The 141,450-nt window shown below is 41.1% G+C and overlaps 12 protein-coding genes, 1 long non-coding RNA gene, 14 other non-coding genes and 2 pseudogenes across 28 annotated transcripts; 15 read left to right on the plus strand and 14 right to left on the minus strand.

Annotated features, from left to right (window-relative positions):
- Window positions 1–701: 701 nt before the first annotated feature.
- Window positions 702–1,245, minus strand: LOC116762190 (histone H2B type 2-E-like). The gene is made up of 2 exons (XM_032648933.1): window positions 1,240–1,245; window positions 702–1,139 (listed from the first exon to the last, which is right to left on the minus strand). The coding sequence occupies exons 1-2, from the start codon at window positions 1,243–1,245 to the stop codon at window positions 702–704; spliced, it is 444 nt and encodes a 147-aa protein (XP_032504824.1).
- Window positions 1,246–1,392: 147 nt separating this feature from the next.
- On the plus strand, window positions 1,393–2,055 carry LOC116762411 (histone H2A type 1). Its single transcript, XM_032649329.1, has one exon. The coding sequence runs from the start codon at window positions 1,393–1,395 to the stop codon at window positions 1,783–1,785; it is 393 nt and encodes a 130-aa protein (XP_032505220.1). The 3' UTR covers window positions 1,786–2,055.
- Window positions 2,056–2,846: 791 nt separating this feature from the next.
- Window positions 2,847–3,263, plus strand: LOC116762403 (histone H3.1). Its single transcript, XM_032649319.1, has one exon. It carries the CDS (start codon window positions 2,848–2,850, stop codon window positions 3,256–3,258), a length of 411 nt encoding a protein of 136 aa, XP_032505210.1. The 5' UTR covers window position 2,847; the 3' UTR covers window positions 3,259–3,263.
- Window positions 3,264–8,598: 5,335 nt separating this feature from the next.
- Window positions 8,599–36,248, plus strand: LOC116762381. The gene is made up of 4 exons (XM_032649296.1): window positions 8,599–8,884; window positions 9,922–10,300; window positions 11,240–11,246; window positions 35,928–36,248. Exons 1-4 carry the CDS (start codon window positions 8,599–8,601, stop codon window positions 36,246–36,248), a joined length of 993 nt encoding a protein of 330 aa, XP_032505187.1.
- H1-5 (H1.5 linker histone, cluster member) lies at window positions 12,701–13,486 on the plus strand. Its single transcript, XM_032649298.1, has one exon. It carries the CDS (start codon window positions 12,755–12,757, stop codon window positions 13,433–13,435), a length of 681 nt encoding a protein of 226 aa, XP_032505189.1. The 5' UTR covers window positions 12,701–12,754; the 3' UTR covers window positions 13,436–13,486.
- Window positions 13,893–14,590, minus strand: LOC116762407 (histone H2A type 1-like). The gene has a single exon (XM_032649325.1). It carries the CDS (start codon window positions 14,588–14,590, stop codon window positions 14,198–14,200), a length of 393 nt encoding a protein of 130 aa, XP_032505216.1. The 3' UTR covers window positions 13,893–14,197.
- Window positions 14,903–15,369, plus strand: LOC116762428 (histone H2B type 1-L). Its single transcript, XM_032649347.1, has one exon. The coding sequence runs from the start codon at window positions 14,909–14,911 to the stop codon at window positions 15,287–15,289; it is 381 nt and encodes a 126-aa protein (XP_032505238.1). The 5' UTR covers window positions 14,903–14,908; the 3' UTR covers window positions 15,290–15,369.
- On the minus strand, window positions 19,893–30,880 carry LOC116762419 (histone H2B type 1-N). 2 transcript variants are annotated; one of them, XR_004352252.1, is made up of 3 exons: window positions 30,379–30,845; window positions 23,463–23,657; window positions 19,893–19,928 (listed from the first exon to the last, which is right to left on the minus strand). XR_004352252.1 is itself a non-coding variant. In XM_032649338.1 (2 exons), exon 1 carries the CDS (start codon window positions 30,780–30,782, stop codon window positions 30,402–30,404), a length of 381 nt encoding a protein of 126 aa, XP_032505229.1. In that variant the 5' UTR covers window positions 30,783–30,880; the 3' UTR covers window positions 19,971–23,657; window positions 30,379–30,401. The 2 variants fall into 2 exon arrangements, 1 of the variants encoding a protein (XP_032505229.1); XM_032649338.1 differs by lacking the exon at window positions 19,893–19,928 and having other exon boundaries at window positions 19,971–23,657; window positions 30,379–30,880.
- On the plus strand, window positions 31,087–31,560 carry LOC116762406 (histone H2A type 1-D). Its single transcript, XM_032649324.1, has one exon. It carries the CDS (start codon window positions 31,106–31,108, stop codon window positions 31,496–31,498), a length of 393 nt encoding a protein of 130 aa, XP_032505215.1. The 5' UTR covers window positions 31,087–31,105; the 3' UTR covers window positions 31,499–31,560.
- A 4,762-nt stretch (window positions 36,249–41,010) lies between the features above and the next one.
- On the minus strand, window positions 41,011–48,685 carry LOC116762442. The gene is given in 3 exon segments (XM_032649361.1): window positions 41,011–41,334; window positions 46,269–46,603; window positions 48,420–48,685. Coding segments are annotated over 3 exon segments (924 nt in total). The 5' UTR covers window position 48,685.
- Window positions 42,027–43,572, minus strand: LOC116762422 (histone H2B type 1-L-like). The gene has a single exon (XM_032649342.1). It carries the CDS (start codon window positions 43,530–43,532, stop codon window positions 43,152–43,154), a length of 381 nt encoding a protein of 126 aa, XP_032505233.1. The 5' UTR covers window positions 43,533–43,572; the 3' UTR covers window positions 42,027–43,151.
- Window positions 43,846–47,149, plus strand: LOC116762414 (histone H2A type 1-H). Its single transcript, XM_032649335.1, has 2 exons — window positions 43,846–44,306; window positions 47,013–47,149. The coding sequence occupies exon 1, from the start codon at window positions 43,846–43,848 to the stop codon at window positions 44,230–44,232; it is 387 nt and encodes a 128-aa protein (XP_032505226.1). The 3' UTR covers window positions 44,233–44,306; window positions 47,013–47,149.
- Window positions 48,686–48,876: 191 nt separating the features above from the next.
- LOC116762191 lies at window positions 48,877–49,428 on the plus strand (annotated as a pseudogene).
- A 386-nt stretch (window positions 49,429–49,814) lies between these two features.
- LOC116762434 lies at window positions 49,815–50,813 on the minus strand (annotated as a pseudogene).
- Window positions 50,814–55,136: 4,323 nt separating this feature from the next.
- Window positions 55,137–55,208, plus strand: TRNAQ-UUG. The gene has a single exon. It is a non-coding gene; the product is annotated as a tRNA-Gln (tRNA).
- Window positions 55,209–59,102: 3,894 nt separating this feature from the next.
- Window positions 59,103–65,853, minus strand: LOC116762443. Its single transcript, XR_004352257.1, has 3 exons — window positions 65,347–65,853; window positions 63,833–63,933; window positions 59,103–61,309 (listed from the first exon to the last, which is right to left on the minus strand). It is a non-coding gene; the product is annotated as an uncharacterized LOC116762443 (long non-coding RNA).
- A 3,889-nt stretch (window positions 65,854–69,742) lies between these two features.
- On the minus strand, window positions 69,743–69,816 carry TRNAI-AAU. The gene has a single exon. It is a non-coding gene; the product is annotated as a tRNA-Ile (tRNA).
- Window positions 69,817–72,876: 3,060 nt separating this feature from the next.
- On the minus strand, window positions 72,877–72,950 carry TRNAI-AAU. Its single transcript has one exon. It is a non-coding gene; the product is annotated as a tRNA-Ile (tRNA).
- A 2,251-nt stretch (window positions 72,951–75,201) lies between these two features.
- Window positions 75,202–75,275, plus strand: TRNAT-AGU. The gene has a single exon. It is a non-coding gene; the product is annotated as a tRNA-Thr (tRNA).
- An 8,885-nt stretch (window positions 75,276–84,160) lies between these two features.
- On the plus strand, window positions 84,161–84,243 carry TRNAS-CGA. The gene has a single exon. It is a non-coding gene; the product is annotated as a tRNA-Ser (tRNA).
- A 1,128-nt stretch (window positions 84,244–85,371) lies between these two features.
- On the plus strand, window positions 85,372–85,444 carry TRNAG-ACC. The gene has a single exon. It is a non-coding gene; the product is annotated as a tRNA-Gly (tRNA).
- Window positions 85,445–88,451: 3,007 nt separating this feature from the next.
- TRNAF-GAA lies at window positions 88,452–88,524 on the minus strand. Its single transcript has one exon. It is a non-coding gene; the product is annotated as a tRNA-Phe (tRNA).
- Window positions 88,525–104,014: 15,490 nt separating this feature from the next.
- Window positions 104,015–104,108, minus strand: TRNAI-UAU. The gene is made up of 2 exons: window positions 104,071–104,108; window positions 104,015–104,050 (listed from the first exon to the last, which is right to left on the minus strand). It is a non-coding gene; the product is annotated as a tRNA-Ile (tRNA).
- A 6,317-nt stretch (window positions 104,109–110,425) lies between these two features.
- On the minus strand, window positions 110,426–110,498 carry TRNAT-CGU. Its single transcript has one exon. It is a non-coding gene; the product is annotated as a tRNA-Thr (tRNA).
- A 4,901-nt stretch (window positions 110,499–115,399) lies between these two features.
- On the plus strand, window positions 115,400–115,506 carry TRNAL-CAA. The gene is made up of 2 exons: window positions 115,400–115,437; window positions 115,461–115,506. It is a non-coding gene; the product is annotated as a tRNA-Leu (tRNA).
- A 2,436-nt stretch (window positions 115,507–117,942) lies between these two features.
- TRNAL-CAA lies at window positions 117,943–118,050 on the minus strand. The gene is made up of 2 exons: window positions 118,013–118,050; window positions 117,943–117,988 (listed from the first exon to the last, which is right to left on the minus strand). It is a non-coding gene; the product is annotated as a tRNA-Leu (tRNA).
- Window positions 118,051–125,830: 7,780 nt separating this feature from the next.
- On the plus strand, window positions 125,831–125,902 carry TRNAM-CAU. Its single transcript has one exon. It is a non-coding gene; the product is annotated as a tRNA-Met (tRNA).
- A 1,844-nt stretch (window positions 125,903–127,746) lies between these two features.
- TRNAK-UUU lies at window positions 127,747–127,819 on the plus strand. The gene has a single exon. It is a non-coding gene; the product is annotated as a tRNA-Lys (tRNA).
- Window positions 127,820–140,719: 12,900 nt separating this feature from the next.
- On the minus strand, window positions 140,720–140,807 carry TRNAR-UCU. The gene is given in 2 exon segments: window positions 140,720–140,755; window positions 140,771–140,807. It is a non-coding gene; the product is annotated as a tRNA-Arg (tRNA).
- Window positions 140,808–141,450: the final 643 nt, after the last annotated feature.

Here is a 141,450-nt window from a genome sequence, read left to right on the forward strand (position 1 = left end):
AAATTGCTGGGTTCCTTGTTCAACCTTTTCTCCTTAAGGAACGTCCCTGACCTTTAATATTCCCGTTGCAGTTTGACATAAATCACTTCAACTCACCCTAAGATCTCCGTAGGATAGACAGGTCTAATGTTACCGTACCCATTCTGTAGTGGATGAGAGATAGACACCGAGAGGTTAATTTCGCCCAGGATCCGACTGTAGAACACAGTACCGTTAACTGTCAGCTTTATGGCTCTTGGCTCCAGAGCCCGGTGCATTTCTGCAGATAAAGCAAGTCATCCTTTTACTTTCGAGAAAATCTCTTCAAAACGCACAACCTTGATGGCAGAGTATCTTGCCAATTGCAGCCCACGGCGGGCTTTTCAAATAGTGCTTCTGCCCAATCAGAGACGGGGAGCGTTCCTTGCGTTGAAAAAGTGTAAACAAAAGCGAAATTTTGGCTATTGCAGCTGAAGGCAAAACTGAAAATCTTTTTCAAAGGACGCCAAAGAATCCACACTAAATTTGCATGACACTGCATAAATGCATATACTAGAATGTTTACGGAGGGCTTTTTAAGTTTTTACCCCGTTTTCCGCTCCCAAACCAACCCCCTTCTCTCCCGGGAGAAACTAGACTACAGGCAAGTGCACCAGCTATTCCTCTGAAAGTGTAAGTGGCTCTGAAAAGAGACTTTGGGTCATGTGTGGCAGCGGGCTGGCTCACTTGGAGCTGGTGTACTTGGTGACAGCCTTAGTGCCCTCGGACACGGCGTGCTTGGCCAGCTCGCCGGGCAGCAGCAAGCGCACGGCCGTCTGGATCTCCCTGGAGGTGATGGTCGAACGCTTGTTGTAATGCGCCAGGCGCGACGACTCGCCCACGATGCGCTCGAAAATGTCGTTGACAAACGAGTTCATGATGCCCATGGCCTTGGACGAGATGCCGGTGTCCGGGTGGACCTGCTTCAGCACTTTGTACACGTAGATAGAGTAGCTCTCCTTGCGGCTGCGCTTGCGCTTCTTGCCATCTTTCTTCTGGGCCTTGGTCACCGCTTTCTTGGACCCCTTCTTCGGAGCCGGGGCGGATTTAGCCGACTCAGGAATGATGAAAAAAATTACAAGATTCCCGAGAAGCAGAGAGAATAGTGAATCGGTCGAGTCCTTTTTATTTACAAATCCATATGCAAATAAGGTTTAGTAAAGTTCTTCGTCAGATTGGCGAATATTAGTGATGACGTTTTTCAATTTGTCCAATCAGAACACGCATTATTAGGAACTGCATTTGTCTTGTTTAAAATGGGACAGCAACTCTGGCCAATGGAATAGCTTCTTTTTCGCGCGCAGCTGCGGTTATAAGTTGAGGGTTTTTCTTTCTCTCTAGTCTTTTTTGGCGTAGGTGCATAAGGTTTGCACTATGTCTGGACGTGGGAAGCAAGGCGGCAAAGCTCGCGCCAAGGCCAAGACTCGCTCCTCGCGGGCCGGGCTCCAGTTTCCCGTAGGCCGAGTGCACCGCCTGCTCCGCAAAGGCAACTACGCTGAGCGGGTCGGGGCCGGCGCGCCGGTGTATCTGGCCGCGGTACTGGAGTACCTGACGGCCGAGATCCTGGAGCTGGCGGGCAACGCGGCCCGCGACAATAAGAAGACGCGCATCATCCCGCGCCACCTGCAGCTGGCCATCCGTAACGACGAGGAGCTCAACAAGCTGCTGGGCAAAGTCACCATCGCTCAGGGCGGCGTCCTGCCCAACATCCAGGCCGTGCTGCTGCCCAAGAAGACTGAGAGCCACCACAAGGCCAAGGGCAAGTAAGGTCTGAATTAATACTCCAATCTCTAAAAACAAAGGCTCTTTTCAGAGCCACCCACAACTTATGTGGAAGAACTGAACACTGTCCTGAAACCTATTATGTAGTCCTATTGATTTGACCGAGCATGCGTTAACTCATCTGGTAAAAACTAGTTTGCAGTTTACTCTTGTAAAACCATGAAAGCGGCCGCATTTATTGTCCCCTCCCCAGGAACACATTTCCGGTGATTATTTGTTCCAGCAAATGTTAAATATTAAACCAATTTTGTCTTGTTTCTGGGTCTTTATCGTTAAAACCCGATGGTCCATTAGTTAACTAAAACTGCCCCTACTCGAAAGCTCCTTTCAGAGCTACCCCGATTTACAGGAAAACACCTAATCACTGATCAATGTAAATGTATCATTACTCCAGGCCTGCTAAGTACACAGTTTACATATTAAAGTCCAATCAGCCATTTGATTGCATCAAAATCAATTAATGAAGTCATAGTCATTTACTAGTATTTAGTCAAGCACACATCAAGCTCCCCGTTCCCCACACCACGCTGGGCAAAGTTCTGTGTTCAGGAGGCCGGTGTGCCAGTCTATTCTGAAACTTTATTTTAGGTCTTGGTACACTCATTAAAAATAGATCCTGATGCAATTATGAAATGTAACTACTATTTAGAGAGACTAACAAATACATTATTTTGCTGTAATTTCCCCCTACATTATCTGAAAAGGAAAAAAGTCTCCAATGAAAAAATGCATTTCTTTTAGGACAGTTTAGGCGCTGACTTCCACAAATTCTGAACCAGACTCCTTTTTTACTGGAGTCTTAACGTTTTGGTCGAAAACCATAAACTCAGGATGGAGTACGACCATAATTCTTTCCTGCGAAAATAGAAATCACAAATAGTATGGACAACAAAACCTTTTCAGAGGCGGTAAAAACCAAATGAGGATTGAATTAAAAGCCAATCAGGTTACTCCCGCAAAGTTCTGGCCAATCAGGATCGGATGATCTGTATAAAGTCTGGTCCTGGAAGCGCTCAGTTGCTTCTCTCGCGGCTTTAGCACAGAAGCATGGCTAGGACCAAGCAGACAGCTCGGAAGTCTACCGGCGGCAAGGCGCCACGTAAGCAGCTAGCTACCAAGGCGGCCCGCAAGAGCGCGCCGGCCACGGGCGGCGTGAAGAAGCCGCACCGCTACCGGCCCGGCACGGTGGCCCTGCGCGAGATCCGCCGCTACCAGAAGTCCACGGAGCTGCTGATCCGCAAGCTACCGTTCCAGCGGTTGGTTCGCGAGATCGCGCAGGACTTCAAGACCGACCTGCGTTTCCAGAGCTCGGCCGTGATGGCGCTGCAGGAGGCGTGCGAGGCCTACCTGGTGGGGCTCTTCGAGGACACCAACTTGTGTGCCATCCACGCCAAACGTGTCACTATTATGCCCAAGGACATCCAGCTTGCGCGCCGCATCCGCGGGGAGAGGGCATAAACTGTCCTTTCTAATACACCTTGGGTGCATTTGCTTCTTTCCAAAGGCTCTTTTAAGAGCCACTTCAGTTCTCATTGAGAGTAGCTGTATATACTAGGATGGGTTTTTAGAAAATGGGGGAGGAGGGTTTCTTTCAGGAATTACATATTTGTTATGCAAAATGGGTATACAGGATACCTTGCCAAGGCTACATACACATGCCGTGTTCATTTTGTTAGCTATCTAAAAGGACTTGCTGAACAGCAGCTTATAAGGGCGACAGTGTCTCCAGCAATAAGGTCACCTGGACCCTGAGTAATCAAAGATTTCACTAGAAGGAATCAGTCAACAAAAGAACTCTCAACCAAGTAAACTGGTATTCAGAGCATAAATACTAGCCAGTCCCTCCCCCACTTCGGATATAGTCGGGGTGCGGAGTTCTGGCTGACTGTTCTGTGATGTATAGGCAGTGCATGGAAGGACAAGCACTTTGCATGCCCTAATCAATTATTAATTTGAACTGTTCAGGGTCCCAGGAGGGGCAGAGTACATCTCGATTAAGCCAGACAATGTTGGTGGTTTGCCCGGGATCTAACAATAGTGGGCAGACTTCTAATGTACTAATTCAGTTTCTTTTATACAACTCCAAAAGGAAAGAATGAATCTGGCTGAAGCTACAGGGTGTTCAAACTAAGCATTTTTGTTCTCATGAGAACTGCATTTCTAGCTGTTTAGTAGTACCACCTGGTAACCCTACGGGATAAAGCTCTGAACTGTTTACTCTTGTTCACACCCATTCCAAGATTTGATACTGTAAAATTAACAAATTAACTGTTTTTTGACAGCTTTCAGGAGCCTCCTAATGCAGATGTGCACGAGGAGCAATCCACAGGTACCGTGCATGCCATCAACATCTGGTGACTTCCCTGAGGCAGAAGCCACAGTGAGCCCATTTGGGACAGTAATACCCCCCACACCACGTGTGGACTTCCCCGTGTCTCCTTATCCCTTACATGAGGTCACACTTACAAGTATGAAATACTAGCTCCAGGAGCGTAGTCTCCCAACTCTGTGTGAACCTGTTTTAAAAGTCGAATTTTGCCCCTTTTTTCTCACCATATACATATAAGGCCAAAGATTTTTTCGTGTTCACTGTTGTTTCTCCAGAATAGAAAAAGCCTGACACGGGCAGGTGCTCATTAAACTCTAGTTGAATGAATCTATTGCTGATAAGCAACCTTGTAGACACAAGATAGCCTCAGTCACTGAGTGCTTCCCACCTTCTGCATTACACATTTCATCACAGATTCTTTTTGAATTCTATGGGGAGTAGATATAATACTGATGACAACAATTATATAAAGCTTTATAGTTTCCAAAGTATTTTCACATGTCTTTTCATATGTGAACTTGGTAATAGCTCCCCGGGTTTAGATGAGGCACATATTAATCCTTCACTAGCTCTAGAAAAGTCTGTCTTTTCTAAAGGTAGCCAAGTATTGGGAGGACAAAGCCAGGAAATCTGTTTGGGATTCTTTCAACAAACCCTGAAAGGGGACAAGATCTGGGTAAGCCTCCAATGACTGTAGGAAAATAAAGGAGGAGAAATCGTTTAAAAAAAAAAAAAAAAAAAAAGAAAGAACTGGGCAGAAAAGCCTGATTTCTTTTAAGTGGAAAGTCAGAAGTTCTCCTCAGCAAGGACATCTGCTGGGATTTGGGAGTCTTTTGAGATCTGAACCTAAGATCTCAGAAGTGTACTATGGGTCAATGAGGACATGTTCTATTTGAAGCCTAAATTTGATTGTAGAAAAGGTGGTTTTAGGAAATATCCAAAAATTCTTTGATAATCTTTCCTTCAAAAAATGGAAACTAGGGAATTCCCTGGCGGTCCAGTGATTAGGAGTCCACACTTTCACTGATGAGGGTGTGGGTTCGATCCCTGGTTGGGGAAATAAGATGCCGCAAGCCGCGCAGCGCGGCCAAGAAAAAACAAAAAGGAACCTAATTCTTCTCCCCTTGAATGTGAGCTGGATTTAGAGACTGGTGTGGCATAAAGCCAAAGTGACAATGAGTACTTTGGACACTAAGTCATAAAAGGTGCTGTGTTTCCTGCTTGCTCTGTCTCAGGTCACTTGCTGGGGATGGGGTGGGGGAGCCCCAGCCGCCATGTTGAGAAGATATTCAGGCAGCCCTGTGGAGAGGCCGGCACGATAAGAAGCTGATGCATTCTCCAACAGTCAGTGGGCAACTACCAACAGCCGTGTGAGTGAGCCATCTCAGGCCCAGTCAAACCTCATGTAACTGCAGCCTCTGCTGACAGCTTGATTTTTCACTTCTTGGGAGACCCTGAACCTGAACCACCAAACTAAACTACTCTCTAATTCCTGACCTTCAGAAACTGTGTGAGATAATACATTTGTTGTTTTAAGCTACTAACTTTTCTGGTAATTCACTACACAATAATAAATAACAGATGCAAGAGAAAAAACAAGAAGAGTTAGGAGTTATCTGACAGACTTCACTGGTCTAATACAAGGGAATAAATAAAATATAGTGGGCACATAAAAAGAAATTCTCTCTTTCTTCTGAGATCAAGAAACAAATAAATGGCAAAAATAAGAGCTGAACCCAAGAATCAGTCCATACCTGGGCACACCTGCGCCAGGATCTCCAACAGCATTTTCTAGCTTTATTTTAAAAAACAACCACCAACAACAACAAACAAATGAGCAAATCCAGAATAACCACCAAAACCAAAGGCAAAAAATCTGAGTACTATTTTAAAGCATGACTTGCAGAGTACCAGTGTCTTAGTCTGCTCAGGCTGCTGTAACAGAATACCATAAGACTAGGTGTCTTATAAACAACAGAAATGTATTTCTCACAGTTCCGGAGACTGGGAAGTCCAAGATCAAGGTGCTGTCAGATTCAGTGTCTGGTAAGAGCCTACTTCCTAATTCATAGATGGCTATTTTCTCAGTGTGGAAGAGACAATGGTGTCTCTTTTATAGAGGCACTAATCGCATTCATGAGGGCCCTCCACTTATGACCTAAGCACCTCCCAATAACCCTACCTCCAAATACCCAATACCCTCACATTAGAGATTAGTTTTCAATATATGAATTCTGGGGGAACAGAAACATTCAGTCTATTGAAACCAGTCTGTTTTTAAAGATTAGAAGCTTAGGAACTGTGTTCTTAGCCTCTGTCCCTGTTGTAAACCCAAGAGGGCGAGGCAGTAGAGGACCCCTACCCCAAAGGACCCACACCTTCATTTTGATTCTTGTTTTCTCAGTATCCAACCCTGCAGATGCTAGTAAGTTGAAGTGAATGAAAGGGAATCAGAGTTTCTGGCAGCTACTGTTTGATATATTTCAGGCATGATAACTAGCTAAATTAGGAGACACTTAGAAGGGACTATAAAGACCACGGTATTATAAGATTTTGGAAACAAGGTAGGACATTATACAAAACAAGGAGGGAGTGTTAGGCATGAAAAGCTGTGTATATTAGAGAATACATTTAGGTTTTGAGAGAGTTTCAGGAGAAAGTAAGGGGGTTCTTAAAGGTTTTTTTGCAAATAAAGGTTCTGACTTGGTGAAAGACTAATCTATGTGAAGAAATAAGACTGTATGGAATGGAAGGAAATATTTGAGAGGTTAAGTTCATGGAGTTGAAAAGACTCCAAATGGCTAGTGGTGTTTTGGATTAGTGTGTATGTGTGTTTTGGGACAGGAGAAATGAGAATTAGGAAAGGTACTAGTTACTAGTCAGTAAACTAATTTTGAACGAAGAACAATTAAAGAACAATAAAAGAGAAAAAAATTAAAAACAAAAAAGAAAAGCAAGAGATATAAACACAATCTACCAGCTAATTCCAAAGGTTTAACCAAAACAGAGAAAACAAAATCAAGTGTCAAGAAAATAAACGTGTGGCACATCAAATTGAAAATACAGTAATAATGAAAAGGATTGAGCCCAACACTTGGAACTAAGAACATTAAGAACTGTCAACCAGACAAGTGTGAATCAGTAGCAACCCTCAGAACATTGGAAAGGCAAGTATACCTACCTCATTTATTCATCTGATTGAAGGGGAAAGGAATTCTATGGACTGTAAAGCATTGCCAACATTTCTCTCAGAAAAGAATAGCTCTCCTAATGTGAGAAACAAACAAACAACTCCTAAATATTTATCCCAATTATTCAGCAAGAATTTATCAGGCAATATCATTATTATTTGCTGAGAAAGACAAAAAGGAAGCATTTGAACAGTACTTAATTTAAATAACATTCTCAAACTCAATTTTTTAATTGACTTATATTTGATTTACAATTTTATGTAAGTTTCAGGTGTACAAGGTGATTCAAATATACCTATATATCTATGTACATACAGATATCTATCTTTTTCAGATTCTTTTCCATTATAGGTTATTAAAAGACTCAAACTTTTTAAGCTGAGAAATCTGCAGTTTGTTTCCTCCATGAAGGTGGGAGAAGAGACTTAACAAATTATTTTAGCAAAGAGAATCACACCTTTGGGACACATAGATGTGAATATAAATATTTCCAGGGCAAAAAAGCATTGGCAAGGCAACTGTATTTGTAAATTAAAGGCATGGAGTTTTTGGGTGTACTTGATTTCTCAGTTCAACAAAGGAGAGAAGCGAGGGGGGGAGGGGGCAGGGCAGTAATCCCTGAGAGGCATTTTTACTTGTTCATGGACTCACCAAAGGAAACTACAGGTAAAAGATTACCTTCCTCAAACAGCTTCCTGAAGTGTTTCTAAGTGAGATGAAGAAAATTTGAAAAAGCCAGTACTACCCCCCAAAATGTGGCAGCCAGTGAGGGAAGGGAAAGTAAGGTGATAGGATGAGTAAAGAAAAGGGGAGAGCACCGACGCTGAGAACGACAAAAAACCCCACCTGGAAGCTATCTATAATCAGGCGGCCAGCCACGAGGTTTCACAAAAGCTCCCAAATGCCTACAATCATCGCTCTTGAGATGCGCCATTCATTCCAGCAGCCACAAGTCGCTAAGAGATGGCAGAAAACAAAACAAAACAAAACAAAACGGACAGCAAGCCCTGACCAAACCAAAAGCAAGGTCTTTCAGGGGCGGGCGAGCGCAACACAAAGTAGAAATTAGGCTGAGGGATTTTCATTAGGCGCCGGTTCTGACCAAGTAGTTTAAGCACCGCCCTTTCCAGTTTGCTGAAAACGTGGGCGGGGCTTCGGGTCTGGAACCTCCCTGAAGAGACGCAGCTGGCTTGAGCGGTTCCCAACCAGGTCCGATATACCACTATATAAAACACCGCCTTTTCGAATTGGAGCATCGTGTTCGATTGAATTGCTGAGATGTCTGGTCGCGGCAAGGGTGGGAAGGGTCTGGGGAAAGGAGGTGCTAAGCGTCACCGCAAGGTTCTGCGTGATAACATCCAGGGGATTACCAAGCCGGCTATCCGACGCCTAGCTCGGCGTGGCGGGGTGAAGCGCATCTCCGGCCTCATCTATGAGGAGACCCGTGGGGTGCTAAAGGTGTTTCTGGAGAACGTGATCCGGGATGCTGTTACGTACACTGAGCACGCCAAGCGTAAGACTGTCACTGCTATGGACGTGGTCTACGCGCTCAAGCGCCAGGGACGCACTCTGTACGGCTTTGGCGGTTAGAGTTCCAGGGCATCATGACGTCGCTTAAAGGCCCTTTTGAGGGCCACCCACGAAATCTGTTGAAGAGCTGTAGGCATTAAGGTGCATTTTAAGTATTTTGGAGTAGTTGGGTTGGGGGTGCTAAAAATTTGAAGTTGAGCTTAAGTTGCGCGTTGTCGCAGTCCCCAAGCTCTCGTCAGCCTTTCTACGTACAATGGCAAATTCTCTGATAACTCAGCTTCGTTGCCAGTTTTTACAGAGGTTTAGTGTAAGCTCGAGCTCATTTAACCTATGTCGACTGCGCTCGAACTCCCACGTCAAGGGCAAAGTAATGATACAGTATGGCGAGTAATGCCTAAAATACTATCATACCTTTTTTACAGAAAAAGTTGGCCGACCCTCGTTTTAATAAGCTGAGAAGTTCTTAAGCACGCTGAAGTTTGAGACCACTGGCATAGAACATGGCTGGATTTCGACTTTCAATGCCTCCGTTTATCATAAGCTGGTTGGTTCCCTTTTATGTTATTCAGTAAACTATTTGTCAAGAACCCAATCATGACATCTTGTACTGTATTTAAAATAGTGCAAGGCACTTTGAGATTCTCTAGATAACACCTTAAGAATTTTTATGCATCCTGCAGTCTTTTTTTTTTTTTTTTTCTTGGCGGTACGCGGGCCTCTCACCGCCGCGGAGCACAGGCTCAGGAAGCAGCAGGCCCAGCGGCAACGGCCCGCGGGACCCTCCCGGACCGGGGCACGAACCCGCGCCCCCCGCATCGGCAGGCGGACCCCCAACCACCGCGCCACCAGGGAAGCCCATCCTGGGGTCTTAAAGCCAACAAGATATCTCCTCTGTACATTATCCTAATGACCGAAGTAGAAGCGGGAAAACGCTTCCTTTTCTTTGAGGAATAAGCCTAGAAGCAATTCTGTGGGCGGGGAAGGGCGGGGAAGGGCGGGGAAGGGCGGGGCAGGCGAGGGAGGCAGCAGTCTATTGTCCAATCAAGACGCGAGGGTCCCTATATATATTGGGACGACTGGGTCCTGTTATTAATGTTAAAAGTAATTATCGCTGCTTGTCCATGGCTCGCACGAAGCAGACCGCTCGCAAGTCCACAGGCGGCAAGGCGCCGCGCAAGCAGCTGGCCACCAAGGCGGCCCGCAAGAGCGCGCCGGCCACGGGCGGCGTGAAGAAGCCGCACCGCTACCGGCCCGGCACGGTGGCCCTGCGCGAGATTCGCCGCTACCAGAAGTCCACGGAGCTGCTGATCCGCAAGCTGCCGTTCCAGCGCCTGGTGCGCGAGATCGCGCAGGACTTCAAGACCGACCTGCGCTTCCAGAGCTCGGCCGTGATGGCGCTGCAGGAGGCGTGCGAGGCCTACCTGGTGGGGCTTTTCGAGGACACCAACTTGTGTGCCATCCACGCCAAGCGCGTCACCATCATGCCCAAGGACATCCAGCTCGCCCGTCGCATCCGCGGGGAAAGAGCTTAAATCTTACTCCGCCTCCTATTAATATACCTCATCGGAAAAGGCTCTTTTCAGAGCCCCTCAACTGTCACCAAAAAGGAACTGTTCATTCTAGAGGATACATGTTATCCCCAAAAGAAAAATGACAGGAGGGTTTTGATGAAATAGCTGTTGTGGGCTCAATTGTTACTGTGTCACTTCAGTGTTTCATATTTGGAGATTAAGCTGCAGACGGAGGTTACTGTATTCTGTGATCCTAGTCAGCCTATTGAGCTGTTTCTGGGGAAGCATACTTAAAGTGATATAACTATTAAGCCTTTGGCTACACGAAGGGACTGAAGAAAAACTGGCCCATACCTTGTGAAAGTTTATTGGTTTCTGTGGATAATTGTGTAAATGGCAAATGAAGGGTTTTTTTTGTTTGTTTTTGCCAAGTACCCTAGCTCCTTGACTTCAGAAAATGTGCCTCTTGCCTTCCTGTTGTAGAAAGAAATACTGGTCGAGGTTCAAGCCTCACAGCTGCCAATTACTACTAGCTGTATAATCTTTGCCAAATTACTCACCTCTCTGGGACTCACCTAGAACAGCTGTAAAATGTAGCAGACGAATTGGTTTGTAGGGCATGCTTAGATTCATTCCTGGCAGTTAAATGCTCAATAAATGTTAGCTCTCCTTATTATGCTTCTCTCCTGTAAAGCATGACTTCCCCCAACCTCTTCCTAAATTTTCTGAAAGTTTTGTGATTGAAAAAGTGGGAAATACTTGGAACATTTTCTTGTTAAGATCTTTTTAGATCTCGATTTGCATAGTTCTGAAAGGCAGGCCTGTAGCAACACACCATGAACTGTGTCTGTGAGAAGGAATACAAAACAGCAAAAGAGCCAAATAGTAAATATTTTAGGTTTTGCAGGCAACATATAGTCTGTCACAGTTTTTTAAAAATACAATTTAAAAATAGAAAAACTCAGCTCGACGGCCATACAAAAATAGGCCACTGTCTAGATTTGGCCATAGTAGGCTATAGTTTCAACTCCAGGAGCTTCTGAAGAGATGAAGTGTATTGGCCTACAGTTTTTCACAGGGGAGAACTGTTGATTGCATGAGAGATCCTAATCATCAACCCATCCAGGCACAAAATCCTGTCCATGCCTCCCCCTCCCACCTCCCAATAAATAGCAAACTTCATCCTCCATTCCACTTCCTGGTCATTGCCTCAGTTCCCTTGGATGTTAATGTTTTCCTGAATTCTCTTAAACTTCTATAACCTCCAGTCCCTTAAGAGCCAGTCCATACTTATAGTCAGTGGCCAATTATTTCACTGGAAGATACAGGTCTATCTTCACTTAAACACACAAAAATATCCACACTGATGTCCTACAAAAGAGGGTGTTTTGACCGTGTAATTTGTTAAATGTTGATGGAGGTAAGGAGTTTGAGAGCATTGGGAAAAGCACCGTGAAAGAGGGACAAAGTCCCATGCCATCTAAACAGTTTGCGCTTTCGAGGGCTACTGGAAGCCCTTGAATAATTTTTAGCAGGTTTCAGGGTTTTTTCTAAAATACATTATCAGGGTTAAGCATTTTCCTTTGTTCTTATTTTATTGGATTCGCTTAGGAATTAAAGAGAGAAAGCATCTCAATCAAAAACAAACCAAATTTGTTTGAATATAGGTCATTGGATCTTGTAGCCAAAGCAATTTCTATTCCTCCTGGAAGAAGTCACTGGCAACAGAATTTTTCCTAGCGGCAAAATCCCATTCTCTAAAGACAGTGGCACGTGGAAACTCCTTGGGAGGCAGAACCGGTTTTTAAAGTAAGATCTATATGGTTAATTTGGGGCTGTAGGCAACCAGCTGTCCTGCGCCTGTGTTACTTGCCGCAGTTTGAAACAAAGTTTATGGCAAAACCACGGAAACTAGTGTCTTTCCTCTTGCAAAAATCAAAGGCCGAACTTAGGGACAAAACCTTTTAAAAAACGTTCACTTGGTACTCAGTAAAAATTTATTGCAACAATGCAACTAACTAGCTCGATGCCTTACGCCCGATGGACACATATGAAAAGCTGAAGGGATTTTTAAAAATATCTTTCATTAATTGCGCGTGATTCATAAAAACACAAACAAGTATGTGAACATGGAGGCTGTTTTCCTCCTTTGGAGCTTCAAAGAGTCAAATTCTGTACCACTGTTTTTAGCATTTAATCAAATTTTGGGACTAACAAACACAATTTGGGAGTCCAACCACGAGAGCCGGCTGCCTGAGGGCGGTGGATCGGACGCTCCACCAATCACAGGGCAGCACCGGCTTATATAAGCCCCGGGCCCGAGCAAGGTAGCATTGCAAAACTTGCTCTTTGGGTTTTGAATCTCTCTTCTTCTAGCAGTTTCTTCCGTCGCCATGTCGGAAACCGCTCCTGCTGAGACGGCTGCCCCGGCGCCGGTGGAGAAATCTCCTGCCAAGAAGAAGTCTACTAAGAAGTCCGCGAGCGGTGGCGCGGCTAAGCGCAAGGCGACCGGGCCCCCAGTTTCTGAGCTGATCACTAAGGCTGTGGCCGCCTCCAAAGAGCGCAATGGCCTTTCTTTGGCAGCGCTCAAGAAGACCCTAGCAGCTGGCGGCTACGACGTGGAGAAGAACAACAGTCGAATCAAGCTGGGTCTCAAGAGCCTGGTGAGCAAGGGTACCCTTGTGCAGACCAAGGGCACGGGTGCTTCCGGCTCCTTTAAGCTCAATAGGAAGGCGCCCACCGGGGAAGCCAAGCCGAAGGCCAAGAAGGCGGGGGCTGCTAAAGCGAAAAAACCCGCAGGGGCCACCCCTAAGAAGCCCAAGAAGGCTGCGGGAGCAAAGAAAGCAGTGAAGAAGACTCCCAAGAAGGCGAAGAAGCCCGCAGCCGCTGGCGTCAAAAAGGTGGCCAAGAGTCCCAAGAAAACCAAAGCCGCGGCAAAGCCGAAGAAGGCTGCCAAAAGCCCCGCTAAGCCTAAGGCAGTGAAGCCAAAAGCGGCGAAACCCAAAGCTGCCAAGCCTAAGGCAGCAAAACCCAAAGCTGCAAAGGCGAAGAAGACGGCTCCCAAAAAGAAGTAGGAAGTTGGCGCTTAAGACGCAAACCCCAAAGGCTCTTTTCAGAGCCACCCAGAGGTCTCGGAAAACAGCTGTGCACTGAGTAACATATTATTCTCAGCCGCCCGCCAAGAAACAATTGCTTGCCTTCTACTTCCAGTAAATGTTTTCACCTTTCCTCCTGCTTGGAACTCAAAGCGGAAAACATACTCTTAAAAACACAACAAAGAAAATTTGACCTGCATCCAGGAACCTGCAAAATCGTCCACGGTTTTTTTAAGACATTTTGGTTCCTGGGTGTTTAGCTACAAAGAACTTTTTAAAGTTCAAAAGCCTGCGTCACGTTCAGATAGGTCAACTGTTTCTGTTCGGTTTATGCGCCACCTAATTAACTGCACACATCTATTTTTAATTTGATATTGCAGGAATCAAGGCACAGAGCATAACTTTAGCACTGGCAGAGGTCGAGTTATACTGCAAATAAGCCGAGAAAGTGTTTTTTGATTGTCCTCAGGGGCCCTTAAAGATACTTTGATTTTGCATCTTGACACTGCACTCACTTCCTTACCAAAGCTCTTGATATCTTCCTCCTGACATTCCGAGGACATGACTAGGAGTCCGAAAAGTGGCTCAAACTGCTTGCCAAATTAATTGCATGAAGTAATTTCTTTTCCCCAGGCAATAATGACAATGGAATTAAATGAAACTACTGTCCCAGCTCCTCCGCAGAAAAAGTAGGTGGCTCTGAAAAGAGCCTTTGGTTTCGAAGGCGTTGCTCTTGAGGCCTTACTTGCCCTTGGCCTTGTGGTGGCTCTCGGTCTTCTTGGGCAGCAGCACCGCCTGGATGTTGGGCAGGACGCCGCCCTGAGCGATGGTGACTTTGCCCAGCAGCTTGTTGAGCTCCTCGTCGTTGCGGATGGCCAGCTGCAGGTGGCGCGGGATGATGCGCGTCTTCTTGTTGTCGCGGGCCGCGTTGCCCGCCAGCTCCAGGATCTCGGCCGTCAGGTACTCCAACACCGCCGCCAAGTACACCGGTGCGCCGGCCCCAACACGCTCAGCGTAGTTGCCCTTACGGAGCAAGCGGTGCACTCGGCCCACGGGAAACTGGAGCCCGGCGCGAGAAGAGCGAGTCTTAGCCTTGGCGCGAACTTTGCCGCCTTGCTTGCCACGTCCAGACATAATGCAGTATTTTAAAGCCTACACCAGAAGCAACTAAGGTGAAAGAAGAAAATCGCACATTTTATAGCTGCAGCTGGGCGCGAAAAAGAAGCTATTCCATTGGGTAAAGTAGTAATTCCGTTTTAAAAGAGACGTGTCGGTCCTTTCAATGCGCGTTCTGATTGGACAAAGTTGATAATGACGTCATTAGCAGTGTTCGCCAATCAGACATAGAACTTTACTAAGTGTCATTTGAATATGCAGTTGTAAGTGAAACGGACTCGCCTCGCCCATTGCTCACTCTTTGTTTCTCGAGGATTTTGTTAACGCCACTTCATCATGCCTGAGCTTGCCAAGTCCGCTCCTGCCCCGAAGAAAGGCTCCAAGAAGGCGGTGACCAAGGCTCAGAAGAAAGACGGCAAGAAGCGCAAGCGCAGCCGCAAGGAGAGCTACTCCGTATACGTGTACAAAGTGCTGAAGCAGGTCCACCCGGACACCGGCATCTCGTCCAAGGCCATGGGCATCATGAACTCGTTCGTTAACGACATCTTCGAGCGCATCGCGGGCGAGGCGTCGCGCCTGGCGCATTACAATAAGCGCTCGACCATCACCTCCAGGGAGATCCAGACGGCCGTGCGCTTGCTGCTGCCCGGCGAGCTGGCCAAGCACGCCGTGTCTGAGGGCACCAAGGCTGTCACCAAGTACACCAGCTCCAAGTGAGCCACTGGCTGCAGAGCAGTTGATCAGGTTCTGTCATATCCAAAGGCTCTTTTCAGAGCCATCCACGCTTTCCAAAGAGAACTGGCACTTAGTTTAAACAGCTTTAGAGGTAGACAAAAGCAATATTAATCTGAAGCCTTTAGTAAATGCTGCTTAATTTGTGCCACAAATTAAATTTTGGGTTTGTGGCATTTCAAACAAGATGATCTTGATAACAAGCTGTACATGTTACAGCCATCACCCAAAACGAATTTTATTGTGCTTATTTCACTTACCGTCCAGCTCAGCTTTACTCTGAGGATCAATCTTTAAGTTAGTGGCTAGCAAATTTCAAATGCTCTTTAACTGAACGTTTACTTATCTTACATCATTTTTCAGCAGTCGTACACTTGCCATTCCATGCCCTGACCCTCACCATGCTTTATAAATATCACCCAAAAAAATGAATTAAAGGAAAACAAGCAGGTAGTGTCCCCTTTAGATTTTTCATGTAATTTGATCCTGCTGCATTCTTAAGTTTTAATGTTTCACCCCTTTTGGGAATGACATTTCTGTTCACTATTATTTTTACATGGTCAAATTTTTTAATTGGGAAAAAGAATTTAGAGTATCAGTTTCTTTTCTGAGTCAGCTCCACATTTCATCTCACTTTGTTTCCTCTACCTTTTTTCCCCTTGTAATAAGGGGGAAACTCTAAATGAAAAGGCAATCTTTGAGACCTGAAGGATGGCATCTTTCTCCAAGGGGGAAGCGCAATCTCCTGGTGTTTAGGCCCGTATTTCAGAGCTAATTAGGCATTCTCAAGAATCAGTGTGGAAATATAAGTCCCAAGCATGCTACAGACTATCAGATATTAAGATGGTAAAACCCAACATCTTTACTGTTTTTCTAGATATTATTCAATCTTTTCCCATTAAAGGACAGGAGGCCTTGGGCTTCTGGGAATAGAAAGCACAAAATTGGGGCTGAACTTATGAGCTCAGGAACAAAGGAGAGTTAAGCCAAAACTGTAGACAAAAGCCAGTGACTGCCTTCCCTGTAGCCTCAAAAAGGTCACTAGAAACATGCAGAATATTTATGGAGTTTAATATTAGTTCATTTCTTTACTACATCAATTAACATTGAATATGAAATTAGAATTGTTATTGATGTAGTGAAGACATGGCCTAGAAAGATACAGTTATTTCCTGAAATGTACCATATAGCTGTTCTCCATTCTGTTTCTGTTAAGCCCCAGTTCCTCTACCATCTAAATCCTGTCTGTCCTGCAAAGCCAATCTCAAATCTAATCGCCTCTCTGATTATTCCAACTTGCATTGTTTTACCTTCTTGAAGTTTCTGCAGAGTTTTTTTCCTTTTTATTTCAACCTCTCCCACACACATACACCCTGTCTATATGCAAACCAGGACCTCCCAGTCTTTCCTATATCTTTATGCCTTTATCTCCATTAGACCTAGGAAATGTGATTTATTTCTAGAGTATTCTTTAGGTATTTAGCATTTTATTTTACAATTTTTTTGGGGGGGGTGCGTACCATGGCCTGTGGGATCTAGATATCCGACCACTGCATTGGAAGCACAGAGTCTTAACCACTGGACCACCAGAGAATTCCCTTATAATTCATTTTTAATCAACATTACCTGTGTCCACTGTTATGATTGACCCATGGGACCTACACTTGAAATTAGGAGGACAATTCCTAAAACATTTGCCACTTACTTTATGAGGCCAAGATTTTGGCTTCTCTGAAACACAGTTTCCCTATCAGTAAACTGGACATAACAGCAATTCCTAGTCACATGACTATTGTGAGGATCAGTGAGACTGCTTTGTGAATGTCTAAGAATTATTATGCACATATTTTGTATATATTAAAAAGAAATCTTATACATCTATTTGGCATTTGAAAGGCTTAAGGTCATCTTCATTTATCAAACTGAATCTCAAAGTTCAGCCCGTACAGTGTTTTCTAGTTCATTTTTTCTTTCAATAAATATTTGTTGAGCACATATTATGTCCCACAAACTCTTCTAGGTGCCAGAAATATATCAATGAACTAAACAGAAAGGAAGTCATGCACAGATAGAGTTTATTTTCTAATGTGGGAACAGACACGCACATAACAAAAACAACAATAGAAAAAGAGTGTCAGAAGATAATGAACATTAAATATTTGGGAGGAAAACAAAGCAGAAAAGGAAGATAAAGAATGGGTTTTTTATCTTCCATTTTAAATAACATAATCACAGAATGCTCATCAAGAAGGTGAAATTTTAACAAAGATGAAGAGACGAGGGAGTGTGCCACTGGGGGAAGATTCTTCTAGGCAGAAGGAAGCAGGAACAAGAGACCCCGAATGTATATGTGGGGTAAGGGGGAAATACCTGGTGTTAGACAAGGGACAGCAGGTGGCCAATGTGACTGGGACTGAAGTGGCAAAAATAGCTGGAGGTGGGAAACGGTGCTGGGAATGGGGCCTTCCAGAATGTGTAGGACCTTATATGACAGTAAAATGGCTTTGGATTTCATTCTTATATGTTTCAAATTCTTAGTATCCGCAGAAAGCTGTAGGTTTTGGGTGATCAGCTGTGACTCTTTTTTTTTTTTTTTTTTTTGCGGTACGCGGGCCTCTCACTATTGTGGCCTCTCCCGTTGCGGAGCACAGGCTCCGGACGCGCAGGCTCAGCGGCCATGGCTCACGGGCCCAGCCGCTCCGCGGCATGTGGGATCTTCCCGGACCGGGGCACGATCCCGTGTCCCCTGCATCGCCAGGCGGACTCTCAACCACTGCGCCACCAGGGAAGCCCAGCTGTGACTCATTTTGACCCCTGATCCTGGACTTCAAAAGGACAATGGGCATGGTGCTCTGTGTGGAAGTGTCATTTTACTTCTTTGCTGAAACCTCTCAGAGAGGTCAGAGAGAAGGACTACCAGGCCAAGTCAGGGCATCAGGGACCCCAGAGAAGTACCAGACCCTTCCTTACAGATATAGGAACTCCAGGCCTTTTACTCCCAACAGTTACTTTTTGTTCCAGAATAGTCCTCTTCTCCAAAGCCTCCTGAACTGAGCAAATTCCTGTAGAAGAATCACTGATTTTGAATCTGTTTCCAGTTGGGGGTCACCAGGGACCACACAAACAAGAGCCACTGACAAATAATGTTCTTTCAAACATCAAACCAATACCCACCATTTACTACATGTGTCCACTCCTGAATCTTAACCTTTCTCCAACTTCTTTAGTTTTTTCTGGCCTTATTTCCACCCTTGTCTCAAGCCAAGAGAGTGAAATCTCGCATATTTCTTCTCATGGTACATTATCCATGTAACTAGGTAAAAATCAAAGGGCCACTCTCACTTTTACGTTCCTAGTTTCTCACTCCTCTTGTGTCCAGTTGGTTCCCAATTTTAATCATGCATCAAACTCGCTGGGAGAACTTTGAAAAAATATATTACTGCAGAGCTTTGCCCCTAGAGATTCTGATTCAATTTATCAGAGGAGGGGCCTGGACATCTGGGGTATTTGAAATTCCCCAGCTAATGCTGATGGCTATGAGGATTGAGAGGCACACTCTTCTGTGCCAACTGTGGGAAGTAGCCTCTAAGATGGCACCCAGTGACCCCTACCTTCTAATATTGGTGCCCTTCCCACATTGCTCCAGCATTACGGTCAACAGGATATGACAGAAGTAATGGTATGTCACTTTCAAGATTCGATAAGAGACTTCCATCTTGATAACTCCCACTCTCTTGGATCACTTGTTCCAGAGGAAGGAAGCCAGCCTTTGTCATGAGTAACCTTATAGAGGCATCCACATGGTGAGGTACTGAGGCCTCCAGCCAACAGCATTATAAACAAGCTTTTTCTTGGACTTTAGAAGCTCCAGTCCCAGTCAAGTCTTTAGAATCTAAAGTTTAGATGACCTGACTGCAGCTTTGTGAGAGATCTTGAATCGGACTACCACCTAAGCTGCTCCCAGATTCCTGACCCTAAGAAACTCTATGAGGTAATAAATGTTTGCTGTTTTAAGCTGTTCAATTTTGGAACAATGTGTTACCCAACATATTTAGTTGATAATATACCAACTGAAACCTTAGCAATCCTTTCTTTCAAGGTCAAATCTTGTTATACCCCTTCCAAGAAACTTTCCCAGATTGCCACATTCCAGAATAATATTACTCCCTCCAAATTCCTACAGCAGTTAATATTAAATACAGTTTGATGTAATAATAATAAATATTAATTATATTACATTTTATATATACAATTATATATAAGTAGTGTTATATTAATGCTATAATATATAATTTATATATTTATATAACATATATAGATCTATAATTTATATAGAAGTATAAAATATAACAATAGTGCCATTTTGCCATTTACTGGTTTATGACATTGCTTATTTTATTCAGTATTGTTCAAACTTCAGTTAGTTATTTGAGTTCCACTTTTATGATTTTTTCTGTATCAGGGTGCAATCTATACTATTGTTTACTTAATATTTAAAAAAATATATATTCTTTAGGGGAATTCCCTGGCAGTCCAGTGGTTAGGACTCTGCACTTTCACTGCTGTGGGCCCAGGTTCGATCCCAGGTCGGGGAACTAAGATCCTGCAAGCAGGGCTGCTCAGCCTAAAAAGAAAAAAAAAAAAAAATGAAATCAATGTATTTTAAAAGACAACCATAGTGGAAAATTCCTGCCTCTGACCATGAACAGAATACAACCAGAAAACAATATGTAAATATGTAAATATATGTATATATTATTCAATTTCAGTTATATGCTATTTGCTGTCTACTACTTTGAGTCTGAAACTTGTTCTTTGTTACGAAGTTGAAAGACTGGGGAAGGGGGCAAGGATTAACAAGTGTTTGCAAGGCCTTAAAGATCTGCTAGCACCAAATTAATGCTTTCCCAGTTACTTAATCAGAAAGATTTAGAGAGAGAAGAAAAGAGAATGATATTTTCACTTTCTGTTTCAACATTTTAAACACCAAAGTCCACATACTATTTATGATAATTTTCCATGCCCCCAGTAATACTTAGTACAGATCTGAGAAAATATTGTTTAATTAATGTACTATTTAATTGAGCCACTATTATATGTCTAACTCAGGAAATATAAAGTTATATGACCCAGGGAAGCTCACTTTGTGGTGGAACATTTATTAAATTATACTTATTTTTATTTCTCATATTATTTAATCATTATTTGGTTGAAAGAAAAAAAAATCTATGTAATGTCTTTTTCATAGTAACTTTTATTTGTGCACCTCACCTGGGTCCCAAGAACACACTTGGAAGCAGGGTACATCATCTCATAAAATCCTTCTAAGAAAACTGGGGCCTTATTATTATCTCCATTTTACAGGTAATCAGAAGAATCACAGTGTTAGGCTGCACCCTGTAGGCCTGCAAGTCCTGTAATTGCCCAGCCTTGAGACCAAAAAAAATGCCTGGAGACAGCAACAGAGACATCAATGGTTTATTGAGCAGGGGATCTTACACGTCTGAAGCAAAGTTCTAGAGTGACTCCCCACTCCGTACCAACAGCAGACAGGACATGGCAGCAGTCTTCATGGTGGGGGTTGGGTGGGGCATGTACCAATTATAGGGGGAACTGATGTCAGGTGAGCTTATCAGTTACCGGGGAAACCAGCAGAGGAGGACATCCCTCACTGTCCCTTTGGTTAACAGCCATCAAGGGGGCAGATATTTCCCTTTAATAACCCAGCATGCTGGAGCCGTTCTGTTCTAAGAATCAGAAAAATTTCTGGTTGGAGCAGGGGCAAACACTTAAGCAGATACTGATAAGCTCTATGATTAAGAGGAAAGGTCAGTCCTGTGAGTAGGGTGAGGTGAAGCAGGGACTGTTCGATCAGGGGATGTACAGAGAGCAAGAGAACAGCCATCTTGTGTGGCCTGATCATACACACAGGCTCACTGAGGTAGTATCCAAGACAACCAGCTGACAAGCATTGGGCAGAACTTCAGTCACAAAAGGTTTTCCAGGGCCTATGTTCCTTCCACCTGTTTAGGCTGCTTTAGAGTAGGTTCTTTATTAATTCAGATTATCAGAATGACCTTCCTTTGGTGCTCTATTTGGTTTTGCTATTTTCAGCATTTTATTCCCGTTCATGTATTTCTCTTGCTTATCTCCAGTACATCTGGAAGTTCTTCATTTCATTTGCTCTAATATTTTGTCATTTGAGGGATTATTGAATGTCAGAGTTTACGTCATGGCTCTTCACTCAAGGATCTGCCCTTAAGCAGTAAACTGTGTGGCACTTACATCTTGCTTTTGGCATATAGGGGAAAAAAATCACAGTAGTTATTGGCTGTCATTTATTAAGTGTGTACTATCTTTGGATACTGTGCATTATCTAATTTATTTTGCCAATCTAATGAGGTAAGTGCTAGTGGTATCTTTGGTCTACAGCTAAAGAGACAGAGGATTGGGATTGTAATATTATCGTAACATATTGGCTGCTTTATTAGTTTGCTAAAGCTGTCATAATAAGGTACCTCAGTCTGAGTGGCTGAAAAAACAGAAATTTGTTTTCTCACTGTTCTGGAGTCTAGAAGTCTGAGATCAAGGTGCCAGCAGGGCTGTTTACTTCTGAGGGCTGTGAGAGAAAGATGGGTTCTAGGCCTCTCTCCTTAGCTTGTAGACGGCCATCTTTCCCCCTCTATCTTCACATGTGTTCCCTCTGTACTTGCCTATGTCCAAATTTCCTCTTCTTAAAAGGACACTAGTCATATTGGAGTAGGACCTAACCACTTTCCAAGGACCTCATTTTAATTTAATTACCTCTTTAAAGACTCTATCCCTAAATATGGTTACATTCTGAGGGTTTAGCGAGGTGGGGGGAGGCAGATAAAATTCTCCCCATAATAGCTGCCTTACTTTAAATAGAACAGCCAATAGAAATCAGGGGTGTATGACTACCTTCCCCGGACTAGGCCTAGTTTTGGTTCTTTGGAATGAGGAGGACAAAAGAAACTAAGAATAAGGATAGGTTAATGTTTAAATGTCTACTTTAAAAATAACTACATTGTATCTATTGCAAATAATTAAGCAGCATTCAGGTCTCATCCACAGTGATACTTTAGCCTTTTACTTGGGCAAACCTGGATTGGTGACCCTCTGGGAGAATGAGTATAAAGGGTCTTCCCAGGGGGGGCTGCTGCTTCAGGGAGAGGCCTCTTCTTGTCTATTTCATTACTGCTTTCAAGGCAGAAATAATGGTCAGTTAAGAGATATAACAAGTCCATGTCTCACGTGGCGCGATTTCAGGGGGCAGGTTTCTCTCTGCTCCTTGGTGGTACATATTTCCAACAATTGAAATACAGGGTGTCTGCAAGCATTGTGTGAGTATAAGTTGCAATTTTCAAACACTGTCTTCTGGAAAAGTTACAGACAGAGCTTAGTTCGTCTTAATTTCAGTACTATAATCAACAGGCAGACTTTGCTATACGTGCTTGTTTCCCACAGGAAAGGCAAAAGTTATTAATTGTACGATGATGATAGGGTAGAGCTATAGGACCCTCCAAAGAGAATCCGACCAGTATTCTCCCAGAAAAAAAAAAAAAAATTGACTTTTTTTTTTTTTCCTGTTCTTGGGAACAAGAGGGAGAAACTTTTTTTTTTTTTCCAGATAAAGAATGGCATCTTTTTCACTATTAAAACAAATACGAATGAGTCATCTCCATTTGTTTTGAAAGAATTTAGTTTGATGATAACAAAAGACCACAAAATCTATCATTTGTATACTGATGGCCACTACCATGAGGCTTATAAACTGTCATTGATCCTCTAGCTATTTAGACAAAATACTCCCCTTCTCTGTGCATCAGTTTGTTCATCTAGAAAATAGGTATGGAATGAGAGTGGCCTTAAAGTTCTATTGCAGGCTATCATCTTCCTACATAGGATGGACTGAGGTCCGGGACACTGGAGCAGCAGGGCACGGTGCAGATTAATGGTATGTATTCTTCTATATTTCTTAACTCCATCAAATTACAGCTGAAAAATTATTGAAAGTCATGGTTTGTGGTTTGTAGAGGTCTATGTTCCATGGTGTGGCCACTGTGAAAATTTAACACTAGGCTTGAAGTAAGCAACAACTACAGTCTGACGTAGCCTAAGGAGATAAGCATCCCACCTTAAGAAGTCAGGATGTTGTTCAGGGATTTCCCTCCACCAAGATTTTGGTTCCAACAAAAATATATCAGAGGATTGTCAGGATGGCAGAAGCGGAGAATCCATAGTAGATGTCATTCTGAGTGCTCTGATGAGGTTAATTGTTCTGATGACTTCAGAAGGATCCCTTCTCAAGCACGAAGTGATGGATGTAGCTCTGGAAAACAAGGCATAAGCGAAAGTTCAAGGAAAAAAAGATGTGACTGAAGAGATGGTAGCTTTGATAAAAATATCCTTGACAGTGAGGTGAAGGTGTTTGAATGTTAAGCTCTTTGGTGTGGACACTGCAAAAAATGGAGCCAGAATGAAATGTCTAAACTTCAAGAGATTTGACTCAAATATAACCTATACTTTTTAAGGTATATCCTATTACCATTTACTGATAAGGTATTGCAGTTAATCTCTGTGTGTTTAAATTTTGAGCTTCACAGACACTTCATAAAAGTTATTGATTTCTTCAAATTTATAAACCTGATTTCTTGAACCAACAATACAGTGTTTAGTCTCTTCCTCTAGTCCTGTGACTAGTATTTATTTACATTCAATTCACCATCTCACTTCTTTGATCATGAACAACTAACCCACTATGGCAACTGATGTGCTAACTTGAGCATCGTTAGCAAGAAATTGAGTTATCACTGGACCAGAGGGTATGCCTGCAGTGACCCATATCAATTTTACACAACTGCATTTTAAAGATTTTAAGGATTGGAAGTCCTAGAGTAATTTATGGGTTGACATTTAAAAAAACATTTTAACAAATACTATACCTTGATCCTATGTCCAGTAATAGTAGAGTAGGCAACTCAGATAAACCCTGATGCCTAGAACAACTAGAAAACATCTGACTGAAGGGTCAGGCAGCTAGCAAGAAAATGAATTACAGAGCCAAGAATCAGAAAAAGAAGAAAGCCCAGGGTATTAGGCAGCTAGAAAATAAGAAAGGAAGAAAATCTCCATATACTATTGTGGAATGATCTTCAGGATATATATTTTAAAGGAAACAAAAACAAAAACAAAAAAAACCCAAGGTAGAGAAAATTATGTGTAAGATGTTACTGTTTATCTAGTAGAGGGGTACTGGGACTTCCCTGGTGTTCTAGTGGTAAAGAATCTGCCTTCTAATGCAGAGGAAGCTGGTTCCGTCCTGGTCAAGGAACTAAAGATCCCACATGCCAAGGGGCAACTAAGCTGGTGCGCCACAACTGCTGAGCTCGCACCCTTCAACTAGAGAGACCACGTGCCGCAAACTACAGAGCCCACGCACTCTGGAACCCGCACCACAACTACAGAGCCCACGCACCCTGGAGGCTGTGCGCCACAACTAGAGAGAGAAAACCCGCACACCACAACTAGAGAGAAGCCTGCACGCCACAATGAAAGATCCCGCATGCCTCAACGACGATCCCGCATGCCACAACTAAAACCCGAGGCGGCCAAATAAATAAATAAATATTAAAAAATATAATAGAGGGGAACTAAGAATACACAAATGTATGCTTATAATTAACAAACAAATAATTGGAAGTTAAATCACAACATTAAAAATTGTTATGAGAGAGGCTATAGGCTAAAGGAGAAAGACCTCTTTGAACATACCTTGATTTGACCTTGGAACTATGTAAAAATACTTTATGTAAGGATAAGGTTAAATTTTAAAAAGCCAAATCCCTAAACATAACAGCAAAATGAAGCAAATGGATCTGTGTATTCAGATGGTAGCATAAGCACACAGGAAATTATTTCCAAATAATTTGAAAAACAGTAAATCAAACAGTTCTAGTGTGACATAATTTATTAAGGCAGCAGTTCTCAGAGTTTTCGACCCATGCACGTTTTAAAAGTATTGAGGATCCAAAGAATTTGTGTTTCTGTAGGTTACTACTATTTGATATTTACCTTATTAGAAGTTAAAACTGAAAGAATATTTGTTTTATTAATTCATTTAAAAATTACAATAAAGCCTTTTCAACATACATATTTTATGAAGATAGCTACATTTTTCAAAATTAAAAAATTAGTAAGAAGATTAGCACTGTTCTATATTTTGCAAGTATCTTTTAAATAAATATCAGGATAATTATGAAAATAATTTTAGCTTCACACACCCATTAAAAGGATCTCAGGGGACTTCCCTCGTGGCGCAGTGGTTGAGAGTCCGCCTGCCGATGCAGGGGACACGGGCTCGTGCCCCGGTCCGGGAAGATATCACATGCCGCGGAGCGGCTGGGCCCGTGAGCCATGGCCACTGAGCCTGCGCGTCTGGAGCCTGTGCTCCGCAACGGGAGAGGCCACAACAGTGAGAGGCCCGCGTAAGGCAAGAAAAAAAAAAAAAAAGGATCTCAAGGACCCCCAGGGGTCCCCAGACCACATTTTGAGAATCACTGCCTTTAGGACAAAGAGAAAGCTAACATTTTATTTATTTATTTAGTAACCACATTGTTGGTGGTAGTGTTGGGGATGGCTGTGGCAGAAGCTGGTACAAAGGACAATTTGAGAATGCCTTGGGAATTAGTGTTTGGATTGATTTCCAACAATGGCAATCATTAAAATGCAATTTGCTCTCCTGAAATTTTATTGAACAAAGCATCAGCGAGTTTCTCAGGGAGCTCTTTTTTGAGACTTGATCCTATAGCATTGCAGGAGGTGGAGTTTCCCCTAATATAAGTACAACAGAACCTTAAGACTGTAAAGCCAGGCGCTTTCTGGAGAAGAAGATGCTCATCTCAGTGACACAGGGCACAAAGACTTTGGAAAAGATGAATAGTGAGACACACCAGGTAAACTTCTTATTCAGCTCATCACAGTATTTGTCCCAATTGCTTATTATGGATTCATGGCTTTTACATGCTGAATCGATTCCAGTAAACTACAACTGTTCTGTTTGTTTAGTTTTAATTCTCAAGTTAGCACTACTTACACCATGGGGATTCTTTCGGGCTTTCTTGCCACTCTCATCTTAACTCTATTGTTACTCCAAACATGGGAGATCATCCTTGCTTTCAGTGAGCATGGTGTTCTAGACCCATCAGAATTTCCCTTGTCTCAAAACTTGTAAGCAGTTCCTCTTCAAGGAATTTAGTTTCTTGAATAGAGGTGGAAATCTCCATACCAGGGTTTTGCGTGATGCACCTGGCTGCATCAGATGACTTTGAGAACACTATGATGATAGATTAAAAACCCTGTTTTTAAACGCTAAGTGCCTGTTACTCTTTTCACAGAAAGTCCTTTATCTTATCCCCAAATAAATTTTTTTTTTCAATCAAACTCACTTTTCTTCTTGAGCTGATAGCTTCACTCTTCTCTGCCATATAAAATTTCACCTCACCAAGGTTAATTTACTAGATTTGGGGCTGCTTATCTAAACAATGTGTTTAAAAAACAGTATTATTAAAAATTTTATAAAACATACAATGGACTTTTATCCAGATATATATTTCTAAGATACACATAATACATTAGTAATTTTAATATTTCACTTTGAGCTTTTGGAAGAATTAATATAGTCCACAGCTCATAAACATGACGATGCTCTTACTATGTTTTCTTTTTGCAATGCATTGTCCCAAATGATTCTCCCAGTCATTATCATCTGTACACCAGTTATTTTAAAAGAAAATGAACTTTTAATTTTTCCAACACTCTCCACTTTCTGATTATTCTATTAATTCCATTAAATATAATAAAAATATAATAGAAATTAAAACTTAATATATATGTGTGCATGTATAAAGTGTATCCTGGCTAATGGAATGGTATAGCTAAAAATCTCAAAGGTTTGGCTCTCTACTCTCCATCTCACTGCTCTGTACCAAGAGCCTAAAATAATCAGACACTAGACAGTCAATGCTTTTATATTTTTTGTCACCCTCTTGGAGTAAGAGTGTTGGAAAATTAAAATATAACATATTTTAGTAATGTGTGTATAAATAAAACATATTTTATGTGTATATTATATATATATGCATAAATATATATACATACATGCACACACTCATATTATGGTATAATTATTTTAATTGCAGGCAGCATTGAATTTCAATTTCTTAAGATTTTTGGTCAAATACAGCTATTTGGCCAAATACAAATACATTAAAACATACAGAGTTATCTTAATATTTCACTAGTTTATTTTCAAGATATCAGTTTAAAATGTTGGGGAAGAATTAAATTAAAACGAAGCTACAATCAAATTAATACAATCAAATTAATATCAATAATTATTTTTTAAGGGCTTCCCTGGTGGCGCAGTGATTATCCGCCTGCCAATGCAGGGCACAGGGGGTCCAGCCCTGGTCCGGGAAGATCCCACACGCCGCGGAGCAACTAATCTCATGCACCACTACTACTGAGCCTGCTCTCTAGAGCCTGCGAGCCACAACTACTGAGCCCGCGTACCACAACTACTGAAGCCCGCGTGCCTAGAGCCCATGCTCCGCAGCAGAAGAGGCCACCGCTGTGATAGGACGGTGCACCGCAGCAAGGAGTGGCCCCCTCTGGCCGCAACTAGAGAAAGACCACGCGCAGCAACAAAGACCCAAAACAGCCAAAAATAAATAAATACAATGAGCATCTGAGGTAGTATTTGTTGGTCTCATTCCACACATGAGGAAAATAAGGCAAAAAATAAAATTAACTTAGCAATGTTATGCACATAAAATTTCTTTAAAAAATTATTTTTTAAAAGTCCAGTGTTACATTTATACAATGTCACGTACCGAATTTGAGTGGGATATTTTTATACAGTTCATATTCTCAAAACACTGTTCCACAAGAACCAACTAGTAAAAGACACTGATATATCTGAGCTATATTTTAGGTGCAACTCCAGAGTCACATCACATATACATATTCCTAGTATTAAATGAGGTGTAACTTTATAGTTTTCTTTTTTTTTTCTTGGACATGTGCAAGGACTTTAGAAATTAAAGCAGACACGATATAAAAAGTCATTTTTTGGGCCCGTGAGCCATGGCCACTGAGCCTGCGCGTCCGGAGCCTGTGCTCCGCAACGAGAGGCCACAACAGTGAGAGGCCCATGTACCGTAAAAAAAAAAAAAAAAAAAAAAAAAAGTCATTTTTTAAAGTATTCAAACATATTTAAAAAAAATCCCTTAATTTATTAATGGATATTTTTCTTCATTCTAAGCACATGAGGAAATCCTCTGGGAAACATTTTGTCTCTATCTTTTATTATAACATACATTAAAATTATTCTTTTTAATATGCCTAATATAAAAGGTCAGAAATTTGAAATTATAAATACCTAGAAAAAATAATATAATACACTTTGCAAATATGTAGGTCATACTTATTAATTCTGAATGTAAGCCCTTAAGCAAAGATTCAAAGTAGTTTCCCCGTCGTAACACTTTAGTCCTTAAGAGACTTTTCATGGCTAGTCACTCATTTGTCTTGGCATACTGCAAATTAAATATATTAGGTCACCTATGTATTTTCATATGCAATATGAACAAATGGTAATTTTTACATCAAGTGGTCACTTTGTAGAATAACATACTTTTTTGGGGAAGCATTTCCATGCTGATTCCCTGTAAAGACTAAAATAGTTTTAAATATGCCATTCATTCCTAAGGGTCTAAAATGAAGAGATGGATTTTGGTTTCCCGAACTGAGGGTAGGGAAACAGCCCTTCTCTATTTTTAAAAAATTTATTCCGATTAATAGAGAAACAGTAAATGCAAGTGACATGCAGAAAGAAAGAAAACATGGAGAGGATCCTCATAGTATAGGTAGGAGTAGGACCTAATCTCTCCCATACAGAGAAATTTCACTCAGAGAAATTAGGGAGTGGAGAAAGTGGCAGAGTTCTTCCAACAAAGCCGCGTGGCCCAGAAATCTCCCAATTAGGATAGACTCACGAGGGACACCGTTGGTAAACTTCAAACTGCGCGCGCAGCGTCTGGATTGGCTATCGATAAACGTGGCACCTGGTTGATGTGTGCGATAATTTGAATTGGATTCTCACTTCCATTTGTTTTTCTTCTGCCTTTCTAACTTAATATTTGGCAAACCCAAACCCAGGGAAAGGGGAGGAGAGCCAGCACCTCTCCCCAAAGAAAACATAAGTTAATCAAACGATTGGTACCTTTCTTACTGTGTGCCAAGCAATTCATTAGTCAGGTATGTACACGTTAAAATTAAGGATGGAAGACTTTCCTGGTGGTGCAGTGGTTGAGAGTCCGCCTGCCGACGCAGGGGTCACGGGTTCGTGCCCCGGTCCGGGAAGATCCCACATGCCGCCATGGCCACTGGGCCTGCGCGTCCGGAGCCTGTGCTCCGCAACGGGAGAGGCCGCAACAGTGAGAGGCCCGCGTACCACAAAAAAAAAAAAAAAAAAGTTTAGAGCGCTCAAGCCATTGTTAGCAAAAACTTCTGCCGGGTTCAAACTTAAAGGCGAGCGGATTTTCCTTTGGGACAAAGTGCATTTTGCCTTCTTCACTACATGTGTCTGATAATGAACCTCCCCCTTCTCGACATAAAAACATATAAAAATATCTCGAGTATTGCTGCAGCACCACCTACATTGTAGTGGAAGTAATTTCTAACAAGATGAAAATGAGGAAACGCGAACAGAAGGAAGACTAAATGAAGACAGAAAAGATGACCATCTGCAAACCAAAGAGAGAAGCCTCAGAATAAACCACCCCTGCTGACAGCAAATCTTGGCCCTCTAGCTTCCAGAACTGCCAGAAAATAAATCTGTTTAAAGACCAAAAAAAAAAATAAAAGGAATCGCAGAACTTGTTATACTTTGCACCAAATAACAAACACCTGCTGCATAAAGTGAGTGCCACTTCTCTTCAGAAGATTGAGTGGCTCTGAAAAGAGCCTTTGGGGTGTGGGCCTAGCCTTACCGCTCGCTCCGCTGCGGCCTGGCTCATTTGGAGCTGGTGTACTTGGTGACGGCCTTGGTGCCCTCGGACACGGCGTGCTTGGCCAGCTCGCCGGGCAGCAGCAAGCGCACGGCCGTCTGGATCTCCCTGGAGGTGATGGTCGAGCGCTTATTGTAATGCGCCAGGCGCGACGCCTCGCCCGCGATGCGCTCGAAGATGTCGTTAACGAACGAGTTCATGATGCCCATGGCCTTGGACGAGATGCCGGTGTCCGGGTGGACCTGCTTTAGCACCTTGTACACGTACACGGAGTAGCTCTCCTTGCGGCTGCGCTTGCGCTTCTTGCCGTCCTTCTTCTGAGCCTTGGTCACCGCCTTCTTGGAGCCCTTCTTCGGGGCCGGAGCAGACTTGGAGGGTTCAGGCATGGTGCGGAGTTAACTGCCAAGCAGTTCAAAAATAACAGGAAGAACAAGAAACAGGCTGAGCCCTCTTCCTTCACAGCTTCTTAAACAAAGGAGGCAGTGAGTAAAGTCGAGCGTCTGATTGGTGGTGAATCCTGGAAACAGCACGTAACAGTTTTGTCCAATCAAAATAGGTGTATTTCAAAATCCGATTTCATTGGGTTAAATAAAACTAGTTTTAGCCAATGGTACACCTTCATTTTCGCGCCCAGTGAAAATTATAAGTAGAGTAGCTCTCGCTGTATCTATTCAGACCTAACTCATATTGGTGGGTTTCTACTTTCAGTATGTCTGGACGTGGCAAGCAAGGAGGCAAAGCTCGCGCCAAGGCCAAGACTCGCTCCTCGCGGGCCGGGCTCCAGTTCCCCGTGGGCCGAGTGCACCGCTTGCTCCGCAAGGGCAACTACTCCGAGCGGGTCGGGGCCGGCGCGCCGGTGTACCTTGCGGCCGTGCTGGAGTACCTGACGGCCGAGATCCTGGAGCTGGCGGGCAACGCGGCCCGCGACAACAAGAAGACGCGCATCATCCCGCGCCACCTGCAGCTGGCCATCCGCAACGACGAGGAGCTCAACAAGCTGCTGGGCAAAGTCACCATCGCGCAGGGCGGCGTCCTGCCCAACATCCAGGCGGTGCTGCTGCCCAAGAAGACCGAGAGCCACCACAAGGCTAAAGGCAAATAGAAGTCTGGATTAGTTTAATGCAGCTCAAGTTCCTCAATCAAACCAAAGGCTCTTTTCAGAGCCACCCACCTTATCAACAAAAGGAGCTGTGCTTTCAAAGTCACATTGTTTTGGAAAGCAGGATGCTGTTGAAAATTAATCCTAGAACAAAGTTTGGCTAAGTCATTTGCATCTAGGTTATTTTCCCCAGAGTACCTTAAATGCCTTCCAAAAAGCAAAACATTTGCTTACATAATTTAGGTTAAACTTATGAGCAAAATTAACATCCCTGTGATTCCTCTACAGGGGCAAGTGTCCATCTGAGATAAAAAAAACTTAGCACCATCCGACTTTGGCTTACCTTCCCTTCTAATTCAATTCAGTCTTACTGTGCACCACACATCCTCCTAAATGGGAATGGGGTAGTAATCCAGACAGGTAAACTACTTGTTTAAAAGTAACTTCAGGCAGAGAACACATTTCATAATGGACTGTTTACATCAATGATGGTGAAGTAAAGGCGGTTTGGAACTGCATTAGGAAGAGGGTGTGTCTTAAATAGGAAAGGTCGACATTGTAAATCACTTATCAGGTTCTTATAGTCCTAGTGCTGTCAGTGATTTTTGCTTTCCCTTTACCCCACCATCATCTCTCTCACCTTCTCTCAGATCACCAAGTCACCCTAGCTAGAGAGGGCCTTCAGTTCCTCTCCACATCAGCTCATGAATACATTTTGAATACATTTTAATGAAAATGAATTTCTTATGAATACATTTTCTTATGAATACATACAATTTCTTATGAATACATTTTAATGAAAAGGAATTTCTATGGCATTCCTAGTCCATTAGAATAGGTTTTCTGAGTCTCCTGAAATATTTGTTTTATACACACACACACACAGGCCCTCTGCAGTGGAAGGGCCTAGTTCTAACCACTGGACTGCCAGGGAATTCCCAGTATATCCTATATTTAAATCTGAACCTCAATCACATGTAAATAATATTCATTGGAATAAAAGTGACCTCAGCAGTCACAAACAGGACGTAAATGTTACCTTTTTTCCCTTTTCTTTTTGGCTTCATTATTTGATGTTGGAAGACCCGAATCCTGATTTCAGTGAATCTAATTATTCAATTTTTCCCTCTTAAAAACTCATCTGCGGGACTTCCCAGGTGGTCCAGTTGTGAAGAATCCGGCTTCCAATTCAGGGGACGCGGGTTCGATCCCTGGTCAGGGAACTAAGATCCTACATGCCACATGCTGCTGGACAACTAAGCCCGCGCTCTGCAACTAGAGAGAGAAAACCGGCACGCCACAACTAGAGAGAAGCCCGCGCGCCGCAACAAAAGATCCCGAGCACCGCAACTAAGACCCGACGCAGCCAAAAAATAAAAAAATTAAGAAAAGAAAGTCATCTGCATTACTTGAGTCTGTATATTTTAAACAACTATATCTCAGAAGTAGAACTGTCAAGTAGAGTAAGTGATACAGCTCCAAGGAAGGCCTATGAGTTCTTTCAATTTTTAATAATAAAATATGCTGTTGTTATCATCGTTTTTGATATTGATCATGCAGTTACTAACACTTGCTTCATTGCATCATTCTATTCCCCATGGCAAGAACCACCACATTGTTAAAATAATGCCTTTACAATTATTGATGTGATTTTGATTGATAAAATCAATGAACCTATAATCAAATAGTTGATAAATGAATACAAATTTTTGTTTTAAATAAAATAAAATATTCAAGTGTGATATGTCATTGCTTATAATTCCACGTGTTAACTGAGTTTTTTAAATTAATGGACTATTAACCCAACTTCATTGGATAAAGCACTTACTGTTCTTTACTATCTACATAATCAGAAAAAAGTAAAACTTGTATTTAAAAATGGAGATAACAAAACTTTCCAAAAATCTTGCCAAAATAATTTAGATATTTCTAATTTCAATTAGATCCTGAAGAACTTTTTAGGACTCCATAGTTTATATTGTAAAGTTGTTTTCATAAGAGGTACAGTTCAATTTTAGTAGCACAAGATTTATGAAAGTATTATTTAAACTTTATTCCTGGAGTTGGTCTTCCCATTAATTTCCATTTCTGCAGACTCTGGACTACCATGAAAGAACCTAACAGTATCTTCCCATAATAGATTTGTTATATATTGTCGGGGAGCAAGGATTTTCCTCTACCCTTCTAAGGTTCTTTTAGCTGGTCTAATCATCAAATTGACATGAGATAGATTAACAGGAGAAAGTCAAGTTTAATTTCATACATACGGAAACCCCACATACATGAGAAGTTCAAAAACAGAAAGGTAAATATGCCTTCCTGAGCTAAGGAATGGCTTAGTGGCTTCCAAGCACAAGAGGATAATTCACATGGACAATAAGAGGAAAATCAAATATTGGGTAATTAGTTTGCCCTGCCATGCAGCTGGCTCACTCAGATAAAATTTTTCTCCAGTAATAATTCTCATAGTGGGAAAGACCCCCAATTCAAATCCTTCTAAGTAGTTAAGGGAGGGGCAGAAATTTATCTTGAGATTGCAGGATCTCAATTGCCTTTACCTCAAAACAATCAATGTGCAAATGTGGCACATTTTGGGGAGCTCATTCTGCACACTTTTGGTATCTTATCCATTAGTGTACAAATTCCTTTAGAGTGGAGACTGGGTTTTATTCATATTTGCATATCCCCAGATCCTATTTCAATGATAAGCCCATAAAATATAGTCCGAAAAATTCTGTTAATTTTATAATAATAAAAATCCTTATAAACTAAATAAGTGATATAAATAAAGGCAAAAAAGAAGTTGAAAGTTAAACAAGGATGAGATCACATGGAGGAAAATGTAGGGATTTTCAAATGAATAACTTCAAAGTAGCTAAACTGGAGGAAGGAGCCTAAATATCAGAGGGGTCCAACGAGCAAAGACCAGTTGTAAAGAGTTACACTGCCTTTTCACTTCATGATATTAATTTATCTGTAAAAAAAATTGATCTGCATGACCTTATTAATTTGGTGTACCTCCTACTTCCTTCTCCAGTCTAGCAACAGTCTCACATTTAAATAAATGCTACTGATGTTAATGGATATTAATTACCTGGTGGAATAATGAAGACACTGAATGATTTTTGGGGACCAGTAACTTGGAAGAAGGCAGGGACTCTGGACAAGGGGCAGACACTAAGTATAGAGAATTAGGGAGCCTTCAACAATACGAATCTCTGAGGCTCCCAAACAATGCCTTTCCCCTAAGGTTGTTTTTTGTGGTTTTTATAAATTTCTCCTCTTCCAGACCTTTATCTATGCTTACTATTTCAATTGTTTATATGAAAACATTAGTTTCACTGGTTCTGTGGCTGACACCCTGCTGTAATTAAAAAAAAAAAAAACAGACTAACAAGAGAAAAACAAAGTGTAATACTGTGTACGTCTCATGTATACATGGAATAAACAGAGGGGAACTAAGTAAAACTCCCAGAAGTGGCCCGAACCGCCACTTTAAATATCATCTTCAGCTAAAGACAAAAGACATGGGTGTGGGGGGGGGGGGCTGTTGTAGGAGGTGACCCAGAAGAGCACAGTAAACAAGGGGAGGCCGATTAAATCCTGCACCTTCTCCATTGGTAAGTTTCTTGTGAGTTATCTTTCTCTTCCTGGCACATTGAGTGAGTACCCTTACAAATGGAGATTTCTCAAATAAATGTAAATTTCCCTTAAAAAGGGGTAAATTTTATTCTGTTTTTAGAGCTTCTGTATCTGCTTTTTCTCAGAAACAATCCGCTCAAAATAATCCTTATGCTATTTGGGAGTGGTGTATTCTGCTATCCTTCATTAGAAATGTCAGTATAGTATATACCCAAGTAGAGTGAAGAAGTAAATTTTTCTTAAATGGAAAAAAATGATTTATTAAAAAAAAAAAAACTGGCTGCTAGGGAGTTGGTTAAAACTGTATTAAAGAGCATTCATAAGAATAACAAGCAGACATAAAAAATGTATTTTCTCTTTAAATAAGGGAAATTGGTTAAAATGTAATCAAAGAGGTTCCAAAATGCCATTTGAGGCATTGCATACATTTTCTTTGAAGGAATATGTGTTTTTATCTGTTCACCAAAATATTGATACGAAATTAGCTACCAGCAATGATCTATGTGTGGTGAGATAACGAGTTTTACCCTTTTCCACAATATTTATGTTTTGCGTTCGCATTCAAAAGCAATTGTTAAAGCCTTAAACACGGTAACAAAATAGTTGCCACCGTGTGAAACATAGTACAAAGGAACAAAAAAGGCTTTTTTTTTTTTGGTCAAATTCCCCTCCCCCCTCCCGGGGCGGGACTTCCCGCTACCTTTCTTCAGGTTCTCAGTTCGGTCCGCCAACGGACGTATAAAGGCCTGCATCTGGGAGGCCTGGAAATTAACCTTTGTTAATTCTCCAGGTTTTCGGCATGTCTGGTCGTGGCAAAGGCGGTAAGGGCCTTGGAAAAGGGGGCGCTAAGCGTCATCGCAAAGTTCTGCGCGATAACATCCAGGGCATTACGAAGCCCGCTATTCGCCGTCTAGCCCGGCGTGGAGGTGTGAAGCGTATTTCTGGTCTTATCTACGAGGAGACGCGCGGGGTGCTGAAGGTGTTTCTGGAAAATGTAATCCGGGACGCTGTCACCTACACAGAGCACGCCAAGCGCAAGACTGTTACCGCCATGGACGTGGTCTACGCGCTCAAGCGCCAGGGACGCACTCTCTACGGCTTCGGCGGCTGAGTGTTCGCGCTCTTTGGTCAACAAAAGGCCCTTTTCAGGGCCCCCATCTTTTCATCTGAGGAGCCGTGATGCTGGTTTGTTTTGAGCTTGCTTTTTTACGCTTCACGTTCTCTACACCCTTAGGCTCTTAGCTTTGCTCCTTACTCTTAACTGTTTAGGAGCACAAGTTACACCCTTTACTGTGAAAGTTTCTTTGCTGGAGCACAGAAAGCTTAGATGGTCATAAGCTGGAAGCAAACGGGCCATCCAAATACATATGACTTGAGAGTTTTGCCAGAGTGGCATTTCTCTTTGCAGATGGAGTGCAAGCGATTGTTTAGAAAGGGATGGAAAAGAAGTGCACCTGGCTCCTCACTAATTAGTAGCATATTTAGTATACATAAACGATTCGATCACAATAACCTATTCTAGCTCCATGTGTCCTGCTCAAGAAACAAGCCCGTGGCTGTTAAATAGCCTTTAACACTCCAGTATGGAAGGCTGATAAAGGGCAGGCTCACTGTAAAATCTCAGAATAGTTGGTGAGGGTGGGATGTGATTAAAAGGCATTTCAACTAAATTATAAAAGAAACAAGGTCGCATTACAGAAATGTTCTCTGCGGTGAAAAAATACCGGCAGCCCTCTAAGCTAGGAGAACTAATTAAAATAAGATCCTTGGTAGAGTTTTTCCTAACAGATTAGGAAATCCAGACCTAACCTCAAAGGAGGCCTTAGTATCTTCCCACAGGTCTTAGAAGCTATAGGAAAAAACCCAAAGCCAAAGGTGAAAGCTTGACTAATGCAGAGACACAGACTAAAGGACAATTGCCCACATGTACAAAAAATGAGAAAACAATGACCAGATTTACATATTTTATAGCTGAAGTTAAAAATTCCCTTGCCTCACCAGTAAATCTTCATAATGTCAAGTGCTAAATACTCATCTAGCCAGTAAGATACCTTCCCACAGGACAGTGGGGAGTCAAATGTGGAAGTAGGAAAAATATTAAGGAAACTGAAGCCAGTAACCTAGGGGAGAGAAGACGGTCCTCAAGCCAGGGTGGTAGCATAGTGGTACAGAGAATTGATGTTTCCATAAATATTTTGAAGGCAAAATCAAGAGGATTTCTAGAAGAATTGAATGGACAAGAATGAAGTAATTATCAACTAAATGGGGGAGTGTTTTAATGAAAGATTAGGAGGGGGGAATACTAAGGATTCTATTTTGGACATGTTAACTTTAAGATGTCAAATATCCATGTGAAGAAAAAATATAGGGAACTGTGGGGAATTCTCTGGCTGTCCAGTGGTTCAGACTCGGTGCTTTCACTGCTGAGGCCTGGGTTCAATCCCTAGTGGGGGAACTAAGGTACTGCAATCCACTCGCCCCCAACCCCCACGCAAAAAAAAAAAAAAGAAAAGAAAAAGAGAAAGAAATTGGGTGTATGTCTGTCTGGAGTTTAGGAGAGAAGCCTGGGTTGGCAATATAAAATTGGAAATCATTAATGTACAGATGGCATTGAAAGTCTGAACTTGGTGAGATCTTCAAGCGAGTGAGTACAGAAAAAGAAGTAGTAAAAACTTAGCCCTGTATCCCCCAACATTAAGGGTCTGGGGAGAAGAGATGAGCTAACAATAGATACAGAGCCTCCGGTAAGAGAACCAAGTGAAGAAAGTATATCAAAGAGAAATTGTATGCTCAATTATGTCAGTGTTTCCAATAGGTCAAAAAAAATGAAGACTAATAATTGGCCATTGGATGTAGAAAAATGATTGTATATTAGTTTATTTTCTGTCTTTCCCTAGTAAAAAGAGACTTTTTTTCCTTGCTGTATCACTAGTGCCAAGTACAATGCTTGAAGCACAGCAGTCATTCAGTAATATTAATGAATAAATGAATTAATTAACTAACATTCCTGATGCTATCAACTGAGCTTCCCTGTATACTCACTAGGTTAGAGTTCTGAACAAGCAATGAAACTGTGTTAAGTAATACATGCTGATTCTCAGGGTATTTAGTCACGATACTTTTTTCTATTTGTTAAGGTTTTAGTGTAGACTATGTTGTGTTTTGTGTTTTTTGTTTTGTCTGCATTGGGTCTTTGTCGCTGCGCATGGGGTTTCTTCAGTTGTGGCAAGCAGGGGAGCGGAGGCTACTCTCTGTTGCAGTAAGTGGGCCTCCCATTGCGGTGCCTCCTGTTGTGGAGTATGGGTTCCAGGAGCATAAGCCTCAGTAGTTGCAGCATGCCGGTTCAGCAGTTGCAGCACGTGGGCCCTAGAGCGTGCGGGCTTCAGTAGTTGTGGTGCACGGGCTCAGCAGTTGTGGCTCTCGGGCTCCAGAGTGCAGTGTCAGCAGCTGTGGCACACGGGCTTAGCCGCTCTGCCGTATGTGGGATCCTCCCCGACCAGGGATGGAACGCGTGTTCCCTGCATTGGCAGGCAGATCACCAACTACTGCGCCACCAGGGAACTCCTATGGTTTCTTTTTTAAGGGTAGTTTTCCCAGTACAGCTGGAAAGGAAAGCCAAGAAGGTGTCCTTGGTTTCTGATGTCTCGATTCTATAACCGCTGAACCTAGCAGATGTTTATAGCAAGAGCATTTTATGCAACAAACTTTAATCCATCAACCACAGATAAAATAAACCCATGAATTTTGAACTAAATCCTCTCTTGGGAGAAAGGTAAGGACTTGAACTCCTGGACAGGCCCTCTCATTGCAACAAAGGATGATTGATCCTTTGTCCCTTAATTTGGGTCTGAGCTTTGGGTCTGAGAGTTCCACAGCCTTTGAGAGCATTCTCTTAAAGTTGAAATTGATGAAAAGATGGTATTAAAACACCGAGATTTCCCCTTAGATTTGAAAAGGCCTATGGGACCAGTAGAAGTGGGAAATGCTAATGAGTTGTATTTGAGGTGACCCAATCCTACAGATTCTGATTAACTGGTCTAGGGAAAGACCAGTTATTATTTAAACAAACAACTTTTTCATAGTAATTCTTATGTGCCTTCACATAAGAGACAGATCTTTTGTCCACATGATGTCTGGGTTTCTCTTTGGAAGTTAAATTCTATGGCTATTCAGAAAAAATGAGATGAGGTTGATAGAAAGTGAGAAAGACAAAGACAAAAATCACAGCAAACCTATCCAGTTATGCTGTGATCATCCTCAGAAGGCTAAGGAAGGCTCCTCCTGCCTTTTATTTACCACCCAGAATGTGAGTACAAACGAACAGGTGTAACACTGTAGGAATAATGAAGATAATATCTCCAAGTGCAAAAACTGGTTCAAAAAACATATTGACTTTAGGGTATTTCCCATGGCCCCATAACAGACTAGAGAATCTCATCTGGAATGTGGTTGTGATGCAATTAGGGATGAGGCATAGATGAGTAACAACTGCTTCACTTTGCACTTACTATTTGTCAGGCACTGGTACTTAAGCACTTTTCATTTATCAACTCATTAATCCTCAGAACAATCCTTTGAGCGAGGTATCAATATCATTATCACACAATTGTATAAATGGAGAAACTAAGGCCCAGAAAAGATGTGTAACTTAACCCGTTCTCACCACAGGAGAATGGCGGTACAGGTTTAATCCCAAGCCGTCTGCTTCTAAGGATTATGCTTAAACGTTTCACCATCTTGCATCCCTTTGGTAGTAAAGTCACAAAACAGGACATTTACATCTCCTAAAATATTTATTTTTATCTTTTACATCCTAAACAGAGAGATTATTTTTTATGTCCACAATATATGTGGGTCTGCTTAGCGGTGCCAAGTCGGACGATTTTTCATAAGTAGAAAACAAGTACATTTTTCATTAACATGCTTACATTAATGACAAAAAAATTAAGAAAAATGTCTAAAGAAAACATATGTGCTCTCCATACGTGGACCAGGAATTTTGTACTTTTGCTTTATCTGAATCCATTACTATAACTGTCCCTCCCCAGTTCTTGTCACCAGTGACATTCACCACTTCACCAAATACATAAATTAAGACTTAATGAGCGCTAATTATGAGCCTCGCCTTTTAAAATCAACCAAAAAACCCTTTACTCACTTGACTCTATGAGTGGACTAATTTAAGTTTAAAATGTTCTCCCTATCCTTTGTGGTAAATAAGTAATCCAGACCAGTAATAGGCTACTGACTATCTCCCCAGGCACATAGAACATGCCCGCGAGCTTGATTTGACAAGATAGTTATTACCTTTAGAGAGGCAGAGATGTCACTAACTAACCTTAAAGATGAATTCTTTTCCTATAAAACACTTTCCCACTTTGGGACCTGAATACACTTTTTCCAAGTAACACTGCCAGACTCCAGATTGTGTGTGACTTCTTGCCAGTGGTACAGTGTATTAACTGATACAAAGTTACCCCACTTTTAATAGGTGGTTCAACTATAAAAACTACTTTGTAAAAGAAAAAGTTACGTAGTAGCGAACGTAGGCATCTGCAAGGACTTTCCCCACTACCTCCTTTAGCAAATTACACAACTAAAGATTCCATACCAACTCAGCGTGAATATATCCTTAGGTAAAGAATTGACTGGATAGCGAACCTAACGACCCCTGCTGTACCTAGGCGGGATTGGGAACACACGTGTTCCAGAATAAGCACAAAACAACTTCGCTGGCTAAAGTACAATAATTACTCTTTTTAACACCTCCAAGCAATGAAAAACTTAAAGAGAATCACAGCTCCTTACAAGAGAAAAGTAGGAAGCCCTGAAAAGGGCCTTTTGTTAACAGAACAGACGCAAAACTGAACACTCTAGCCGCCAAAGCCATAAAGGGTGCGTCCCTGGCGCTTGAGCGCGTAGACCACGTCCATGGCGGTGACGGTCTTGCGCTTGGCGTGCTCGGTGTAAGTCACAGCGTCCCGAATCACGTTCTCCAAGAACACCTTCAGCACCCCGCGAGTCTCCTCGTAGATGAGGCCAGAGATGCGCTTGACACCACCACGCCTAGCCAAACGCCGAATAGCGGGCTTAGTGATGCCCTGAATGTTATCACGCAGCACCTTACGGTGGCGCTTGGCGCCCCCCTTTCCGAGACCCTTCCCGCCTTTCCCACGACCCGACATAACGAGTACTTACTGAAGCTCAACAAATCTTTTCTTCCACGGCTCGCGGATGCAAGCTTTTATACGTCCAGTAGCGGACCGAACTGAGAACCTGAAGGCGGGAAGTCCCTCCCTAAGCGGGGGAGGGGAATTTGACAAAAAAAAAAGAAAAAGAAAAAGAGGCCTTCTCTGTTCCTTTGTACTGTTTCGCGCTGTGGTAACTTATTTTGTTACCATGTTTTAAGGCTTTAACAATTGCTTTTGAATGCGCACGCAAAACATTAGTGTTGTGGAAAAGGGCAAAACTCGTTATCTCACCATACAGAGATCACTGCTGGTAGCTAATTTGGTATTTTGTTGAATAGATAAAAGCACATATTCTTTCAAAGAAAATGTATGCAATGCTGCATATGCCCTTTTAAAACCTCTTTACACTGGTGTATTTAACTCAATTTCCCTTGAGTTTTTAATAACAAGTTATTAATGTCTGCTTATTATTCCTTCCCATTAATTCTCCATAGCACAGTTTTAAACAATTCCCTAGCAATTCCTTAATCAGCCAGATTTTTAAAATAATTCTTTTCTTCACCAATGAAATGCCTTTAACATCATACTTGGAGCTATTACTAAAATTCTATTCTGTTCTATATACTATGGTTTCCCAAATCTACTTGTTACATTCAGAATTAATTTGGGGATAGATGATTTTTTTTTTTTTTGGTCTGGTTGATCAAGTGGTCAGCAAGCAAGATTTATGGGTTTATTTGCCAGTGATAAAGTACCCTCTTTAATTTCTGTAATGTACTGGGGACACTAGTTCTTCCTATTGTGTTTCCATTAAAATGTTTTAAACATTGTAACTTGTTTCAAGAAAAAAGAAAACGCCTTTGGGTTTTTCAGAGGCACCAGGCTTTCCTACCAACATAGGAAAGGTATAATTTCAAAGAGAACTGAAGAGGTGAAGGAAAAATTTTTAAATTTCCAACTCTTTTCTCTTACAAGAGAAAGGACTCAGGTTTATTTTTCAAACTGCTCTTGTTTACTCCATGACTAAAAGCCATCTAATTCCTCTAGCAATGCTTATCATTTTACAGTTACGTATGGGAGGTGGTGGAGCAAGGTGGGGTACATTGAAAGGAGAGGGAACTAGGTGAGAAACTAGAAAATGAAACAATCTACATTATGCTGTCTCGTAACTCTTAAGTCATCAAGTCCTGTCAGCACTCGATCTTAAAATTACCCCAGCTTCCAACTATTAAGGTTGAGATTTTAATAATGCATAAGGTTGTGGGCCCGTTGCAGCTTAGGGAGGAAGCACTCAGACACACTGGCTGCGAATTCGGCCTCCTTGTCAACTAATACCTTCGACTTCTGAATCCTCCAGGAGTAAGTAATTCCTTACTTCAATTTCATAGGCAGTAAGTAGCTAAGTAGCTTATTGGATAGGACCCAGAAACTAGGTAGCTTATCGGGATAGGATCCAGAGATAAGATTAAAGAAAACCCCAGGAGTTATTGCGATGCTCTGGCTACTTGCAGTGCAATGAGTTATCTTCAAATACTTCTGCAAACTGATGGATACATGCATTATTAGTTCTTCACTAAGTACACGAAATCTACTTATAATAGTGAAAGGTAACTGTAACGAACATGCAAAAATGCACGAGAATCAAGGCTTCCCAAAAAACGTACAAACTTTTAATCTAAAGCTGTACTTACACGTTCAAGAGAACATGAAACATTTCAAAACAGACCTAACAACGGACAAGCTCTTTTTCGGAAACTGTAGGTGGCTCTGAAAAGAGCCATTGGGTGTGAGAAAGTCTGATCAATCGCTCTGCAATCAGTAACTCACTTAGAGCTGGTGTACTTGGTGACAGCCTTGGTGCCCTCGGACACGGCGTGCTTGGCCAGCTCGCCGGGCAGCAGCAAGCGCACGGCCGTCTGGATCTCCCTGGAGGTGATGGTCGAGCGCTTGTTGTAATGCGCCAAGCGCGACGCCTCGCCCGCGATGCGCTCGAAAATGTCGTTAACGAACGAATTCATGATGCCCATGGCTTTAGACGAAATACCGGTGTCCGGGTGGACCTGCTTCAGCACCTTGTACACGTACACCGAGTAGCTTTCCTTGCGGCTGCGCTTGCGCTTCTTACCATCTTTTTTCTGGGCCTTGGTCACCGCCTTCTTGGAACCCTTCTTCGGGGCAGGAGTGGACTTGGCAAACTCAGGCATGGCGAAGAACTGCGATACAAGGGATAAACGAAAGATCAGGACGCCAACAGGTACCTCTTTAACACCAAGGCTTTATACAAATGAGCTGCAGTAAAGGTTTCTAGTGATTGGTGATTCTTCTCCAGTGACGTCATAGCTCAGTTTTGCCCAATTAAGGTAAGCATCCTGCATAGTCGCGTTTCCATTGGTCTAAGTGAAAGTAAAATATTAGCTAATCGTATAGCTTCCTTTTCGCGCCCAACAGGGGCTATAAAAGGTGCGTTTTAAAGTTTTTGCGTCAGTTATCTTTGGGAGCGTCAATTAGTGGTGAGTTATGTCCGGGCGAGGCAAACAAGGCGGCAAGGCTCGCGCCAAAGCTAAGACTCGCTCTTCGCGGGCCGGGCTCCAGTTTCCCGTGGGCCGAGTGCACCGCCTGCTCCGTAAGGGCAACTACGCCGAGCGGGTCGGGGCCGGCGCGCCGGTGTACCTTGCGGCCGTGCTGGAGTACCTGACGGCCGAGATCCTGGAGCTGGCGGGCAACGCAGCCCGTGACAACAAGAAGACGCGCATCATCCCGCGCCACTTGCAGCTGGCCATCCGCAACGACGAGGAGCTCAACAAGCTGCTGGGCAAAGTCACCATCGCGCAGGGCGGCGTCCTGCCCAACATCCAGGCCGTGCTGCTGCCCAAGAAGACCGAGAGCCACCACAAGGCCAAATAGGGGCCAAGCTTCGAAGCAACAAAAGGCTCTTTTCAGAGCCACTTCTATCGTCATAAAAAAGGTGACACGACTTGGTACGTTTTTAATTTGTTCTGTGAAGTACAGTACTGATACTCTCTAGTTAGGCTTCAGTCCCAGGATATCCACATTTTTCCTGTTCCATATTTCACAGTTGCTATTTAGAAGTCAACAAAATTGACATTTGTGTTAGACTAATTTCAAAGTCAGTGAAGCTACAAGGTTATTGACTCATCTATTTAGATCCACGTGTGGGAGTTAGGCAAGTGACATAAGTGAGATTTTATGAAGCCAAAGCATCTGTTGGAGGGGCCCTGAGGTCGTTTTTTGTGAATGATACACGAACTCATTTGGGGTGTCAGAAAGATAGTAAATCCTGCATCTTAAAATTTGCTTTTAAAGAGTTTTAAAACACGATACGCAGGCTTATTTTACGATATTAGGCTTATTTTCAACAAATACCACACACTTGGATACCAGGCATTAAGGATACAATGTTAATGAGACGCTGCCGGTCCTAAAGAAAATCTAATGGGAAGAAACAAAAGTAAGTAAAGAACAATGTAGCAAGGTAAGTAACCTCAGAATATAAGGGGAGCATAGAGGAATAAGATCTGTGAGAGGTAACACTTGGTCTGAGGATTAAAGGAAGTCGGGAAATAGAGGAAAGTGTACAGATTCCAGCAGAAAATGAGCGTCACCAAATTCATGGGTTGTGTATGCAGGCAAATGACAAAAAGTTCGATACTGGCAAATAAGGCAGAGTGGTCACAAGAGGAAGAGCCAGAGGGATTTCTAGGCCAGTCCTTTGGTTTCAATGCTTTATATATACTAATGACTTCCAAATCTTATGTCCATCCCAGACTTATCTCAAGTTCAGACATACATATACATCTACTTTCTGATATTCTTGTAGATCTCCGGGGAATTCAAAATGTATATCCCAGACTGAACATAATCACTACTTTCCCAGTGAATCTTATCTTAGTACTTGGCATCACCATCTACCCATTAGCATGATCCAAAATGGTCTGGTGTCTTGAGTATTCATTTTTGTGAGCCATTACTATAGCAAAAATCCAAGTTCCTTGTATGGAATGATGAAATTATGTTGAAATTCCAGAAAAGCTTTGGTAGAAGGATAACACTACCGGAGTTCAGCACATAGTTTAGAGACATGGAATATTTGTATCCACATAATTAGAAATGTACACATAACTAGGACTGCTCATTTCCCCTGAATAAATCTTCAAATAATAAGGACTGAAAGATTACTTGGGGAAGCAATATACTGACTGCATATATTCAGGGGAGGGTGCCCTACCCAGCCAGCAGAAAGGGCCATCTCTGTTGTGGGCCCCTCTTGACTTAATATCTCAGTTCCCCAAGCCAGAAGGCCCTGTTTACACACTCAAGAATACCAATCTGATTAGAAATTGGCCTTAGATGTGCCCGGGGCGGGGGTGGGGAACGACTGCTTTCCATCAAATCTTTTTTCCCATAGGAAGGCTGATTCCTGGGAGGGGACACTCAATTATTTTTTGCTTAAGGTGTTAATCCAAGTAGAAAGCATTAGATCATTTTAACTTGGTAAAATATTAGCATCACCCTAAATCCCATGCGGAAATCATAGGTCCTACATTTCACAAGCCCCCTCAGAAAAAGAACGGGCATGATTACATCTGATAGTCTAATCGTAGCAGTAGTGTTTTCTAACTAAAAGAGAAATTAGGAATGTAAGATCTAACCACTTGTTTTACTAAATTGGGAGATGGAAATAACACATACACCTGGTACTTAGAAAATCACAATGTATAAAGTTCACCTGTCTCCCACAAGCAAAGCTAGTAGCAGTAATTAGCAGGGAAACAGTCCTTTTTCAGTGTGCATGTAGGCGGCTCTGAAAAGAGCCTTTTGGGGTGGATGGGAGACCTTCAGGCTCACGCCCTCTCTCCGCGGATGCGGCGGGCAAGCTGGATGTCCTTGGGCATGATGGTGACGCGCTTGGCGTGGATGGCACACAGGTTGGTGTCCTCGAAGAGCCCCACCAGGTAGGCCTCGCACGCCTCCTGCAGCGCCATCACGGCCGAACTCTGGAAGCGCAGATCAGTCTTGAAGTCCTGCGCGATCTCGCGCACCAGGCGCTGGAACGGCAGCTTGCGGATCAGCAGCTCCGTGGACTTCTGGTAGCGGCGGATCTCGCGCAGGGCCACCGTGCCGGGCCGGTAGCGGTGCGGCTTCTTCACGCCGCCCGTGGCCGGCGCGCTCTTGCGGGCCGCCTTGGTGGCCAGCTGCTTGCGCGGCGCCTTGCCGCCTGTGGACTTGCGAGCGGTCTGCTTAGTGCGAGCCATGACTAGATGGTTCAGCTAGCATAAAGGCGCCCCCTAGCCACCTATTTATAGCGAGAGTCACAAGCTGATTGGACAAAAGGAGACCAGGACTATCCAACCGGTAACCGGACTGGTTAGGACTCGAAAATTTTATTTGTTGTTCCCCCAATCCTCCGACAGTGTCAGTTATCTGTGACCTCAATTTTTTCCATTTTTCCTGTAAAGTTGTTTGTTCTGTAACAGCAATTTCCAGTAGAAATAAATACAAGCTACATAAGAAACAGAAACTTTTCTAGCAACATTAGAACAAAATAAAAACAAGAAATTATTTTTAGTAGTATTCTGTTTAACCCCATATATCTAAAATATTCATTTCAACATGTAATCAATATAATTGTTAGATATTTCACATTAATTTTTTTTATTTTGCAGTTTGAAATCCAGTGTGTATATTACATGTCTACTGCTTTGTTCAAACGAGCCACATATCCAGTGATCAGTGGCCACAATTGGTTAATAGCAGCGCTGTACCATCACCCCTCAGCTTTCCTTCAAACACGAATTTTAAGAACTTAAAAAATTTTTTCAGTAAGTACAATCTGATTTGCATGTGCGGAATTAAAGGGTTAATAACTTCATAGGGAAACCCATCCTTACATGAACTTCTTTTCATTGTTAGTTAATATAAAACAATTCCATTGCAGCACAATTTATTTTTCTATTTTACGAATGTAATTCCTTTGTTTTTAAAGAATCTAATTCCCCACCAGTAACCTATGTTTACCGCAAGCTACACACCCCTTGGGTTTGCAGCTACATCCAATAGTTCCTTAGCAACTGGCAGAACCTTAGGAGAGCCTCCTTGCCTGGCATCTGATACATCTGATCCTCCCCCTCCCCCCAAGGCCTAGAAATTACCAAGGCAAGCTTTTTTTTTTTTTTTTTTAAGGAAAAAACTATCTAATCCCATCAGTACAGGGTCTTTTAACAATAAAAAGACTAAGAAAACGGCATTTTAAACTAGAACTTAGCATTTTTATCCTGAAACGAATGATCATCGACTTATATAGACATGTTTGTATGGATGGGTGCAAGGGAGCTTGGAAAATACCTGAGAACCCAATAGTAAACAATAATTGTCAGGCACCTCAGCTAACTTTTCCAATAAGAAACCTGAGTATTTAAATATTCCTTAATCAGCAATGTAAAAGGTAATGTACACTGATGTGAAATTAGGTCTTTCTCAGATATCTTACGGCTCCAAAAATGGCCTTTGACCTAAGATACAGGTTTGGTTTGATCCCTGAACATTCAGGATGTCTAGAACCCAGAAGACAAAAATGTCTTAAAACTGCCACAAAAAGGCACATTGACCTTCCACCAGAAGTTTGTGCTTTCCAGAGGTTCATGATGGGTAGAGGTGAAGGTGACAATACTTAAGAATGACTCACTCCACATAACCTCTCAAATCTGCCAATGGTGATGAATCAAAGTTTATAGGTTATTTCACACACTTTAACATGGAGTGGAAATCACTTCCTAACACAAGTTTTGAGGTGGGTATAATTCACCTATAATGGTCCTAAGTATTATCTAGAGTATAAGCTTTATAAACCTAGTGCTCAGTTCTTCCCAGAAAACTGTAGGTGGCTCTGAAAAGAGCCTTTGGTTTGATTGAGGAACTTGAGCTGCATTAAACTAATCCAGACTTCTATTTGCCTTTAGCCTTGTGGTGGCTCTCGGTCTTTTTGGGCAGCAGCACGGCCTGGATGTTGGGCAGGACGCCGCCCTGCGCGATGGTGACTTTGCCCAGCAGCTTGTTGAGCTCCTCGTCGTTGCGGATGGCCAGCTGCAGGTGGCGCGGGATGATGCGCGTCTTCTTGTTGTCACGGGCTGCGTTGCCCGCCAGCTCCAGGATCTCGGCCGTCAGGTACTCCAGCACGGCCGCAAGGTACACCGGCGCGCCGGCCCCGACCCGCTCGGCGTAGTTGCCCTTACGGAGCAGGCGGTGCACTCGGCCCACGGGAAACTGGAGCCCGGCCCGCGAGGAGCGAGTCTTAGCTTTGGCGCGAGCCTTGCCGCCTTGTTTGCCTCGCCCGGACATAACTCAGCACTAACCGACGCTCCCAAAGATAACTGACGCAAAAACTTTAAAACGCACCTTTTATAGCCCCTGCTGGGCGCGAAAAGGAAGCTATACGATTGGCTAACATTTTACTTTCATATAGGCCAATGGAAACGCCACTATGCAGGATGCCTACCTTGACTGGGCAAAAAAAAAAAAAAAAATTGAGCTATGACGTCACTGGAGAAAAATCACCAATCACCAGCCACCTCTATCCCACCTCATTTGCATAAACCCTTGTTGTTAAAGAAGCGCCTTTTACTTTCCTGGTCCTTTGTTTCATTTCGATAGCAGTACTTCAGCATGCCTTAGCCTGCGGAAGTCCACTCCTGCCCCGAAGAAGGGCTCCAAGAAGGCGGTGACTAAGGCACAGAAGGATGGCAAGAAGCGCAAACGCAGCCGCAAGGACAGCTACTCCGTGTACGTGTACAAGGTGCTGAAGCAGCTCCATCCGGACAATGGCATCTCGTCCAAGGACATGGGCATCATGAATTCGTTCGTTAACGACATCTTCGAGCGCATCGCGGGCGAGGCGTCGCGCCTGGCGCATTGCGCTCGACCATTACATCCAGGGAGATCCAGACGGCCGTTCGCCTGCTGCCTGGAGAGCTGGCCAAGCACGCAGTGTCTGAGGGCACCAAGGCTGTCACCAAGTATACCAGCTCCAAGTAAATGTGTTTATAGGCGTTACCAAACCCAAAGGCTCTTTTCAGAGCTACTTAACACTTCTCAAGAAAGAGCTGGGGCGCCTTGTCTGTCATTTCCGTGCGGGGGGTGGGGGAAGGTAGCGGGGAGAGAGAAGGAGGAGGTGTCTTTGCTGGATTTGGGTAAAATTTGAAGAGGTGACGTTTAACCCAAATTTGGTGTTAATCTGAAAAATGTTCAGACAAGGAAGTGCATTTTGGCGAGCACTTCTGGTGTCAACACTATGTTCTTTGATTCATCTAGCCCGTCTCCCCAGGTTTTGACTGGACAGACAATACCTGAAAACCTCGAGAACAACAATGACAACGCCAGGGAAATCCAGGAGGTCACTGGACTGGTTCCCTTTAGATACTAGTTTAATCTCACAGTTAGGAAGCCCCAGGTTAAAATGTTTGCAGTTTAGCACATTCTATAAGTGCGCCTGGGAGCCTGTAAGCATTGTGAATGGAAGCCATTTTTACGTGTACAGGAACTCCAGACCCATTCACTGCATAGCCCTTTTTCTCGTATCACTTTGCAGCAGACCACGATGACGTACACTAGTGCAGGAACTAAGGAACAAGACTTCAGCTACAATACGTGATCTGAACAGATAACCCCTTAAAAGAAAAGATAGGTACCCCTGAAAAGAGCTTTTACAATTGAAAACAGCAATACAAGATACAATGCAATCAGCCGCCAAAGCCATAGTGGGTGTGTCCCTGGAGCTTGAGAGAACAAAGTGTACAGCGGTGACCGTCTTGCGCTTGGCACGCTGGGTGTAGGTTATGGCGTCATGGTCACATTTCATAGTAAGACCTTCAGCACCCCGCGGGTCTCTGTAGACGAGACCGGAGATGCACTTGACCACCGCGGCAGGCCAGGCGCCGGATGGCGGGCCTGGTGATACCCTGGATGTTGGCACACAGGACCTTACCGTGGCTCTTAGCAGCACCATTAACCCTAGCCCCTCCCCGCCTTGCCGTGGCCTTGCCATGTTGAAAGTACAGATAAATCGAAACTCTAAAGACAACCGTGGAAAAAAGGTGTACTCAAGGCGGGGGGCGGGGGGGGGGGCAGCCGTTTATTTGAATTCTTCGGACCAAATTAAAAACTAGAGAAACTCGAGAGGGAAAGACTCACATTTCTCGTTCCGCCCCCTTCCTTGTTCTAAACAAAGGCGGAACTCCCGAAGTAGCTGAGTTCATCTTGGATAAGGTGAGGCCTAAGGTGCGGTGCCCTTGGAGGGAAGAAAAGGTGCTGTGGACTCAGAGATGTATTTTAGGCACGAAAAAGAGATTAACCAGAGAATGCGGAATGTGCTGGATGGCCTAGGGGCAGGGATGGATGGAGGCTGTTTTTAATTGTGCCCGTTTTAAGCACTTTGAATTTTGAATCATATGTACACATTGCCCATAAATAAACAAAACACAGGTAAGATAATAAATGTTTCAGTAGAGATGTGCATGGAAAGCCCAAGGAGCACAGAATAAATAATATTACCAATAAAGGAGGGTGGTGTACAAAACAGCATTCTGGGTACTTGAAGTAAGAAAGTGGATATCACATTCAAGGCATTGGAAATGGTTAGTGGGACTAAAGTCTACAGGACTGGGCTTCTCAAAACGATGACAGGATTTCAGTATAAAACCATTAGGTATAAACCATGAAATAAGATTCTGAAGTATTCACGATTCAAGATGCCAATTTAGTGTTGTGTGGTTATTTAAATGAAGCAGACTCTCACGTTACTTGTTAAATTAATCTAGCAGTCATAGGAGTTTCTTTGTTCCCCTGAGCATGAAGGAGAAAAAGAAAGTACCATTGGTCCGTTTTGGAACTAGTAGTCCTCTTTTTAACCACCTAAAAAGAGATGTCAAATACAACATTGTTACCTTTGCAGCCAGCCAGGGGATCAGAATTGCAAACTGCATAGATCTATATCTAAGGAATATGCAACAATGTCTAATGTTTGGACTTCCTAGGAGATCTCTTACAAATCAAATGAGACTCCCACATTTTTATTAACTGAGAACAGACAACTCGGTGGTAGTTTTGAATACCGGCAGAGAATTCCATATTGGACAGGAGAAAGAGAATCTGACAACTCTTTAGATCAAATTCTTTTGACTACTTTTATGAAGGAGGATTGGAACTGTAATTTCAGGGTAGAGGAACATCTTACTTTTTTGAGAATCATTAATTATAGACTTTCATTTTTAAGGTTAGGTTCTTAAATTTAAGTAGTTAATATTATAAGAAAAAGCAGGCCTGAGTTCATATTTTACATGAAAAACAGAAAAAAGACTGCAGAGGATTTTATCCTTTGTTCAAAAGGGCTTTATCTTCCACCATCCAGGAAGTCCTCTCTACTGTACAGATTGGCTTATTGTCAATAATGAGGGTATTCTTTTTGTTTTTTTCATATGTTTAGTAGGTACATTCCTCACCTTCGTTCATGCAGGTTTTTTAATAAATTTGTTTTCTATAACCTCATATTCTTCTATGAGAACCTACTATTTAGTCTGTCTCAGCAGGTTTATAAGACAGAAGTTGTAACAGAGATGCGAGAATCCATAGAGCGTAAGGAGGGCCTGCTTCCCTTTCCAGTGTTTCTATGAGCTTTAGTTGTTATAAACTGGAAGTAACAATGGAATCCTTCAAGCTGGGACTTTATTAGGATTCTTACCTCTGAGGAATATATTCACGATAACAAAACTCACAAGAGATGCTCATCAAACTAGAATTCACTATATTAGTTGTAATGAGAAGTATGCCTGGCCTTACTGACCAATTTATTGGTGACAAATTGCTTTAGTAAGTCAAGAAAGTAAATGAAGTAACCTGATTCCTAAGGAACATTTTCATAAATCTTTAACAGTACTATAACTTCTCTCTCTTTATCCTTGGTATAATTGTATCTTAAACAGTCACACTTGCAATCTAGCATGAATTAATTGTCTCCCTGGAGGATTTTGAGGTAGAGGTCACCAACAATCCTCACACCTCACCTTTCCTTTGCTCGGATTCTAGCATTCCATCTCAACTCCCGTGCACATATCTGTCATTAAATTGTTGGAATTTCACTTTTATATCATTTTACATTTGCATGATTTCTTAATATCTGAGAAACATTAGAGATTTGGAAGTGCTTTCAAAGAACCTCATCCATCTATTCCTGCTCCTGTTACGACCAGGTTCTATTTCTGTACCCTTTCTTCAACTTCTGGGAAAGAACCCCACGTAAGGTTTATAAAACTGAATTCCCAGATGAGAGCCCCCAAAGATGCACTTACATATGGGAGAGGTTAGCACCCTTCAGGCTCTCAAATGTGTTGATTTAGAACCTCAATATCTGTGTGTACAAAAAAAGACTACAGACTTAGAATTTTAAAACAAAACTTTGTCATTTGTAAAACTGTGCTGCAGGAAGAAAGGGAAAGGGGTGAGAAGGAGACCAGCAAGCTTAACTAAGCAGAGGTCCAACCAACCTCTCATTTAGTGGCCCCCAGGTTTTCCTCTCCCTCTCCATGCAATGAAGGTAGGAGTTAGAACTCTTAGATACCAAGACCATGGTTCCTCGGCAAAACAAAACAAAATACCAGAAAATGGATGACCTGAGGTCACCGAGGGGTGACTTCACTACCACAAAGAGGCAAATGCCATTCTGGTCACTGTGCAGATCACAGACAAGTCAGTGAAACTCGTACCAGTTTCCTTATCCGCAAAACAGGGGTAGAAAGCCAGCCCGGTTTCATCAAAAAGTTGTTTGGATCGAATAAAACAATATATGTATCAGGGAAATAATTAAGCATCATACAATAAGGGAAGAAGAATTATATAGAAAGTATTGCCAATTCCAGTTATAAATCAGGCATATCATTGTAGAGCCAATGATTTTATGTGACCCAATCAGCCAGCAAAAGGGAAATTAATTTATTTCATCATCAAGTATTTGTTAAGCACCTATGATTATGTGAAAAGCACTATGCTAGTATGGAGGATACACAGTGAAAAAAAGCCTGTGAAAGTTTCTTGGGGAAAAAAAGCCTGTGAAAGTTCCTGCTCATGTGACACTTTGAGGGAAGGGGTAAGCTAGGCAATAAAAAAATAAATTAATAAAATTTTTAATATATCAGCTCCTTAGTAAGTGATTTGGATAAAAATAAAGCAGGAAAGGGGATAGGAAGTTGGGGATCTCAATTTTAAGTAGGGTATGCAGACAAGGCGTTGTGGAGGAGTCACTGGCATAAAGTGCTGAGTCACTACCTGGGGAAATCTGTTCCAGGCAAAAGGAACAAGTAACCAAGTCAGGTACTTAGTGTGTTCTGGGAACTGCAAGAGGCCGTTGTGGCTGGGGAAAGGGAGCTATGGGGTGAGCAGTTTTGAGCTTCTTGTGTCTTTTTCTCTTAGTCCAACTTAATTTCTGCACAGAGCCTTGGCAGCCTGCATGTTTTCTAAATAGCTGCTGAAAAAAATGCCCTGCAAAGCAAGACGAGATGGTGCCACCTCTGCAAGGCTCTAGATCCAGGAAAGCAAACAGTATTATTGCAAAACCATCCGGAAAGAGGTGAATTCCAACAAACGAGTCTTGTTCTCAGCCATACCCCAGCACCAAGTGCAGAGCCTGGAATGTACACTCAATGAATGACACCCCAACCAATGTTTTTTTTACAGCTTAATATAATAACCGTACATAGCACTTAGATGGTGTCTTTAGGGGAGTCTTCTTATCTCTAATCATCCCACTCTCACAAAGCCCCACGCAAGCCCAACAATTTTGTAAACAATCATCATTTTTGAAAACATATGACAAACTTAAATAGCCCCATAAGAAGACACTGACGTTCACTAAAGCATTACTTATAGTGGCAAAAAAATGGGGACAGTCCTACTGGGTAAAACTAAGGGAGTAGATCAGGAAAATTCCTGTTTCTAGAGTTGTTCAGGTTACTGTTACTGCATAATAAGCAGCCCAAGCTTGGTGGAACAAAACATTTTATTATATTCATGGATTCTGTGATCAGGAATTAGGGCAGAGCACAGCAGGAATGGCTGTCTGCTCCAAGATGTCTGGGGCCCCAGGTGGAGGGTCACTGACTTGTGATTCTTGGGACAGCCGCTGAGGGCTGGAATCGTCTGGAAGCATCTTCACCCACATGTCTGGCAACTGACACTGGCTGTGGGCTGGGACTGTCTGCCAGAGCACTTTTATGTGGTCTGGCTTCATAACTGTGTGGTGGCCCAGAATGTTCAGACTTCTCATATATTCCAAAAGTGAGTCTCCCAGGACACTTAACCAGAAGCTGTGACTTCCCATCTCAGGATAAAAGTCAAAATCCTAACCAGGTCCCACACAGCATTGCCAGTTGTATATAAGATGATTAAGTGGGAGGTACAAAGGTGGAAGCAGGGATTTCACCCTTAGAAAAGGTCCCTGAAAACCCAGATGAAAATGTCGTTTTATAAAAGTTGTGCAGTCCTAACGATAATTCTTGGGTATAGGACTGTCCTGAGCACAGCTGGACTTCCAGCATCTCTGGCCCTGTTCTGTCAATGCCAGTTGTGCCCTGAGCCATTGAGACAACCAAAACACCCACACGTTTTCAAAATGCCCCTCCAGGGGGCGGTACAGTTTTGTTGGTGGGGTGGGGGAAACACGTTGTTTAAAATTTACTAGTTGGGATCCAGTGCCTAAAAGATGGATATTTGTCACAAGAGCTACCTTTCCAAAGTTATTCCTTGTCGGCCCCATGGTGTAATGGTTAGCACTCTGGACTTTGAATCCAGCGATCCGAGTTCAAATCTCGGTGGGACCTTGCTGAATGTTCTCATTTTCATTTTTATTTCTGCAATCTCGTCCCTTAAAACCAGCATTTCCCCCTGTAATCCAGCCCACCACACGTCAGTCATCATGAGCAATAGTATCTTGGTCAAGCTTCGGAAATCGGAGCCCACCGGCTGCTGGAGCGAAGCTATATGCAGAAACCAGCGCCGCGGGGAGCAGCCGCCAACCCTGTTACCTGTGCCCAGGTCCGGGAGCAGAGGGGCTGTCTCTCGACTGTCTCCCCTCGCTTTATTCCTAGAAAAGAATCTATGTACGCATGCAAACGGACTTTCTGTTTTTAAAAGAATGGCCACATTACCCAAAAACTGGAAAAGGAAGTCTAAACTGAGACGTGATAAATATCTGATTAGAAGCTGCTTTCCCTCGCAAGGGCTTTGCTCTTCACTGAGCTTTCTCAGAGGGTGGCATCCGAGCCCACACAGGCAGAGCACGATGGATTAGCAGTCCCGGGCCTTAACCACTTTCAGGCCACCTCGTCCCATCTTAGCTGGAAATTCCTTAGATTCTTTCTTAGACTTATGTTAGTAATACTTCTGCACTTCGATTACGTTGACCCCGTGTGCTACAGTTCTTCAAACTGCAGGTAGCAACCCATGAGTGAGCAGCCCTTGTTGTCACCTTCGAGAATCCTAAGACAGGACAAGTTCTTTTCACTTTGCTCGGGCAGCTTTCCACATTTTAATGACTGCTGCCCTAACCTGCCCACATCTCCAACCTCATTTGTCACCGTTCCTGTCACACACTTACCTCCAAATTAGCTTCTAGTCACAAGCCACGATAAAATTATTTCTATTCTTCCTTTTTTTTTTCCTCTCCACATTTTCTACCAGCAAAACTTTTTTGCCCTCCCATTTCCCCTCATGTTATGAGGTCTGATTCTCTACTCATTCCTCAAATACTAACTTAGCCCTTTCAGCCCTTCTTACTGAGGACTTCATTGACTCCCTTCCTCTAGGCTTTCGTGCCCCATCTGTTTCCTCAGCACCGGAATGTCCCCTTCTCCTACCACCTCAGGTTTTTAATTGCTTGTTTGATAAGCCCTCCCTCTTGCTCTAGACAGCAAGGTCTCCTAGGGGAGAGACCAGTACTGTGGCCTTGTTCACCTTTCAGTTCTCAGTCAGAGTCCCTGTTTACTGTTAGGAGTTCAAAAATACTTGCTGAGTGCAGGGAGTTCCCTGGTTCCTAGTGGTTAGGATTCCGGGCTTTCCCTGTTTGGGGAACTGAGATCCCACAAGATGCATGGCCAACAAAACAACAAACAAGTTGCTGAGTGCATAAAGTTTTCACCTAATCTGGTTTGATCATCCCAGAACCCAGGACAGTTCATGTCCACGCTTGGTTCCAAATCTGTCTGCTCCACTTCTTCCCAGATTTCTTTTCACTCTTTTCCTTCAATGATCCCAAGTCTACAGTGACTCTAAGAACAAGTCTTTGCCCAAGACTGGAGCAGAAGCCTCCCTGAAGGTGAATGTCAACCATGACTCTATCTTAATGAGACCACAGCGGTAGCTAAAGTTAGGTGGGGGGATGTGTAATTGGAGCACTGAATTTTGCACTTTTGAATGAGAGTTTGAAAAGAAAGTCTCCTTTGACTACATTCTTGCCCTGTCTTCCTGAAGTCTGTATGTGCCTAGTTTCGGTTACCGATTGGTTGTAGGGAAGCCAGTGCCTGCCATGGGCTTAGCCTCTGGAAAGCACTAATTACACATTTGTCCTTCAGCTGAAGATTTTTGAGCGCTGCACAGAAAGCTAGGATTTAGGCTGAAGGTTTTCTTTTTCCCTTTCTGAGGGTGCAGGAAAGAGACAGACCTTAACCTCTGAACGCTGCACTTATTTGTCCCCTACTCAGAAGGGTTTCATTTGCTGCTCTCATCACAGTTTGCCTGGGGGCAAGAGTCTGGGAAAGCTGTAGGATGTGGCCCTGGAGAAGTACAGATGCTTTTCTCTGCTAGACGGGGAGCCACTGCTGCACAAGTCACAGGCACCTTCCTGCACGTGGTGCACTTTTGTTAACATATCGGGAACCGCGCAGGGTCAAGGCCATTGGGACTATTCTTCCCTGTGGCGTTGGAAAATGTAATTGAACTGGTGTATTCGTCGCTGACCGGTTATGCCGAGGGAAGAGGAATCTACCTGGCTTTCCCCGCACAGGTGTAAAAGCATCTCCTTTGTAACGACATTTTTCTTGAATCTGCCAGGTTTCGACAGTTTAGAATCTCCAGTGGAGGATGTTTACCCTCTCTCCTGAGGGTTTCCTACCCACTCTATGCAAAAAATGAACGGTCCTTGGCCATTCTCCACCTGTTCTAAGCTTGAGGAAAACTCCCAACCCAGCTTTCCAGAAAAGAACCAATTTAAGATTTTTCCAGTAAAAGCCACCCTGGAAAAATCCTTCTGCAAGGGAATCCTGCAAGAAGCCTGGTGTTTACAGGGATACTTATAGGGTTGTGGAGTTTTTTGTTGGTTTGTTTGGGGGTATTTGGTGGGGTTTTGTTTGGGGCGGGGAGGGAGGGCTTGCGCTTTATAGTCTGTGTCCACAAGAGGGCGAGCCGTCCTCGAAGCCCGCCTCCAGCGTTATCTTCGCTTAAAATCTGAAATCCTGGAAAAATACTTGGAGCAAAACTGGACTCCCCTATACCACTAAAGAATTTGCTAGGCACTCACTCCTAAACTTGCGCAGGATATCGTCGCGCTCTGAGCCAGCGAAAAGCCAGCGCAAGGCGTTTGTGAAGATACTGGATTAGGATGCGACTCAGAACATTCACCAAGACCCATCACAGAAACTGATTTGTCTTGTGGGTTTTCACGAAGTGTGGGCGCCTATGTGTGTGCGGGAAATAGATGTGACAGGCGGGGCGGGAATTTTCTTTGTGTCCTTTTGGGAGTCTCCTCTGCTCATATTTCCCGTTGGTGAAAGGGGAGCAGGAGGGCCGTGGGGCTGGACTCGGTCCTAGGAAAACTCCCGAGCGCTTCTCCTTCCTGCTTCCCCCCCACCGCCCCCCAACGCTGAGTTGTGTTCCCGGGACTGCAGGGATCCTTCCTCCAGCCGCGTCTTCCAAGCATGCTTATTTCAGTTTTTTCTTAAACACCAATGTCTCCTCTGCTACTTTGGTAAATCTTTCCATAACGCGTCCGTAAAAGAGAAAGATTATCACCCTAGAAAAAGGCGAATTTTCGTGAAAGCAACAGGATCCAATAAAGTAGGATGAAAGACACCAGGTCTCTGCCTCAGTTTTTTCACCTGTAAAACAGCGATAATGCCTCCCATCTCACAGGGCGATTGTGAGCCTTGGGTGAAGTAATAGTACCGAACACTTGTCACAAAACCGAGCACTCTGTGGGATGGATGCAGGCATGTGACAGGTAAGCGTCCATGACTTAATCCTAGAGGAAGAAAAGCAAAATGTGCTTATACCTTTCAGATAACCAGATAAAGGGACTTAGGGAGGAAGAACTATATCATCAAAGAATTTAGCAAACACTAAGCGAGGACAGAGCCCCATGGTGTAATGGTTAGCACTCTGGACTCTGAATCCAGCTGATCCGAGTTCAAATCTCGGTGTGGACCTGAGGTTTACCTGGTTATCCATCTCCTCTCTGCAAATTTCTGATAATTCTGCTACTTCTACGGAAGCTTTCCCATTCCAGCTCCTAGAAATTTTCATCCGCAGACACATGAGCTAACTTGGGGGAAAAAGTCCTGTCCCTTTCATTAGGTTCAAATACAATTTTACTCTTCATATACTAAATACTTCTCAAAAATACTCTGAGATACTTTTTATTGATCACGTTACTATTAAACTTGAAAACAACTCAAACTGGGGGGGGGGGGAGATTCTTAAAATACGAAGACACTCATTGGAAATAACTAAATATCATATCTCATTTTTAATATATTTTTCTGTTTCGGAGTAGTATAATAATCAGTCACAGCCTTTAAGCATAAAAAATGCAATATATGGGGATAAAATTCCATGACAGCTATAGAACAGAAATGCCTTTGAAAGAGAAAAATAACTCATGAACATTTTTTGACTGTTAAATAAAAGTATACCAAGTACATTTTTAAAGGATGCTAGGGTATATCAAATTGCTCTTAGGTTCCAATGGAAAAAAATCAATGATGGATTGGACTCTTTTAATGTTCAAATCTTACCATATACTGGCAATTACATTCTTTAGAATGATTTAAATTTATTAAGAAACATTTTAGAAGACCACTGGAAAGCAGTGTGTAAGAGCATCAAAATATTTGGCAATTCATAGACTAAGGAATTAAGATAGCATGAAGACACTGTCCTTGGTTAAAACAATGAAGTGATAGACCAAAGCAGCCCCCTCACTATCATCTCATTCTCAGACTCATTCATTTCCAATTTTCAGGTGGATTTTTTCTTCTATGAATTTCTCATTTGTGTACATCTGACTTAAGATAGCTTATTATGATTTTGTAGGCTTTCATCGAAGCATATTTTTATTAAGCCTTTGTTGCTCAAACTTTTCTTATGCAATAGTTTCCAAGTAAATATTTTTCTTCTGAGTTCTCTAATTATTTGCAACTACATGTTTTATTATTTTGTATTTAACTCACTAATCTATCTGGAACTTGATTTATTACTGGCTGAGAGGTAAATGTCCATCTTTGTTTTCTCCAATAGGCAAAGTTAGTTATAGCATCACAATTTATTTTAAAATCAATTTTGCCTACCTACTGAATTGAAATATCAACTGTGTCATTTATTAATTTCTACATATCCTTGTATCCATTTTTAAATTTATCTATTTCCCTCTATGTATATACTTATGACAGTGCTAAGATTTTCTGATTAGATTTTCTTTTAATACATTTTACTGCCCATAGAGCATTCTTCCCCTAGGCTATTTGACATTTTCAGCTGCAGGGGAATAAGAAGATAAAGAAGGGGAGGTTGGAGATTTAAATAATGTTTCAGTTTGTCATTTCAAGCTCCTGGTAAAGAATTGAGAACAAATTGAGATGAGCTGACATATGAACCAGTTAGCCTGGGGTAGAGCACAGCAGAGTAGATCAAAAACAGCCATGTTACAATAGAATGTATTTTTGTGGGGTAGGGGAATGAAAATACGAGTTCAAATACAAAAGAGAAGATGTAAAATTTCAAATGTTAGAGAAAGCTTATTTTTTTAAATAGATGATAGTCCATTTAAAAAATAATCACTATGGTATTTAGATTCATTTAGAAGAGTGATGGAACACATTTTGAAATGGCACAATTTACAATGTACTGGATATCAGATTCTTTACAACTGTTTGAACTTATGTGAAATTTTTAGATGTTGATCTAAAATTGTGCAGGGGGGTACATAATTTTTCAGAGGAGCATGCTTTCAAATTTTGAAGACTACTACTTTAGAGCAGGAGTTCTTAACATGTGTAACATAGTGGCTACAAACACAGACTTAGGAGTCAGTCTTGCTGGTTGTGTGACATTGGGCAAGTGACTTAAATTCAGCTCAGTCTACTTATCTGTAAAATGGGGACAACAACAATACCCTATCTACAGAGATAAAGTTGTCAAACTTCAGCATACATCAGAATCGCCTGGAGGGTTTGTTAAAACAGACTGCTGGGCCCCACTCCCAGAGATTCTGCTTCAGGAGGTCTGGGGTCAGGCCCCCAAATCTGCATTTCTAACAAGTTTCCAGGTGATGCTAAATCTACTGGCTCAGGGACCACACTTTGAGAACCTTTGGTCTATCTCATAAAGTCATTCATTGTGAGGATTAAAAACGTTAGTACATAAACATTCTTAGAACTCCACTGGCCCACAACAGGTGCTAATACATATTAGCCTATCAGTTAGGATTGGATTCACTGCAAAAGAAAATTCTACTCCAGTGGGTTAAACAGAAAGGAGTTAGTATATGTCATTTAGCAAGAGGTCCTGAGGTCAATCGTCCAGGGCTGGCACCACTGTTCAAGAATGTCATGAAGTTCTGAGGCTCCCTCTGTCTTCTTTGCTCAATTGTCTTTGTTCCGTGGCTTTTATCATCACAGACTTATAATAGTTGCTGTTCCTCCAGGAATCTTGTCTGAATTCCAGACAGGGAGAGAGAAGAGCAAAGGATATAGGGTAAAGAGTTGACGGAGCATGCCAGCCAAGTCACAGCCCCTCCCTTTATATTTTATTTTTTTAGAGAAGTCACTCGCATTTTAAAAATGTTTCCAGAAGTCCCCCACGCGCGACTTTCACTTGAATCTCAGTGGTCAGACCCAGCTCACATCCCACCCCAACTACAAGAGAGAAGAAAGGGAAGGATTTTGGCTTTCTAGCTACCATGGTGGAGGAAATCAAAGGAGAAAGGAGTTTAAGATAAATAATATACAGCATCTGCCTAAAGGGTATCCATGAACACACAGAAACTCATGCAAAATATCAAATGTATGTGTATTTTTTTGAGGAGTCAGTCCACAGCTTTCATTAGATATTTAAAGATCAAAAAAATATGGCTCTCAAGCCCACATTTCTTGACTCAAGCATCCAAATATTTTAACAAAAAGGATGTCTACTCCTCTGCATGCTCCATCTCAGCCATCACATGAAATCGAAAAACCTGAGAGCATGGAAGCCTCTTAATGCTCTCTCTCTTCCTTTTTTAAAAGATTCTACTGAACTTGTAAATGCCGCTTATGTTATTTAAATACCTGTTTATAAGTAGTCCTACAGGGTAGTTCTTGCGGTGTGCCTGTGTTTTAATGTGACTTCCCAAATATATCATATACTTCTTTAAAAAAGGCTTCTTCGTGTATTTTCTTCCTGTTTCGTTTATATAAAGTTGCAGAACAAGGAGCATTAACTTAAGAATTAAGTTCTTCTGTCCTGAATTTCAGGCTGGCATTAATAACTGGAGATTTAGGTTCCCTGACAGAAGAAACTGGATGACTATTTAAAGAAGACAGGCAGGACTGGATTTATTTCTTTTCTAACTGTTTAAAACACTGAAGTCTGCACTTTGGGCACCTCTGCTTTAACTATCAAAACAGAGCAGCAGTTGACAAACTTATTTGGGGTTGCCATAAAACCATGTTAAATGTTATTATGAATGGTTTCCTTAAGGAATATGGATTCCTGGTGTCAAATGACATGTGAACTCTGGTCGGATATTTATTAGGTATTATGGGTTGAGTTGTATTACCCCCAAATTCAAACATTTAGGTTCTATCCCTCAGTACCTCAGAATGTGACCCTTATTTGGAGACAGGGTCTTTAAAAAAATAAAATGAGGAAAAGGTAAAGTGAGGTCATTAGGGTGGGCCCTAATCTAATATGACTGGTGTCTTTATAAAAAGAGGAAAGATGAACACAGTGACACACACAGAGGGAAGACAATGTGAAGAGACATAGAGAAAGGATGGCCATCTACAAGCGTAGAAAGGCCTGAAACAGATCTTTCCCTCACTGCCCTTCAGAGGGAATCAACCCTGCTGACACTATGATTTTGGACTTCCAGACTCCAGAATTGTGAGACAATATATTTCTGTTGGTTAAGTCATCCAGGTGTGGTATTTTGTTACCACAGCCCTAGCAGACTAGTACAGCAAGGATTCTCTGATGTTGTACAAAAGTTTTCTCTTATTCCTCACATTCAAAGACCACTTCCTTCTTTCTCCATGCAAGGACACGATTATATAAAGGCTGAGCTGTGGCCGAAAATTTGCCCATGCTTTTTTTTTTTTTTTTTCCCATGCTTTTCATACTTACAAACACTTTCCTAAATATATGGCCCCTCTGATGTCAGAAAGAATGTCCCAAGTTTTAGCTTAACACAGAGTGTGAGCAAAAGTGTTGTGGGCAACTTTCATTCTGTCATGTTGCTTAAAAGGAAGTTGCTTGGTCACAATATTTTCCTTCCCTTTCCTATAGGCTGTGATTTGGTTTTGCCCATGTGGACAAGGATAGTGCTCTGGAGATCGCAGAGCAGCAAGAAAAGCACAGGCCACTGGAGAACTTTTTGGAGAAGAGCTTCCAGAAATTTCTGACTTGACTTTCAGCAGGACATTCACATGATAAATAAATTTCCTATCCTACTTAAACCACTGTTACTTGTTCTTTGGGGTTCTAATCATATAAACAACCTAACAAATACATGGAAAAAAAAAAGAGAATAAAGGGCTGTTAACTGAGGAGGTGGCTAAAGTTTATACACACTTCCCTAGATTATTTCAAAAGTCTGTTAACTGATTTTACTGCTTGGGGTCTTGTGCCTGTCCAGCACATTCTCCACATTCTGACTATAAAGTAATCTTTCTAAGATATAAATCTGGTTATGCTACTTCTCATTTAAAACCACTGCCTAGAGTTGTACTGTCCAATATGGTGATCACTAGCCATATGGAGCTAATAAAATTAATAAACATTCAATAAAATAAATTCAATAGTACTAGCCACATTTCAAGCGTCCAATAGCCACAGGTAGCCAGTGACTACCATGGTGGACAACACCGATGCAGGACATTTCCACCATTATGCAAAGTTCTACTGGACAGCACTGGGCTACAAGATGCATGTCTAAGTCTCCTACATGATCTATAAAACTCTTTCTCTCCAGACTTACCTGCTGTTGCTATACACGTTACCAGAGGTCAGCAGGTTGTTTCTCAGATCTGCACTGTTTACCATCCTGCTGCCTGGGAATTCTGTCTTCACCTTGCCCATCTGGAAAACAAGAATTCATTTTTTAAGTGTTACCTTCTCTACACACATATAGTAAAAAAAAAAAAAAAGCCAGAAGAATTGAACATGATTCAAGACTTATTTCTGATCTCTTTTATCTACCATCCCTGCAAAGAACAGCAGATGAAGGAGGTTCTTCAATTAAAAATAAAAAAATCACAACAAAAAAAACCAACTTGATTAGAAAATGGAAAAATAACTTGAACATTTCACCAAGGAAGATATACAAATGGCCAATAAGCACAGGAAAAGATGCTTAACATCGCTAATCATTAGGCATATGCAAATCAAACCCACAATGATACTACCACCTCACACCCATGAGGATGGCTACTATCAAAAAACTCAGAAAATAACAAGTGTTGGCAAGGAGGAGAAGAAATTGGAATCCTTGCATACTGTTGGTGGAATTGTAAAATGGAGCAGCCGCTATGGAATACAATATGAAGGTTTCTCAAAAAATTAAAAATAGAATTATATGATCTAGCCATTCCACTTGTGGGTACATACCCCAAAGAACTGAAAGCAGGGTCTCATAGAAATGTTTGTACACCCATGTGCAATAGCAGCATTATTCACAATCCAAAAGGTGGAAGCAATCCAAGTGCCCACCAATGAATAAATGGATATACAAAATGTGGTACATACACACAATAGAATAATATTCAGCCTTAAAAAGAAAAGAAATTCTGACACATGCCACCACAAGGATGAAACCTGAGGGCAAATACATCCTCAACCATATCTTCAAACATCCCTGATTCTTATACTAAACAATGATCTTGCTTTTCTTTCTTTTTGTTGAAGAAATATCTGCTTAAACATAGAAAAATATTGCTGAGTGCCTCAGATTAGACAGCATAAAGTGAGAACTGTCTTCTTCTACTCTGTATTATCCAAGTGTTGGACCCTGCTGATAAACTTCATTCGGAGAACCTCTACACACAAATTAAGTGCTAGTTAGGCCCCAATGCTTCGACTAGACAGTGTCAGAAGAATGGTTTCCGCCCAGAAGAGTAAAGAGTGAGATGCACTTCTTGGACCTGACAGCACCTCAGTGGTTATTATCACCCGCTGCACACTAGCACTACCTAGGAAATTTAAAAGCTCTCTAGGTGGTTCTAAAGTGAAGGCAGGCTGGCTGTGGAGACGTACTGTCTGATGACGAACACCCCCCCCCCTTTACCATTACACAGCTCATATTTACTTGATTCCCAGAATCATCAAACTGCACTCAACACAGTCGCAACATTTCTGCCTTGCGGGTAACAGTTTTCCACCAAGTATTATTACCCAGAGCATGTGCACTCTCCAGCACCTGCCGCTCAAGAGCCTGAATGCCTCCCTGCATGCGTCCGCCCCTCATAACCACACCCATAAATAGTGACTCGTTACCTATTACCATCCGCTAGGCCAGGCCGCTTCCAGATGGACCGTATTGATGGCGAGTGTGCAGGCCTGTACCATCTGCTCTCTGGCCAGAGGCGTCTCTGCAGAGTCGTCGACTCCGTTCCGCTCCCAAATCCGCGGAGGAGGCTGTGTTGGGGTCCGGAGGCGAAGCGCCGGAGCTTACTTGCCTTCATTCCCCGCCCGCCCCGACACCTCCTGATTTTTGCAATCTGCTGCTTCTAAGCAAGAATGTGCGCCATGGGGGCCAACTTTAGTCCCAGACTTAGGCCTCTCGATATTTGCCCAAGTCCCACCTTTGTCAGATTGGAGGCTCCGGAGCCTAGCCCTTCTCGAGCCTCCTGGAAGAACCAAGCGGTGCTGCCTGGGCACGAGATTCAGGGTGTTTGTTCCAGAGTTCGCGGAGGCCTACTGCCCAGAACACAAAACGGCGAACTCTTACGCCCTGGGGTTGAATAAAGGATGGTTTACCTCCACTGACGTCATTTCCAGGTCCGCTCTAGGAACCTGGGAGGTTTCTGCGTCTCTGTGGTTATTTCTAGCTGTTAAAGCTTCACGTGCCTTTAACTCGGTCCTAGGCCCTGCCTTCTAAATGTGCTGGGAAGGTTTGACAGAGAAATAATTTGGGAAAAACTTCAAAAGGATATATGCAAAGATAGAATAGTACAATGAATTCGATATTCATATCTCACACCTTCAACAATGATCAACTCACGGCAATCTTATTAACATATAACCCAACCCTCATTCCTCCAGAGACATTGTTTGAGGTAAATCTCAGACACGTGTCATTGGTAAATTTAACACAGCCTAGACTAAGATGAAACGAGTTAGACACTTGCCTCGGGCACAAATTTAAGAGGCTGCCAAAAAGCTTAGCAATAGACACAAATAATATTTTAAAGCAATATTTTTAAAATGAAAATTAATGCAAAAAATCCGTAATGAGTACAGTATGTTAAATAGAAAATCAGTATTACTGATTTTTCCTTCTGCTTAGCTCCTATATGACTGACACAATACTGAAACTAAAGTATCTCTAAAAGATAAGGATGCTTTTGAAAAACATAATCACAATATCCTTATCACATCTAAAAATAATAACAAAAATAAGATCAAGTGTCGAATCATTGTTCAAATTTCACCAGTTTTATATATTTTGTAAATATATTCTATAATATATATTATAAAAATCATACATATATACAAGATATATATATCATATCTATGTGTTTTACAAACAATTCATTGGACATATATGTCTCAAGTTTTTTGAAACTATAGTTTCTCTCTTTCTCCTTTTCATGTATTTGTAGAAGAAACCTGAGATTTTGTTTCCCAGGGACTTTTAAGAATGCACACATCAGAAAACTCAAGTCACTCACTCCAGTGTAGGGGAGGGAAAATAATCTTTCCCTCTACCCTTCGAAATTCTCAGCTAGGTCCCCTGTAACAAAAGACAGATTAAGAGGAGAAAAATATACAAATGTATTTAAGTTTTTGTGATATGGGAGCCCTCATAAGGAAATGAAGACCCAAAGAAGCAGTTAAGAGTTGATGCATATATACTGAATCAGAAAAAGAGTAGTAACATTATGAAACCATGACAAGGCAAAGGGGCTTGAGCTAGGATAGTTAATTGGGTGAACTGACTAGGGAGATAAGGGTTAATTTGTAAAGATTTCCCTCAGCCTAAGCTTTCCACCCTTAATAATAGGAATGTTACTTTTCTCAGAATATAAGGAAGACATCTTTCACATGGAAATTTTATCTCCTACTTTAAAGAAAAGGAAGGAAAATTAGAGTGTTCTTCTTATAGCTGCTATTTTTCAACTGCCTTTAGCTCAAAATAATCCTTATGACAAAATGGCATATTTGGGGCCAACATACTCTTCCACCCTTCACCAGCTTCAGTCTATTTCCTAATGGCAAAGCCCACAGATCAGCAAACCTACCTCACAACAGCAGACTTTGCAGCTGGACCACCTGAAACTAGAGATTGTTCCAAGATTTATATGAGCAGGGAAAGCCAGAGTACTAGATCCTTTCCCTTACCAGCTTTCTTCAGCCACACTGGCCATCTGTCCCTACGGCATTGCAAGGTCACTTGGTTTTAGGGCCTTTGGAGTTGCTGTGCCTTCTCTTCCAGTGCTTTGCCTCAAATCATTCATGGCTGACTTTTTCCACATTCCCTTATCAGCTTGAAAGTGACCTCTGCAGAATGCCCTTCCCTGGCCACCCCATCTAAAATAGTTTTCCACCCAGTCTTCTCCATCATACCACCCTGTCTTATTGTCTCATAAGTATAATACACCTACCACTACTCAGAATTATCTTGATCCTTCATTTGTTTACTTGTTTGTCTCTCCCACTAGAATGAAAGTTCCATAAAAGCAAACTCTTTGCCTATTTTGTGCACAGATTGGAAACCTGTTGAGGTCACAGCTGAGTAACAAGGAGGGGCTTGAGGGAGAACTCTCTTAGCTAAAAGATATCTCTTAGCTAAAAGATGTCTCTTAGATATCTCTTAGATAAAAGTATCTAAGGTCCATATGTTACCAATTCCATAGACATGGATCATCTGAAGCATTATGTTATCATCAAAGGTTTGGCGACAAACTTCCAACAGGCCTGGTCTGGGAAAGCTGTCTTGGGAAAGCTCATACCTGAGTATGAAGTTTATGTGAATGAAAGAGTAGGACAGTAGGAAAGAGGTAGGAATGGGAAGGTATCTCAGATAGTGGTAATGGTGGGTAATGATACTAGGATGGAGTAGTGGGGCAAAAAGAAAATCAAGGAATGTGGACAAGCATAGAGATATAAAAAGAGAAACAAGGATCATAATCAGTGGAATGGGTAAAGAGAAAAGATTATCATGGCTGTGGGACAGCACAGGAACGAAAAGAGAGAAATCTGGTGTCTGTCAATCAGATAGATGAGTAAAACGATCAAGCTCCATGAAGGAGTAGGATTTGTAGGCTGATCTATGATGGGTAAGCCTCACTGTGCAAAAGCCAGCTAAAAAGTCAGAAGTCATTCACAGTGTTCCCAATGTCAAGGCCTTCTCTTATACTCCATCAATTGCCTAAACTCCTTTAAGTTTTACTTTACCTCAAATATGGACCACAGCTTTTTTAACTGGATTTTTTTGGCCTTTATTTCCCACCATTTATCTTTACCACAACTGCAGCAGGCAATGTTGATAGCTAATCAGTGTTCTCAGTTTCAGAAAATAGAATCCACTCTAATTAAGTAAAATTAAAAGGGATTTCTTATGAGTTTACAGAGTTTCTTGGAGACCAGAATCAAGTGTGGATACTACACTTTCAGAAGCACCCAGCCATGAAAATGCCTCGGTAGAAATCTTACTGCTGCCACTTCTGGTTCCACAAAATCCTAGACAGTAGCTGCAGGTAAACTAAAATATCCCAACAACCACGCACGTGTGAAAGGATTTCAATCTAAAATTGAACCAGAGGATATGAAATAGAGAATCTCACACATGCACCCTCAGAAAAATGGAAGATAAGAACTGAGGGACTGATTTCCCCTAAATGCCTGATTTACAGAAGACAGAGACTTATCTCCTGATCCATGGATAGCCACTAATCTGGCTGGACTTCCCCCCCTTTACACTCCTTGCCCGTAAATACAGCCACCCCAAACCCTCAACAGACCCATCCGTGGCTTGCTACCTGATGCATTTCTTGAATTGCAATTCCTCCGCTATTCCCAAATAAATTCAATTTCTGGTCCTTTTAACTTGCCTCAGTTTACCTCTTTATTTAGACTGACATATGCCAGAAGAGCTATCCAGACTTTATCTCACAGTATTCATTTCTCCAAAGTCCCGCACGAGTACGTCTGCTCAGCCAAAGCTACGTGACACAGGGAATCCTAGTGACAAGGAGGTCTGAGAAATGTAGCTTTTAGTGCTGCAGTCCCAGTGTATTGAAGGCACACTACAACGGGGTGGCAGAGGTGTAGAGGAAGCCAGTCTATACTACTGGTCACAGTTGCTACCTCGTATCCATTTCACCCTTTTTCCTTCTTAATATAATTCTGATTTTGTTCAGATATGCACTACTCATGCACATAAACTGGATAACTCAGGAGATTCTACCCCCATTTTAAGTTCCAGGGGCAATTCATGATTAGTCTATGATAAATATGTATGTCCTGAGCCTTTATAGGCGATTAATTTACAAATTTAGGTTTAAACCAGTGAGCAAAGGCGTTCCCTTGCTGGCTATTATCAGTTCAGAGGTAAGGAATGGATCTAAATGGTCATAATCAAGCTTTCATGACTGTAAGAAGTTATGATTTCCTTTTGAATCATGAGCAAAGAAAACTGCCGGAGGTTGCCACGGGGGCATCAAAGGCATGGCCTGTATGGGGATCGAACCCACGACCTTGGCGCTATTAGCGCCACGCTCTAGCCAACTGAGCTAACAGGCCTGCATACCCATTGGGGCTCTTCGTTAATATTTTTAACAGCGTTGACTTCGTGGAATTTCTATACCATTAACAGGAATTTCATCAGTCGTATCTCCACTGGGCCCACTTTTCGTTGAAAGAGAAAATAAAGAAGAAAGCTCTGTGTTGGTAAAGAATGAACCTTGTCTTTCAGGACATCCTTTCTTGGAACCAATGAAAATTCTTTTGTAACAAGTACAAAAACCACTTGTAATGAAAATGGCAAATTGAAACATTCGATTGTAAGGACTTTGATGTATTTGCATCTTTGAGACCACAGTAAAGGATAAGAGACGGGAAAAGAGTCTTCCAACCTGCAGAGTCTTTGGGAATGAGAAGAATGCGTGGTTGGAAGGAATAAGAGCAGTATTTTAAAAGAACAACTAATTTAAAGCAATCCATCCATCCATCCCTGAGCAAAAATTAAAAGCTTCCTTCCACAAGGAAATAATGGAAATGTAATGCTTGTGATAAACAAAGGGCATATGACTTTGATAATGAGGCTGAGCTAGGAAAAAACTCATCGTGAAAAAGCTCTAAAATGAACCCAGGAAATAGTAATGAACAAAACTTTGCATGAACAAAAGAGGAACTAGATCTGAGGTGAGAAAAGTCAGCTGATTCTTAGGACAGGTGGAAAAGAATATACATTGAATTTGGGAATGAATGTAGTGTTGTGAGAATAAAATAGACCTGCTTTTTAAGGTTGATCCCAGAATTGCTATGCTATACTGCAGTTCTGGTTTTTCAACATTTACTATTTAGACATATGTACCATATGTCTAAATAAAACACACTATTTATGTGTTTTAAATGAATTAACATATTTAAACATAACAACTAACTTATGAGGTGGGTATTATAACCATGCTCATTTTACAAATAACCAAGGACAGAATTTAGAATCAGCATTCTCATCATTTAGCTCTAGAGAACTTCCTTTTAACTAAGTCACTAAACTGCTTCTTAAAATCATGTTCATCATTTTGTTGCTGGATTACTATATTCTGAGGACCCTCCTATTCAAATAACCAAATTCATAGCATCTTGATTTATACCCCAGGGTATTAATTGCTTCAATTTTCAATTAGTATTAATCTCACCACTAATATTGAATATGTAACATAGACCTGAAAACTCCTATCCCAGATAAGGAACTCTGAGCATCAGCCATGTGCACTGCATTATTATGGCAGGGTAATTCTTTCTAGGAATTTTACTCTATTATTTAGTAATTCACTTCCTCTTCTTGGTTCCCCAACAAGGAAAGGAGGTACATTGAGAGCAAACACCCTAGAGACTGATTGATTTTTTTTCTCCCTCTTTGTTTTACTCTGAAGTTTTTTTTCTTTTTATATTATACAATTATTTATAAAGGTTCATTGTAGAAAATTTAGAAGGTGTGGCTAAACAAAAAGAAGAAAATAAATATGGTCCATAAATTCCACCATCTGGAGGGAATTATTAGTCAGCACATTTGTTGAATGTCCTTTAATATATGTGTGTACACATTCTGGATGAGTTTACACTTTTAAGGTTCTATATATATATATATATATATATATATAAAATGTCAGACTTACAGAAGAAGTGCAAAAATAATACAAAGAATTCCTATATACTCTATATCCATTTTCAGCAATTGTTAACACATTTTCTACATTTGTTTGGTTTTTTGTTCTCTCTTCATATGTACTCACTTTTTCCCCCCTGAATCATTTGAGAGTTAGTTGCAGTGTATTTTTTTAAAAAGAGATCATATTCATGTGCACACATTTTTGGTACTCTAATTTGTCGATTAGCTATATTTCCTTCATATCTTTTCATGAAGGACAATAATTGCCATACTGAAAAGTGAGAGAGATCAATAAATATTTGTTGAAATTATACCTAATTTTATTTGATTATTGAGCAGCTTGGGAGCCCATATTCAAACCTCTTTGAACATTATATGGCTTAAGAAAGTGCTTTATTTCACATTATAAGAGAAAATTATGGATATCATCTCCATCATTTCCTTCCTTGGGTTGGAAAAGCCTACACTTTGTACAATGGTTAAGAAGTTTGCAGAGTCAGTCAACTTCTGGCTGGCAGGACCAACTTATTTTAAAATAAACTCTGATTTGACAGTGTACAAAGTTGAAAGTGCAATTTGGGACATCCAATATATACTAAGAGAAAAATGCAAATGCAAAACAGTGAATAAATAATTATGCTATCTTTCGTGTGGATAAACAAGAAAAAATAACAATCAATATACATGTTTACTTGTATATGCATAAAGAAAACCAATAAGGATAAAAGAAAAATTAAGGACAGACTTTACCTATGCGAGGTGATGGAGAAAACAGGGCTGGTGAAGGATAAGAATGGAAGCGAAACTTTCCAATGTATCTATTTTTAGTTTCTCCTTTTTTAAACGTGTGATTGTCTTATTTATGCAAGAAAAACAAAATTTAAAATGTTTAAAGTTATGTATACCTTTCATGTTGGTATAAATGTGCAGAGTGTATAAAACAAAGATCTTTTGTCATTTTTTCTACTTAAGTTTTGGACAATTTTTCTTTCTATTTTTAAATCTTGTTTTCTTTAGACGGAACTGGGGAGTACAGAATGACCCAGAGGGAGCAATATGAAGAATGGGTGGTTTTACAATTTGTTTTCGGAGGAAGCAATCAAATAACCCAGTTTTTTCTCCAAGAAATAGTTTCCTTACAGGAAAACAAAACAAAATGAAATAAAGAATGGCCCTCTGTTGTACCTTTCACCTGCAGGTTTCCGCTACTGTTGAGCTTTGTGAGTTGGAGAAGTGCCTGGAGCCTAGAAAAGGTACCAGGCCTTATGGGGGGCGGGCAGGGGGGGTGTCTGTTTACTCCACCCAAGCAAGGTTCTAGAACTCCCTAGCAAGGAAGTTAGAAGGAAATGTGATAGTCCTACTGCGTTCAGAGACTCTTCCTCTTTGCAGTTCGGACGCCAGGTACAGAACTCTAGCATTCTAGGGTAGGTTTACTCTTTTGGGGGACAGAAAATGTCAAACCAGCTTGGCCCGTGTGGGGATCGAACCCACGACCTTGGCGTTATTAGCACCACGCTCTGACCATCTGAGCTAACCGGCCGGGGCAACGCTGATTTTCTTCACATTACCAATGATACTTAAACAGCATTGTCTTGCAGTTTACATTGGGAAGAGAGAGTTGCTTATTTGGCCGGGGAAATGGATGAGGAGGGAAGAAAAAGCTTCTTATTTTGTTTCAAGGAAGTGTCCTTCTTCCGGGAAAACTTAATCTTTCTCAAACATCGGATTCTGGCCCGAGAAGACTCAGGCCAACGTCCCCAGTCAGGGCTTCCTGAGACCGCGACGTGTGGATCACGGAACTGACCATTGAGCCGCCACAGACCTCGAAGGACTCGGCTCCTGCGCGCGGGATCCAGATTCCTCTCTGCTCCTGGAGACCATTTCAGGCAGGTCAGCTCCTCTTGGAAGCCTCGGGACCCGGGAACCTGCACCCTGTGGCCGCCTGGCCCCGGGGTCCTTCCGCGGTCACCGCGATCCTGAGTCCTCAGCTGTGCTTTCGGCCCTCCCTCTCCGCGCGGGGGAGTCACGGCCTTTGTGCTGCAGTGCTGGTCATCGAACACTTGAGTGGCTGGGGTCCGCGGGAGGGAAAGAGCCTTGCGGATGGCTTCTCAAGAGCATCTGACCGGCCATGTCCTTGGGTAGAACCAAAGACAAGGGATGTCGAAGCCAGGACGTGTCAGGGGTCAGGTCAGTTATCTGGACCTGAGAGGAACGTTGGGATCTGAAAGGGAAGGAGAAGCCGAGGCCCCAGTTGGGCAACTCAGTGGAAAGAGGCGGGAAACCTCCTTCGAGAGGCATAACTGAGAAATGCACCCTTTCCAGGCCGAAGTGCACCCTGATCCACTTGCGGGCAGGTGTCAACCCAGGAAGGGGCCAGTAGAGCAGCTAATTCCTGAGTCACCCTCTGCTCTCTTTGCTGGGTTCTACTTCTTCCCTCCTTCCCACCACGACTGTTTCTGTTAAGTTAGGGGTAGTAGTATTTTTCAGAAGTTAATTGACCTGTGTACATTGTAAAAAGCCTTCTTTATGCTCTCTCCCGCCATTTATAAGTACATGTGTGCATATATATCTATATATATTACATAGTTTCCTTTCGGATATGCACTGCTACTATATAAAGTGTTTAGTATTTGGTATTCACGGGTTTTTTCCCCCTAGAAACGAGAATCATATCCTTTGACTGGCTAAATTTGCCATTTATTTTCTAACTTTCCATTTCAATCCTTTGCTTTTAATATCATAAATGTAAATGATTCTTCTGGTTCTTTAGCACCTTTCACTAAATTTGTACATCTTCCAAATCAACTTGCAGGTGTCTTCATTTGTTTTGTTCCGTGGTGAAAATTTTGAAAGTTTGTAGAGCAGAATATTATTAGTACTATCTATCATTCCTGTTTTACTAGGGTACTTGGTATGGTTAAGTGATTTTTGAAAATCTGGCCACATTCAGACTTACTTTGATAGTAGGCCACAGTCACTTGCTTTTGGTCATAGGTCAGTTCCCTGGAAAACAGACATTGAGATGGTGATTTGTGTGCAGGAGTTTTACTGGGAACACTCTTAGAATCAACAGCAGTGAGAGGGTGAGGGAAGTAGGATTGGGAGGAGGCAGAAGTTGAACTTGCTGTTGTAACAGCAGCCTCAGCTGATCTCATTGGGATATCTGAACCTGAAATGGCCCTTCAGTAATGTTCTGAACTGAGGCTGGATTTGAGCTGCACCCAGGGGCAGGTATAACTTTGAGCAAGGTGCCTCTTCTCCCTTGAGGACAGTGCACGAGACCAACCCAGTAGTAAGCCATCAGAAGTCAACATTCCTGAAGTGGAGAGATCAGTGCTGCCATCCCAAGGATGATTTGACAGGTGCAACAAACACAGTTCTTCCAGCAACCATGTGTCAGACATGTGCTAATCTTTGACCAGTAACGCCTCAACACACTAACAGAGAAGAGAGCAGGTGTGGTTTGAACAAAATGCTGGTTAGTAGAAAGCCATTTCATTTTTTCTCTTGGGAAAAAGGCTTTGACCCCTGCTGCCAGAGTTTAAAATCTAGTGAATTTAGTGGTGTCCACGCTGGAACAATTTCCCAGGAGGAGATAGTCATCTTAATCTAGTCCCTGTATTTATTCTTCCAAAAGAACATTTTTTCCTTGGTTTTGACTGAGACAAGGTGTCTTTTTTTAATATATATATATTTTTTAATCACCTGGTAAACCAGTTACTAGACTCATTAGAGCAGAGGTGTGTAAAATTGTGTTCAAATGATATGTAACCAAATGCCCCAACAAGTGAGGCTCTGTGGCTTAGTTGGTTAAAGCGCCTGTCTAGTAAACAGGAAATCCTGGGTTCGAATCCCAGCGGGGCCTACTTCTACCCTGTTGAGTGATTTAACGTGGTAAAAAAGTATTTTTCTCTGGGTGATTCCAACTTGAATTGACACCCGATGAATCTTCCAATACTCAGGACTTAAGCTTTGCTTGGGAAAAACGGGGTACTTGTAGAAGAGGACAGAGGTAGAAGGTCGAATAATAACCGGAGAAGCATGCCCAATACACATACCAAGAGTAATTTAAGGACTCTGAATATTTGTCCAAATCATGATATTAGCAGTGGATAGCTAGCCCAGCCTAGCAGAGGTTTGCCTCATTATCCAACTGTTTGAATCAAGTGATGGAGATTCAACAGCTTTAAATACATGCCCTTTCAGATATCCTTTGGATTTGCCTAATTACTGAGAGGTTTAATTATGTTTTCAACCTCAGACACACTTGGAATAGAGTTGGCACTCAATTTTTTTTTTACAATGAACCATTAAATGGCTAATGGCTTTTCTAATTTCAAGGTCATAAGTAGAAGTATTTATCAAGTACCTTTGAGGGACAATGGATAGTGCACTGAAGACAGAGACCCATGGTCAATGGGGGTGAGTTTAAATCCTCTAGCATTGAATCATTCTTGCTACTCACCATTTCTCCTAGTAAACCTGCAATTTTCCCTTGCATTTTTGCTCTTACCTCTATTCTAAAGGAAGAATAGAGGAAGGTAAGGGGAAAAAATTAAAGAGCTAAAACCCCCTAATTTAAACTTTAAATTGAGTACTGTAATAGCTGTTTCTACTTTTTTTTGTTTGTTTGTTTCTACTTTTTAAGTGATTCTGGACTCTAGGACATCACTGAAATTTTTGAAAAGAGAATATGATGCCACCTTAAGAGAAAAATGGTTAGTGACAAAACATATAAAGCATCTAACAAGAGTTTCGACACAGATGAAAAAAGCGTTTTGAGGTCTGAAGTCTTAGCCTCTTTTCTAGACAGATTTTTACATAAAAGTTCTGAAAAACACATCAAATCCTAAAAACAAATGTGTTTCTGTTTTATCTGCAGTTTCTTTTGGTATTCTAAGATATATCTTAAAATAATTTGTCAGACTCTACAAATGCCCACTCCCCCATACTTAGAAATGTGCATAGAATTCTACAAGCAATGATTGCACCCTAAGTACCTTCTTGCTTCTCACTGTCATGGGCCAACAGATGAATTACACCTTTGTTGAGCATCAGGTATGCAAATGTGTCAGAAGACTGACATTTTAAAGAACCCCTTAAAATGGAATTGAATCTAATCAGTAATATTCTGTACCTCCAGAAATGTTGACTACTTAATAGTACTAAATGATAAAACTATCGTTATTCTATAAAACGGCTTTAAACAAATCATGGACATTCACAATTGTGTCTTTGTTAAAGGGACTTCTCTCTAACTGAAATGCTATTTCATTCTTGACCTAAACAATTCTTCATTCAAACTTCCTCCCCCATTAAATGTGTCCTGGCTTGGGATCCTCAAACGGACAGCTCCTCTTTTGTGCTCTCAGTGTAGGCCTGACGCTGTCTTAGGCCAGCTGTGTGGTTCTTTCTTCTTCATGGCCAGCTATTCATTTCTCGTGTTGGGCACTGGATAAAGTTTGGTGAACCGATTCAAATGGAAAGTCCCTTAAAAAGGTGGAAGGTAAGGCACAGTGATGATGGAAAATGTTGGGGGGAGAGAAATGATTAAGAAGTGTTTCCACTTGGTGCCCACACACTTAGGTGTGTGAAGTGAATACGATAACGACTACACTATGGAAAACTACTTCCAAACATTGTTACTCTGCAGACTTAACTGAGATCTTCTGGATTCAACTGTCCTTGTTTCCTGTTACCATACTTTCTTCTCTGCATCTACAATTCCACATAAGCAGCACACCAAACTTAGGAGTCTTGAACATCCACAGATTGTTAAGTTTAAAGTTCTCTGATCCTTGCACCTAAACCACGATCACACATGGAAAAATTGAAAGCACTCGGCACTCTCCAGGGCTGACATTTGCATCTTGTCTCTGTTGTGGAGTCTCTGGAGCTGACCCTTCCTTGGCTGCCTGCCTAGAGCTGATCTTTCAAAATATCCATGTCTGAAAGAGGTGTCTCCCTAATATCAAACTCATATTTCCATTGCCACCTGCATTTCACGAGTACCACTTGCACAGTACACCATGAGCTCGTCTGATCATCAATCCCACTGGAAATCTGTGGTAAAACTTGACTCCTCCCACTGCCTTACCCGACCAATCAAATTATCTCAAAGTCTTCCTGATTTTACCTTCAGCACATGTGAGATGTCCTTCCCTTCTGTTCATCTGTTGGTCCCTATTTGGATCTTCAATATCTCTTCTTCACCACAATCTACAACAGCCTCTTCCTGTTCTCCCTGTCTCCAAGACTGGCCATCTAAAGCCATTCTCAACACAGCAGAGAAAAATCTCTGGCTTAAAATACAAAACATAATTTCCTCCTTAAAATTTCCCAATCAAACCTTTCTTCTTTTTCTAATATATGCATTTAAACCTATATATCTCCCTCTAAGCACTGCTTAGTTGCATGTTGTATTTTCATTCTTTCAGTTCAAAGTATTTTCTAGTTTCCATTGTACTTATACTTCATTTAGAAGTGTAATGCTTGTTTCCCAGTATTAGAATTTTCTAATTATCTTTTTGTTATTGACTTCTAGTTTAATTCTGTTATTGTCAGAAAACATTTAAAAATTGTTTTATTCCTTTAAAATTTATTGAGACTTGTTTGAAGGCATTTGTTTGTTTTGGTGAATTTTTAATATGCACTTGAGAATAATGTGAATTCTGCAGTAGTTGGGTGTAGTCTGAATGTCTGTTAGGTCAAGTTGATTGGTTACTAGCTATGGTTCGTCTTCTCTATCCCTACTTATTTCCCCTTTTCTGTCAGTTTCTCATCAGCTGCTCAAGTGGTCTTTAAAATCACCAACAATGACTGTGCTTATTGTGTTTCTTGTTTTAGTTTCCTCAGTTTTGCTTCATATAAGAATTGATATGTCTTCTTGCTGAATTGATCATTTTATCATTATGAAATGTTCCTCTTTATCTTTAGTATGACTTTTTACTTTGATGTCTACTCTGTCTCATATTATATACCCACACCAGCTTTCTAATGGTTGATGTTTTCATAGTTTATCTTTCCCCGTCACTTTACTTTCAATCTTTTGTCTTATTTTTCAAGTGTATGTCTTGTAAGCAGGACACAGAGGACTCCTGTTTTTCTTTGTTTTATTTTACTATTTAGCCTGCCAATTTCTGCCTTTTAATTGTTTATTGCATTTACATTAAATGCAATTATTTATATTTGGGTTTAAGTTGGTCATCATAATTTTTTTCCATTTGTCCTACTTGTTCTCTGTTTCTCCTTTTCTACCTTTCTTTGAATTAATATTTGTTATTCCATTTAATCTTTGTTTAACCTAACATGTAGTATCGTTTCTCTCCAGCTTCTTTTAAGATGTTTTTATCTTTGTTTTTCAAGAATTTCAACATAATTTGGCTATAGTTTTCTTTATGTTTCTCCTGGTTGTTATTTGCTGAACTTATTGAATCAATGAGTTGTTGTCACATTTTTTTTCCCATTGAGCTATAAGTACCCTTAAGATTAGAGCATTTTAATGTATGTAAACTACGTTTTGATTTAAAAAAAAAAAACCCTTCAATGATAACGTCTATACTCCAAGAATTATAGGTTAGTCTCCAATCTCTCATCATATTCAGATTGAAATCTACCTTCCCCTCTTTGGAAGGCACATCCCTCTTCCCTCTGATATGGCTCATATATTTCCCTTTAAGTCTCATTTCTTTCCATGCCTTGCTTCAAATTCTTGGATTCCCACCCCCGCTCCACTCCACGAACTATTCCCACTTCATTCAGTTCCCAGCAACAAAATTCCCTTTCTACCTCTCTACAACCATCATATTTCTTTTCATCTATGAAGTCTTAGATTTGGTGTCATTTTCTCTGGGAAGCCTTCAGGGGCATGCCAGTTTTTTGGCTGTTCGAACAGGTTTCTTCTGAACATTGTGGTAGATATATTTGGTAAACGCATTTCTATTCATGTATAATATTAATTTCAAAAAAAAAAGGAAAAATTTCAGAGACCTAGGGCATCAAGGGGATACCTTCACATGTTCGTTACGTGTGTCCACTTTCCGTAGTGTAGCGGTTATCACGTTCGCCTAACTATGCGGTAGGTCTCCGGTTCAAAACCGGGCGGAACCAGGTCTGGTTTCTACTGTTACTTCTGAACTGATCCCCATTTCGGCACGAAACCCGTGCTTCCTTTTTGTGGTGCCAGACTTCAAAACATACACAGACATTTGCGCTTCTTTTGAGGTCCAGGGGTTTAAAATGAAAAGGCGTCCCGACGCCACCTGCGCTGAAGCCCGGGTCTCCCCGCCGCCCCTCCCGCGCAGGTCGCGGGCCGCTCTTTCTCCTCCTGCACTCGGCGTCCTCCCGCTGGAAGGGCCGAGAGGCCCGAATGGTGTCAACCCGAGGAGACACCCGCTGCACAAGACCCCGCCTGCGCTGCGCAGGAGACACTGGCTCCCTTGGACGTGTGGGTTTTCTGCAAAGTGACTTTCTCCTGAACTTCAGAGGAAGAAAAGCGCTCCACTTTGAAACTGAGCAGCGACCGCACAACTGTCCAGTTATGCTTATTCCTATTGGTACCATCCAGTAGTTCCAAAACTCATCAGGCGTAGATGGGGAAGAAGAGTTGTGGGGAGGAGTAGGGATGGGGGGTTGAGTAAGAGAAGACCCCTGCCCTCAAGAACCCCCTGGGTATCTGTACTGGAGAAAGGCGACTCTTCCCTGCATTTTCGGAACCGCCCCTTCCCCTCCGCTCCCACCACCCCAGGAAGATCCTCTGGGTCTGCTTCTCGGCGGGGCTTGATGTTAGGCTATTCAACTCCAGTGGGTGTCCCCCCGCAGGGGGAAATGCCGGATCCGCCCCCTCCCCCCACGCCACCCCCAGGCTCAGGGCGGACTCGGGGCCCTCGCTTGTCGTTGATTCCTTTTCTTCAGCGGAATCAACGCAACGTTTTCCTAAAACTCAGCATCTGGCATCCAGCTCAGGCGGAGACCTTCCCGGATGAAAGGAAGGATCCTGACCATTTCTGAAATCAGTTAGGTATTCGGGCAGTTTGAGGGATTTCCCGGAAATAAGAAAGGGTTGAGAAGTTTGGTGACTTGTTTGTGTATATTTTATGATATATTTTGCTAAAAACCATTAAGGAGGACAGTTTTTCTTTTGGAATGGACACAACACAGGAAGGAGGGTTCTTCCCGCTTTCCAGACCCACCTTCTGGGAAATTATTCTGTCTTGCAAGCGTTCAACTCAGTTAACATCCGTGCCTGCACGAAGTGACCACACGGGGGCGACAGAGATTGAGCTCTCCGAATGGGAAGCAGGGGCTCCGAATTTGCCCCTACCAGCCTCTAGGAGGGTTCTCACGATCCTTGAGGTGAATTTTTTCAAACTTATTGGGGGAATTTAACTGGTGTTTCCTTAGAGGTTAAGTCACACCAGATCTCATATTCTGGATATTTTGTCTAGATAAAGGCAAGAGGAGGCAGAAACAAGCATTTTAAGAGTCTGAACCACACTACACGTTGTAGATGTCATATTATACGACACATTCCGTATAACTGCTCCAAATACCAACTCTTAAGTACTTCTCCACCCTCACGTCACAGCTCACTGTCTCTTGCAGTCTGTATTCCATACTCATGGGTCTTCAGGTAATCAGTCTCTCTGCACGTGATGTCCCCTCTAGTTGAAGAACTTTGTGCTTGCCTCATTGCTTAGTTATCTCTTGCTCGTGCTTAGATCTCAGCTGGATTATTACTTTCTCAGGGAAGACTTCCTTAAAATCCCTAAGTGAACGTCCTGTATTACTTATAGTATCATGTATTCTCTTTCCCAGCACATTTTACATTTAACAGTGTGATAACTTTCTTAATGTCTGTTTCTCTCACTGGAATGTAGTAAATTGCATGAGGGTAAGAGCAGTGTCTAGTTTTGCTCATCAATGAATCCATGCTGCCTTTCATATACCTGATACAAAATAGACACTCAGTAGATACTGGTGTTAAGATTGAACCCTTACCATGATTCTCTGAAGAAGGTATTCTTTTCCTAATTTCACTGCAAGACTCAGTATCTCAGTAATTTGAGATACTGAGTCTTGCAGTGATCGCCTGTCTGGCCTAAGTGTGGATCTAGTGTGTGTGTTATGACTCAAACATGAGTACGCCTGGCTCCACATTACCTGTTCATTCCTTAATAACCTATTGGAAGTGGGTGTATTTTCTTCAAAGTCGCAAAGCTCTGATCTTTGCACCTGCCATGTGTAAGGGAGGAAAAACTTTTTCCCTACCCTCTTACATCTGTAGCTGGGACCTATGAATTAAACTGACAAAGGACAGATTACTAAAAGAAAACGTTTACAAATTTTATTGATGTTAATATTTTTATTTTAATTTTACATGCACAGAGACTTCACAGAATAGAAGTGAAAACCCAAAGAAGCAGTTAGACTCAAAAGATTTTATACTGTTTTAACAAAGGGCAATAAATTATAGAGAAGTAGAGACAGAGAAAAGAGGGATTTGGGCTTCCAAAGGCAGTAATCTGGGAAGGTAAATACATAGGGCAACTAATAGAAGATAAGGGTTATTTTAGTAAGGTTGGTTGTGCAGTCATCTTGGTGTTGACTTTCCATCTCTGGTGATAAGGGTTGTTCTCCTCCTTCTGGTACAGGAGATGGGGAGGGGAACATCTTCACAAAGGGAAATTAACGCCCTGCTTTTAGGCAGAGAGGAAGAGGGCTGAGAGTCCTTCCTGTGTTTGTTTTTTCTCCGTTGCCTTCAAAACCATCCTTATGCCAAAGTGGTATATTTTGGGGTGGCATATTCTGATTCCCTCCCCATGTTATGTTGTTGAAACTAAAAATGGGAAAGAAAGAGCTAGAACAGTAGTAATAGCTACCATTTGTTACCAGCTATTAAATCAAGTAGTTATTGATTTTTCATATATAAACTAACAAGCAAGCATAAGGGGGTAGGTGCCGTTATTATCATTTACTTGTTTTATAGATGCAGACACGGAGGAGTGCTCAAGATCACCAGGTTGTAAAATTTGGAGCCAGTATTTGCATCCATGGGTGACTGGGGCTAAAGTGTTCCACATTATTGCAGTTTTCTAGAAGAACGGTGGGCCTACAGAAAGACATGGATATTAAGATGGTGATACTGAGCATAGCATATGAAAGTGATTTTACCAGATTAGGGAGAAGGCAGAGAAAGCCAGATATGAAGAGTCTCAGAGGATATGGAGAGTAACCAGAGATAACTGTCACAAACATTATGCTTGCTATTGGTATTGCTCCCCTGGAGGAAATAGGGAAATGAATATTTCAGAACCAAAGGAGACTTGAATTTTTTCATTTAAGCGAATGGGTATGAACAATGGTCCTGATGTTGAGGCAGTGTTCCCTAAGACACACTATATAGACTGCTGCCTTTGAATGTGAGCACCAGAAAAGTTCTAGTCAAATACATGGTTCTTGTGGAAGAAGCTGTTTGTTTTGAACCATCCCAACCTCTGTAGTTCTTCCTCTTTCTCCAAGTCAGCCAACACTGCTTCCCTATCCTCTCCCCTCAACTTCATCCCTAACCCTTAAGGTATTTCTGGAAGAGCAGAAAGATCTTTAGGAAGGAAGTCTGAATGCTGGGTTTCTGTCTTGGTTTTATTATGTTGTGATCCTGGGAAACTTAATAACCTCTCTGCATTTCACTTCCTCATCTGCAAAATGGGATATTAAAACCCATTTCATTCATTTTCAGCAAATATTTATTGAATGTCATCCATTCAATAAATGTACCAGACATTCCTCTAGGTACTGGGAGTCTAGCAGTAAACAGACAAAAATCTCTGCCCTCATTGGAGTTTGCACTCTCATAGAGGAGACAGAAAATACACAAAATAAACAAGCTAGTTTTAAAGTGTGTCAAATGATCATAAGTGATATGGAAAAAAAAAAAAGAACGGGGAGGAGAAGCATTGGAATGAGGGGAGGAGAAGCATTGGAATGAGGGGAGTTTATAATTATGGCCGTGTTTCACTGATAAGGTGATATTTGAGAAAAGACCTGAAGTAGATAAGGGGCTGAGTCATACATATATCAAAGCAAGAGTATTACCAGCAGGGGGAACAGTCAGTGCAAAGGCCCTGAAACAGCAATGTGCCTGATACATACAATGTAAAACAAGAGGGTCAGTATTAATGGCAGCAGAGTAGGCAAGAAGGAGTACAACCAGAGAAATGAGATCACGGACAATCCAGTAGGCCCAGTGAGGACTTTGGCATTTACTCTGATGAAATGAGGAGTTGCCGGTTCAGTTTTGAGCAAAGCTGTGCCATAAAGTGTTTTAGGTTCACAAAGATCTCTCAGACTGTTTTTCATAGAATGTTTTGTAGGGATGAAAAAGGTGGAAGAAGGGAAACCTATTAAGAGATTTGTGTAACATTCCACGTTAGAGATGAAGGTTTCTTGAAGCAGGGCTGTAGCAGTTGGGGTGGTGGGAAGTTTTTCAGATTTTATAGGTAGAACAAGACAATTCCCCCACATCCATGGAATGAAAGAAAAATTGAAGTATTAAAAAATGTTGCCAACTTTTTTTTTTTTGCCTAAATATCTGAAAAGTCGAAATCGCCACTGAGTGAAATAAGCAAGCCTGGAGTTGGAGAAGTTTTTCTTGGGGACACTTAGAAGTCCGTGATCTTATCTCTTCTTCCACTTTGCATGGAAACAATACATGCTAGTCTTTAGTCTGATGAAGAGAGGCACTGCTGATGCGCTGTGATGGCCGAGTGGTTAAGGCGTTGGACTCGAAATCCAATGGGGGATTCCCCGCGCAGGTTCAAATCCTGCTCACAGCGTTTTCGATGTGGCTTCCGCAAAATTTACTGCTGTGCCAACTCGCCTCACAGAAATCACTCAGGCTGCAGTTCCGATTTAGAACACAAATTTTCAAAGGGCATGGGCGGCAGCCAGATTTCAATACATTTCATTGCTCTGTGAGCCTCCTGAGCCCAGCCTCTCCGCTGTCCTCACCGGGTTTAGAGCGCGCTCATAAATACTGGCTGCGATGAAATGAAGTTGTTAAATCTGTTAAGAGAGTTTACAGCAGCAAACTGTACAGAGGAGACGTTGGAATTTGGGGAAATCGTTTCTCTTTGTGATTGTAGAGAGCCGATTATAAAGAATCCTTCTTTAAAGCATTCCCGGGCAGCAATCTTCAGTGTCTGTCCTGATAATCAGCGGCTGCTGGTGAGAGCCATAAAAATTTAAGATAATATTCCATCATATTTGCTACGCGCTCTTTAAGACAAGCGTTTTATACAAACGAGGAAATTGAGGCACAGAGAGGATATATTACGTTTTAACTTCTGACTTTGCCTTGAATTTCAAAAACTTGGTCTCCTTAACGTACTAAACCACTCTTAAAGCACTTTTGCATTTTCAGCTATTTTGCCTACTTTGAACAGCTAAGTACATTTTTAAGCCAATTCTATTCTGTTTTCTAAGTTTATTTTTCCAATGAGATTCTTAAAATGTATATTTCTGTTGAATTCTTGTCTCCTTATTGCATTTTGAGGGCAGATGAATATTCTGAGAAAAAAAAAGGGAATGAAGAGCTCAAAACCAGGCAGTAATATAAGCTGGGTAAGAAAGGATGTGAAATAGAGTGAGGAAAAGTGAATAGATAACTGAGTTCATAGAGATTTGTTCAAGCAACGAGAGCAGCTGCATAGTAAGCACCAAACAAGTTCTCAACTGCGTAGTCAGAGAATAAGTGAAGATTAACCATTGTTTCCAAAGAAAACATTTTATGTAAATCTATGTTATGCAACCAAAGCACAAAAGAAATCATGCTTTCCCAAAGTCCATACAGTCTCTGGTTTTAACCTCTTACTCAATTAAAAAAAAAAAAGCAATCATTCTTTCAGCTGGCATAAACTGTGGATGGTAATGAAAATATGAACATGAGAACACTTATTCAGCAGGGGCCAATGGTGCAATGGTTAACACGTCCGACGACCGATCAGAAGGTTCTAGGTTCGACTCCTTGTTGGCTCGGTAAGCTCAGTTTTTCCTTCATCTTCCTAGGTACTTTTTTCAAAAGGATACTGAAACAATTTTTAAAGTCTTTCGAAAGTATTTTCGTGGAAGTGATCCTTCACCTTCTGTCAGTTGAGTCTGAAAGAGACTTCAGAAGCATCAGAAGACCATCCTGAAAATTTTCTTCCTTTCATCACTTCTTGAACTTGAGAAAAGATATTGGCTGAAAAAGACCACTGGAAGGGAGGGTTTTAAATCAAAGAAACTTTAAAGAAAAATAAACGAAAAAAAGTTTCCTGGCAGTATCTTCTCCATCAATATTTTTTCCCATTGGGAAGAGTCCTCACTCACAGAGGACTACCCTGCACAGCTCTTTCCTCGCATGGCTACTAGCAAAAAGAAAAGGGACATCTCCTGGGGAAAGGTTGAGTAAAGAAAGGTTCGGCTGTTGTGGACGCGGGATGCGAGAGGCTCCTTGCCTCACTCAGTTGGGCCCATTAGGGTTCAGTTCTGAAGCCCGGCGGATGCCCCTCTTCCCCCTCCCTCACCAGCCGTAACTGACCATCTTCTGGAAGTAGGCAGGAGCTGGGAAACCGGACCTCAGTGGACAGAAGAACCAAGAGGAGTGCCCTCCCCATTATTTTTTTTAAGTAAACACCCCAGGAAAAGATGAGCGTGTAAGGAAGACGTGGGAAGGCAGCTTTGGAGCGGCCCCTCCAAAGAACAGACCTGCCTCTTTTCTCTGTGTGGAGACAGAATAGAGAGGCTGGGGGGAAATCACTGCCAAGGCGGGAGGGTGGGTGGTGGGTGGGAAACATTTCTCAAACTAAACCAAAAGAGCATCTTAATATGTGGCTCGATTTCCGAAGGTGTAGCTTGTATCATCGCTCTGCACCGCAGGTAAATTTATCGAAGTTGCCGACGGGCGCTATGAGGAGCCCCTGAGGCTGAAACGAAAGGAACCACCAAGCGCGCTGCCTCCGGGGGCCCAAGTCTGTTGGGCTGTGAACGGATTGAAAGGAGAACTGGCGTCTTACAGCTTCTTATCCCGTTCCCAGCTCTTTACTGCTAAAGGGAGAGAAGATCTTCCATGAAAGCCAAGTGCAACCTCACGTGGAGCGGGCATTTACCTTGGAAACTGCCTGGGATAAGGAAAGAGAACGAAGCACAGACGTTTTGGGAACACACCCCGCGTCTTGCTGCTACTAGGACCACGCTCTAAACAACTCAGTCGCTGGCCACCCTGAGCTTGCTTTCTTTTCTCGATTGAAACTCCTTTAAAGCGCCAAAATAATACTGTCTCCTGAAGGTTCACAAAAACTAAGCAGGCACATTTCGTAACTCTTTTTAACCTTAATCCTTCCCTAAAACACAACCGTCTCGTTCCCACACTACTCCTTCAATTTTCTTCAATAAACTTGAACTTTTAAAGTTATTTTTACTTTGAAAAACTACAACAACCAAGGCGAAACGAAAATACATAGCTTTCTTGTTTCACAAAGAAGACAATATCTGAACTTCCTGTTCTGAGCAGCAGCGTTTCGGAGTTAACACGTACTTTGGATTCTAAGTGCCTACTCGGCAGGCACCAGAAGGTCAAAACCACACCTCGACTGGCCGCTACGGGAATCAAACCCGCCCTCTTGGTGTTATTAGCACCACGGTCTAACCAACTGAACTAATCTGCTACTCTGAAAGTTACTCTCTTTTAAGAAAGTAAATTCGTTTACATTTTTTGTGTTTGAAAAATAAAAGGAACTTCTTTTCCCCCGCTCCCTCAAACCACATTCATAGACTTTCATGAGGAAACTACACGATTTCAATTCTTCTTATTTGGACTAGAAAATCCACGGAGAAATTTTCATGCAGAGGCTGTCTAGTTTATTTGTGGAGAAAGCACTGTTATGAGATTTTCAATCGTGAATGAAGGGAACCTCCGGTTTTTAGAAGCATGTCCCTACTGGATCACTAATAGCAAACGTCTCTTTAATGACTTTCAACTTAGTGACCTAATTTTTTCAAGTCGGTATTAAAATTTTCACCCAACCGTTCATTCTCTGTATCACTCAACTTCCATTTTGAGAAGCAGAGGATCCAAGCACTAGGTTGGAGAGGACAGAACAAGTGAGATGTGCTCTTTGGTCCTTGGTGAGGCTATAGTTTTTAACATGTGAAGTTGAAGGAATCTCCTGCAGCCTCGGGAAATGTCCCTTTACATTTCATGAGGTTGTATCATTTCTTTTCTACTTTTCGAACTTTCATGCTGACTGACCCCTAGTTAAATTTTCAACGAATATATTAATTTAAAGCTAAATGAATCAGCAAGTGATGATTTTGTTGATTTTTAGGCCGACGCTGGCGCAAGAGAGAAGTGTGGGTTTCTAGTGGTAAATATTCAACCGTTACTGGCTCAAGTTCCGCCAGAGTCTTCTAAGTTTTATTCCTCTAGTCTTTAAGAGCTCTTGTCTTGGGTTGCAAGAGCTAAGACTTCAAGGTGCTCAAAAATCACAGAAAAGACATCTATCTGACACCTCTTCTGCAGTCACACGTCCTCTGTACTTGTCAAAATCAACCACATTCTGGCTTTTTGAAGATCCTTGTACATCCCACAGTTTGTGTATAGATCCCTGATGTTCACATAGAAAGCCTTTGCAAAGGAATGAGCTTGGTTTAGTAATTTGAACACCGAAAGAATTACTGTAAATAAGTGGAGAATTGAAAGTGCTTATGCCCTGCTTCTTACAGATGCCTTTAATAACATCTAGGTGCAAACTAAATAAAGCACTAAGTTTTGTGGGGTATTTTTGGGGTATTTTTGTTTTCTTTACCGCAAGGAATTACTTGAAGCTGTGGAAGAATTTATGCATATGGGCATAGAATTGCTTTTTGCCACGGAAATTAAGGGTAAATGTATGTAACCCCTCACTGTATAAATGGCACTAGGGACAATATATTTGAAGGTGACGGACACTTGGTATTGGGTCAGTATCTCCTAGTTCACAATTACAAAAGTGCGTCCAATAAGTGCCGAAACCCGGGATTGAACCAGGGACCTTTAGATCTTCAGTCTAACGCTCTTCCAACTGAGCTATTTCGGCTCCTCCTGGGCTAACTTTTTCTCAGCTACTCCCTTTAAATAGTCTTTTCTTAACAACCTCTTCCATTTCAGAAAGAAAAAAGAAAAAATTTTGCCTTGTTTTCTGAAAATGTAACGTATTTCCCATTTCAAAAATAATTGTACCAACAAAAACGCAGGCAATGGGGAAACATACTCAAAGTTTCCTGAGTATGATAGGAAGAACAAAAAAACAGTGATAAAAGAAAATTTATGTATTGTTCTTAAGGATACGAATTGGATAGCTATAGGGGTGTGGTGATTCAGAGCTTCCTGTTGGAATGGTAAGCTTCCTAGATACATAAGACAACATCATTTGGGATCATTTCTAGCTTGACGCTTAAATATCTTTTATTCTTTCAGTAGTTTTTTATTCCTTTCTATTCTATTAAGGTATGTTATATACAGTAAAGTACCCAAATCTTAAGTGTACAGCGTGTTGATTTTTACAAGTTTACACCCCTTTGTCACCATGCATGCTCCCTCCTGCTCCCTCTGATTTGATACCCCCGCAAAGTAAGCCACTGTTCTGAACTCTTTCACTATATCTACTGTCATTTTTTTTTAAACTTCTACAATGAATCAGGTAGACTCTGCATTCTTTTGTCTGGCTTCTTTCACTCAATATTATCTTTGAGATTCACGTATGTTTTCTAAAGTAGTTAAAAGCAGTTTGTTCCTATGTATCGACTTCCATTTTATGGATATACTACAATTTACTTACCCATTCTGAAGTCGATGGACATTTGGTTTTCAATTTAGGGTTATTATAAAAAGCACTGAACCTTCCTGTGCATGGTTTTAGGTGAACATAATCACTGATTTATTAGATAGATACATAGGTGGAATTGCTGGTCTATAGGATATATGTATGTTTAACTTTATTAGGTGCTGCTAAACTGTTTTCCAAAATGCACGTACCAGTTCTCACTACTGAAAACAATGTATGAGGCTTCTGGTTGCTTCACAGCCTAGCCACTACTGGGTATTGTTATTTTAATTTTAGCTACTCAGGCCAGGATGTAGTGATAGGTCTTTGTGATCTTGACTTGCAGTTTTGATGACTATGATATTTTGCATCTTCCCATATGCTTTTCCCCGTTTAAAAAATTGGGTTGATTGCCAGTTTTTACAAAATTGATTTGTAGTTCATTACGTATTGTGAATGCAAGTCCTTTGTCAGGTATACGTGTTGCAAATATCTTCTAATTTGTGGCAAACCTTTAGTTCTCCTAATTTTGTATTTTGAACTTTTCAGTTTTAATGAAGTCCAATTGGACTTTTAATGAAGTCCAATCTTTACAGTTAGTGCTTTTTTGCATCCTAGTTCAGAAATATTTGCCTACACTAAAGTCATGAAGCTATTCTATGTTTTCTTCTAGAAGTTTAAGTATTTTACTTTTAACATTTAAGTTTATATTCCATTTTCAATTTATATATGGTGTGAGATGAGGATTGAAATCATTTTCTTTACTATATGATTTCAATTGACCCAGCATTATTTATTGAAAAGTCAATCTTTTCCCCACTGAATTGCAATGTCTCCTTGTCATCAAACAGGGAACTGCATATGTGTTTTTTCTTTCCTAGGCTCTCTATTCTGTCCCATTGGTATATGCCTGTCTTTACACCAATATTACACTGTCTTAATTTTTTTAACTTAAAAATAAGTAATAATATCTGATAATATAGGGGCTCAGTTTTGTTCTTCTCACTTTGGATTGCCATAGCTATTCTGGATTTTTAAAAAATTATTATTTCAATATAAATGTTAGAATCAATTGTCAATTTCCACCTCCCACTCTCCCCCAAAATCCTGCTAGCAGTTTTTTGTTTGTTTTTGTTTTTTGTTTTTTTGGCGATGCATAAAATCTATAAGTAAGTTTGGGGAGAATTAATATTTTAGCAAGATTGGATTTTTCTGGCCAGGACCATGGTAGATTCCTCCATTCAAGTCTTTAATTTCTCTCAACAATGTTTGAAAGTTTTCAGTGTTGAAGTGTTGTTTTAAAAGATTAACTGCTCTGCATTTGATGTTTAACAATGCTATTTTACATGGCATTTCTTCTTAAATTTCATTTTCTAATTGCTTATTTTTAGTATAGAGACATGCCATTTATTTTTGTATATCCACCTTATATACAGTAAATTTGCTAGATCTACTTATTAATGATAATTGTTAGTAGATCATTTGGATTTGTATGTATGCTATCATGTCAGTGTGATCAGTGCTGATTTTACTTCTTTCTAGTCTTTATACTTTTTTTTCCCCTTACCTGTTGTTGAGAACATCCAGTACAATACTGAATAGAGGTTACTATGGTGGACACTCCTGTCTTTTTCCTAATCTCAAAGAAAGCTTTCAATATTTCACCATTGCATAAGGTTAGTTGTAGGTTTTTTTTCCCTGAATACTCTTTTAGATTAAAGAAGATACCTTTATTCCTAGTTTGTATAAATTGTAATTATGAATGGGGATTAAACCTTATTAAATAATTTTTCTGCATCTATTGAGATATACATATAATTTTTTTCCTTTAAAATTCAGTGTGGTAATGTATATTGCTTTTTACAGGCTAAACCAAATATTCTTAAATTTACAGAATGAGTTCCATGTGGTCATAATAGATTATTCTTTTAATATGTTGCTGGATTCAATTTACCAAAATTTAGAATTTTTCATCTATTTCCCTGAGATACATTGACCTGAAATTTTCTAGTTTTATAATGTCCTAGTCAAGTTTTGATATCAGGATCATGCTAACTTCATCAAGTAAGCTGGGAAGCTTTCCTTTTATATTATCTGGAAGAATTTGTGTACAGTTTGTATTATTTCTTTCTTAAATATTTGGAAGAATTCACCAGTGAGCTATATTGACCTAAAGTTTAATTTGTAGGAAAATTTCATATTAGAGATTCTATTTCTCTGATTGATATAGGACAGATCAGATTTTCTATTTCTTCTTATGTCAGCTATGGCAAATTGCATTTTTCACTCTGTGACAAATCGTTTCATCTAAATCATTAACTTCACTGACAAAAAGATGTTAATATTTTTGCTTTGTTGATTTTTTTCTATTGTGTGTTAGCTTTCATTTCAATGGATATCTCCTCTTATTTTTAGCATCTTCTTCATTTTACTTTCTTAGAATTAATTTGCTCTTGTTTATCTAGCTTCTTTTGATGAAAGCTTAAATATTTGATTTTCAACCTTTTCTTTTTAACATATACATTTAAAGACATGAATTTGCCTCTCAACACTGCTCTAATTACACCTCAGCACTTTTAATATGTCATATTTTCATTATCATTCAATTCTACCTATTTTATATTTTCCATTTTCCATTTGATTTCTTATTTGGCCCCAGTGTTATTTAGAAATGTGTTCTTTGCTTAATTTCCAAACAGTGGGAGATTTTCTAGATACATTCATTGATTTATAATTTAATTCCACTGTGATGTGAGAGTATATACTACATAACTTAAGTCTTTGGAGATTTTGTTCATGGTTCATTATGTGGTCTATTTTGATATATGTTCCAGGTACATTTGAAAGTAATATGCATTCTAACACTGTTCTATATATTGTTTTAGACATGTCAATTTGGTGAGGTTGGCTAATCATGCAGTTTAAATTTTCACATCTTTACTATGTCTAGTTTGTTCTTGTTCCTTGAATTTCCTGAGCATTTTTTGTTTGTTTGTTTTACCCTGACAGATGTTTGTCTCTTTAGCTGTGGAAGACTGTAGGAGATGACGGGCTGGCCCTCAGATATTTTGAGTTTTTAGTCTCCTATCTCCTACAGCTTCAAATCTAGCAAACATCTTGAAAGGGAGAGCAGCTGTGTGTACAAGATAGAGGCCTGTCTCTAGCTGGACTTTCTGTTTTAAACAGTATGATTATGGAAGATTTTACTCTGTCCTTAGAAGCTTTTGGCCAAACTCCCCAAGTATGCTTGTATAGTCCCCCAATCTATCAAGTGTCTCATTAGGGAAACTAATCATATTTGGGGCTCCTGTAGTTTCTAAATTATCATGTCAGCTCCCTTAACCAATGAAATCCTTTCAGGTTTCTCTTTCCTCCAGAACAGTCCTTTTACAAGCTAATCTCAGTATGTTACAAAACAAAAGAAAAAAATCCAGTTACTATAAGCTCACCACAGAAGGGTTTACCATTCTCTGAAACTCAAATTCATACAGTCTTCATTGCTTCCATAACACTCCCATGTTTTACAAATGTGATGTTTGTAATTGTGATTCATCTCACCTTCTTTCTTGTTGTAGTGGGAGTTTTAGGATTTCGTGTCCTACATAATTTTTCTCAGAGGCAGAAGTTAAGCTCAAATTTCATATTAAGGGGCTTGAATTTAGGACCTCATCTTAAAAGAACTAAAGCATTACCCAGCATACTACCCACGTTAGCCACAGCAAAGACACAGTCTTTGTCTTTATCAAGAAGAAAGAGCTCGGATACTTGATGTGGACATTATTAGAACCCACTGATCCTAATAAAATTATTTCTTACACCGTTTTGCATAGAAAAGTGCTATCATAACTATTTGAAAATGGAAATACAATATTTAGAAATGTCTAGTTGTTGTAATTAAAGCCTAATTAACTGAACACCATGAATAATGAGAAATCCCAAAGGCAGTACCTACTGCACCATTAACAATAACATTCTAATCTATAAATAGAAGTCGTTTTATATATATATATATAATATATATATATAATATATTGTATATAAGTGCAAAGACAACACATGGGAAATGTCCACAAGGGAAATTCATTCATTAGAGACTCAGTGTGCAGATATTTATTGGTAGCTGCCTAGCATGTACCAGAACTCCCAGAAGGAAAGTGTTCAGGATAAACCATATTGTTTGCACAGTTTAGGCAGAGTGAGCCACTTGTGTCATTTAAGAAATGGTGGGAACTATTTCAAAATCTTAGTTTCCAGATACCAGCTAAGGGCCCATCTTGCAAGCTGATCTTTCTGAGAATAGCAATCTCAGGCTTCTATGTTAACCCTTTTCTGTACAATCCCCTTAAAAGTAACTAGACCCAGAGATAAATATTTTCTATTCATCTGATTGAGATTTCCGAGCAATTCCCAACGTAAATAACTTCACCTGTAACTCGTCTACTATTCCCTATAAAAATCTAAAGCAAACCACTTTGCAGAGACACTGATCTTTGAATCTGGAATTCTCTCCTGAATGCAATAGCCCAAATAAAATAAATCTCATTTATCTGGGTTTTGTCTTTGACAGTTTGTTGCCATGAGTCATAGCCCACCTCAGACACCCATCTTTTCCATCCAGGCACCGGGTCTTCGCACGCCTGCTGTGGCCCTTTCCTGACTGGCAATTTGGAGATCCCTCAGTGAGTCCAGCTCCTGGACCCTGTGCTCCAGACATGTGTCAGTTGTAGCATGGCAAGGATTTGATTTTTGTTCCTTGTCTGAGCACTATTTTGGTTTGGTTTTGTTGCCAGTTTTTGCTTACCTTTGGCATTTGGGGTTAAAATATAAAATCCACCCCTCAACCCTCACCATTACCTGCTTTTGCATTATGATAACGATTCAGTTCATTACCTCCTAAAATGGCAGAATTTAACTACTAGGACACTCTTTTTATTATGTCTTGATTATTTAAGATAACAAAGTCTTTCCACTTTCGAAACAGTTAAGGTTATTTATAATTACATTACCTCCTATGTTTACTTTTTAAACTAGACTCTATTCTTTAGAGAATTTTTAGGTTTACATAAAAACTGAGCAGAAAATACAGAGACTTCCTATATACCATCTTTTCCCCACTTCGGAGTTTCCCCGATTATTAACATCTTGCATTAGTGTGATACATTTGTTACAATGGATGAACCAATACTGGTACATTATTACTAGCTAAAGTCTATAGTTTACAGTAGGGTTTGCTCTTTGTGTTGTACAGTTCTATGGATTTTGACTAATGCATAATGTCACGTATCCATCATTATAATGTCATGCAGAATAGTTTCACTGCCCTAAAAATCTCCTGTGCTCCATTTATTCATCCCTCACACAAGCCACCAACCCCTGGCAACCATCAACCTTTTTCACTGTCTCTATAGCCTTTTCCAGAATGTTCAATAGTTGGAATCATACAGTATGTAGCTTTTTCAGACTGACTTCTTTCACTTAGCTATACACATGTAATGTTCCTCCATGTCTTTTGCATGGTTTGATAGCTCATTTCTTTATCGTGCTGAATAATATTTCATTGTATGGGTGTACCACCGTTTATTCTTTCACTTAACAAAGGACATCTTGGTTGCTTCCACATTTTGACAATTATGAATAAAGCTGCTATAAATGTCTGTGTGCAGATATTTGTGTGGACATAGGTTTTCAATGCATTTGGGTAAACACAAATGTGTGCAATTGTTGGATCATCTGGAAAGACGATGTTTAGTTTTGTAAGAAACTGTCAAACGTCTTCCAAAGTGGTTGTGCCATTTTGCATCCCCACTGACAATGAGTGAGTCTCTGTCTCCACAGCCTCAAGAGCATTTGATGTCAGTCATTTGGGTTTTAGCCTACTAAAAGGTATGTAGTGATATCTTGTTGTATTAATCTACAAATCCTTAAATATATATGTTCAACATCTTTTCATATGTTTACTTGCCACCTGTAGTTCCTCTTTGATGAAATGTCTATTCAGATCTTTTGTCCATTTAAAAATTGGGTTGTTTACCTATTGCTAAGTTTTAAGAGTTCTTTGCGTATTGTGGATATTGGTCCTTTATCAGACATGTGTTTTGCAAATATCTTCTCCAGTCTGTGGTTTATCTTTTCATTCTCTTTGCATGGGCTTTCACAGAGCAGATTTTAATTTTAATGGAGTCCAATTTATCACTTTTTTTCTTTCACCGATCATACTCTTGGTGTAGCATCTAAAAAAGTCATTGTCATGGGAGTTCCCTGGTTGTCTAGTGGTTAAGATTCAGCATTTTCACTGCCCTGGCCCAGGTTCAATCCCTGGTTAGGGAACTGAGATCCCGTAAGCCATACAGCATGGCAAAAAGTTATCACCAAACCCTAGGTCTGCTAGATTTTCTCCTATGTTATCTAGAGGAGTTTTACATTTTACATTTAGGTCTGGTCTATCATCTACTTGAACTAATTTTTGTGACATAGGATCTGTGCCTAGACTGTTTTTTGTTTTGTTTTGTTTTGTTTTGGCATGTGGATGTTTAGCTGTTCCTGATTCATCTGTTGAAAACACTGTCTTTTCTCTATTAAGTTGTCTTTGCTCCTTTGTCAAAGATCAGTTGACTATATTGGTTTAGATCTATATCTGGACTCTCTATTCTGTTCCATTGATCTATTTGTTTATTCTTTCACCAGTACCATACCGTCTTGATCACTGTAGTTTTATAACTAATCTTGAAGTTGGATAACGTCAGACCTCCAACCTTGTTCTTCAGCATCCTGTTGGCTATTCTGGATCTTTTGTCTTTCCATATATACTTTAGAATCAGTTTATCAATACACATAAAGTAACTTGCTGGGATTTTAACTGTATCTTTTGAAGAATTAGCTCATTCAATCTAAGTAATCAAATTTGTGGGCATAAATAATAATATGTAATATTCCTTTATTATCTAGTACTCGTGGCCCCTCTTTCACTTCTAATATTAGTAATTTTGTGTTCTTTTTTTTCTTTGTTAACCTGGCTAAAGGTTTATCAATTTTATTGATCTTTTCACAGAACAAGCTTTTGGTTTTGTTGATTTTTTTCATTAATTTCCTGTTTTCAATTTGATCGATTTCAATTCTAAAGTTCAATTTTACAGTCATTTCTTTTCTTCTTCTTCCCTTGGATTTAATTTTGTTCTTCTTGTTTCCTCTGGTGGAAGCTTATTGATTTTAGATATTTCTCTCTTTTTTTCCTCATATATGCATTCATTGTCCATTTCCCTTTAAACACTACTTTCTCCACATCCCACAACTTTTGATAAGTTGTATTTTAATTTTTATTAGTTCAAAATATTTTGGAGAAACTCAGTTCAACCCAAAACACAGAAGGAATATATAAAGGTAAAATCAAATATTTTATTTTTATTTTTAAAATCAATCTAACAGATAACAGTTTGCTAAAAATAATAGCAACAATGTATTCACTGATTATAACTTATAGATAATTGAAATGAATAACAACAATGTTATAATTGATGGGAGGAAGGAATTGGGAAAATTCTGTTATGAGGTATTTGCACTACCCATGAAGTTGTGTAGTGTTATTTGAAAGAGTATTTAGATTAGTTATAAATATAAATTGTGAGCTCCCCTAGTTTCTGGTGGTTTGCTGGCAATCTGTGGTGTTCCTTGGCTTGTAAATGCACTACTCCAATCTCTGCCTTCCTCTTCACAAGGCATTCTCCCTGTGTTCATGTCTGCTTCCAAATTTCCCCTTATTATAAGGAGATGTCATATTGGTTTTACTGGATTAGGATTCCCCTCCTCTCCAGTATAAGTTCATCCTAACTTAATTAATCTGCATTTATCCACATTACATCTGCAATTATCTTATTTCCAAATAAGGCCACATCCTGAAATACTGGAGGTTAGGGCTCCAACATATGAATTTGGAGCAGAGGAAACACAATTCAACTGATAACAGTGTAGTTGTATCTTGTCTTTTTATTCACTCTGATAGTCTTTGTTCTTTATTAGTGTATTTAGAACATTTATATTTAATGTGACTATTGCTATTGTTGGATTAATATCTACCATATTTGTAACTACTTTCTATTCATTTTCCTATTCTTTGTTTTATTCTTTGTCTTCCACTCTGTTTCTGCCTTCTCTGGGTTTAATTGAGCATTTTATAGATTCTTTTTTCTCTCCTCTTAGCATATCAATTAGAGTTTATGTACTGGATACTCCAACTAGTACTGGCTCCAGCTGTGAGCTTTTGCCCTGGGCTTCTACCCGCTGGTAACTGTGATTCAAGAGATCTGCCTCTCTCTCCTGTTTTTTTGTCAGCATGTTTCCCTGTGACTCAATTCTCTGATATATCTAAGAAGAGTTGTTAGTTTTTAGTTTTTCTTAGCTTTCCTGTTGTTGTGAGGTAGGGAGTGATGACTTCCAAACTTTTTACAATTGGGGTAGAAACTTGAAGTCCTCTATGTCTACTTTTAAAATCTTATTGTCACTTTGATTAACTAGGCAGCCAAGTATCGTTTTCCAGTAATATGTGATCCTGTTTAATTAGGTGTTCAAAATATCTGACAACTTTTGACATTTTTCTTCCTCAAATCAAGTCCTAATGTACATCATTTGCAGCTAAAACTGGCTTTGAGATTTCCCAGAAGGCCCTAGAAAAAGAGGTAAAAAGAGAGGTGCTAGAAAGAGTTTAATTTATTTGATATATTACAATATATATATATTGCATGGGAAGCGTTGTCAAATTGGAAGAGGTATTTAGCTTTCTACTTGGAGTTAGTCAAACAACAAAGTCCCCTTGACTGTCCTCACTTCTGACACTATTTGCAAGTTTGGGGAGGGTTCCCAAAAACACCTTTGGGTTTGATAATTCACTAGAAGAATTCACAGAAATCACCAAAAGCTATTATGCTCACTGGCTATGACTTATTACAGAAAAAGGATACAAATTAAAATCAGCCAAAAGGAGAGACATATAGTGTAGATTCTGGCAGGGTTCTAAATATAAGACTTTCCTTGTCCTCAGGATGAGTTACCCTCCTGATGTTGATGTGTGACAATACACACAGACTATTGCTAGCTCAGGAGTATCACCCAACCTTCCTTGTCCAGAATTTTTATTGGCGCTTCATTACATAGGCATGAGTGATTCTACCCACATGCTTGAACTCACTGGCTAGGCTGACTGATACTGAGTGAACTGAAGCCCTCCCTGTAGATCACATGGTTGGTTTTTCTGACGTGGCTACAGAGAATGGCCAACCCCACCACCCCCCGCCCCCCAAATACACTACTATTAGATGTGATACAGATTACCTCCCAAAAGCTGAGGGCAAAGGCCAGACCTCTCTTTGGGCGTGGCCAAATTTTTCTCTACATGGGAAGGGATGGGCTCCTCCCCAGACCCTCACCTAGAATGGTATCTGGCAAAGAGAATGAGAATAATTCTATTTTTCCAAGAAACTAATAACATAAATGAGTAGCCTGTACTGAGGGGAACTGGTTGGCTGGGGATAGGAATAGGGAGGGCCTTTATACATAAAATATTTTGAACCATATGAATATATTATGTATACAAAAAATTTGAAAATTAACAAAGTAGTTATATGAAATATAATTTGGACATGCCAAAGACACAAAAGTAGGCCATATTTATGTTATAGATAAAATCACCTGGAGACCCTTTAAGGATACAAATCTTTTCAGCTTGCGTCAGCAACAGAAACGGAAACTGGGGAGAAATAAATAGTAAAGAAACCCAAAAGGTCAAAATGGTAAGAAAAGTTTCTTGTTCCACTATTATATAAGACACGATAATTCTATAAATAGTCTAAAAAATTATTGGAGTATTCTTATATGAAGAGGAAAAAATTTTAAGCAGAATATTTAACTCTTTTTCATAATAGTATGAGATCTACAGTAGTTATTTACCCTACAATGGGGCTAAAACAAACTCATTTCGAATTCTAATTATTAGCCAAACATATATTTTAGTCCTTTATTTGGCAGAAGCATATATCAACTCTAGAAAAACCTTGAGTAGCAGTGTTCAAAATGTCCAATAATTTCATCTGGAACAACCAAAAAGAAACACGTTGTTTTTCCTTCTCATCATTCCCATCCAAACCACCTTATCTTTTCCTTCTTCTTTTCCTATCCTCCTCTTCTATCCAAAGTTCTGACTTTATTCCACTGTACAGTTTTGAGACTCTATTGATATTTTTGAGGCTTTACTAAGTGTCACACACTGGACTACTTAATTGAAAAAAAATTTTTTAAATAGTCATGGCAATTGTCCTTGATAAGCAAACTAGTAGGAAGACAGTTGTATGTGTAAATACATCGTTTTTACAATGAGATAAATGTGAATTTAATATTACAAATTATCTATTAGTAAGAAGAAATAAATTATCAGATTTTTTTTCTGGGCCATGAAGTATGAGTAGGCATCTGTCACATGGACAAGAGGAAGATGAGCATTATTTGTAGAGAAAAGAGCTTAAGAGGTCTTTTTTATTTGCACTGGTAAATCTCTTTTCTGACCTCAGACCTTTACGTTCCTTTAGTGAAAGAAACTGCAAGACAAAACAAAACTCTCTTGCTAATGTTGCTCATTTCCCAGAGCTGAAATTTAACCTTTATTTTGCCAAAATGAATAAATTAAATCAATACAATAAACTTTCACCCTAAGCAGTGAGAATGGGGTAAGACGAAGGAGTGCTGTAAAGGAAGCAGAGACCTCCACGAAACCACAGGCGGAAAAAGTATGTGAGAGTTACAATCTCTTCAGTCAGCAGCTGAGCTGGGTGCTAAATAAACAAGCAATGAAGATGCAGTCCCTGTCTCCCCCAAGGAGCTTATGACCCGATAAATGAGAGTGAATTAAGATAAGACTGAACAAATACATCAAGTGCCTTGCACAGCATATGTAGCTCACAGGAGAGCGTGAGATCCAAACTGTGGAGGTGGAGCTCTCATCACGTCCTAAGGACAGACAAGTGCTCTCCAATGGAAGAAGTAGAAGCAAATGAAAAGGAGGAGCAAAGAAGTTTCAGGGCAGAAGAGGAGTATTTGCCAAGGTACAGAGGCCTTCGGGAACATTGACTGTGAGCACAGAAATATTGAGAGATATTAAGGAGGTAAGATAGAACTGAGAAGACTCAGGAACAGATAAATATGGGGAGTGTGGAGAAGCCGGGAATCAAAAATGATTCTCTGCCACAGAGATCAGCACAGTGTCAAGCTAAGTAAAAGAAATCTAACACAAATGGCTACAAACGGTATCATTTTATTTACATGAGATTCTAGTAAAGGACATATTATGGTGATAGAAAGCAGATCACTGGTGGCCAGAGGCAGGAGTGTAGGGAGATGATGAACTACCAAAGAGCAGGAGGAAACTTTTTAGGGGAAAGGTGCTGTTCTCCATGTTAAATGCAGTGCTATGTGTACAATGGTATATAACTGTCGTGGTAGGCAAATAAGGGTTCCCCAAAAGAGGTCCACACCATAGTCTCCAGAACCTGTGAATGTGCTTCCTTACATGGCAAAAGAGTCTTTGCAGATGTGATTAAGGTAAGGATCTTAAAACAAGGAGGTTACCCCGGATTATCCAAGTGGGCTTGATATAATCATAGGGTCCTTAAAGATGGGAGAGAGAGGCATAAGAAGATGAGAGTCAGCGAAGATGTGACAGCAGAAGCAGAGATCAGAGTGATGCAGTTGCTGGCTTTGAAGATGAATGGGGCCAATGGCCAAGGAATGTGGGCAGCCTCTAGAAGATAGAAAAAGCAAGAAAAGAATTCTCTGTGAGAATTTCCAGAAGGAACACAGACCTGCCAACAGCTTGATTTTAGTCGACTGAGAGCCATTTTGGACTTCTGACCTACAGAACTGCAAGACAATAATTTTGTGCTAAGCCACTAAGTTTGTGCTAATTTGTTACAGCAGCAATAGGAAATTAATACAATTATCAAAATTAATCAAACTGTACACTTAAAATGGGTGAATCTTATTGTACATACATGTCTTACTAGAAAGGAAATGTTAGAGAACTGTATCTCTGTTTTTTGTTTTGAACAGCTCCGCAGAAGCTGGTGTGATCAGAGTCATTTCAGAGTTCTAAAATCAAGCCATGGAAACCAGGGACAACCCCAGCCCTTGACTGGTCTGAGATTCCTACAGAAAACATGAATAGTCCCTGGAGACATCTTTGTGCCTCTGGCAACTTTACTTTCACACTGTTTCCTCAACCGTCGTTTGGTCACTGTCTTAACTAGTATTATAAAATATCATGTCATGCATTAGCTTTTAAGAATCATTGAAGAGGCTTTTCTGTTTAAATATTCAGTAAGTCCCTTACATACAAACGAGTTCCCTTGGAAGAGTGCATCTGTAAGTCCAATTTGTTCCGAAGTCCAACAAAGTTAGCCTAGGTACCCAACTAACACAGTTGGCTACATGGTACTGTACTGTAATAGGTTTATAATACTTTTCACACAAATAATACATAAAAAACAAACACACACACAAAAAATTTAATCTTACAGTACAGTACCTTGAAAAGTACAGTAGTACAGTCCAACAGCTGGCACACAGGGGCTGGCATTGAGTACACAGGCAAGAAGAGTTATGAATGGAGGAGGGAGAGGGGGTGGGAGATGGTAGAGCTGAAGGATCGTCAGCAATAGGAGACAGAGGGCAAGCTGCAATTTCACTAATGCCTGACGTTGATGGCTCAGGTTCTGGTTCCTAGCTGGATTCAATTCTATCTACCCTCTTGAAAAAAACGATCCAGTGATATCTGGGTAGTAGCTCTTTTTTTCTCGTTGTAGATGACACGGTAGCACTGGATTGCATTCTGAACGGCTGCTGCAACCGTCGTGCACCATTCTACCTTCAGGTCCCGTGCCTCAAAACTAACAGTGCCTCCTCAAAGAAAGAAAATCCTCTTGCCATTGCCTGCATCCTGAATCTCTTTGGTTCTTCAGTTACTTCTTCCTCTTGTCTCTCTTCATCCTTTCTCTAAGCCTCCAATTCCTGGTGCTTCTTAGCAGTACCATCTACATCACCACTGCTTTTATGCTTGCCTCCAGACATCCTGGGCTTGAAATAAAGAGACTGTACTGCCGTACTCTATACAGTACTGTACAGTAAAGTACACAAAAACACACCTACTTGTAGCGGATACACGCACATGACAAGGTACGCCAGACACGTGAACTAACCTATGTGGTTGGATGTGCAAACACACATTCGCATCTTTGAAAGCTCGCCTCTTGAAGGTTCGTATGTAGGGGACTTACTGGAGCGACCTCTGTTCCTTGTTCTCCTCTAACTATGCTCATGGGGCCATTCCCACGTCTAGGCTTTTGCATTTGTTCATACCTCTGCCTCCACCTCTTTCAACATATATATCCAAGACTTTCTCCCATATTTCCTTCAGGTTTCTGCTCAAATGTCACTTGCTTAGAGAGGCCTTCTCTAACAACCTTACCTCATATAGCACTCCCAGCATAATCCCTGTTATCCCTGATCCCTCTTATACTATTTTTGTTTTTCTCTATAAAACGTATCATCACTTTGTCTTACTGTATATTTATATTTACTTGTTCATTGTTTATTTCTCCCTACTAGAACTTAGATTCCAGAAAGCAGAGGCTGATTTTTAAAATTTTACTGCAGTAATCTCAGCACCTAGAGTGGATCTGGGAAAAAGCAAGCATCAGGTATTTGTTGAATGACTGCCTTTGAGATACAGTGCACAGGAGAGGGAGTGGATTTGAAGTTGATGATTATCCCATGTGTTGATGTTGCAGATCTGTGTGAATTTCTGGACAAAAACATCCCGTAGGCAGTAGGATGCATAGATCTGGATTCAAATGCGAGGACTGGATGGGAAAGAAATACTACAATCATCAGTATTTAGAGAGATGTTGTAATCAAGGGAATGAATATAATACAAAGAATGTGTATATCATTAGATGAGAAAAAAGCTGAGATAGAACTGTGGGATATAGCCATATGTAAGAAACAGAAGAGAAGGAGGGCCCTGTGAGACACTGAAATCCAGGAGAAACTGGTTAAAAGCAGAGCAACATTCAATCATTTATTTCAGACACAGCGTCAGGATGAATGTCATTTTCCCAAACAAGGCCGTTTATTTTCTGATGAAATTAGGAAGAGATACATACATAGCCACCTATGTTTCATTGCTGGGGGAAATTATTTTCTGTTCCCCAGTCTGGTTTATGTAAAGTAGGCGGTGGAGCCTGACTCAAAGCACATGTATATTTCAAAGATGGAGTTCAGCAACCTCACTGCAAATCTTGTGGAACTCAAAGCTAAGATGCCTGACAGCAGCTTCCGGAAATCCGTGAGCCCCGGTGACAGCTGCACGAAATTGCAGAGCACAAGACCCAGGTTTTCCTCCTCCTTGCTCAGTCCCCAAGGATCTGAGAAATGGTTTTTTAAAAGGATCGAGGAAAGGGTGAGGGAGACTCATCTGAGGCTGTACAACCTGACTTTAAATTCTCCTGATTGAGGAGAATCGAAATTGCTTGAATATGTTCAATCTGCCTCCTTTTGGCTTGTGATTTCTTCCTATGTTTGAAATATGACCAAATATCCTCCTTAATCATAGAATATCTCCATTCTCACCATGGAAAACGTAATAACCTCTTTTCAGCTTTTTCTTTAAAGAAGAGGAACAGAAAGCAGTAGAATGAAAAGAGACTGAAATCGTAAAGGGCAGAAAACATGCTCCAGGTGAGGCTCGAACTCACAACCTCGGCATCACCCGCACATATACTGCTGTATAAGTACCGCGCGCTAACCGATTGCGCCACTGGAGCATGCTTTCTTTGCGTTTTCGGTGCGCGCTCTACAGAGTCATGAGCGACGGGCGCGCTCGGTCCCCGAGACAAGCTGGAGCTGGAGTGCGCGACACTGCTAGGGACCCTCTTCACCGCTACCCTCCTCCACCGCGGCTACCCTGGCGAATAAAACACGCTTTGTTCGAGACACTTTCATCTTTCGCGGAAGCGTGTATGTGATCCTTCCTCTACGCCAGCGTAAATCAGCATTTCCCCGGGATCCGGGGGTGCTCCTTTTAGAAGCCCCGAGAGAAAGCTGAGGAGAAAGAGCGAGCGGACTCTAGCTCTTCCTCGCCTTGACCCCAATAAGGGAACGATATCCATGGAAGACAAGGGCTATTTAGCTGAGGCAGAGCATCACCGCGCACCGCCTGGCTGGTCCGTGATGCTTCCTACCAGATGGAGGACGCCGAGAAGCCGAGACAGCCCAGCCCTCGCTCGGCGAGTCTCCCAGCACCCGCCGCGCTCCTGGAGGGACTACCCGCCTCGCTGTCCAGCACCTCCAGGCTGCGCCTCCCGGTTCCCCCAAATCCTCCCCGAGCCTGCCTGAAAACCGCATTCGAAGTCATACAGCCAGCTGGTCCGGCATCTCTTGCGGGAAAAGCCAGAGTGGTAACCGCTCCTTTGTGGCGCGTGTTACAGAAATCAAGGCGGTGTCCACCACCACTAATCCCACCCTGCTCCTCCACCTGCTTTGACCTTCTTTAGAGGTTCATTGCAGATAGTTTGCCTCTGCGATCTAATGCCCACCCAGTATCCTCGTTTCCTGCCTGGGGCATCTAATTATAAAGGCTAGTTTTGTTTATTTGTGTGTTTGCTTGCTTGTTTTTGGCGTGGGGAAATCGCAGCTGTCACATACACACGAGATATGAAGCCTTTTGGCTTTTATGGAATAATTCCTGTCAGAGAAAAGGAGAATTGTGTAAAGAAGGGAATAGTCTATTCCTGACCACAGAGTACTTAACAAACAGGACAGAGAGTAATAGACCAGTGAGCAAATTTCTCCATACTGACGCATGAAGGGATGTGAGGGCAGAAGTGTTTCCACATCTCAGTGTCTGTTGCATTACTGAATTGGGATCTTTACATACACCTTAAAGTGAGGAGCAGTGAGAAGCGATATAGACTCTTTAGTAATGACCATCTCACCACACGATCTCCTCCTACATTCCCACCACACAGTCCTAGAGAGAGACCGAGATCTGCCTGAACCTCTAGAGGTCATTCCATCTAAATAACAATAGCAGCCACTAGTTGGATCGAGCTTATCATGGGCCAGGCACTGTTCTGAGTGATTTATATAAACCTCATAAGAGCACTCATGGTGCTGTGTTCCAAGTCTGGATCTAGGTAAGAAGAACCAGTATCTAGGGAATTACTGTTCTTAAGAGATGAAAATTTACAAGACTCACAGTATGTCACTGGATATTAAACTGACTTTCATTAACACAACATAGGCATTATAATGGAGAAAAATGTTGATAGAAAGCTAAGTGCTTTTAATTGTTAATATTAACACACACACACACGGACACACACACACATTCTGATCTCTGCCTACTCTTCTATGGAAGGCCAGCCTGTATGGACCACAGCATGGGCTCCCCTGCCCTGTGACTTCAGCTTTGAGTTTCATTTGTGGGAGCACTTAGCAGGAAACCAGAATGAGAGAAGACAGAGAGGTTGGAGTATTTATTTCTCTGGGTCCCTTTCTCTGGGTCAACTTCGTTCATCAAAGTGGACATTTCCTTCAAGCTCCAGATAAATACCAGAAGTGAAATTGCTGGATCATATGGTAGTTCTATTTTTAATTTTTTAAGAAGCCTCCATGCTGTTTTCCATAGTGACTACACCAATTTACATTTCCACCAAGAGTGCAGAAGAGTTCCCTTTTATTCACATCTTCACCAACATTTGTAATTTCTTGTCTTTTTGATAATAGCTCCATCTTTTAATTGGGGTATTTAGACCATTAATATTCAGAGTGATTATTGATATAGTTAGATTAATATTTACGAATTCATTATTGCTTTCTATTTGTTGCCCTTATTCTTTTTTCCTACATTTGTCGTCTTACACTTTTTCTGACTTTTGAGGTTTTAATTGAGCATTTATATGATTCTATTTTCTCTCCTGTCAGCATATCAGTTATACTTCTTCTACTTTTTTTTAGTGGTTGCCCTAGAGTTTGCAATATACATTTGCAGCTAATCCAAGTCTACTTTCAAATAACACTATACCACATCATGAATAGTGTGAGTACCTTATAATAACAAAATAATCCCAATTCGTCTCTCCTGTACCTTGTATCATTGCTGTCATTCATGTCACATATATGTAAACATGCATAAGCAAATACATATACATATGATATACAAATAAGCATACATGAGCAAATACTTTGTTTGCACTATTATTTTGAACAAACTGTTATATGGCAGATCAATTAAGAGTAAGAAAAATACAGGGTTTTATTTTACCTTCACGTATTCCTTCTTCAGTACTCTTTCTTTGTCTATGTAGACCTGAGTTTCTGACCTATAGTTTTTCCTTCTCTCTTAAGAAGTCCTTTTAGCATTTTTTTGCAAGGCAAGTCTACTAGCAACAAATCCCCTAAATTTTTGTTGGTCTTTTTTTAATTTATTGGCTGTGTTGTGTCTTCGTTGCTGCACGCGAGCTTTCTCTAGTTGTGGCGAGCGTGGGCTACTCTTCGCTGTGGTGCATGGACTTCTCATTGTGATGGCTTCTCTTCTTGTGGAGCACGGGCTCTAGTCACGTGGGTTTCAGTAGTTGTGGCACGTGGGCTCAGTAGTTGTGGCTTGCGGGCTCTAGAGCACAGGCTCAGTAGTTGTGGCTCATGGGCTTAGTTGCTCTGTGCCATGTGGGATCTTCCCGGACCAGGGCTCAAACCTGTGTCACCTGCATGGGCAAGCGGATTCTTAACCACTGCGCCATCAGCGAAACCCAGAAGTCTTTCTTTCTTGCTTGCTTCTGAAGGATAATTTTGCAGGGTACAGAATTCTGGGTTGGTGGGTTTTTTTCTCTCAACACTTTATATATTTCACTTCATTCTCTTCTTGCTTGCACGGTTTCTGAGGAGAAGTTGGATGTAATTCTTATCTCTGTTCCTCTATGGGTAGGGTGTTTTATCCTCTGGCTTCTTTCAGGACTTCTTCTTTATCTTTGATTTTCTGTAGTTTAAAAATGATATACCTACTTGTAGTCTCCTTATTATGTATTCTTGGTGTTCTCTGAGCTTCCTCAGCATGTGGTTTGGTGTCTGACATTAATTTTAGGGAAAGCCTCAGTCATTATTGTTTCAAACATTTCTTCTGTTTCTTTTTCTCTTCTCTTTCTGGTATTGCCATTACTTACATGTTACACCTTTTGTAGTTGTCCTACAGTCCTTGAATACTCTGTTCTGTTTTATTCAGCCTTTATTCTCTTTGCTCTTTCAGTTTTTGAGGTTTCTATTGATATATCCTCTAGCTCAGAGATTCTTTCCTCAGCTGTGTGCAGTCTACTTAAAAGCCATTGAAGGCATTCTATATTTCCATTATAGTGTTTTTTTGTCTCTAGCATTTCTCTTCTTCCTTCCTTCCTCCCTCCCACCCTCCCTCCCTTTCTCTCTCTCTTTCTGTTTCTTTCTTTCAATTTCCATCTCTTTGCTTACATTGTCCTTCTGTTCTTGCATGCTGTTTACTTTATGCATTAGCCCCCTTAGAATATTAATCATCGTTGGTTTGCATTCCTGGTCTGATCATTACAACATTCCCGCTATGGTGCTTGCTCTGTCTTTTCAAGTGTCTTTTTTTGGTTTTTGGTTTTTGCCTTCTGGTATGCCTTGTAATTTTTTCTTGATAGCCAGACATCATGTGCTGAGTAGAAGGGACTGCTGTAAATAGACCTTTAGTAATGTGGTGGCGAGGTGTGGGGGGCAGGGAAGTGTTCTATAGTCATATGATTAGGTCAGTGACCTTTTAGTGAGTCTATGCATCTGGACTGTGAACTTCACAAAATTTCTGTTTTTTTCTCCCCCCACCCCCAACCCTGGCCCTTAGATGGGATAGGATGATTAGATTGGGCTGGCATTGGGCATTTTCCTTCTCCCATATAGAAGGCTAGAACTGACTGAAATAGAGTATTTCGCCTCCCCCAAGTCAATATGGCTCTGCTAATACCCCATCAGGTTAGGCTCTGGTTAACTAGTTTCTCCCAAGAGCAGGCCTTTTATAGATGGACAGAGTCTTCTGGTGTATTTCAAAATAGTTCTTCTTTTTCTTTTCCTCTGCCAGTATTATGAAAATTTTTTCTCCAATATTTACTGTGAGAACTTGGTTGAACTCCTGGCAGTAAATCTCACAATATTGTTAGGGCCCCCTGTGACTGAGTTCCCCTGGAGTTTTTAAGTCTCAGAGTTGTCCACATTGAGCCTCCAGAAATTCATAAATTACAGTTCAGGTTTTCTTCCCAGTGCTCATTCCCCGGCAGTTTCTGGCCATGGGTCTCTGCTTGGTAGGTTTGTGACTCGTATTCACCAGTTTGTCTCTCCAATCTTGCCAGTAAGGGTTTGCCCTGTATTCTCCTCTCTCTTAAGGATTCAAGAAGAATTGTTGGTTTTTAGTCTGTTCAGCTTTTTAATTGTTGCTAGGACAGGGCGGAGACTTCCAAGCTGTTTACCTGAGGAACTGGAAACCATGTGTTGCGTTTTTAAAATTACTGAATATGGTGCCACGTAATTAACAGCTTTTTACCAGTGTGTGCCAAAATCAAGGTCCCTGAAGTTCAGTGGATAAACTGCAAATATTATAGACATTAACACTGTAAAGTTATTACAAAGATGGTTTTAATTTTCCGTATTATTTCCTTTTAATACCAGGCTAAATAATTTCCTGATAATGTCATGTGTCTACAGAGTGCATGCAGGTTTGGAAATGTGGCATTCACTCATGCATTTTTAAAAAATGTATTCACACATATTTGAATTCCAACTTACTGTGGTGATACAGCTCTAAACAAGGCTTGGTTTCGACTATCAATAAGTGTCACTTTAGAAGAAAAAGAGAAAAAAATACATCAATTATTTAGTAGATATTATCCAATATATGCTATAATAAAGGTGTACAAATGGTGCTATGAAAAGACACCTCTCACCTAGATTGAAGGTAAAGTGATACATGAGCTGAATTCTGAAAGATGAGTAGGGCTTAGCTAGAAGAAGGGATAGAGGCATATTTCAAGCAGAGAGAGTGGTATTCATGAAGCTATGCAAAGCATAAAAAACTCTGAAGACTGAGGAACGACCAGAGTCCTCAGTTGCAAGAAACAGACAGCTACTCTGGTTGATTTTAATAAAAACGAATCATCTGTGCCTGTCCTGCATCTTCAGCAATTTACAATAAAATTTTCAAACGTGATACAATATAAAGTGTGTTGGATTGTTTCAAGAATCCAAAGTACTTTTTGAGGAATGTATCTATGACTTTGGGGTATTATTATATTATTAATTATTTAATACAAATGTGGTATATGGAAATTCGATCATTTTAATCTTTGATGTAGATTCTTGATTTTAGCAATTTATGTTAGCCATTCAGAAGTGATCAGGGGTTTGCTTTTGCAGACAGCTAATTCCAATAATGAGATCATAAATTGAGACCGGGAAGATTAGTTGCTTCCTACTTAGGTTGAATCTTCATCAGCACTGTGTTACTTTCTTTGTTCTTCTCTATAAACTGACCTTGGTTCCTTGGCTTTCAGGTAACTTTTATGCCTCCTAAGGTGTTTGCAAACTCACCACACTCTGGTTACATTTCTTCAGCTCAGCTTAATTCAATAGTTACTGAGCACCCACTAGGTTCCACACTCTGCAAGGCTCTGAGATACAATGTCAAACAAGATATGGCTCCTGCATTCAGGGGAGCTTAAAGTCCATTAGGTAAGTATGATAAAATCGATAATTACAATATCTCTTTAGGCCTATAGCACCCAAGTTAGTCAGGACTGTACATTGCAATTTATTGAATCCCAATGAAAATTACTGATAGTTTATCAGCCAGCTTATATTGGTATTAATTGTGTTGGTGGCACTTCAAGTAAGGTTTTCATACCTGAATTTCAGGTATCATCAAGAACTCAGATAGCACAGCAGCTTTATTTCTGTTGTGTAATTCCTTTTTTACTTGAAAAGGTCCATTTTTTGTTCTAGGTTTTGGTGTCAAGGATAACCGAAACTCACCCCTTAGAAATACATCTCTTAATTAAAGTCTGCACGAGATGGAAAACTAACGCTTCTAAGGCCCCAGTGAGATTCGAACTCACGACCCCTGGTTTACGAGACCAGTGCTCTAACCCCTGAGCTACGGAGCCCCAGTTGGTAGAGCGTCCCCTCCTTTTCCCAGATTATAGGCTGAGAACTTTAGGTTTTTGTTTTGCTTGGTTTCTAGAAAATTTGACGCTCTGCCCTCATCCCCTTTTCGATTTTCTGGGCTGTGGTCAAACAAATTCCCTCACTCTCTGATAGTTTTAATATCCCGTTCGATTCGCTTTTGTCAAAGGAAGTACAAGACCCTTAAATCACCTCTGAGAGTTTTGTTTGAATCCAGAGCCTCCGAGGGTCAGAGGTTGCACGTTGACGGGAGTGGGGAATAAACAGCTAGCCCACATGCCAAGATGCGGAGGTTGGGGTGAGAACTATTGGGCCACTTGATTTTAGTTACAGCCACACCCGGTGCTCTGCAGTACCTTTCGCACAGATTGAAGCCCAGATATTCCAGACTTCAGTTCTTAGAGCCTTGGGGGAAAGCAGGCAAGATCTGTCTCAAATTCCCCGATATCAGCTATCAGAAGAGAGACTGAGGGGTGAGGGTAATGATGAGGCCAGCAGGAAGAAGGAAATTGAGCGACCTCCCGGGAACAGAAGCCGAGGAGAGGCTCTGCCTTTTGTAGCCTAGTCCTTGAGGCTGGAATACGTTTTGGAGCCTCAATCCGGGGTGTAAAGAAAGGGCCACGTTTCTCCTCCACCGCGCGTCGCTGAAATCCAAATAGAAAAGTTCTGTCCAAAGGAGCTGTGGCAAAGATACCAGAAAATTATTAATTTCCACCCGGGTAAAGGGGCTGTGAGGGTCACCAAAAAAAAAAAAAAAAAAAATCTGTATAGCGACTCATCTCACACAAGCAACAACCATAATGTACAGAGAGCCGGTAAAGAAGAAAACTCAACCACAAATCCTAGGTCTCCTGTCCCAAGTCAGAGGCCCTGTGCACCTGAAACAAAGCAAGGACTGTTTTCCTGTCTACTTTCAGGATTTGATAGCTGGCTAATAAAGAAACAATGGCTCTTAATTACAAACAAAAAGCAAAACAAAAACACCTCGACTACTGACAAATACAAGTAACATTAAAACAACTCAGCAAAATAAGATTTATTGGTGGAGAAGTGGGGAATCCAGTCTCTATGCATCTGTCCCAACCTGGAATACAGTTCTCCCATAATCCAGAGGAGAGGCTGCAGTCTCTGAAAAGCCAGCCCGCCAGCTCTCTAAAAGGTCTCCCAGGGTAAAAAATAACACACTCTACCTCCCACTCACCAAAGTCATATACAGGCAAAACAATGCCCTTGTGACCTGGAGTGTCATAAATGCAAATAATAGGGAAACGCAGCAAAAAAAGAAATGGGCGTATTAAAGAAGTTGAGAGTGAGGGGAGTGAAAGAAATTGAGGTCGATTTTATCACTACTACTCATCAACGCTTCCTAAACGTCTCTGGACTCAAGGTCTGCCTCCTGCCTTCCAGAGGAGCCAGTTTGTTCAGATTCTCCAAAATCCTAAACGTGCCTGTGCAGAAGGGCCTGTCACCGGAAGCTCCTCTTCATCTCCTGAGTATCAGAGAAGAAGGGGATGCAGGCTCAAGAGAGATCATAAAGTCCCAACAAACCTGTGATTTGCAGTTTTCTCAGATTTCATCCTGTATTTAGGTTATAGTGTTCACCTCTGGTTTTCTTGCACCTAAAGAAATGTATAACCTCGATGAAATACGGCGAGACGGGCAACAGGAAGAAACAGTCCTCAGGACTTTTCAGTAACATTCTCCTCAAGGTCTTTCTAGTTTCTGTCTGCTGCCCGGGCCCAAAGTCACATGCTTTAGGGTTTGTTCCCATTTTCAGGTAACAAAATGTCCATTACCCAGTACTCATCATGAATTTATTGTCTCTCAATCCCAAATTCACCCTTTTTGCCTGCCTTGTGGAAATGGATATGAATCCTTTAAATAGTTTTCTTTTGCCAATCGGCACTGAAACTCTGCAGGTAGAGGATGGTGGAGAATCATTGGAGGAGGAAGGGGATTTTGCATCCTGGTTCTCACGCACTACTTGGACTGCTGCTTCCCCAGGGCCTTGCTGCTACACCAGGCATGGTTTTCTCCTGCTTCATGATCCAGCAGCAACCAGCAGCCACCAACTTCCCCTGGCCAGCGTCCCCCTTGAGTGTTTTATAGTGGAGTGCTCTCAGTGAGAGACCTCTCCAAGAAGAGCTTTCCAAGAAACGCTGGAAGATGGATCTCCAGCCAGTTCCAGAGGGCACATTTCAAGCAAGTTCTGCTGGCACAACCCGAGAGCAATTTCTCCACTCTTCAGTGAGCCATGTCTGTGCCTTCCCCATCGAGGTCTGGATCTTAGCTAAGGGTGGGGTGAAGGATAGAGGGCTCTTCCTTCTGTGCTTTGGCTCAGCTGTAGGTGAGGGGCACTTCCTAAGCTGTTTTCAGCCCTAAGGGTAATGACTGCTCCTTAGATCTGCTATTCCTTTATTGTCAGTGTTGTCTTTACTTTTTTACTAGCCAATTCCTTGTTTCTCCAACACCTTCTTCAGGTAATAATTCTCTGTATTAAACTTTCCCTGTTCATTATAAGAGAAATACTTTCTGGAGATGTAATGTACAACATGACAACTGTAGTTAACAACACTGGATTGTATATTTGAAAGTTGCTAAGAGAGTAGATCTCAAAAGTTCTCATCACAAGGAAAAAACGTTGTAACTATGTGAGCTGATAGTTGTTAACTAAACTTATTATGGTATCATTTTGCAATATATACAGATGTCAAATCATTACGTTGTACACCTTAAACTTACACAATGTTATATGTCAAATATATCTCAATAAAACGGAAAAATAAATAAATAAACAACTTTTCCTGCCAAGTTATCTGTTCCTCTCTCCTCATTGGACCAAGACTGATCCATACCTAACTATTGTCACGTAACAAATCATACTAAAACTTAAACGGCTTAATTTATCACCTGTCATTTATTCGTTCGCACAGCTTTGTTGGTTTTCACAGAGTTTGGGCAGAGCGCAGTGAGGACAGCTTGCCTCTGCTCCGTGATTTCTGGAAACTCAATTGGAAGACTCTAAGACCAGGGGCAGGAAATCATCTGAAGAATGGGTTACTCAAACGTATGGCAGCTGCTGCTGGCTGTGCGCTGAGGCCTCAGTTATTTTCCACGTGGTCCCTCCCTGCGGCTTAGTTTGGGCTTCCTCACAGTGTGGTGGCTGGGTTCCGGGGACAGATGTCTTGAGAGAAAACTATTGGAAGCTTCTATCACCTTTTATGACCTGGCTTTGGAAGTCATAGAGTATCTCTTCCATTGTAGTCACAGGCCTATCCAGATTCAAGGGGAGGGAACAGAGACCCCCGCAACCTCTGGAAGGAAATGTGTCAAAATTGCATTCAAAGGAAAATACGTGGCATGAGATACAGCGGTATGGCCATCTTTGGAAAATACAATTTACTACAGGTTTTTTATGACTGAACTCTAACCACTTAGAAGCCTCTATCTCCTCAGATTTCACTTATCCAATGTCCCCTGGACTTGTAATGAAAATTTTGAGACATTAAAATAAATTAATATTAAACAGGTGCCTAGGAAACATACTACCCAGCAGTTCATGGAATATTGACTGTACTGGGCCCTGCAAAAATCAATCCATAAAGAAAATTGAATTATGGCATATTTCAGTTGCAATTTCATGTTTACATTATATTTTGATAATATCCATTTTCAAGTATTCCAAATATTTTAAACCTGTATTCAGACGTTTTCATCTACAAAAAAATATATAAATAGACTTCAAGAGTGTATAGGAATATACCTATGCTTCAAGGTATAGGAAGCATTAGTGCAAAAATTCAACATATGTATATATTAAAATACAAACTGTCAATTTTGCATACTTTGTAATTGTACTGTTAGTATAGTGAAAAAATAGTCACAATAAAAAGATTAAAATCTACAAGCAATAAACTTATTTTTTAAAAAGAGATGCTTCCCATTTAGTTTTAGGGTAATAGATGAGGTAATTACAAATTAAAAAGTGATAGCTCTCAAATTTAAGTGTCCTATAGATTTAGATTTTACAGCCTAATTATAGAAACTTGGTGATACTCCTAGTTATTGGAATTTTAAATTTCTTCTCTCCTTTAATCCTAGAATAATCATTGCAACAAAGATATTTCTTCTCTTTTTTTTTCTTTTTGTCCCCCCCCCCCACTTTGGCTATTTCATTTTCAGTCACTTAAACATATTTTTTTCAACATTATGTTTCAGAATAGCTGCGGTCACCCAAGATGGGTAATATTTATTGGAAAGCATCTGAGAGCTCTAGAGAGAAGAAAGGCAGGATTATTACTGTAGAGCACAAGTGACCCTGAAGGTCAGGAGACGGTGATGGGTGGAATGAATGATGTAAGTATGGCTTCAGGAGATAAAATCACAGTTTGGATGGGTTGAGAACAAGGGGACTGACCCTCTCTTGTCCAGAGCAGTGGGGTTGACCATTTATTCACTTAAGTTTCCACCGATCCTGGGGCAGCATCGAACTGGACCTGCTGGATAAAGGTTTGAATCACAAAGAACACAGTGACCTGGGGTCCAGATCACATGTGGGGGTCGGGACCGTAGGAGGAGATTCGTGTGAGGCGCGGGACCCTGGTCTGGCAGGCGGCGGAGCGGAAAGCAGGAGACTGGGCTGGGAGTACTGGGGAAGGGGGAGGAGCGAGGAGGGAGTGTCGCTCAGTACCCTGCCACCCTGTCTCCAAGGCAGAAAGAATTATTCAGGTCCTCGCTAACGCTCGTACCTCCTACCTCTCTCTGTTTCTCAGTCTCTGAATTCAGAACTAGTCCGACAAATTTTCAGAAGCTTTCTTCTGGGACGCAGCTAGGCGCTAACCCCTCAGCGTCTGCAGTATAACACTTCCAACTACAGCAACGTGTCAGGATGGCCGAGTGGTCTAAGGCGCCAGACTCAAGCATCTGCTTCTCACCGTTGAGGCTTCTGGTCTACGAATGGAGGCGTGGGTTCAAATCCCACTTCTGACACATTCCTATTTTGTTTCACCTGACACGTTGAGGTAAAAAGTTTCACCTTGGATAGCTCATAATAACTCAACCCTCAGCACTGCAAATATTTCCCACCCTGAAGGGCACTCGAAAATGAGAATTCCCCAGTCTGAGAATCTCAGGATACTTTCAGAGCTATATGGAGGCAACCTCCAGCGCTGCCTTCTGTGAGATCCCTCCTCCCAGGAAAAAACTACCATAACAACTTGTGGTCTTTTCCTTAGTGGATCAACTGACCGGTCATCCACACTTGGATCTTGGGTTTTTACTGTGGGAAGAATTACTGAAACCTTCACTGCTTTTCTGCACACAGAAAGGAATCTGTTATAAAGTTCTAACAAAAAGTTTCCTTTGTCACCTTCTTATATCACGTCTAAAATCTAAGAGGGAAAGTCCCTCAAGATTATGACGCTGCTGAAAACATTTTTTGGTTATCAATAGCCCAAAAATGCTCATACTATTAAAATTAAGTAAATTGATAGCTCATTTTGAGATTTCTTTTCAGAATGATGTGATCTAGATGTCTTGTCTTTCATTTTATAAAGTAAAAAATGCCTTCTATGAAGTTCTACATAGGCTAAGTAAGATCTTGGTCTTAAAATTAAGATCTTAGACTTCTGCAGCTTTGACATTAAATGAGTTTTTCTTCCTGTATAGCTTTTAAATCACTACACAGCAATTTTTCTCCTAGAAATGTATCTCAGTGAAATTCCAGCTCAGCTCCATGCTTGGCCTTACCTAGTGTAGCATTTTGCAGTACCAGATTGTTAGAGGCAACTTAGATGTCCATCAGGTGTACAGCAGTGGCCACCCATGAATTTCATACTATGTAGTAGTTGCACATAGAAGCAGATGTAAATGTAGCAAGACAATAGATTTTTCAAACTGCGTTGAGTAAAAGAAAAAATATCAGGTTGAACAGTGCCAATGAAAATTAAAATCACACAAAGCAACAGCATTTTTTTGAGGGTAGTTTCTTTTCTAAAGAACATTAACAACTTTAGAGAGGATCTATATGTTGCGGGGAGAGGAAAGGGATGGATACAGGCCATGAAACAAACTAGAACTGAGAGTGACCTTTCATGGACCAATAACACAAATGAGCCCTGGACAACCAAGTGTGATTAACTTACCTTTTGAACCCAAAGCCTCTCTTTCCCTTCTATCATTAAATTCCACTTTTTTACACTCTACAGATTCCTAAGCACGCACCACTCTTTTCTGCTCTGCATTTCCCCTGCAATCATGAAATTCTAAATTATTTTTCTCCATTCTCCATTTTCATCTTTTTCAACCATTGTTTCGAGTTGGGACTGTTTATTTTCCTGTTACTGGCTTTATTTTGTATTTCAAAGCATTCCTACTGTATTTTGGACTAGACAGAGAAACCTAAAAAGTATTGATAAAATAAAAAATAATTTTACAATGTTTACTTCTCTTTATAAGGTACCCAACACCTGCTCAAGATGGTGAGTACTGAGCTCTGAGGATCCTCCTAGCCAGGAAATTGTTACAGAGCTTGATTTAAAAAAAAAAAAAAAAAACAAAAAAACAAAAAACAACTTAGGAGACAATGTTCTGAGTACTTGCCACTTTTCCCAACGTGTCGTTTCTTAAATATTTAACTTAGGAGATGGTAAAATAAGGTATTGTGATGTTGTTTTTAAATGTAAAAGGCAAAACCAGAAGCTGTATATACTTACTCCTTTGTATATCTTTCTCATTAATACAAAGACTGCAAATTGATTTTAACAATTGTATGATTGTTTCCATTTTGTTTCTTTCAATTCCTCTCTATGGGGAAAAGCTGTGAATTTTCCAATAATTTCCCCACTGGGAAAGTCTAGGACTTTGTGTGGGAGACCCTTAAGCTGAGCTACCACTAGAGAAAGTCTGGGTCCTTCTGGCTGGTGTGGTCATGCAGGAGATTGGCCTTTGATTTGCCAACAGCGAGGTAGCCAGTATAACGTTTTCCTCCTGCCCACAGCAAGTGGGTCTCTCCGGGAAAGGAAGATCTTCCTGGTTACTTTGTATTTTTGTTTTGTTTTGTTTGTTTTTGAGTCAAGTTCCTGGGTTTCGTTAAGATCAACAGGCTGACATAGCAGGGCACGACCTTCTGCTGGAAATCCACTGCCGGCTTCTCTCGGGAAGAGAGGGTCATCATCGGTGGCGCTACGATTTTTAAAATGTGCCCAGTACTCCAGGTTCTCTAATTGGGAATTTTCATTTGTCAAAGGCTTGACTGGAGGTTCGGGAGACGCTGGTGGAGGTGTGTCTTTAGAGGCAGAAAGGGCCGAATTACGGAATAAGCGAGGATGATGCTCAAGTGCCAGGGGGAACCAAGGTGGAAGGGCAAGAGTGAGATTTTTAAAAGGCTGAAAGGTGAGTGTGCCTGCCGAGAACAAAACTGAATCCTGTCAGAAGTGGGATTCGAACCCACGCCTCCATGCGGAGACCAGAAGCCCCAGGAAAGGGAAGACACAAGCTTGAGTCTGGCGCCTTAGACCACTCGGCCATCCTGACACGACAGCAGCAGGTGCTCAGCGGTAACAATTCTGTCCATGATTGAAGACTGTTCCATCCAGGAAGGAGAGGAACCAGTCGTTTTTAGAAATTACAGGAGCAAACCAAGCACTATCTGCAAAACCGAAAGACAGGAAAGGAGGAGTTTTACGGTGAAGACGTGCGCTGGGCGACAGAATTGATGCTGCTCTGAAAACCAGGAGCCCACATCACCTACTTTGAGTCTCTTTCTCTCACTCCACCACCGCTGACCACGGTTACAAGACCGACCTTAAGGAGTAGGGGACTTGGGATATAGATTTTATCGGCCCATGTTGCAACTACCGGCTTTCAGGAGCTTTCCCCGCTGCTCACAGTTTCACACAGTATTTTATCTTAGGTTTTTATTAGTGGAGACTGGGCCTGTGAGTGGGACTTAAAGATTCCCTGTACAGTAGTATTTCCAGCATCTTAACAGTTCCTGCAAGGGTCCACTCCCTTATCCTCTCTGCTCTTCTCTCCTCCCTTTCCTTCCGTTGCCATTTTTCTCTCCCTCTAATTTATCTTCCCTCTTCCATTCTTTCCACCTGCGTGAAAGAAGGGATGTGAAGTGAAGAAGCAGGACATGGTTTATTATAGGACACATAATAAGAGAAATATAGACCATGGAGGACTCAAATTAGGTCTTGGTTTAAAATCTCTACTGAGTTTTAAAAAATGTTTTTGTTGTTGTTAAAATCCCTCCTGCTTTGGTTAAAGAGAGAGGTTCATCCAATATTTTCTTTCCATTCTGTCCCATAGTAGTCTTTAGTTAGTCTCCCAAATTAATAGCCTTCAGAAACTTTTCATTTCCTACAGAAAAACAACCCAAACACATATGTATGAACTGGCAAAACAGCTATTGAAAGATCCAATTTTGTGTGCACAATGATCAGGGGTGAGTTGTTTTCTTTTGCTTCATTTTTGGTCTTCATGCAGAGAACCTAAAATACAGTTTTAAAGGCAATGCAGGAAGAGTAGAAAACATGAGGATCTTGAATCAGATGTGTATGTTTGAATTCAAGCTTCATCACTTACAAAACTGTGATGTGTGATATTTTATATTATTGAGACCCTCTGTGAACACTTCCTTCATCTGTAAATTTAGAGGGAAATCCCTACCTCAAGATTCTTGAGGGATTAAAAAGAATTTATGTAGGTACTTTCCCCAGCAAGCCATGTGACAAGGAGCAGTCACTGAAGAGACCATTCACCCTCGAGGTTCTATTTACAACCTCTGGCATTTATAGAGTTTTGCGACAACCCAAATTCCCTGCTCCATTGCCTTTTCTGAACTATGGTGTCCTACCTTCCAAACGCTTAGAAAATGTGCTCTGGGTTCTCCTTTTCTGCCAATTAATAATCTTTCAAACGTAACAGCTCCCCCTTCCCCTTGGTCATGTGCTCTGTCATTCAGCCCTCGACATCCCAGTCAGGAGTTCTCTCTCCCTCTTTTGAACCCCCCAAACATATTGGTGTTATCATTCAATGAAAAGCTGAAAACTTGACTTTCAAACCAATATAATATGAACACAGTGTCAAAGATTTCATATATCTCACTAACCAATGAGTAAGCTGTTAAAAATGCTTCAAAGGAGATTATGAAGAACAGACAACACGCAATCTGAAAGGCTGAAATAAATGTGCTAACAGATGCAAAATTGGTTAATATTCTGTAGGGCAATAAAACTTAAGATTGGACTTATTTCTTCTATTGGGTAAAATTGTATCTCAACTGAGCAAAATCCTTTGCATTGATGTAAACAAGAACCAGTTGCATTATTATCAATTTTCTGTGAGTTAACTTCTCCCACCATAGAGTTCCGGAATAGCCTAGTAAATAGAAAGTCAGTCAGAGATGCACACCCCTATAAAATCAGATAATTCCTACGTGGTCTACTAGACTAATGCCCAGTACTTCACTAACGCAAGGACCCAGTAAATTCTGTTGTTCATTTTAAAATCTTGGACACATTTTCCTGACACATATGACAATTTATGGTAGTCGTCTAACAGTAAGCTAATTAGGAGAGTGTTAGTGGAAATGGAGACATGTCCCTGAGTTCTGACTCTTGTCTTAGTTTACCTATTTGTAAAACTGAGGGGGTATATATTTAATTACAATGCTGTAGTCAGGTGGAACATTTTAAAATCTTTTATACTTTCCTTAGTTTACATGCTTTCTAATGGACTCTTGTGTTTCCAAGATGAATAAAAACAAATGTATTATCCTGCTTTTGTTTCCAATCTTTCTTCTATCTCTCCACACTTGATTATTTAAAATATCAGGTGTATGTAGCGTGAAGGGAATTCCAAATCAGCAGTGTCTCCAGAGGCAAGTGAATTTTGTTTCCCAAGCCCAATACAATGTGCAGCTCAATCGAAATGGTCAAAATCTGGCAAACCAGAGAAATAAAGACTCCACATTAGAGATCCCGCAGTTTGATTAACTCCATATTAATCCCTTCCGGGAACTTTTTGAAGCTTTCACTTGTAAGGATGTCTTTTAGGGGAAAGAGCAATAAAAATACATTTTCCACAAACTGTATGTGTGCACTTGAAAGAGGTTGTTTTAAGAGCTCCTGAACAGAGACTGGGACAGCTTAGGCCGTAAAGAAGATAGTCTGTGATGGCAGTATTTGCACAAAGTCATGGAATTTTCTCATAAGCTAGAAATCAATAGAATAAAGACTTCTGCAACTGAGTTCCACTTATTCAAAATAAGTTAGAAATTGGCTTGAAAAGAGAACAGTTTCTGAAATAAACATAAATGTGGAATTAGTCTCTGCAAGTCTAAGTTATATTACTTGAAGCATCTTGGAACAGTAGCCTTTTTTTTTTTTTTTAAGTTTTGTAGGTCAGTGTTTCTTTCATTTTAATGAGCTTACAAATCACCTTGGGATCTGGTTAAACGCAGATTTTTATTCAGTACATTTAACATATGAAAGAATCACCTGGAGCAATTGTTAAAGCACAGATGCCTGGGCTCCACCCCCAGAGATACAGTCAACCCTCCCATATCCCTAGGTTCTGAAATCCTTGAATTCAAACAACGGTGGTTCAAAAATATTAGGAAAAATTTCCCAGAAAGTTCCAGAAAGCAAATTTTGAATTTGCCATGCACCAGCAGCTATTTACATAGCATTTACATTGTATTAGGTATTATAAGTAATCGAGAGATGATTTAAAGTGTACGGGAGGATGAGTGTAGGTTATATGCAAATAAAGTCATCCCTCAGTATCCTTGGGGGATTGGTTCCAGGACCCCTAAGGATACCAAAATCCGAGAATGCTCACATTCCTTATATAAAATGGCACGGTATTTGCATATACACACCTTCCATATATTAATACTTCAAATCATCTCTAGATTGCTCATAATACCTAATACAATGTAAATGTGTGTAAGTAGTTGTAAATACAATGTAAATGCTATGTAAATAGTTACCAGCACTTGGCAAATTTCAATTTTGCTTTTTGGAACTTGCTGAAATTTTTTTTCAAATATTTTCAATCAGAATTTGGTGGAATTTGCAAATGTGAATGCAGGGATATGGAGAGCTGACTGTACTATGCAGAAACAATTTCCCTTCTCTTCTAGTTTTTTTCGGCTGGTCTAGTAACTAAAGTGACGTAGGAAAGGTTAACAGGAGAAAAGCTGATTTAATTTCATAAGTACAGGAGCCCCAAAGATATGAGGCTCAGGGGCAAATTGGCGAATTGAGACTTATGCCACCCTGAGCTCAGGAATGGGATAGGGGCCTGAGGCTTCAAAGGGGAGGTGTGTAGTTCCCAGGAGGATAAGAAGAGGAGGAGTTTGGTAATTAGAAATTTGCCCTGCCCTGCGCATAGGTCTTTCAGATAGAAAAGTTACATCTGGTAATAGTTTTTTTTGTTGTTGTTTTTGTTGTTTTATTTGTTTGTTTGTTTTTTCTGGTACAGGCCCCCTATCAAAACTCTTTTGGGTAGTTATGGGAGAGGTAAAAAAATTTTTTTCCTGAGTCACCTGGGTCTTGATTGACTTCAGCTCAAAATAATTCACATGCCAAAGAGGCATATTTTGGGGTGGCATATTCTGCTTCCCTTCAACATCTAACTTTAGAGAGATTACATTTTTTCTCTTTTAATAGACATGATGCTCTCTTTTCATGCTAACAGGAAGACTACCCATCATGTGATATCTTAACTCCAGAATCTACAGACTAAATATAAACAGTCATTGGCTGATTCTCCAGTCAAGGAGCAACTTCTAATCCTGTTTTCTCTATTTCTTGTTTGGAACTTTAAATCTCCTTTTTCATGCTTATTTACTAGTCTTTCATATTTTTCTTCTATTAATCTCTGTTTTATTGACTCAGGAATATTCACTTATATTTTTTCTACTTTTACTTTCTTCATTTGTATCTAATTTTTTTATTTATCCCCATCCCTTGAGTGTTGAATGATGTGCGATTTTTTTTATTAGTTATCTATTTTATACATATTAGTGTATATATGTCAATCCCAATCTCCCAGTTTATCCCACCACCACCCCTCCCATGAAGTGCAATATTTTTAATGAAAAGTTCTTGATTTTAATATAGTCACAGTTGTCATCTTTGTCTTTATTGTTGGATTTTCCCCTTTTAATTAAAAGTTCTTTTCTACCTTTAGTTCCTAAAGATATTCTTCACTGGTATCCTTTAAATGTTTTTACTTTGTCTCCTCCCTGGAAACACTTCCAGGTCAATTCAGTACAATTCAATCCAGATGACCACATTTAAAAAAATCTGCTGAGGGAGTACTACAGGGGAGTGGTTAAGCAGCATTAAGCAGTGGGCTTTCAAAATGAAGGTTTGAAACCATATACAAGCCCCTGTGCTCTTGTCCTTTGAGGTTAAAGGCTTTTTGCTTTAACATCCCAGGCCTCCTCTGAGTCTCAAAATGTTGACTCAAGAGTTAACGATTAGGAATTGTGAAGACATAGACACAAAGAATAGCTGTTGGTCCAGGAAACTAGTAACAATTTAGACTATAAACCAGCCGTATAGCAGAGTCACTGAACTCCCAGCTCCCTGAAAGATAGACGTAAATGTCGGACACACATTACTACCTTTCTACAGGAAGCAGACGCCCACCAGATGAAAACTGCTGACCACAGGCATGGAGACCCCAGACTGACTGAAACCAGAAGACGTGTGGTGCTCAAAATTTCACCTTGATGCCAACCAGTCTGAGAATTGTGCACAAGGTCATCACACACCCTGGAGCCCCTCCCTCACACTGCCTTTAAAGGCCGGTGCCTTTAAAAACCATATTAAGATGGTTTTTTAAGGGCACTTGTCCACCATCTTCTTGGTTAGCTGGATTTCTCTTTTTTCTTCTTTGCTGTTGTTGTTTAGATTTCTCAAATAAAGTCACTCCCCTTGCCTCAGCACCTCGTCACTCAATTTATTGGCCTGTCCTGTGGGGAGTAGCTGATCCTGCATTCTTCCTGTGAAGACATCAGGCTCCCTCTTTGAGAATTCAGGCCTGACTTTTCAAAGGTGATAGAAAGATAGTAAAGAAGCTGGGGGGGAGGGGGAGAGGTTTGCAGGAAAGAGAACCAGACTCTATGGAAATCTGGGGAGCAGGACCAGATACATAACTTACAGGACCCAGTGAAAAATGAAAATGAGGGCCCTTTGTTCAAAAAGCAGGAAGAAAGTGCTGTTAAAATTATGAAAATATACCCATATGAGTCTGGGTTAAGGGCTCACGCCCACCAAGACTCCCACCCAACTTAGCCTGGCACTGTCAGGCTGCCAGACTGGGGCAGGGACAACAGGCACTGTGCCACACCCGAGAGGCACCAGAGTTATGCTCCTTAACCAACCACCTCTTCCCTAGACCTCCCAGGGGGCTTACTGCTGAGGCAGGTGTAAGAGGGGGGTGGGGAAGGATAGTAGGGCAGGTTGCCAGCTGAAGGGTACATTGGCCGCCGAAAACTCATCTCTGGGTGGCGGGACCTGTGAGAGCCAAGGCTTCAACGAAAGCCCCACAACTGCATGTGTTCCGTGTCCTATTGGACCTCACGAAACGTGTGTAAAGGTAAAACTATTAAGAATTTCAAGAGAGCAATTGCAGAGCATTAAACCCCAAGAGCAGGACCCTTCTGAGTGTGGGTTTGGGGGCAGTGAGCTGCGTGACTGCATAGGTCTCAGGCCCATGAATCTGGCCCATTTAAGGAGCACAGATCATATTCAGAATCTTGTGGGAGAGATACTGGCTTGGTCCCTCTGGTGATGAAACATCGTCTGCAGCTCCTCTAGCCGCTCCATCCTGTAGCTGAACTGTGACTGCAATATGGGCCGTTCAAATAAGAACTTTAAGCAGATGAATAGAAATTGAAAGATAAATTTGAAGCTAAAGATGAGGCAATAAGGAATGAACAATAGAAATGGAATATGTGTGGTATATGCCCTAGAATCCAAAGCTACATAAATGCCCACAAAAACGGTGTGACCCTCAAGGACTCAGGTTACTTTGCTGGAATAAGAACATTTGCATTGAGCATTTGAAGAGATTTACAGAAGGCCACTAATAATGCCAAGGCCTGGACCCCAACCATACCTCATCGAATTTCCAAACCTTCCTTCCAAGGTTTTCCTGGGAGAGCACTCAGGACTAAAAGTTACTGGCTTACAAGACCATGGGCCAATGATTCTCTTTTTGAAGGTGGTAGTTTTATTCTGTTAATGTAGCTGGGGAGGTTACTGGGGATGACAATATCTGAGGAAGTGATGATTCCATGGCTGCGGTCTTAGGAGGTTAAGACAAAATCTGTGGCTTCTGTAGCAGAGAAAATGAAAAAAAGTAGAATCGGAGCCCTGCAGAATTCAGAGGGGAATTGAGAAGGACAGAACAGCTCAGAAAAGGAATCAATCAATCATCTCCTGAGGTAGACTTATGCAGCAAAAATCACCCTTCTGGATTATGAATATTGGTGGCTAGGTTCGTCTCAAGAAACTCGAGTTTTCTCTGCCCTTGGAAAATGATAATTTCTGGTTCCTAAGGAGATTGGAGTATTGATAACCTGTCTTTGTAAAAATCCACTTAAAAGTTTCACCTCATCCGTAGCACCTTCGATGTCCAACACTTAATTTAGAAATATATTAGAGCAATCCAAATCATACAAAAGAATGTGGCATATAACCATGAAAATAGAAAGGGAGAAGTCTGGTTTTGAATAAGCAGGCAGCAGGTGGCCGTGGACTGAGGTGTGAACAAAGAATCCAGCTAGGGCAGATCACCTTGGGCTTCACGTCTCCCTCAGCTCTGCGAGTGACAATTCTCGGAAGTATTTGCTTTTTCTTCTCTTCCGCCACGTCTTCAGTTTCTCCAGGGGCGTACAGTGCCCCTGCCCTGTCCTCGGCCTTGCCATTGAGGGGGAAGAGCCAAGGCGTCGCAACTTCAGAGTCTGGGAGTGAGCTGTGGGAGGCGCGGGGGAAAAAAGTCTGAGTTCTAAATTCATCCCTAGAAATCGGTGTAGGAGACCCTAACGGGTTGAATACCAAGTTCCTGAGAAAGGGTTTCAGAGCTTCGGTTTTTGAGTAAATTGCAAAAGTGCAGAAGCCTTAGAGATTTGCTTGTAGGCAGCAATCTTGAGAAGGAAATGTGGGGCCAACTCAGAATGAAAGAAGGAAGTTAGTGGGAAAGGGAGAGGGGGAAGAATCAACAGGCTTGAGCATCTATCAGTCTGTATACAAATTGATAAGGTACAAGAAAGTCACCCAGAACAGAGAGCAGAGTGGCGCAGCGGAAGCGTGCTGGGCCCATAACCCAGAGGTCGATGGATCGAAACCATCCTCTGCTATGACTTTTCTTTTTCCAATATTGGACCCAACACACGTTATTCACTTCCTCAAACTACAAGATTCCCATAAGAACACCAGGCAGAGGCAGCTAAATTCAAGCACTCATGACAGTGACACTACTGATTTACATTTCTTGTTTTCTTTTGGATCTTAATGAAAATTAACCTCTATCAAAAATGTGTCTTTATCAATGTTTATAAAGCTCGCAACATATTGGGAAACAATGCAACATCTTAATTATCGTCTGTGTGCAGTGACTCTGTCACTGCATTTTTGCCTATGCAGACGTGTTAACAAGACTTGAAATGGAACAGGACCCTTCGATCTTCCCTGCCCCTCCCCATGCCCCCCGCCTGCCTTTTATCTGTAGAAAAACTAGCCAAAAGAATAAGTATAATCAGAGAAGTGAGAAAATGCAGAAGCAAAGGAAAGCAGTCAAAGAGGACAAAATAATAATAGTTTAGTCATTGAGCAAAGTCAATGCCCTTTAGTTCCTCCTCAAGGGCTATAGGTAATATTCTGAGCCACATCCTGTGAGCTGTCTTGTAGATACTGAAATTCCCACCAGGTGGAAGAAGTTAACTACCTGATGACCAGACTGTAGCCACGACCTAAGCTGCCACAATTCTGAGAACTGACCTCAAAGAAATGGGAAAAAATCGGCCGTGGAACTAAAGATTGGCTGTACTCAAAACAATCAAGATGACACTGATCAGACCAACCACAACCAATTTCAAGATGACTGTCAGAGCTAACAGTGCTATTTCTGCATGTAGCGCCCTCCCTCCGCCTATCCACCCCTGAAACCCGCCTTTGAAAGCTCTTGGCCACTGATTGTCAGTGGGGGGAGTCGGCCTTTGGACAGGAGTCCGCCCTCTCCCCTGGTTGCCGGCCTCCGAAATAAAGCAAACTTTCTTTTTCACTAAGCTTGCCTCTCAAGTATTAGAGCAGCGGACAGCCGGACCCCACTTTCGGTAACAGTCTCATGAACAAATGAAGACCTGCCGTGACAGAGGCAGCGAATGCTGTTCCACCTGCCTGGTCCTTCCTGCCTTTAAAGAGAGTGGAGCTCAAGATAAAATGTGGAGTTGAAAAGTAAAGGAATAGGACAGGGACAAATGTGGACTCCCCACACTGGCAAGAGGGAGGTTGGAGAGACGAAGGGAAGAGTAGAGGGGGAAGGAGACTGGGGAGAGGGTGAAGAAAAGGCGTGTGAAGGAAAGGTGGGCGTGCTGAAAAAGTGACATGTAAGAAAATTTTGAAGAAGTGGGTTTTCAGGGAGCTCTTTTCCTGGACGGAAGCACCACTTCGAAGTGGGCGTTAGGTTGTTTCTTGCTGTGGCGTTAAAATTCCAGGAGACCCCAACTCTGAAAGAAAACACTGGAGGAAACAAAGGGAAATAAACCTCCTCCTTGTGACATAACCTTCATTCTTTACCCAATTTTTGATTTTCCTGAAGTTCTTCCCACCTACTGATGTCATTGCCGGTGAAGGAGCCTGCGCGCCCGCTCTAAAGTCGCCTCTGATGAGTGGGTGCCGCCTCAAAGGGCTCTGTCTGCAATCATTAACTGCAGGAATATTCCCTCCCCAACGGATCCCACCCTACTCTCAGCACGACTTTCCCCCTGCAATAAGTGCTACACAATAATTGTCTGTGCAACGAAGAAATAGTTTGGGGGTTAAATGGAATCTTCAATACAGTCAAGCCAGTTGCAGTGTTGGGTCGGGGGTACGCGATCAACACCCCTGGCAGACCCAAGTGATTTCCGAAATCATGAACATCACTAGCACACCTCGGTGTTCTTAGGCATTCTGTATAATGAGTTAAAAAACTACCAACGAAGCCTGAATAGCTCAGCCGGTAGAGCATCAGACTTTTAATCTGAGGGTCCAGGGTTCAAGTCCCTGTTCAGGCGGAATAGATTACTTTTCCATTTCAGGTAACAGAGCCCATTTAGAAATGCTTCTGAAAGTGGAGAAACCCTAACAGCCAAATCAGGGAAAGGCACTAACCTAAAATAGTTTACCTTTTAGTTTTTCATTAATTTTCCTTTCCCAAATATTCACAGAAACACTTCCCCAAGTTTCTAAGAGGAATCGAAAAAGGGCATCATATAAAAATAATAAACCAGTAATAGATTTATTAAGAAGTAAGCCATTTAAAGTTCCCTTAAAATGATTCATTAATCTGGGAGTGGAGGGGAGCAATTTGGATGGACCCGACTAGATGTGATGGTATTAGGAGGTGGGATCTTTGAGAGGTGATTAGGTCATGAGTTAATCCCTCCTAAATAGAAATAGTGCCCTCTCAAAGGAGACCCCAGAGAGCTCTCTCTCCCTTCTGCCACGTGAGGCAACAGTGAGAAGACAGCGGTCCATGAGCCAGGAAGCTCTCACCAGACAATCAAAGAACATGAACCATGAAGATTTGCCTGTTAGGCATTTGGTGCCTGTCTTTCTTTAGAGAATCTCTTTTGTTTCTTTAGTCTGAACAATAATAACATAAGATTGTATACTCTTCCTCTCCACCTCCCTTCCCTCTCATCACAACCAGTTTTAATCAATACCTTTACAGCTATTAATTCATACTTTGGTGCAGTTAACTATGTTTATGCATATAACACTTCATCCTTCATACTTAATTTTAGTGGGTTAAATAGTGTCAGCTGGAATTTGTGTCTTTCTAGAACCTCTGAATGTGACCTTACTTGGAAATAAGTTTTTGCAGGCGTAATTAGTTAAATTAAGATGAGGTCATACTGGGTTAGGGTGGGACCTAAATTCAATGACTGGTATCCTTATAAGAAAGGTCACAGATGCAGAGAGAAAGAAGAAAGTCATAAGAGGACGGAGGCAAAGATTGGAATGATACAGCTACAGCCAAAAAAAAATCAAGGATTTCTGGGATCCACCAGAAGCTAGGAAAAGGCAAGGAAGGAATTCTTCAGAGAACCTTCAGAAAGAGCATGGCCCTGCCAACATCTTAATTTTGGACTCCTAGTATTCAGAACTGAGAGAGAGTAAATTTGGGTTGTTTTTAAGCCAACCAGTTTGTGGTAATTTGTTCTGGCAGCCCTAGAATACTTACTGTTTTTCCCTCTGTGTAGCACATTCATTTTAGATATCCAAGTTGTCTCCAGTTCTCTGCTGCCTGGAATTGCTACAATGACTGTCCTCTGCAAAGCCACCTATGGAACTGAGCTGGAATTTTACTGAGGACTATTCCTAACAGTGGAATTTCTACTACCAAGAGGCTACACAAAAATAAACATGCATTTAACGCCCACCCTGAAAAATCTAAGACCTAGATTTTAAGACTAAGCCCTTACCTTTATTCCACATAGAAATTCACACATCTATATATGATCTTATCATGACAAAGTGAAACAGAGGAAATACATCTAAATCACACTGGTGTGAAAAAAAGTCCCAGGGGAAGGTGACCCTTGAGGTAAATATAAAATAAGGAAAAAGCTTGAGGTGAAGAAGAAAGGAAGTTCTTTGGAGCAGAGGGAGATTTTTGTTTGTTTGCTTTAAAGTTTAATGCCTATTAAAGAGCATTTCTTTGCTATTAGTGATTAAACTATAGCAATGTTGCGATCCTTTGCAGGGCCGTTTTCAGATTTAGATAAGTGGGGAATTCCTTTTTATAGATTCTTATAACAGATTCTTATTGTAAAGATTGGTGAAACTCCCAGGAATTCACTGCCCAGAAAGAGTTCAGGACACAAAGCGTAAATGTCTCTTCAGTTGAGACTCTTTCGAATCAATGGCTACGTCTTCCTCGTTAGCGCAGTGGTGAGTATCCCTTCCTGTCATACAGGGGGCCGGGGTTCGATTACCCCGCGGAGAGGCAATGTTCCCAGTCTTTAACTGCACAGAAAGGGAATCTTGCTGCTTTGTTTCTCTCTTTTTGTTGTTTTGTTTTATGTCGAATTCCTGCGTGTTTGTTTATCAATGCGTCCACCAAGCAAGCAAAGGCCTACAGATGGGAATCCACGGCCGCCTTCTCTCTGAAGAAGTTACCCTCAGCGTGGCGGTTCAAAATGTGCGCATTTGGCTCTGGAAATATTCCAGGATCTTGCAGTGGGAATTTTCATTTGTTGACTGAGGTGATGGAGATGTTGCTTGTGCAGGAACCGCCCTTGGAAAACTCTCAATGGTCCCCAAATTTTGATGCATATTAGATTAACCTGGGTGCTTTTAAAATGTCTGGGGGTGGGAGCCAGGCTTCAGTAGGTTTTTAAAATCGCCACCTAGGTGATTTCAATATGCGTCAAAGTTTGGGAGCCGCTGGTCATTTCTCTGTCATTAGTTACTCTGACAATGTTACTAACATATTCCATTTTTTATTGTATTTAATATAAAATTTAAACTATTTGTAAAGCATTATAAAAAATGTAAACCCACTAGTGATCTAACATAGATGATATTGTTATATTGTTGTTGCCCATTATGTAGCAACAACAGAAGTAACTTTGTGTTTCTCCTCCAAATCATGGAGTCACCACAGAGTGTCAAAGTGTGCAGCGGGGATAGTATGTTTCAATTCATGTAAAAATACGGACATTTGAGCTGACACCTTCCATAGCTCTAATTTGCTAAAGTAGTTTCATTTTTATATGTAAAAATGAAAACCTATTGTGTTGGTTAAAAAAGAAAAAGCCTGATAATGTTGTTGTTATTAGGTGCTAGCTAACATAAGTTATACAGCACACCTAAACACATACAGTGTGCTGGTTTCTTTTATACTTGGATGTTTTGAAATTTGGACATACAACCTGTAAAAATTGCTGAACTTGTAGTTTAAAATTTCAAAGTCTGGTGATTCTTGATGTTTATACAATTACATTTACTAATATACTTAACTGTAAAATTCTTATCTGGAAATAATTTCAAACTTACAAGAGGTTGCAAAAATAAAAATACTAGAGGGAACACCCTTTACTGAGATTCACCTTTTCTTAACATTTTACTCCATTTGTTTTTATTATTTCCTCTATGTATATCATATTTTTCTGAGTCATTTAAAGTACATTACATAAACCTTCCCCCTTTTCTCCAAAATACGTCAATGTGCATTGCCTAAAAAAGAAAAAGAAGAAAAAAAACACAGGAATCAGCAACTGAACAGAGACTTGAACCTTCAGCCCTCAGATTAAAAGTCTGATGCTTTGCCAACTGAGCCACCAAGGTACTTATTGTTGGTTTTAATTCATGCTCTAAGTAACCAAATTCCATTAGCAATTTCAATGCCCAGGAAGAGCTGGAGTAATCCATGGCTTCAGAAAAACTAGGGTCTTCCAAAAGTGTGGCTCGACCACTTGAATCATTTACTCACCGAGCAGAACATTTAACCTCTGCACTGTACGTTCAAGCACACTTTTTAATTGCTGGGAGAATGAAGATTATTCCTAGAGTCAATTATTGCCAAAGGGGATTCGCAGATCTGGGCAGAAGGACCCTCAGAGACCGTATTTACTTCTCAGATATGTTTGAAGAGAAGATGCACAGGCTCCCTCACCAACCTGTGGGGGAACTCAGAGGAGATGACCATTTTTAGGAACGACTGGAGTAACTGAGGAGAATCTTCCAAAGAATGAAAAGATGGGGAGAAATGAGGTTCATAACCTGGACCTAATGCAGGAGAATCAAATCTGGTTGTACCCTTTGGTAGTTTCCCCTCAGTTTCAGAAATGGGATGTCTGGGTTCTTCAGGGCTAGGGGAAAAAAATCCAAGACGTCCTCTAATTTTCTCCTCCACATTTTATCTAGAGGTCCACTCCTCCAAAGACAGGAATGACTTGGCAGTTAAGGAAGTAATGCTCTTGTTTCATTCAGTGTTTATTGGTTCGTGAGACAGTTTTTGAGCACCTGTAGAGAGATCATGGGGACAAACATCCCAAAGCATAGATGGCAGAAGAGGAAGATAGGAAGTGCTTATTTTCATGAGGACTGCCTAACCCAGGACTACTTATTTTTGAATCAGTAATCCTTCTATTATTTAAGGCATTATTTACTGTGGTTTCTATACATGAAGCCAAATGCAATCCTGACCAAATATGAAGAAAATAATGCATAAAACTCATATTACCTATAATACTAACCATTATGAAATAATGTGTGTGTAAATGTCATTTTATTATATAAGTTACACACAGAATTTCAGAAATTAAATATAATGTGACAATTATATACCTGGGGAATAACATTTAGATATTACTAAATGTGATCAGAGGTCATTTTGACTTGACCAAAAAAATACAAACCATCACACCTGCAGAATATTTTTCCTCCCAATGTCCAAGTAATGTATAAAATAAACATCCTCTCTGTATCTCTGAGCTTCATGTGATTTTAGGTACTTTTTCTGACTCTCAAGGTCATTGATAAGATAAAAATCAGACGTGGAAGAAAGAATAGGATGAGAGCTCCGGTGAGGCCTAGGGATGGAGGAGTGGGCAGGAAAGGATGATAATCTTGATTTGGGAAAGGATGGGGACAGGTTAAGCAATGAGATTATATGTTGCACAAGTTCTCTGCCAGATAGATAGGTTTCTTTGCCTTTACTCAAAAACATCAGGTCTCATCCCTTTTATCAACTTTTGCCCTTGCTATTCCCTCTACCTGGAAATATCTACCCCAGATATTCACATGAGTCAATCCTTTTATTCATTCAGGTCTTTGTGCAAATGCCACCTTCTCAATGAGACCGTCAATAATAACACTATTCAACAATGTCAAAAATCTCCCTCACATCCCGTATCTCTTCCTTGCTTAATGTTTCTTTATGGCTTTTACCACCATCTAGCTGTCTGTATATATTAATTATGAGACAGAGAAAAGCAGTCCTGGACATCCAGGAGCTGACCTGGCATTTACAGCTATGTCTTGATGTTTTCTTGTTGAATATAAACAATTTCCCAGAACATCAATATCAGACAAGACCTCTCTAGTAAATTAAGACAGAAACAAGACAACTCCATAACAGTGCCTGCACACAAATGAAAACATGAACATTGTCCAAGCCACAGAATACCAAACATTTCCCTCTCCCACTTCATATAAATGACTGCTGCTTCTTTACTAATTCCAGCTCTAGTTTTACTCTAGTTTGCCCTCCCTTTAGATAAGATTTAAGATATCCAACCATAGAATTACCCCCACCTCCTGACAGTATACAAACAACTGCAAAGCCATGCTTCCTTAAACCCTCCCCCAAATCACCTAACCAAAGCCCAAATCCCATAATCAGTTCTTTCTAACACTCTTTGACTGAGACACTCCACTGTTACCCTGCTGTACATTCTCTCTTGCTGCAATAGTTAGTAAAACCAACTTTTTCAGTTGCAGGTGTGTCATTGGCAGACTTTGGCAGGAGTGTGTTTTGGCACTCATTAGCTTGGGGTACTGTCTGCCCCCAGCCCCCAACTGCTCCATTTCTGTATCCTCGGACCCAACTACAGAATCTGAGTATACATTAAATAAATATTGTTAAATAAATAAGTGAATAAAAAAATAAATCAAGTCAGCTTTATCCATAGGAAAGCAAAAAGTCACATTCTTGGGAAGGGAAGGTCAGGAAAGCAGCAAATAATATCTTAGGTGCTCAGTCAGACAAAAAATTACAGACAGGTAAACAACAAAAGTAAAATCAACTCCCCTTTGGCCATTGTCCATATACAAAGTAGACTGCAATAACTGATTTACACTTGGTGTCTACAACACTGGGAGCCCTAACCATAGGAAATGGAAGCAAGGACAGTAGGAACTAGCTTGACACAAAATGAAGAATAAACAACAGAGTAAAAACCTCTCACCTTTACCACTGGGGGCTGGGGGGCTGGGGTGGAGAGAGAGAGAAACTAGTTGTTACTCAGTAACGGCTATCAACCCTTTTAACTCATGTATCTATTATCCTGTATCACATAATACATCGCATCCCCTTTCCCTAGGCCATTGGGAGGAAATTAATGGGAGAAAAGAAATGAGGGAGATAAAAGCCAGTGAAGAGAAGATATGGAAGGAGAAGTGAAGATTATGGGGAGAAACACCGGAAGAGTGTGCAATACGCCCGCCTCGTACTCGTAGACGGACAGTTCTAATGTTTAAATAGGTTTATTTTTTTTTAACTAGGTTTATTAAAGGAGGGCTTTAGCCCTTCTCACGGGCTCTCTCCTTGCCTATGTTACTTTTTATTTTATTGTGGGAATGCGAGAGCATGAACACTGCGGGAAGCAGGCTGAAGCGGTCTTCGAAACCAGCGCTACCTCTGTTCTGTGGGCTTTTCTATGATTTGTGAAATTCCCACACCATGGGGACCGTCGTGGGCCGTGGCCTGGCGGGCCTTTGGGAGGCAGGCAGCGCGGTGCGGGAGGGGTAAGGGGGCGCGTGGTGGGAGCGGCTTATCAATACCCCCGGCTCCCGGGCTCTGGGGCTGACTTAACTTTGTGCCATAGCAACAGCCTCCAGCTTCTATCAAAATTTGTCTTTTTGCCTCTTCCGTTTTGCGATCAGTTCAGAGCTTTGTGTTTCACCCCACGTATTCCGGATGTAACACGAATTTCACTGGTTGTTAATCACAGCAGCAGATTATACCACGCTTAAAAGCGAATATGTCAGGATGGCCGAGTGGTCCAAGGCGCCAGACTCAAGTTTCTACTTCCCGAGCTCAGGGTTTCTGGTCTGGTTGGAGGCGTGGTTTCGAACCCCACTTCTGAGATGGTGTTGTTCTGTTCTTATCACGCCCAAATTCTGCAACTTCTGTGAGTGAATCGCAACTACCTTCGTAGGAGGCGTTGCCAAATCTTACCCAATACCATCCATATTTCACCCTTCTCAGACCAGTGCGATTTAGATGTCTGTTCCCTCATCACGCCCGCCTTCCTTCCCTCCTTTCCTTTTCTTTCTTTCAATAAAAATTGCATGTTTATGAATATCTATGGAATAATACTAATATATCAGTATTAAAAGGCAGGTCTTACATGGTTATAAGTTCCTATATTCAGTATTTTAACTGTTCTGTAAGGATAACTTTTGAATATTCTTCCACAGCTCTCCTGCGTGACCCTCCCTCTTCACTGTCCTCAACTGACTCTCTTTTTTTCTTCTCCTTCCTCTTTCCTTTCTTGCATACCTTCTCCCATCACGTCTCTTTGCTAGTCTAAGGGTATGGGCTGTGAAATGAAGAGGTTGATATATTCTATGGCATAAGGTAAGAGAGATGTGAGAGGCAGAAGGAGTAGAACAGTGATTCTCAACCAGGAGTAATTTTTAAATATCAAGTTGCTTTTATAGACAGAAGGAAAGAAAGAGAAAGAAGAAAGAAAGAATGAAAGAAAAACTTGCCCGGGTCCCATTGCCCCTAAGGATGGCTCTACCTAACAGAACCTAAATTATTTGTTAAATATATGTTTTATTACTTTGATTTTTTTTGGTAAATCCAGCAATTCATATGTTGAATCTTCTTTGCTTTTCTTTTTACATATCATTTTCTACCTAATCCTTTTTGAAATTTTAGTTCTGTTTTTGTTGTTCTCTTCTAATATCGTCTATATCGTTTGCTGTTTTTTTCATTGTCAATTCTTTTTTGTGCTTGTGCCATATATATATATATATATATATATATTTTTTTTTTTTTTACAGTGTATGTGTGTCTGTGTGTGTGTGGCTCTTCACCCTACTGCATGCTGATATAGCCCTTGGACCTGGCCTGTATGGGTTTTCGAGCTCTTTAGTTCCCAGCTGGGTTAGGTCAGTGGGAGTCGCAGGAGGAGAGATGAGTGGCAGGTATTTACTTCTTGTCTCTCTCCCTGCAGGTCACCACATGAGCTGCATTACTTGACCGGGGGCCACATCTCAAGGTAGCCCTCTCTACAAGGCTCTCTTCTTCTGAGTTCAAGTAATTACACTCTCTCGATGCCTCCTCAGGTATAGGAGTAATAATACCCCTACTATTACTTGTGCTGGAGAACTACACTCTCCCTGGTGGTTTTTCTCTAATTGTATACATCTTTATAAATAGTCCTTATATTAAAAATAAAAATGAGTGCTTTCTGAATGTCTCAGTATAAATTCCTCTAGCATGCATATGCTTTAAAAAGTTCAATATTACTAGAAGTCTTATTGTGAAATACATAAGTCTTCTGTCCCCTAATTCCTCAAATTATCTTGTCTAGATGCCACCAAAATTAACATTTTAACTGTTTCCTTCTTGGATTTACAGATCTCTGTTTTCTTAAATAATATGTATAACTGCTATTATTGATTAATCAATTAAGATATTATCCACTTACTTTCCATCATGTTAATTAGTTAATTGTTTTACACCACCATCACCCACTACTCCTTATCCTTCCAAAATAATTATGTTCCAGCTTTTGTTTAATTCAACATTTATTGTTTATGTCATTTTCCTATGAAAGTATTATACACAGCATTGTTGTGAGCTATGATTCTGTTTCCATTCTTTACTGGATGCTAATAATTGCCTAAAACGGCAAACTTTAAAAAGAAAAACTTTAATGTGCCTAAGTTCCTTCGCATCTATTGGTAATTGCTAATTCTTCCTTAACTGCCAAATAGCTTTCAGTAGAGCTTTCCACAAAATCAATCAAATCAGGTAATACATCAGTTCAAATATTTTTCTTGAAGCTATTTTTCCAGTTGACCTCTACTTGCTTGCAGTCTGAACTGGCTGCTCTGTGGACCTGCTGCATAGCTGTCATCTGAATCTTCTCTTTGCTCACCTGTTTATAATCTATTTTTTGTTCGTTTAACTGCTCCACTGTTTTAGTGGAGAGTGTTCTCAAGGGTTTTTTGTTTTTATTTTTTAGGTTATAAAAATAACTCAAAGTCTGAGATAATGGTGAAGAGAGCCTTCAATATGCTTATCTGTTATGTTAGACTTTCCCAACTTACATCGGTTGCCCCATACATAGATTCTTAGTATTTTTACCTTTCATTTTTGAAAGTCTGCTTTTTTCAGTCCTGCCAGCAGGGTAAAGCCCTAACTGGCAGAGATCTAAGAGTAAGGTGAAGAAAAAGAGCTAAGCATTTCGGCCTTCAGCATTCCTATACACCAAAATGCTTAACCTCTCCCGTTCTCACTATGGTACTCAGATCCTCATCTGTAACAGTCTAACCCCATTCTTTATTTTCTTTGAAGAATAAATCTCCAGATTTCTTCCTGGGTGGTGGAAGGCCAAACTGTCAGTATATATAAGTGCAGAGAATTTAGGAATCTAATTGCTTCTCAAATTTTAGACAATCTGCTTTAAGTTTCCCTTTAGCTTCCAGTACATAGCGCTCTCAGTTTCAGAGATTTTTGAAGAATCTTTGGCATAAATCAGGTTGTTTCTGTGAAGTCTATTACTATTTGTCCACCTGTTTTTTGGCTTTAATGTTTCTTGCTTTTCACTTCTTTTGTGTTCTTCCTATAGTTGTGCTTTAAAAAGTCTTTTTACTATAGTATCAGTGAGTTTTCGGAGGACATACAATAAAATATGTAATTTCTGTCTCAATAATATCTTAATTTAATATGGATAATGTTTGCTATAGAAACTCCATGCAATTTCTAACCCATCTAAAAATTTTAAGTTGAACTGAATCAAGCTAGCAATGCTTCAAGTTATTACAAAATTTGATGACTATTGGAAAGCATACTATGACTTAAAAGCATAGTCTTGAAACCAGTACATATTGTTTCAAGTGATCTTACTTTACTTTACCAGTGGTCCAATGGCAAGGGGAGGTTTAAAAAGAAAAGTATGCAATCCATTATTCTTTGGTAAAATACTTCATTTCTGATGGCAGATTTCCAAAGCACCAACAAAACTGACCAAAACTATGAGAAACATCCGACAGTAGAAACTGACCCTCCTGGAATCCACAAAATGGTAGTCCAACAAAGTGATTCAAAATTAGCTGCACTTAATATAGTCAAAGGAAATGACACACAAAATTAAGAATTTTGACTCAAAAAAAACCCACCTGAAAATAGAAAAAGAAAATATAAACTTTAAAACAAAACTTTAAAAAATAATTTAAGAATGTAATGGATGGGTTTTAAAACAAATTAGCAAAAAGAGAGTTAATAAACTGGTAAGGTGAAATTATCCAGAATAAAAAGGTTATTAAAGGAAAACACAATCAAGAAGTTGAGAAGGTATAACACATTGACAGTTATAGCCAAGAAGGCAAGGAGAGAAAAGATTGGAAAGAAGCCACATTTGAAGAGATAATAACTGGAAATTGATCTGAATATTCAAAAAGCCCTACTACAACCAAGATGGATAAATACAAAGACCACACTTAGACATATCTGGTAGCCAGCCTCCAAGATGTCCTCCCAGTGATCCCTGTGGGGATATGGTACTTGGGGAATCAGTTCAAATGATGTTATCTGGCTACTGATACTGTGGTGAATAATAAACTGTCCTTTGTCTCTCATCCAGGAGTCTCATATCTTCTGCCAGTATCCATGAAACTGGAGTAGGCTAAATTCTCAGCTTAATTATGATTTCTTTTTAGTGGTTTGAGTAATTAAGTTCTAGTCTCTTAGCAAGTTTGATGATTATAATACAATAATGTTGTCTAGATCGTTTATTTTTAAAAGAAAATTGAAGTGGCCATTTCACTTTATAAAGGAAACTGATTTTTTTTTTGGTAGTGTCTTGACCATTTTGTCTATGGATGATGGATCAGAAAATAGAACTTTATGGTTATGTCTGTGGATTTTTTTTTTTTTTGTCAATGACAGTCCACTATTTCAGATGGGGAACTGGGCAAAGCCATTTAGAAACTTTTTAAATTAAATCCTTTTTAGGCAAAGCCATTTCCCTCCACTTTAGTTCTTGTTCTCATAGACTAACTTCCTCCTTTCCCTGTCCTCCCAAAGAAGCTCTTTCTTTGCCAAGCAAGAGTGGTCACTAAAACTTATTTAGACATTTTTGGTACTGTCTTCAAATCTGTGCAGATCTTTTTTTTTTTTTTTTTTACATGTGGACTCAGTAGTTGTGGCTCGCGGGCTCCAGAGCACAGGCTCAACAGTTGTGGTGCACGGACTCAGTTGCTCCATGGCATATGGGATCTTCCCGGACCAGGGCTCAAACCCGTGTCCCCCGCATTGGCAGGTGGACTCCCAACCACTGCGCCACCAGGGAAGCCCCTGTGCAGATCTTATATTCCCTTGGTTCTCTGGATTATTATTAATCTTTTAGTTATTAGAGTCCAAACTTACGATCTTTCCTTCATCAAAGACTTTATTCACATTCAAGACCAGAGCCAATTTTAGTCTCCTCCCCTGTGACCAGGTGCTGAGTTAGCCATATTCACATCTTAGCTTTCAAATGCATAATTTTAGCCTATTTAATTTTAAATGAATTTGCATTGCTCTGAAGTAAAAATTCTTAGAGACAAAATACTCTTAACAATGAGAAGTAAGGTTTCAAGTGGGGTTCTGCAGACTGAGTATACTAATGTCTCGAGTATGTTAAGGAAAAAGAAACAACTGCTCTCCAAGTGATAAGGCGTTGTGGTGAAACTAGCCCAGGATTCCAGAGCCCAGGGCAGCTGTGCCTTGTCCAAACTGAGGAGATGCTGACTGACCTCCTGCAGGAGCCATCGTTGGCCCTTTCTTGATTTCCCACTAAATTCTGCACGGTGCCATTCTTCTCCAAGCGATTCCTAGCATTCTGTTCTTTTTCCAATTTTCTGCCACAGAACTGTAGACATTGTGTTGTCATCCTAGTACAGAAGCCAGGACCATTACTTCCACGGCTGGGTTCACATCCTGTTACCTCACTTTTTTCTTCCGGGAAAGGTTCACCAGCATCTTCTCCTATGAATCAGTTACTTTTACTCATAATTATGGTTTCCTAAGGAATGCACAGAAGTGACATAAGAAACAGTTATGGCCTGAAACGTTGGCATTATTAGAACGAACTCCCCAAAACTAAGCAAAGCATTCAAGCAAAAAAAAAATTTTTTTTTCTCATTGTGACAGACCACACTTCTTATGAATGTCCTATATGTGACTGTTTATCTTTGGACCCAGAAAATGACCCATGCACACATCCGTTTCTACTTCTGCCTTATTACTGCATTCTTGTTAGTAACAATACAATCTGTCTATCCACTGACCCAATTTTGGGTGCTTAAAAGTTCTGATTCAGGGGCTTCCCTGGTGGCGCAGTGGTTGAGAGTCCGCCTGCCGATGTAGGGGACACGGGTTCGTGCCCCGGTCCGGGAAGATCCCACATGCCGCGGAGCGGCTGGGCCCGTGAGCCATGGCTGCTGAGCCTGCGCGTCCGGAGCCTGTGCTCCGCAGCGGGAGAGGCCACAACAGTGAGAGGCCCGCGTACCGCAAAAAAAAAAAAAAAAAAAAAAAAAAAAAGTTCTTATTCAGAAGTCCTGGGCTCTAGTAACAGCTCTACTTACAATATGTAGCCACTCCAAGGAATGAGAATGACACTTTCAACTTTGAGAATGACAGAATCTACTTTTCCTCCCATAGGATTTCAAGTATAATTTAAGCCCCAACAATTCTCCCTGATATCTGGCTTTCTGATTCTTTCTCTTCTCCTGCTATCATGTATATACACACAAAAGATGGGTAGGATATATAATTTTTTCATCAAATCACTGTTGACACACGTGGGAATGCTTATGAAGAAGCTCCTCAAATGTTAACACCAGAAAGTAGAAATATCGGCAGTGAGAAATGTAGGGACCTGGTGTTCGCTGAGAAAACGTTCAATTCATACAGGAATGGACCGACTATTGACAAGGGCATCCACTTGGTGACAAAACATCCGCGACTCTGGCGGGACTCGAACCCGCAACCTTTGAATACCTCGCTTCCACACTAGAAGTCCAATGCGCTATCCATTGCGCCACAGAGCCTGACAATGCATGGGGCTTGGCTGGTTCCCAAAGACTGGTGATTATTTATTTGCCTATCAATAAATAGAATTCGTGGAGATTTAATCTGTTCCAGTCACCGTGAAAGTTCAAGAAACACAAAAACAAATAAGACAGTGCAAGGGACACGCAATGCCCAACATAGGGGAATTTCTGAGCCTTTCAGTGACTAACGTCATTCGTTGTCATGAAATAAGAAATAGTTTGTCCAGTTTCATTTGGTCTCTCCAAGTCCACCCTCGGGACGGTTGGCTTCGCAAAAATGGAATTTGAGGAACTTCCAGCAAATGACGTTGGGAGATATTGTAAATATGTGGCCAGCCCCACCACTCCCTTTCCTCCAGTTTGGAGTTCTCTCTTTCGATCTGGGGGCCCTTCTTGTTCGTACTTGTGTTCTTTTTGAAAAAGGTGAGTTCGTATGTTGTTTTGCCAATGGGCTCATGGAGCAACGCAATCCCACTGTCGCCCTCTCTCTTGAAGGAGAGGACTACAGTTTTTAAATGCGTCCAGGGAGCTTTGGAAAGATCGCAGGTTTTCTAACTCGGGAATTTTCTTTTGGTGACTGCGCTGAGATCAAAAGACGCCTTTTTATTCGCTGCCGCTTTTCTGTGACACCGTATGGTCC

The sequence above is a fragment of the Phocoena sinus genome, chromosome 11 (assembly GCF_008692025.1).
Source record: "Phocoena sinus isolate mPhoSin1 chromosome 11, mPhoSin1.pri, whole genome shotgun sequence".
NCBI classification, from domain to species: Eukaryota; Metazoa; Chordata; class Mammalia; order Artiodactyla; family Phocoenidae; genus Phocoena; species Phocoena sinus.

Excerpts from the sequence above, each read along its gene's own strand:
- H1-5 (XM_032649298.1), top strand. The coding sequence starts at position 12,755 with ATGTCGGAAACCGCTCCTGCTGAGACGGCTGCCCCGGCGCCGGTGGAG.
- LOC116762403 (XM_032649319.1), top strand. The coding sequence starts at position 2,848 with ATGGCTAGGACCAAGCAGACAGCTCGGAAGTCTACCGGCGGCAAGGCG.
- LOC116762411 (XM_032649329.1), top strand. The coding sequence starts at position 1,393 with ATGTCTGGACGTGGGAAGCAAGGCGGCAAAGCTCGCGCCAAGGCCAAG.
- LOC116762407 (XM_032649325.1), bottom strand. The coding sequence starts at position 14,590 with ATGTCTGGACGTGGCAAGCAAGGCGGCAAAGTTCGCGCCAAGGCTAAG.
- LOC116762422 (XM_032649342.1), bottom strand. The coding sequence starts at position 43,532 with ATGCCTGAGTTTGCCAAGTCCACTCCTGCCCCGAAGAAGGGTTCCAAG.
- LOC116762428 (XM_032649347.1), top strand. The coding sequence starts at position 14,909 with ATGCCTGAGCTTGCCAAGTCCGCTCCTGCCCCGAAGAAAGGCTCCAAG.
- LOC116762381 (XM_032649296.1), top strand. The coding sequence starts at position 8,599 with ATGTCTGGTCGCGGCAAGGGTGGGAAGGGTCTGGGGAAAGGAGGTGCT. Across the intron at positions 8,885-9,921 it reads CGCGCTCAAGCGCCAGGGAC|GACGACTGGGTCCTGTTATT; the intron begins GCACTCTGTACG and ends TATATATATTGG.
- LOC116762406 (XM_032649324.1), top strand. The coding sequence starts at position 31,106 with ATGTCTGGACGTGGCAAGCAAGGAGGCAAAGCTCGCGCCAAGGCCAAG.
- LOC116762419 (XM_032649338.1), bottom strand. The coding sequence starts at position 30,782 with ATGCCTGAACCCTCCAAGTCTGCTCCGGCCCCGAAGAAGGGCTCCAAG.
- LOC116762414 (XM_032649335.1), top strand. The coding sequence starts at position 43,846 with ATGTCCGGGCGAGGCAAACAAGGCGGCAAGGCTCGCGCCAAAGCTAAG.